The following is a 136059-nucleotide window of genomic DNA, read 5'->3' on the forward strand; positions in this document are numbered from 1 at the left end:
AGGCATGCAATTTTTTCCACTTCCAGCAGGGTGTGATTAGCGGGATTGCAAAAACATGTGCAAGCTTGAACTAAACTCCAGTGAAGATGTGACAGACTTTGTTCAATGTGAAAAACTTTTTTTTTCATGTGTTTAAAACTTATCAAAGTGTTGAAATGTTGCAGGGAGCATTGTTGGAACAAATCCTTCATATTTAACTGGGACATTTGGCAAATTAATTCCTTTGCGCCCTCAAGTGTGCAGCTGAGATCAAGAGTTCACATTAAGCAGTCTGCAGAACTGCATGCCATCACAGAAGCAACAGCCAACAAACGACGACAGAGCTATATGTTAAATGCTGCATTTGAACTCGTGCCTTGTATGTGTACCTGTGTACTGGTGCACAAAATGGACCAATCGCTGAGCTAACTTCCGTTTTGTCCAATCACTGGAGAGGATTTTAACATTTGGCAAAAATGTGAATAACTTGAAAAGTTTACATGTAAGAAAGACCAGAAGTCACATCACATATCTCCTGAATGAGCTGAACAGTTTGATATTTGAACGGTTGAAGTGAGGCAAAAGGTGTAGGAAAGACAATGGGGACTTGATGAACCAGACACTGCAAACTGGTGCAGAGCTCCGAAACCCATTTGAAGCAGTTTTCAGCTCATTATGCAAAAACTGACCAATCGCAGAGCTGAATTTTTGCAACGTCCAATGCACAGTGGGTTTGGAAGGACTTTCATCCAATCACAAGGCTGAATTAATTTTTTACAAAATGCTAAATATCTCAAAAACTACAAAGATTTGAAACAACAAAAGTCGTAACAAACATCTCCCGAAGAAGCTCCAGGGTTTGAGATGTGAATGATTGAAGTTACCTGAACGGCGCAGGAGGTGTAGCGCGGCAAAGTTTGGTGGAATAATAATAAAAATGGCCGAAAAGGATCTTCACATTCATAAGATATAAAGAACAGGAACTCAGTACAATTATTATTAATAATAATAATCTTCTAATTTACTTATATGAGCAGATAACTTCACTTCACTTCCTAAGACTGATAAAGTAATAATAATAATGTGAAATGAAATAATGTGTTTAACACAGCTACACATAACTGAGAAGTCCTATTGGTTTAAATACTTTACTTACAACCTGAGTACATCAACATAAAGTCTATGTACATTATATAAAATATGTTTAAGTATTTGTATAAGTCCATGAAAGTTTTGTGGGTTTTTTTGTTTTTGCTAGCTTGGCCGAATTTAACAATGCAGAGGTTTTTAAAAAGGATGTCAAGTTGTTCTATATTAGTTGGTTGTTATCTTTAAAAGAAACTATTTGTATTCACAACTGATGGCACAGTCTTGAGTTACTTCCTAACCACATGAGTAAGTACTGTCACTAGCTTACGAAAAAAGGAAGTATGCAAAGGGAGAAATGGTAATGTCAAAAATAAAATATTGGTTAAGAATGTGGTACATTCAACATTTGAAGCCGTGGTGGACCCAAATCAAGCAAAAAAGAAATCCAACTATTCTGGTTTTAGAATAATGGCATATCGATTTAATCTTTTAGTTTCATACATGTTGTGACTTCAACAGTTTTAATTCTGTTCAAAATGACTCAAAAATAGGTTGCATAAAAGTTGTACCTACAAGGAGCATGAGAAGCTGAACAGCCTGGCTCATAAGCTTTTGAAACACCATTTTCTCTGGAAAATCTATCTAGTTATCTCAGGAAAACGAATAAAACAGATTGTTTTCTTGAGATATGGGATTGTTTAAACGCAGGGTCGCAGGGGGATCTTAGCTGTTTCTAGTCCATCACAGAATCAACACAGTGAGAATTTAGAGATTGAAATCAAAAGGAAGCTGGGGGAGTAGCCAGAGTAAGAGAACATGCAAAGTCCACACAGGAAACCTACTTCTTGTTCATTTATATGACTTAAAATGGTAAAATGAAAAGAAAAAAATGTATCTGTACATAATTAATTAGTTATGGTAATGAATTGCAAATTGTAATAAGTGTGTCTGGTGCTGCCTTTCTTGTCTATCTGCAGCAGGAATCAAACACCTGCAATAGCTTCCGCATGCTTTGTGTGAAACAGTCTCACCAAGGCTGTCAGTCCAGGAGGAGTGTGGTGCAGCAGAGATAGGGACTGTCCCGGACACAGGCTGATAGTTAGATGGAGGAACCTCCATCCCTGATCAACAGTCTTGAGTAGTTAGGCGTTACTGAATTGTGACCATGAGCTGTGTGCTTCCTGTTTACAGGGCTGGTTACCACACAACTGCTTTCAGTTTTATACAGAATATTTGCTGGCAGTAATGGTACATTTTTGTCTTTGTTTGTATAATGCACATTTTCATGTGAAAATTAATGCATTTTTTTCTTGAAATCTTTAAACTATGTATGAAATTATATACAAATGGCAGTGCCAGATTATCTTTAAGTCATAATCAAAGTTTGAGATTTCTGTTTGCATGAACTGGTTTCCTACAATAACAGCAGTTCTTTTACTTTTTTTTCTGAAAGATGTAATGAATAGTGAATGCACACAAACTTCTGCACCAACACATAATAAATAAAAAAGCAAAAGCACTGCCAGATGGTCAGGGTAAACTTTATTGTCCCGAATGGCAACTTTTGCATACAAGCAGGATGTCACAATGGAAATTAATTAATTTAAAAATAGCCAACATTCTTAAATACAATTCAGTAAACAACACTTGTGTAAGTAGAACAATGAATTAGAAAATTACTTTAAAAAGCTGATGGGAATAAAGTAAATTGTAAAACTGTTTGTTCTGCATTTGTATCTACACCCAGATTATATGAAACATGTATTCTGTATGCAGGAGGGTGGGGTCAGACACAATGCCTTCTGCCTTCTGTCAGGCTCTGAGTCTTGCAGATAAAGTTTAGAAACAATAGTTAAGAGAGCTATTGAAAACTGATTCAATAAAAAGACAAGGAAAAATACTTGGGTTTTTAATGAAAATGCATGTGCTGGTGGACCTTTGTACACACAACATTGTCAATGAATGCAAGTTTATAGTCGGAAATTGTTCCAAGATATTTATAGTGATTGACCACTTAAGTTGCCTGGCCTTGGATCTGGCCTTGGGGAACAGGTGGGGGCTTTAGACGGAAGTCGAGACTTAAAACAATTGTATTTCTGAAAACATAAAAACATGTAGGCATGCAGGAAAGCCTCCTCTGTCTTTAAATGAAGTCAAGCCATCATGAACCTTGTAAACTTTTATTTTGTACAACATGTATTAATTTGGTGCAATAAGTACATCTTCTAGTAGTAAATGCATGAAACATGTTATCTTTTTTAAAATTTACTCCTGAATAAAGGTTAAATTTACCAGCTCTAACTTTGGTCACTGATTTAGACAGCTTAATTTTTCAATTAGTTGAGCTCAAACTAAGCTTATATTTATGGTATTTATTCATTTAAACTACTAATAAAATAGTTACTGTACAATACATTCATGTTGCAAGTAGGAAAGCTCAGAAGGGAAAACTCTCAGTCTCTGAGGGAAGACTGAGGAGCTGAGTAATCTGGCAGGCTCTGCGTGGAGGTCAGGTTCAGGTAGCCAAACAAGGCCCCAGATGTACAACTGGCAGAGGAAGCGGTGACATCTGTCTGCTTGGTGGGGCTACCTTGTGCACTCTCCAATAAACCCTGAATTCCAGTCAACCTCACTCTAGAGGCACAAAGTAATTTGATATTTGTTTTTATTTGATCAGGCATGCATTTTAATTGATTGCTGAACCTGGATCAGGCTTACCTTGAAGGGTGCACAGTAGGAGATGTTGAAATCTCTTGATGACTGGATTTATTCTGGAGTCCCTATCAAACAAAAGCAAAATATTACAGATTAAATATTTGTTTATTAACTATTTCAGGGGTGGGTAACTCTGGTCCTCAGTGTTAGGAGTTTCCTCGTTGCAACACACGACACCTATAACACTTAGTTAGCAGATATGTGGAGAGCCTGTTGTCAAACTTTGCACAAGTTTATTACCTATTGATTTCACTTAGGTGTGTTGCACTTTCTATATTTTGCCTAACCAGTGATTGAGGATCTTAGACTAAAGTGTTTCTGCCATCTTAAAGTTGGTTTGGGTTGTATTTAAGGCAATACATCTTCCTAAGTTCTAGCATGACAATATATTCTTGGTGTTGTGGTGAAACCTAAAAGATGACAGAAACGTCAAAAACAGAGGGGGTACATGCTCATCGCAGCATGCATCAGAAGAACAAGCAGATTTAAGCATGGGCAATACCTCAGGAAAGTGCCGTGACAAGTTCTGAAGGCTGCGTTCCAGGATGGTTATCTGATTGGACATGTGCAATAGCTTGTTTCCAAGTTTCCTGTTTTCCATTTCTAAAATATCCACCCTTGAGATAAAAATAGGAAAAATGAACATATATAAGTAGGTATAGCAGGTGTGCCAGAAACAAAACTGACTAAAAAGAGGTGGTGGAAATGCATTTTTAAGTAATTTAATCTTTGTCACCACGCATCTTGCTGTTGCTTTTCTGAAAAAATGGTGGTTATGGTCAAAGGTGGTCAAAGCTGAATGAATGAATGAATGGATGATAGGGGTGCCGATCCACTTTAAAATGATAAAGTCAGATTTTCACTTCACCAATTTCAACTGTCAATATGTAAAGTGGGCATAAAGCAGGCAGCTGTAGCTCAGGAGGAAGAGCAGTTGTCCTTCCTCAACTTACCAGTTATCCTTCAACTGGTAAGTTGGGGGATCAATTCCAGGCTTCCCCTGATTAAAATGCCAAAGTGTCCTAGGGCAAGACACTGTGTCTGTGTGTGAATGGGTGAGTGTGACAAGTAGTGTAAAGCACTTTGAATGGTCTAGAAAAGCACTATAGAAGTACAAGTCCATTTAACCTGCTTGATTGTTGAATGAACTACTTGCCACTTCCACCATGGCATGGACAAGATGTTTCATTAAACAGCATTAGATAATTCCATACCTGCATTTAGACAAAGAAGCTGTAAGATCACTATCAGTCTTGCAGTGCTCTTCTTCATTAAGCTGTTTTAACAGTTTCCTCTTCTCGGAGAGCAGTTTGTCATTTTCCACAGTTATGCAAACAACAATTTCCTTCTCCTGAAAATAATAAAAACAAAATTTGAATAAACATCTGAAGTTTCACATCTTCTCGCACATGGAACATATTATGTCTTTGTCAACTTTGTGAACTGTCTAAAAACCTCCTTTGTTGTATACTTCACATAAATTTGCAGTGCTTTCTGATGTACAATTGCTCATTGGTGACTGGTGAGCCAATCAGTGCTGTTGGGACATCTTCCAGTTGTTTTGTAGGTCCAGCTGTATCTATTAAGTCTACAATTAGTGAACCTTTAACTGGATCATTATTTATATGCACTCACTGGATACAACCATCCCACCCACAATTGATTTAGGATCATCAATAAACCTAACATTCATGTTTTGAACTGTGTCAGAAAATAAGGGTGCAGCTATGCCAACTTTCTTGCTATCAAGTGACAGTGCAAGGACAGTGCAAGGAATTTAGCTCATTTAGTCTGTACAGCTTTGTACTTTTTTTGTTTGTACTCCCACTGTATGGAAGTGATGTTTTCACATTTGAGTAGTCAGAAAAAGCGCAAAAGTTCTACAATCAGAAATTCAGTGAACGAAGGGGCATCACATGCTGCCCTGACTGCACATTATTCCCAGAGTTTATACTGACTTGACAAAGTAAGGATTTCTGGTGGACTTCCCTCGATCAACAGGTTTAAAATATGTCCACAAAAATCAATGTAGGTAATCTGAATCTTTAATTCTTAACATATACCAGAAACTTTTTTTTCCTTATTTTTATTTATTCCTATTTAATCCTGACTACTTAAATGTTTTATGCTTATTTGTTCCCTTTAATTGGTTGAAACAACTGTGCATTGTCAATAAACTGAACAGAAAAGAGTTGATTTCTAGGTTTAATTTTTCATCAGATAAGTTCTGCGAAACTCTGAAATAGTATTCAGCAGCAGCTTGTCTCAGTTAGGAGACAAGTGTCAGTGTTTTAGTTTTAGCATAGTTTGTACGTCGGTTTCACCACAGGCTTTTGACTGGGGACTCTTGAATTATTGTACTTATTTATTTATAAACAAGGCTTTTGTCACTGCAATAAACCCTACAATATCTGTGTTGTTGTCAATACTATAACTATTTTACTTTTTTCTAATTATAGACTCAAGAAAAGCTACCATGAGGTTTATTTGTTGTAATGTGAAGAGGCTACATGGGCGTGTAGAGAGAGCATCACATCACAAATACCAGACTACCAGAAAGCTAAAAAACTGATGTTTTGAGGCTATCTGTACTGTTTAATCGACCCAATGCTTGATCGCAACATTTCATGCTGTAAGACTTAAAATATTACTCAATGACTCCTAGTAGATGACTCCATGACCTTAGGACCCATCCCATTCTAATTTCTAGGTTGACCCTAGATCCAGTCTGGCCCAGATGGCTTCCTCATTGAGTTTTTCCATCCAGCTGTCTAAAATTCTACATGTTATATTAAAGCTGGGGTAGATAATGGTGGGGAACTAGCAAGATTTGAAAGTTTTTCTTTCTCTCTCTCTCTTTTTCTCTCTACAAGGTGTTTTCTGTTTTCTCTTCTTTTTTATTCTCTTTCTGTCCCTCTTCTGTCCTCTCCGGTCTGATCCAGCAGGACAAACTTGTAATACAAACAATTATGCAAAATAAATAGAAAAATAAAATTAAAATCCAGAATATCAAGGGGAGCATTATATCCCTAACCCTTTGCCCAGCAAAACACAGCATCCAGAAAATCCATTTTGCCTTCTTAAATGCTGGACAAGACAAAAAAAAAAAAGGGGGCAGCTTGTTTTGGCTCCTCCCCCTCTGGTTTTGCTCCTTTGGTGGAAAACCAGAGGGGGAGGAGTTACTTGTTCCATACACAAGTTTTAATGATGTTCTGCATGTCTTTCCTGCCAGACAACTAAATACCAGGAAGTGATGCAATATGTGGTGACACTCTGGAAGGAGTTGGAGTAAAATAGCACCACAGCCTCCTCATTAAATGGTTCTTTCTCAGCATCTAAGGAAGTGGAGTTACTGTTCAGCTTTTTTTTTTTTTTACAACTACAATCATGCTAGCAGACCAGGAGGCATGCTCGTATGTACTCATACACACTTGCCAAACACAGTCCCTGTTCATGTGAAGCAAGGCTGGTTCCCCACAATGTTTCATTTGGTTGGTGTTCTGCAGGCTGTTTGGTACACCATCCTGTCAGTTTTTCATGTCCTCCCTGTACACTGTTTTGCCACTTCAGTAACTTCAGTAAAACCTCATGCCATGAACTATTTTTGCTTGCTAGCAAGTGTTACTGGAATGTGTTTTTACCATAGACTGTATATAAAGAGATGGACGGAGTCTCCGTGACGTCACCCATAGGTTTCTGAAGAGCTGAATTGAAGCTCGGTGGGCGGTTCCTACCGTCGCCATGTTGGCAGCGTCATGCGTGTCGTCTCGCATGGAAATTACAAATATGGGCAAAGAGGTGGAGTTGAGAGGGCAGACGTGAGCGTCATGGCGAATGATTGACATCGAGCGAACGCCGAGCTTTCTGTAGCTTAAAGCTAACCGAGCTAACCCCAAGATAATGGGAGCTACCCAGCTAACGGAGGTAAGCGGGCCAAAGCTAAGTCATGTTGTTAACCGGTAAAAAACCGCGGTTGTTCTACGTTCTTCTTACTTGAAGCCAGAAATTGGTACCTGTCAATCAAAAGGACACGCCCCTAAATTTGCAGAACTTAAATTACTTTAAAACGGGCGAGTTACAAAAAAAATTCACTTCCCCCACAGTTGTCATGAAGGTAAACCTGACCTATAAACCGAAAATGGATTTTTGAACCAGGCTGTAAACATGTTTATTTCTGCCGTGAAGTTGGCCTTTTTAACATGGGGATTTGCTCTGTTTTGCAGCCAGCCCCTAGCGGATGAAAGGGGAAGTGCAGTTTTATGCGCTTCTGCATAGGCTTCACTTTTGACCACCGGAGGTTGCCGCTTGGTTTTAACTCATGTGTGCATTGTACTACCTTCCCAGGTGTTCCTTATTGTGCTGATGTGTGGCAGCCTCTTCCAGCCAATCAGGAGCTCAGGATCTGAGAATCTGGTCCTTTTAGCCACCTGCTGTGCACACGATGTCTGTGCTGTGTGCAAGCTTAGTTTCATTGTGTATTCTAGTGTTTGCTATGATCCTTATGGGGATCCAGCACGCTGGGGGCCCTGCCTGTTTGGTCTGGGGGCTGTTGTCATGATGACCGCTGCTGTTTGGGTGGCGCGGGGTCCAGCACTGCAGCTTCACGGCTGCGGGGTGGCCCCTTTGCTGCCTGGGAGTTGTGCGGTTGCTGTGGCAGCGGCCCCTATGAGCATGCGGGGGACTGGCTCCTGGTGTGGATGGATCCCGAGGTATTGTCTCCTCAAATCAGCACCAAGTCAGAATTTTTATCACTTACTTAATGTTTTGAGTTGTTTTATTAACCAGAATTCAGTTAAAGAGACAGTATTCAGGGAATTATGTTTTCAGGGAATGTGGGTGGGTTCTTTGCTCTATGTCCTTGTGTGTGTGTGTGTGAGTGTATGGAAAGAGCTTGTGTCTTTTATTTTTAAATGCCTTTTTATCCACTGTTTGTTTTAATCCTTATGACTTGATTTTATCCTGTAAAGCACTTTGTGTTGCCTGAGGCATGAAAAGTGCTCAAGAAATAAAGTTTGATTTGATTTGATTTGATTTGATCCTTAGTTTTTTTTTTTCCAGATTGGCCTTGTAGGGGAGAACATCCATTTTGTTTTGTCAAGTTTTTCTTCTGTTTATGTTACTGTAGGATAGGTTAGATGTAGGTTTATACTTTTGTGGTTTGGTAATAGTCCTTTTACTTTGTAGGTTGCGGTGTTTCGTCTTGGCCATCCCTCCTTGCTTTCTTCTGAGGTTGCATTCCTCACTTCTTTCGTCGTTACTCTTTCTTAGTGATAATTAAAAATTAATTATGTTACGTCCCTAAGAAGGAGTAACAACTTCTTTAGGCATTACCGCTTCTTAGGGACGTAACATAAATAATTATGAACAAACACCAGACAGTCATTTGCGTCAGGGTGAGCCAAGGCCAACATAACAAACGAAATGCCCCTTCCTACAAAGCTATTTGAGCTAAACATTTGGATATGGATTGTTTGAATAGCGTAGTAAATGTAGAAGCAGTTTGATGCCAAAAAATTTACAAAAAACTACAACAAAGAGTTACAGGACCACCATCAGCATTCCCACTATTACTGGAATCCAGTTGTCCCAGTGCAAGCACCCAACTAAATATTTTGTGTAAAGAACAAATGAGCAAATTTACCTTTGTTAATGAGTGGGCACACAAGGACAATTCTCTCTCCAGAGTTTTTATTCTTTCATCGCGCCATTTGGTTTCATCATTAACTTTTTGTTTTGCTCTAGACAACTTCTCTTTGTGTTTTTCCTTCATGTTGTGGCGTTTACTGTAAAGAGGTAGAAACATGTCCAGTTAATTTCTCACTGATATAATTCTCATACATGCTTATGAATGCTGCATGTCATACTACAGAAGAAATAAAATTGTTCTTATGATGAGCAAATTCAGAGAGCTCTGTCGGGATGAAGAAATATAAAACGTTTAATAGTTGTACATACAGAATAAATTGTGTAATATGATGAAAAAGTCCATTTAACCTTCGCTCTTTGTCAAGGTATGTAAGAGTATCGCAGATCTCCGCCTTCAGAGCTTCACATTCATCTTGGGTTGAGAGCAAAGTCTTCATCACTTGCTGACAGTAAGAACACCCCTACAGCCCAACATACAATTATCAGTAGGAAGAAAAATTGGTTCCATATTTGCCAGGTTTGTCTTATGTTAATTGTCTTTAGATTGAACACACTGATAACGTTTCCTAATCTTCAGAGCACTAGTTAAATGATGAAAAACTAACTATTGACATAAAGCTCCGGCAGCATGTAAGGAATTACCTTTGGGGGGATGTTTTCTTTGGAACATTGTGTCGGAGGTTCTTTGTTGTCAGTCATGAAGGAATTCTCCAATTGGGAGTGGGTGTTTCCACCACTCTGTGAGTCTGAGTTTTTTCCCTCTGTCGACCTTAGAAAACAGACATAGAGCCACATAATAACTTCTGCAAAATAAAAGGGTATATGTGCAAGTAACAGCCACAGATAAAACTACCTGTGGTCTATGAGGTTGTTTTCTTTGATGCAGATTTTAGTGATGACGTTATTCAAGTTGCTGTGGTAATTACTGACAAACTGAGGACAAAATATCTAAAAAAAAAAAAAAGAAACTGTTTTAACTTAGTCATATATTTAATCATTGGAACGTGCAGAAATTTTTATAAACATACCAGTTCACCTACCTCTGACTGCTTCTCCAAAACGCCACTTTTACTAGTACTGATCTTATTGTGCACATATCTGCAGGTCCGATTGTTATCCATCACCTCAGCTTCTCTGGACTGGAAATAGAAAGTTCAGACATGAACTAATCACAGTGACAACGCTCATGGCACAGCTAAACAAATATGAAGATTTTCTGAACAACAGCAACATTTAATTTCATATCAATCATTTAGGTTTAAAGATGTGCAAGTTTCTAAAATAATGTTAAGGGATTAGATTAAATGGACATACTTTAGTGTGAGTGACCTGAACCTGCACATTCCTAAATTGCTGCAGCGGCTGCTCCTGCAATGCCAACTCAAGCTGCTTCACTTCCTTCTGCAGAGATTCAATCTAGGCAAACATTACACAGGTCAATGTAGCTTTTACGTTTATGTCTTGGAAAACTCACAATACATTTTAGAAATTTGACTACAACATACTTTACTTGTGTTTGACACCAAGATTTACAGTAGATTGTTATTCTTCAGTTTCTCAAGATTTACTCAGGACAGAGACAAAAAAAAGTTCTCTAAATACCCTAAACATTATTAAACACATAAATTATTATGAATTATCCATTCATTCACTCATTATCCTAACCTTATATGTAAGTCGGTTTGGATAAAAGCGTCTGCTAAATGACTGTAGAATAGAATAACTGCTTAATCCATTGAAGGGCTGCAGGGAAGCTGGAACCTATACCAGCAGTCTTTTGGGTGAAAGGCAGGGTACACCCTGGACAGCTCGCCAGTCCATCACAGGGCCACACAGAGACAAACAACCACTCACACTTATGGGTAATTTAGAGTAACCAATTAACCTAACATGCATATCTTTGGACAGTGGGAGGAAGCCAGAGTACCCAGAGAAAACCCATGCATACACAGGGAGAACATGCAAACTCCACACAGAAAGGTCACTGTCTAAACTCCACCCCAGCCAAGGATCAAACCAGCAACCTTCTTGCTGTGAGGCCACAGTACGCACCACTATGCCACCGTGCAGCCACTCCACAAATCAATAAATACCAATTTCTCAGGATGTGATGTTTCGTGTTCTCTTTAGTTCTGGTTTCCTGTTTTAGTTTGTAGTTTTCCTTGTTTAGTCCCCTCTCATCTAGTTTCCTGTTCATTAGTTCTCGTTTTTGTTTGTGTATATATACAGTTTGGTTTCTGTTCCTAGTTGCTAGTTCATTGTTAACTCAGTTTAGCCTCCTGTGTCCTCTGCCTTTCAGTTCCTAGATTAAAACCTCCTAGTTCTGCATCTCTGGCTCCCACTACCACTTGTGACACAATTAATTATCTGCAGCTATAATATGCCAAATTTGGCATGAAACAAACAAAATCTAACTTCTTTTATTTGTTCAATTTATTTTATCAGGAGAGCAATGTAAGATGCACATTTTTCTATAACCAGCAAAAGTTTGCCTTTTGTTTCTTGATATCTCTACCTGCGTTTACTTACAATTTCTTCTTTTTCCATGAGAGAAAGTGTCTGGGCGGTTAATTTCTCTTGCAAATTTATGCAGAATTTGTTGCTCTGTGCCAGTTCTGCTGTTTTAGCCTTGAAGACAAAACAAAACACAACATTCCACATCACTGATGCCAAAGACATGCAGATATTCTGTAAAATGATAGCCCCGATGTGAATATGAGTTGTTAGGTGTATAAAACTACACAATGTAAAACGTTAGGTGATTTCATTATCAGATTTGAAGTGCAGAAATCTGCATGGTGTAAATACTTGGACAAATTTATCAGCTTGGTTAGCTTGAACTTCTGCAGAGATGAGTTTCTGGCTCTGCTCCTGCAGAGCTGACTCAAGTTGTTCTGCCTTCTTCTGCAGATAATCGACCAGTGAAAAATATAAACACATATTATTATTGCACCTGCGTCATTGACCAAGACACTTAATAAGTTGTACATTTTGAGTTTTTTTTTTTCTAATACACTCTTTCTCCTTATAGTCCACCAGATGTTCACTCAGTGTGTGTGCAGTCTTGCTGTACAAAAGGCAAAAAATATCTATCCATCCATTTTCTGTACCGCTCATTCCAAGTCAGGGTAACAGAGGACCTGGAGCCCATCCCAGCAGTTTCTATGTGAGAGTCAGGGCACACTTTGGACAGGTCACCAGTCTATCACAGGACTAACTGAGACAGATTAAAAGCCACTCAGAGTGACCAATTATCATCATTAATCTTTATTCCAGACACATTGGTCCATATCGGCAATTAAAAAACACACACACACATAAGTATGAGATGTCTGTAGAGACAGACATTCATTCCAGTGCTTCCAAAAACAGGAGAAATACCTTGTGTCACTTACTTGAGGCTCAGTCATAACCATTACAAAGACATTTTCTGAGTCCCTTGATCGACACATAAATTTATACATGAAATTCCTCAACGCAGCATTAAAAGTAGGAACGTTATTTGACACAAGCATGTGGCCTGCACTTGTCCGTCTTAGAAGTGACAACAATATTCTAAAATCCTCATGAAATGCTACCTGAAGCTTTTTCATCCTAACTTTACAAGTATTGCACCATAAATGAGCAGTACAAAAATGAGTACAATAAGCTCTAAAAATATTTTCACATCATCTGGGCACAGATTAAATTTACGAGCCAGAATATTTCCTTGTGCATCCAGTTTACAGCTCTGACAGTGGACATCCTCATCAACACATAAATCTTTTCTGATTATATGACCTAAATATTTTACTTTGTGTACCGCATTTAGCTCCTGATCTGCCAAATAAAATGAATGGGATTTTTGTTTATTTCTGATCCTCCTTGGTTCTAGCAATCATGACAACACTCTCAACAGGATTATATATGATGTCATACAATACACCATAATTTGCACAGACATGAGGCAACTGCTGTAAACCTGAACTGTAAGGAGACAGGATAACCAGTCATCTGTAAACATCAGATTATTAATAAGACAATTACATAATTTGCATTCTGTTTTACATTCATTCAACTTTCCTGAGAGATCATCCATGTATATGTTAAAAAGCACAGGTGACAATGGGTATGGTTACATGGTGTGTTTAATACGGAATTAATAATTCAGAATTAAATTATTAAGAATTAACTTATTCTCCTGCGAGTTTACATGAAGATAATAATTCCGAAAGAATGTTTACATGAAAGGCGTCCTCACTTCATTCCTCTTTAGAGCAGCGGGTTGGGAAGGGTTCAGAGGGTGAACGTGACGTATGACGTATACCGGAAATAAACAAAGTGGGCTCTTTGCTTCTCGTATTTTCAGTCATAACTTGTAAAAACTATAATAAGTACCAGTTTCGCCGCTATTTTTATTGTAATTTTGAAGTACCAGTTCAACACGAGCATACTACTTCAGTTTTTGCAGCAACTGAGAAGAAGAAGAAAAATGGACCACCGAACACGGGAGGAACAGGACAAGGTAACGAGCATGCACAGAACGGAATTAAGGTTTAATTCCTAAGTTTTTAATGCCTAAGTTTTTTTTTTTTTTTTAAACTTTCTTAAACCTGAAGTGTAGGAGCCATATTATAAGTCATGAATGTCTGCGAATATGCTAATGTGTGCAGGCTTGATTGGCACTTGGGTGGAGGGTGTGTCACTTTGGGTGTGAATGCACACATTACAAATAGTTGCACTCACCTGAGCGCATAGTTTGGCTGTAAGGATGCAAAGTGGGGTGAGCTCGGAAGTAAACTTTTTGTTGACCACAATTAGATGTTTTTGCTCTGCGTATTGTTTGTTCATTGTAATTTATTTAAAGTAACTATAAAAATAAACAAACGCAATAAGGAGAACATACATCTTAGTGCGCGTCATCAACATCTCCCGTGTTTAGCCTGCAGCGGCTGAAGTAGATAATGGCGTTGGACAGTTAGCCGCAACATGAAGTTTTTATCAAAAACCTGAAATTATCCACTGAAACCTTTTATTTATAAGCCTCTGAATACACTGGATATACTAAATAAAAACAACTTCACAGGTAAACTATCAATATACACTGCTCAAAAAAAATAAAGGGAACACCTAAACAGCATAATGTAACTCCAAGTCAACCACACTTCAGTGAAATCGAACTGTCCACTTGGGGAGCAACACTGATTGACAATCAATTTCACATGCTGGTGTGCAAATGGAACAGACAACAGATGGAAATTATAGGCAAAATGGCTCAGGTAGTGCAGCTCATACAGGATGGTACATCAATGCGAGCTGTGGCAAGAAGGTCTGCTGTGTCTGTCAGCATAGTGTCCAGAGCATGGAGGTGCTACCAGGAGACAGGCCAGTACATCAGGAGACGTGGAGGAGGAGGTGGGAGGGCAACAACCCAGCAGCAGGACCGCTATCTCCTTCTTTGTGCAAGGAGGAACAGGAGGAGCACTGCCAGAGCCCTGCAGAATGAGCTGCAGCAGGCCACGAATGTGTATGTGTCTGCTCAAACAGTCAGAAACAGACTCCATGAGGATGGTATGAGGACCTGACATCCACAGGTGGGGGTTGTGCTTCCAGCCCAACACTGGGCAAGATGTTTGGCATTTTCCAGAGAACACCAAGATTGGCAAATTCACCACTGGTGCCCTGTGCTCTTCCCAGATGAAAGCAGGTTCACACTGAGCACATGTGACAGACTAACAGAGTCTGGAGACGCTGTGGAGAACGTTCTGCTGCCTGCAACATCCTCCAGTATGACCGGTTTGGCAGTGGGTCAGTTAATGGTGTGAGGTGGAATTTCTTTGAAGGGCCCCACAGCCCTCCATGTGCTCACCAGAGGTAGCCTGACTGCCATTAGGGACAGAGATGAGATCCTCAGACCCATGTGGGACCATATGCTGGTGTGGTTGTTCTTGGGTTTCTCCTAATGCAAGACAATGCTAGACCTCATGTGGCTGGAGTGTGTCAGCAGTCCCTGCAACATGAAGGCATTGATGTCATGGACTGGCCCGCCCGTTCCCCAGACCTGAATCTAATGAGCACATCTGGGACATCATGTGTCGCTCCATCCACCAACGCCAAGTTGCATCACAGACTGTCCAGGAGTTGGCGGATGCTTTAGTCCAGGTCTGGGAGGAGATCCCTCAGGAGAACATCCGCCGCCTCATCAGGATGCCACACACACTACTGAGCCTCATTTTGACTTGTTTAAAGGAGATTAGATCAAAGTTGGATTAGCCTGTAGTGTGTTTTTCCACTTTTATTTTGAGGATAACTCCAAATCCAGACCTCCATGGGTTGATACATTTGATTTTCATTGATAATTTTTGTGTGATTTTATTGTCAGCACATTCAAGTATACAAAGAACAAAGAATTTAATGAAAATATTTCATTCATTCAGATCTATAATGTGTTACTTTAGTGTTCCTTTTTTCTTTGAGCAGTGTAAAACTAAATTTGCCCTCATCTTTCTCAATATGTTTTTGTTTTATTTTTTAAAAAAAATCATAAGGGAAAGTGTATCTTGAAAATGTTAGTAAATTACTGCATTCCTCTTGACTCGCTCCAGGGCTTAATCGGTTAAACAGAAACTTACTCTTTCTTTGGGTTGGTCCATGTCTACATGCAAGGTTGTGACCTGCTGCTCTGTCTGCAGGGCTGTCTCCATCCTCTCAACTTCCACCTGCAGAGACCCCACCTGGAATAAACACCATACAGCTGAGTATGTCTTCAGATTATTCTCAAAATTAACCAAAAATTAACCATAAAATAAATAGTCTCCAACAAGATATAAAGACAAAGCCTAAGTCAAATACCTTCCTGTTCATTCATGTTTAGTATAATTGGACCAGAACTTAAAGTGGAACTATTATGTGCATTTCAGGCTAATTTATTTTTATTTCTGAGACCAGAAGGGCTGGGATTGATTGAGTTATTGTCACAAAGGGCTTTATTTACTTCAAACCGACCCTCTCCGTAGGCTGTCAGATCAGCCTGTGGGCAAAACGAGTGGATTGAGACTCTTCCGCATTAAGCCCCGCCTCCCGCCACTGCACTACATCACTGCACTACAGGATGTCTCTCTTTGGTAAACTCACCAGCCATCGTTGGAAATAACTTTATCCGACGTTTTCCACCAGCCTGATGTATTTGTGCATGCCCTTGTTAACCAGTAGAAGGTAACCAATCACCGAACCTTATCCCCCGGGACGTCACAAGGATTTCCAAGTAGAAAAAACTCTCTAAAACGACGCGTTTTTCGTCGCCATGGAAACTCAAACTCAAACATGCGTTTGGGTGATAAAAAACGGTGCCGTTCACATGTCTGATGAGGATTCAACACTGTAACACTGTAGAAAGCTCAGAAAACTCCAAATACCATAATAGCACCCCTTTAAAGATATACAGGCTAATACCACAGAAATCTGTGCTTTTCAGATAATAAGGTGAGTTATGCATCTAGTAAGTACTGATGTTTATCTGTCTATTTCATCTTGTACATTCTGGCTGGTGGTTGGAAGTAATGCCTGTGTTATGGTTCAGTGCTACTTTGTTTGTTGAGATACTCTGGTTCCTCTCATAGGTTGGGTGTAGAGTTGCCTTTAATCCTACACAAAGTAAGGTTCACAACTGTTGTTGCCTTACCTGACTGTAAACAACAAACTCTGATTATATTTCCCAGTGTCCTCTTGAGCTACAGACAGTTCTTTCTACTTTCTATTTATTTGTGCTTCTGTTTCTACAAACTAGTCTTGATCAGTTTTGAATGATCTCTTTATTTCATTTAAAAAATTTACTTCCTGTCAGCAGCTATCTTACCGTCTGCTGCAAAGAGCCCTTCTCAGCATCCAGAGTGCGAACTCGGTTCCTCAAGGCTCTGATTTCGAAGTCCAGACGATCATTCAGGTCTTTGGCCTTCCGCAGTTCCACAATTTCTTTGAAAAACAAGTCAAATAATGAATTTATAATGTAAGAAATAATACATATTTAAAGATTTCCCATATTCTGCAAAACATTGATTGATTTGGAGTTGCTTAACTTGAGACTTTTCAAAGATGAGCTTCCACTGGAAATGGTGGGAGACTAAATAAATAGCTTTTGTTTTCTTTCAAACTGTAAAGCTCAATGAGTGAGCAAAATCATTCAAGTGAATATCAATCAACCTTTTTTTTATATTCAGCTTCTACTTTTAGTTTTGTTTGGTCAAATTTCACAGAACTTGTCCAAGGTAATTTTTGCCTTTTGCCCAGTAGGACATAATACACAAACATCTAGTCTTACAAACACAACTGAATTCAGTAGACTAATTAAAGCAGTTTTAGTCTCTCAAGTTTGTCCTTTCTTAATATTATAGTAATTTTTTACACATCCAGTGGCATGGGGCGCTTCTAAGAAACCATCCTACAGAACAAGAAGAAAAAAAAAAAAGGAAAAAAAAACTCACCATATTTCTTCAGTTTATCTACTTCCTGTCTGAGCTGCTCCACCTCCACCTGAGCAGACTGCAGCTCAGGCTCTACAAGACAAAGAGGCTTATAATGATCTCACTTCCCCCACGCTCTTCAATAAGTTACTCGCAAAGTCTGCTTTTTTCACAACAGCTTTGTAAATCTTTAGTAAGGCCAGCCTTCGGTGTAATGTAGTAATCATAGCATCAGCTGAAAGAATTGTGCTAATCTGTGGGTTTTGCTCTTTTAGCAGCTATAGTTGTTTATGGCTTATAGGAAAAACATTGTGAAAGCTTCACTGTCTGGGGGAAAAAAGGCTTATAGCAGAAATACTTTGTGTCCCCCAAAGTACAAATGAAGATTTTACGGTTCATTTAGACATTTAACCCTCTGATGCATAAAATGATAAAAAAAAAAAGACACATTTTTTTAATACCACTACATATATATATATATATATATATATATATATATATATATATATATATATATATATATATATATATATATATATATATATATATATATATATATATATATGTGTGTGTGTGTGTGTGTGTGTGTGTGTGTGTGTGTGTGTGTGTATATATGTATCTCTTTAACTTTATTTTTAAAGTTTGTTTGTAATGCTTCCTGCACTTTGAATTGTCTTGTACATGAAATGTGTTATACAAAAAACCTGTCTTGCCATACAAGTTTCCGCTGAACCTCAAACTGACTTTGATGTGTTCAATGATACATCCTGTGTGTGTGTGAGATAGAAAAAGATTATTTGCTTTATGTTCATCTATGATAAAATATATTTTCTACTTTTAAATTAAGGTAAAAAGACAGACATCAGTGGTAAAATACTTGTCTTTATAAGGTACCAAGAAGGATGTCCTGTTAAGGGTACCTCTCAATGATAAACCGTAAGTTCAGTTCAGTACTTTTTCTGAGAGTTTGGTTACTATTTTAAAATAATCATAAATGTCTTCAAGAATGATGATCTGAATATTATCTCACCATATGCTCTTCGAGTTAAATGGGCAGACTCTAGCTCATCGGTTAGGCGGCGGATCTCACTGTGAGCCATGGCCAGTCTGCGAGAACCTTCTTCTAGGTCTCGCTCCAGGCGGGAACACTCCTTCTCCAAACCGCCTGCCTGGCCAGCCAAAGGTCTGGCTTCTGTCTACAAAGAGAGGCATGCCACTGCTTACTAAGGGACCGATTCTAAGAGACTAAAATGTTGTGAAAGAAACAGAGAAGGTCTATGAGCAGCAATGTTTAGAAATATATGAAAGACCAAGCAGGACATACTGGAAAGAGTACCGGAACAAGATGCATCAGTGGCGTAGGAACATAAAATTCATTTGCCATGCAAAGGGCCCTACCTGGTGCTGGTAACTGTGATTAAAAACACTGAAACAAAAAACAAAAATAAAGGTTGCAGTTAATATGGATGCTGCAGAAGAGATGTGAACAGATAAGATGGAAAAGTTGTTAAGTTTACACATTTTACATAAACTAGTCAGCATCATGTCCAGCTGACCTGAGTGCAGTTTTATGGTTTTGTTAGTATTTGAGGGATGCACTACTATTATATACATACAGAGATAAAAATATTTTTGCTTTGTGATGTCTTGTGAAGTCCAAAAAGTCGTTTCCATGTGCTTTGCAAATGACGTGGCTCCCTCTTGTGGCTACACTGTGAAATTACATCAGATAGTTAGATCGTTTTACATGTTTACACAATAACAGAATCGTAAATATTCTGGTAAACGCATGTATGCAAGTATACATCAAACTGAATGTAACTCGTGCTCCAACTAATGGTTAGAAAGATTATTCAACTGTAATGGATCTGTCACAATTATTAAGCAAAGGAAAATAGAAAAGGATGCCTCTTAAGGTTTTTCCTCCTCTAACCTGGCATAAATTGGTGGTCATGGCTTGTGCTTCCATCTCCAAATGTCTTTCTGTGTTTCCATCACCCATCAGCTGGTCAGGATGTTCAGCAGTCTCAAGCAGGGAAGCCCTCTCCACCAGGAGGTACGCCACCTGCTCACTGGGGCTGCTGTGAATCAGCTCTGTTAGACCCTGCTGGTACAGCATTTTAGCCACCTCACTTATCTGGGCATCTACCAGAAAAATAGAAAAAGGGGAAAAAGAAGTTACCGCTACTGTTGGTGAGTTGAATGATGGTGTTTGAGGATCTTGTGCTAATGTAGGGAGTCGTTTTGGGTAGACTGTATTTTGATTCACACACCAAAGAGAGCTGATGAAAGGGACAGAGACGTTAAAATGATCTAGTAAAACTTGTTTGTGAGAAAGAAAATAGCACTCTTTTATTTTAGGAAAACTACATTGTTGTAAACATGTAATAAAACCTTGATTAGATATTTTGAACAAGTGAATCTTGGTTTTTAAAAAAACTGAATATTGGATATGAATGCTGGATTAAATTCAATATTTAACCTGTTAAAACTTTCCAACCTTGAAGAGACATAAGACGTCGTAGCTGCTCTCTGAGCTGATCATTCTCATCTTGTATCTCTTGAGCCAAAACGTCTTTGCGCTCTGTAAAGATTCGGATCTGCTCCAAAGACTTACGTACCTAGACAGAAAGATTGCAAACCGAAACAGAGCTTTTATGACGTAGTTCTTTTTAAAGCTACTAATATCTTTGATGATTAAGCAATGATGACCTCACCTCTTCCATTTCTGCTACGTGTTGTGAGCGGTGCATTTCTAGATCCTTTATCACACTGCTCAGACAGCTCCTCGTGTGCTGGAAGGCACGCCATAGCAAACACAGCTGAGCCTCCTTAGAGGAATCGGGAGAAAGTCCCTCTTCACTGAGCCATGTGGTAATCTCGTCCAGCTCCTGAAAGCAGCCATACATTGTAAAATGATGTGATATTAATAGATGATGCATTGCTTACTTCTTACTAAGAAAAAGACTTGCATTAGTGGAGGATAAATACAATTACAATACACAACACCCCTCTGCAATATTGCTTTATAACTTACAGTTATTGCAGTGCGAAGTTGAACAGCTGGATACTTACCCAAGCTAACAATTTTGATTCATTGCATTTAAAATTGAGGCACCAAAGAAAAAAACATTAATGCAATGAAAACAGTGCACTGATGACAACTTAATTTTTTTTTAAATAGTATTTATTATTTCCACCTTTGCTTTTGACCGAGTGAATCTGCATTTGCATTGTTTAAAGCAATATTATTTAAGTTTCTGACCTTAAAACTGAAGGTTTCTGACCGGTTTTGATGGATCATTGACATTCACATATTTCTAAAGATATCCCTGCTCTACAGCATCCAGGGACTGAGAAAAAACGCAACACAATTTTGAGTTCCCGCTGGTGGCATCAAGTAACAGTTGTGTTTTACTTTACAGCACCATGTCACAAGCCTGCAACTGGATATCAACACACAGGCTGATGAAGAGAGAACCAGCAGGATGCAAAGTAAATACTTAATTAGTTACTTTTAAGGAGTGTGAAATAATGCAAATGTGCAGAGTTACTTTAAAATTAGCTTTTTTGGAAAATCATTGTTTTTGTGTTGTTCAACTTACTATTTAAAATACACCAAATGTTTTTATGTTTGATTCAAATCAGCTGACACCATGAAGCCATAGATTTGACTTTTTCCTCTTTAGACTTGCTGCTTTTGTCAGTCAGCAGGACTTTCCAGGGGCTGCTAGAGCGAGCTGTTGCCACAAACTACCACAAAATGGCACAGCTTAAACTGTCAAAACCATTTACAGTGACACAAAATTGATGACTGCATGTATTTGGACAGTGTTGCCTCAGCTCTCCAGCCCCCTCGAGTGGACTGAGTGGAGGAAAGTGCCACATATAAAGAAACGTAAACATAAACACAACTTCCAACTGACATTTACAAGCAACTCACGTATATGTGTATTATTACAGAAAGAAACAGACTGCAGAGTTTGATTTGACAAATTAATGGTGTTGTCAATGTGTTTCACGTTGTGTCTTTAGTTCTAGTTTCCTGTTTTATTTTGTAGTTTTCCTTCTTTAGTTCCCTTGAGTTTTGTTTCCTGTTTTCCTTCCCATTCATTAGATTCACCTGAACTCATTTGTTAAGTCATTCCACCTGTGTCTTGTTCTGCTTGTGTGTATATATACTACTGTGTTTCTGTTCTTTGTTGCTGGTTCATTTTGTTAGTTCCATGCATTTGCGCTTGTGTTTGTTTGTCTCCGTGCCTGGGTTTGGCCGTCCAGTTTTTATGTTTCGTTTGTTATCTCTTGTTAGTGTTGCTGTATAAAAGTGAAGGTGGTGAAGCTGGTATTAAGATTAAATTAACAATACTTTAATTCTCCAATGTCTGCTAGTGTTTTAACAAATCACACAACCTTTAATTAGTCTTTAATGTTTTTTTTTTCTGTTTGCACCCCATCGTGAAAGCTGCGGACGTTTGAGCTACTCAAACAATTTTTGTAATTCTTATTCCCATATCCCATCAAAGCCTGACAACCAGTTGCCACAACTTCCCAGAAGTGTGGCTGCTGCCTGCCAGAGCACAATTAATACGATTTTGACAAGCACTAATCGTGTTTAACATGAATATCTTGCTCTGAGTGACCTCTGCCTTTGTTTACGGCTGCTGCCACAGATACTGTACCTACATGCTTGTGCAGGTACAGTTTAAATATTACATTGTTTTAGTGTGTTCAAAGTCTTTGTGATATTGTTTGTCCTGTGTGATTGTCATTGGCCAAGCTAGACTAACCAGTACTGAAATAAGTCACTATTTCAAGAATCAGAAACTGTTTTATTGCCATAAAGAAGACACTTAAGCCATTAATTCATTTTTTTGTTATAACACTTATGCTATATGCGCTAAAATGTTTGTTTTTTGTGTGTCATTGTAGGCATTGCTGTTTAAATATTTTATTGTGTCTGGCTGTTGCCATTTTATGGAAATTCTGGTCAAATAAAAGCGAAACAATATTTGGTCAAAGTGTTGTCTAATTATAATTTTATATAGAAGGAGGGCTGAGTCAGAGATCAATTTGGACTTGCCAGTTTTCCAGAAGCTGCTTTTTTATATTATCACTGAATCTTTGTCCTCTTGCAGGTAGTTTCCTGCATCCAGTCCACTGGAGAGTAGAAGAAAGCTGCACCAGAACTGTTGGTCCTATAAAGCCAAACGTATCATATTTGATACATAACGTTTCTGAGACATTTTGCATCGCTTTTTGTTGGAAACTTTGCTCAAAACCCTGTAGTACACAATCTGATACGTATACCCTGCCTCCTAATAGATACTAGGAATTGGAAGATTACGCTATAAAATTTTTGACCTATAACATGTTGATAAATGCAAAAAGATATACATAAAAAAAATTAAATTGTTTTTTTTATTAATTAAAGTGCCAATTAAAAACTTCAGATATAATATTGACATCTCTCCCTGGTTTTTCCTAAGTTGGGCTTTAAAAGGTGAAAGTACAGCAGTGTGCCTCATATCTATTGTTAGCATCATTTAGGCTGCGCCACCTCGTGGTAAGTCTGTGTAACTGCGTTCCCAGCATGTGGCAACCTCTGCATGTCGTGTGCCACGGCGTGTTGCCACTGCCATGATCTGAGCTCACTCTCTCTCTCTCATTTTGTTCATATTAAACCACATACTTTACATCCACTCTGTCATCCGTGTCTTTCACTGTCAAGGACTACAGTATCTCTGACTAAAGATGATCCCAAACATGCTGGATTCTGGTGAGACAGACACTCCTGGATTCTTCTCCATGTTGGATAAGTGGAGAGAGCCATATTAAACCAGTCAAAAAAGGCTAAGAGAACTGATAAATGTGATCCCACATTTTCCAGTTCCCTTAGCCTTTTTTGTCCATACAGAGCAATGACAGACATACAAACTTAGTTCATATAAAACAAAACAAAAAAAAAAGTTCACAACTCTCCCTGCAGTATTATTTACAGAACTGGGTTGATAGCATTTCTCTACTGTACTCAGTTTTGCATCAAGGATGGCAGGTTTTCTAACTTGCCCCTTTGCTTTTATTAAAAGGGTTTGAGCTGTAGTTTAAACTATTTGTTGAAGTTGTTTCTTTGCTGACATTTACTGATCTGCTGAAGCGGTTCTGTCTTGTTTATCGGCAGTGGATTCAAACTTTAAAAAGCTGAACGACAAAACCGAAAATCCTCCCATTGTGTTTTCCTACAGTGGAAAACGGGCCAAACCAAGCAGTTTTAAAGGACAGATTTCCGTAAAGAAACGTGTGTGTATACCGTAGGATTTATGTTACAATGTTTATCCACAACATCTTCATTTGAAAGCGCAATCAAGACGAAACAATCAACAAGAGGAGCTATAGGTTTATCTTAGGAAAATGTTGCACTCCATTGTTTTAGTCTCTCTTTCTCTCTATGTGTTTGTGTTATTGTTAGGTTTCTTGTTTTTTAGCTCGCGATTTGTTGAAATAAAATGTAAAATGCTCAGTACCTCTGGTTGGTCCATCTGTTCTGTGCTGAGATTGAGAAGCTACTTTCACGCTGACGTCTTCCTACATTTTACTAAAACATCCAACAGACTCCTGAAAATTACACTGACAGGCAGCAACAAAACATATAACCCCACTCTACAAAGGAAAAAACACAATAAGCACGATTTAGACCGTGGTATTCTCCCAGTTGCCCCCCCCCAAAAAAAAGAAAGGAAAAAGGGAGCATTCACTGCACTCCCGAGATTTAACAAATACACTAAAATATTTCATGTCAAACGCAGCTACGAAACTAAAATAAATGATCTGTGCTTATCATGAGGGGACATATAGCGGAGCTGTAAAACTGCTTGCTATGTTGTAGGTAGTCCGAGTTTGTTTCTTGATGTGAAATCTTTTGCGAACGATGATATTGGTTTGTCCGCTGGTTCATGAAGGCGTCTTACAGGACCGTTAACTGCATAACGAATTCAGTTTACTGTTAAATATAATGTTTATTAGTCTTTTATTTATTTATTTATTTCTATTGAAAATATAGACTCATTTTGAATTTGATGTCTGAAACACATACATAGGCTTACCGGTTTTTGAGCAATAGCTACTGCAATCGAGGCAACATCTTTTTCAGGAAAGTCTGCTTATTTCAGTAAGACAATGCCAAGTCGCGTTCTGCATGTGTAATAAATAGTACACTGGCCTGTCTGCAGTCCAGATCTGACTCCTTCTTTAATATGTGGTGCATTATGAAGCATAAAATACAACGGAGACCCTGGACTGTTGAGCAACTAAAGTTGTACATTTGCAAGAATGGGAAAGAATTCCACCTACAAATCTTCAACTATAAAGTGCCTTCAGCTCGCAAATGCTCATTTAGTGTTGTTAAAAGGAAAACATGATGTAACACAGCAGTAAACACATCCCAGTCCAAGCTTATATTAATATTAGTCTGAAACAAATAAGAACAAAAAAAGAAAAGATCAGTTTTAACATAAAATAGCACGTCTTTGTTTAGCATATTCAGTTGAAAACAGGTTACAGAATGATTTCTAAACAATTGTATTCTGTCTTTTATTTACATTTAAGGCAACAACCTCTGGAAGTGGGATTGCATAATGTGAAGCTGTATATGTATATGAACTAAAATGGTCCTAGAGATTGACTTCGGGATAAAACATCTAGCTGTGCCCCTGGTGGTCTGACGTTTGATATTTTCAGTCAAAAGCAAGCAGTTATCAGTACTTTCCTGCCTTACATCTGCCTCTTAACAGACTTGCTGTTGTAGTTTTCATGCACAGCTGGATAAACAGCATGAGAGCATGTGCAGCATTGGTGCAAAAATGTGACGTGAATCACACAGACTGCTATCACGACCAGCCCACTCATCCAACACACTTTCGACAAAAAATGTTACTTTTTTTGTTTCCAGCCTTTAACAAATCGGTCCATAAGCAGTGTTACCACAATGTTTCATTTAAAGCACACTGGATGTCTATAGTTTAGCATTAGAGAGTGAGTTCTGTGTGTGTGTTTACCCTTGTCCATAGGAATGTTGCGCCTGGCATAGATTTAGTACAAACCACAGTTTCCAGGGGGAGGGCAAGGAAAAGTTTGAGGAAATGGGTGTTAAGAGCTCCTCCTATATCTAACTTCACATTACCGCTCTGCAACCTTCTCTTCAAGTTTAAGAGCAGAAGTTTCTTTTAGGAAAAGCAAAAGAAGAGGAGAATAGCAAAGAAGGAAAAAATCAGAAGAAGGGTATAGACGCCAGGGCATCAAAAATAACAGGTAAAACTTTCCTCCACAACATCCTTTTTTATGATGAACTATGGAAGTGTTTGACTTCTGACACTTTAATGATGACTCTAATGGCTAAAAAGAGGCATGCAGAAAAACAGTCCTGAAATATGATCTATTTAAAAACAGATACGATTGTTTGACATATGTTTTTATATATTCTGTGATAATGCTGGATTTGTTTTAAAAGGTGTACGAGTAAGATGCTAAATGTGGAGGTTTCTCATCAGGTTTAGTCTTTAGCTTTAGGTCCAACTCTTCAAACCACATTCGCTGACTGTATTGTGTCTCTGGTAAACTGTGTCCATTTGTCCAGTTATATACTGCATTTTACCTAAAATTGCAGAATGAAAGTAGATTATTTAGATATTTAAGAGACACAACACACTGAATATAAAAGCATGGAACACATCCAGGGCTTCTGTATGAAAAGATGCATGATAATTCAATGCACCACTGCCAATATTTAAGTTTCAGGGTAGATCAAGAGAATAAAAGTAAGTTTTACATCTGTGATTTCAGTATTCCCACTGAATTCCTGAATTAACTGAATTGAACTCTTTTTTGCCACTGTGCCTCTGGACTTATGTTCAATAAGAAAACATGACAATGAGGACAATCATGCTCTTAAAAGAAATTCAGAACTGTGTGGTATTATGACATTTTCTTCTTTTTTGTCAAGATTGGGACATTTTGAGGAAGCGGAGGACTTGTAATTTTTCAATACCAAAGTGTGGAGTTTTACAACGATTATACAAAGAAGCAGCGATTAGCTCATTGAGTGTTTCTGGATAACGCTTATTGGGCAGGTTAGGTTGTGGGAATGTTGATGAAATAGAGCAAATTTTTGTATTTCAGCATCTTATGACAGGCTCAACAATGAGCCTGGAACATCAGTAATAAATAAAAAGTTAAGCTGTAGGAGATGATACACCCAACAATGATACAAATTCTTACGTGTGTAGCTGTTTTTGGTTCAACAACTAACTTTAAGCTCCCATTCATTCAAGTTTTATTTTAGATAGACTTACCTCTAAATGTCCTAGACGTCCCGTTGCTTTACAAATAACTGCATGTGATGCATGGCAAATGAATGTTAAGACCAAATTTCTATATATGCCACCGTTGTCTGTAAAACAAACTCCAAAGGGATGAGACTGATCCTCACAGTACAGTCGTGTTTATACATGCTTTTCCTGCAGTTCTGAGAATTTTGGACTCTGTGCATCTCTTTACCTTAAAGTTTATCATGATGCTTATGGTTGTTTGTGCATGGAAATGAACAACTGAATGAATGGTAGCACCATATTACTGATCAGAATAGCTTCATGTTGCTGCTGAGTGTCTCAATGAGGTTCAGCTGAACTTCGAAAAAACTTATTTTGATCATTTCATACATTTAGACACTTTGAATAAGTTTTTAAAATGTATATTGTATACTTTGACAAACTCTATTATTGTCTGTCTTTTTTTCCATGTTAAAAAACATATCACTTTTAGTGATAGTTTTTTTTTTTTTTTAAACTATCACTTTTAACTAGCTCAGAGTAAATGAGAAAGAGGCTTAACCCTTGTAAACTTTGATGCTGAAAAAATAGTTAAAATATACAAATGAATGTAGAACATAACAGTGATTAAAAATATGTGAAACCCCCAATCAGTCTTTCTTTGAAATGAACTTAAACAACACTCTTATAGCATTTGAAAAATGAAAAATGAATAAATAGATTTTTTTTTTTTTAAAAAAGGAGGGGGGGCACTTAGTCATTCTAATCTGTTTAGTGATCTGAAACTGGCAACTCTTGCTCAATATTATGACTTCCTCTGCCTGATAAAAAATAATAATAGTTTACCATCTGTGTTTATTTCCATATCCTTGGTAACTGGACTCGTTATTATTGGACTAGATATAGACTTGGTTTAAAATGACAGCAACTAAGAGTTTTTGTAATTTATTTTCACTCTTTTCACTAAGGAAATGGTGATGGGCTTAGAGGAAAACATAGTGATATGAGTATTAAAGTATGGTTTTTCAAACCTACATAGCCTTGTTTGCAACAGAAACCTTTGTATTTGAAAAAAAAAAGGTTGTACTCAAATTTTTAAAGTTGTTAGATCACTGCTTGCTGTTTATTTGAAGAGGCAACAGGCTGATGGTTTGATGTGCCCCTCAGAGACTGGGCAGAGGCTACAGTGACCCCCCCTCTTCTATGTGGCATGCTTGTGCTTTGGTTTGTGCAGAGATTGTCGGTGCAGATGCAGCCATACATGACATGCAGACAGAGTCTAGTGTTGCAGGCCACTGAAACCTGCTGGACATTTCAAAAGATGCAGAAAAAAAGGGATTAAAGTGCTATGACTTCATTTATAGCCCTGTTTAGTCTGTAATCTGACTCCTGAAATTATAAAACATTTTTCTGATTCTTTTTTGGTTTTATTGTTCTTAAAGGCAGGGTATGAGATGTTTTTCAGGACCACATTTTAGCATATTATCTAAAATTCCCATCACACGCCGCCTGCAGCAAATGAAACAAATATTCTAACACAAAAATAAAAATATTTAGTTACCTGTGGAGCAGACAAAACTGAAAAAACACCATCCATTCATTTTAACCGGCCCGTTCTAAACGATTGATGGTGATACGTCTGTCAAACTCAACTGCCTTTTGTCCTTCCCTCCTCAACCCCTCCAGAACAAGCATTGCATGTTTCTGTCCTTTGGAATATATATATATTTATATGTATATAAATTCACATCTGCTAAGCCCACGTTGTCCACACTTGAAAGAATGCAGACCCTGAATTGAGAAACATGTGTGTGAGCGTGCGAGCATGCAAGCCTGCAGCTGAAGAGAAAAAATGGAGCGGAGCCACTGAGCAGGTTGGTGGAGTGGCTGGCTGCTTAGTTTAGGAGCATCTATGTACAGTGACTGGTTTTTACGGAAGCGTAGAGCTTTTTCTCATTAAAAAAAAAAAAAAGGTTTGGGCCTTATTACGTTATAACGTGATGATTTATTGTAAAAACATGAAACATATCATGTTATAACGTAATAGGTGTTATTTTAAAAACGTAAAACCACTTGAAAGCTGGAGGTATTATATCTCTCGGTTGGCCTGGGAACACCTTGGGACCCCCCTGCAGAGTTGGCAAATGTGGCTGGGGAGAGGGAAGTCTGGGCTTCCTTGCTTAGACTGCTGCCCCTGCAACCCAACCTTGGATAAGTGGAAGAAGAGGGATGGATAGATGGATGGCACTTGAATGCAGCTAAGATGATGTAGTTTGTATTCATAGCGTTTCTTGTGCCGCTCAAGTTTCAATCAGAAATTGTGCCACGTCATGGGGATCGGACCCGGACTCATTCTTCCTTTTGTACAGACCCATGCCTTTTAAAACTGTCCTTAAAGTACGCATACGTAATACAATGTCATCCAAAGTGTTCCAAAGCACCAAAATTTCACAATGTCTCAACCCAAGTATGAAGAAAAACTCTATCAAGTCCTGTAAATGAGCCATTTGTGATCTCCTATCCACCCCGCACACAATTTCTTCATTGAAAGTCAAAAATGACCAAGTTCACGTTTTCAGATACGTGATATGTTTCACGTTTTTACAAAAAACATATCACTTTATAACGTGATAAGGCCCAAACCTTTTTTTTTTTTTATTAGGGTGACAGTTCTGCGCTTCCTAAGGTTTTGGCTACCAGGGCTAAACGCAAAACATCCGGGGCTAAAGCTCCAGAAAACCCGGCCGGCGACGCCACTGGACTTGATGCAGATTAGATAACACTGCAGTGTGCCACAAAACTGCTGCACAGCAGCATAGTTGTGGTTTTATGTCATGTCCCATTTTGATGAGCTGTCTGTGAAGCAATCAGTGATCACTCATTTGTCTCATTATTGTTTTTGTTTCTTTTCTTCCTTTCTTCTTGCAGTCCTGGTGGATATGGACAGATTCGGAAATCACCGACCTCTGGTACAACTGCTTCTACGATAATGCGACCAAAACCTGGTTGTTTGCTGCTACCACTGAAAGCGGTAAATTATCAAAGCATCATGTTTCTCTCTTCATACTGATCATTTATCTGATATTATGTAAATCAAGGAAGTTTTGAGTCATGCAGCGTTTCTTTTCCTCATAGACTGGCTCCAGTCAGTTCAGGCGCTAATGATCCTCTCCGTGGTCTTCTCCTCCATCTCTTTCCTGGTTTTTCTGGCTCAGCTCTTCACCTTGTCCAGCGGGAGCCTCTTCTACTTGACTGGGCTCTGCCAGGGCTTTGCTGGTTAGCTAAAGGTTTTTACATTTAAACACAGTGAAAAGCACAACATAACAAGATTTGATAGTTTTACTCTTGATTAAGTTTTATATTGCTTGGAAGAAAAATCTAAACTTAAACACTTTTTTGTATTTCCCTGTTGTTAAACTTATGCCACTGTTTTTTTTTTTTTTGGTCATCTGATATTTTTCTGATTATGACCAATACCTGGAGAAAATAACACTATCAACACTGAGTAGGCACAAAAATAAGCTTTTTCTCAGCATCTATTTGCGACAGAGCTATTTTGTTTAGCACATTCATGCGAGACTTCTTGGACATTTGCTTCGGACTACAGTAACCAGCCTTTTTTAAAACTATCCATTCTCATTAAAAACCACACTTGTTATTAATGAACCAAATATTGACAGAGTTACAGCTTGAAATATTGACTTACAGTGGAAATAATCATGGGGTTACATGTTTGTCCTTAAATGATTATGCTCTTTGACTCAAAAAGTAAAAAATGAACCTTTCTTTCGAGTAAAGTTGACGATGAAAGCCAGGTAAAGCATCACAAGGAAGGATGCTATTGAAGCAAGATGATTTTCAACATGTATAATTATCTTTAATTACCAGGCAGTCACGGTTGTTTTCTATAATATTCCCTTCATCTGGATGTAAACACTTAATAAAAAAATGAGATTCAGGGATTTATGTTCATGTCTACTGTATATCTGTAACATGAACATTGTTTTGATATTTCTAAAGTCTAAACTTTTTTATTTTCCTCTTGCAGGTTTCACAGACTTTGCTGCTTGTCTCATCTTTACCTTCCACAGAGAAGAAATCTTAAGCCCCAGAGAGCTGAGCAAAGTTCGGTTTGGCTTCTGTTTCATCCTGGCGTGGCTGTGTGTCCCACTCCTTCTTGTTAGCGGAGCGTTGTACGTCCACCTGCGCAAAAAGCAGTGAGAAGAAAAAAGAAGAGCACCAGCAGGAACACTTTGAAAACCTTCGGGACATTGGTCCTTAAGGACCTGATCTGGATCACTGCTAAAATCCAGTCACTTGTGCCTTATGAGATTTCTAGAAAATGTAATCAAAATCTGTCTTTTTTTTTCCTGCTGCAAGACAAAGATTAAAAATTATAATAATTAAAAAAAAAAAAAATACAAGTCATTTTCTCTTTTTTTTTTTTTTTTTTCCTTGGATCGGGCTTTAAAGATCAGTAACCAACAACTTGCTCCACGCAGAGGCACACAAATCAAATAAATTACGACTTACAGAATTTGAAGGTTTGATCAGGTGTAAAAAGACAAATTGAAAGAGGATATGCAAGGAAAGATGAACTGGGTTGCGTTTGGATGACCCGTTGATTAACTTTCATACGGATGCTGTATAAGTTATTTAAGTTTTACCCTATTTCCTTGAAGGGTTTCGCCCATTGCCGTGGCGTGCGTATGTGTGCAGAAGTAAGTAAGTAAGTAAGTAAAGTTTATTTATAAAGCGCTTTTCACAGATAAAAATCACAAAGTGCTGTACATAAAAATGGGTACAATAACACAATCAGCAACAATCAGCAAGAATTAAAATCATCCAAGAATCAACCAAAAGCTCTTCTAAACAGTAGAGTCTTTAGCTGCATTTTAAAAGAGTCCACAGAGTCAAGCACACGAAGGGACAGAGGCAGCTCATTCCAGAGTCTGGGAGCAACAGACTGGAAAGACAGGTCACCACGAGTTTTAAAACGAGTTTTTGGAAGCGTCAGCCAGAAGAATGGAGTGGAAATTTGGCTGTGACTGCACTTTTACGTTTAAGGGGACTAGACAGCACTTCCCAGGTGTGTTAATGTTTGTTCAAAGTTGTAATCTGATCAACAGTTTAGCCGAAAAAGTTGTTTTATTTGTTTCTTTTATTTAATCCACCTGACTTTGTGCGTAAAATCAAATCGCCTTTGATTTAATTGATTTTCCTCGTATTATACATCAAATTGAACATATGTCCATTTCCATTCTTGTTTTTTTCTTCTTATTCTTCTTCTTTGGAGGGTGCACATACACCAAGGTAGGTGTTTCAGCAGGGATAGGGGGAGCTTGCGCAGTATTTCTTAAAGTTCTACTAAAGAAAAACCAAGTTCTTTTTTCTCTTCTGGAATAAACGTAAAGGCGAAGGTGACTTAGTTGTTTTTATCTTGGTTAACTCTGCGAAGACACTCCCTATTTGACAAAGTGTTTTTTAAAACAAAGTGACCACAGCAATATGCATAACTTTTACGCAGTTAAATCTAAGAACAATTTGGATTATTTGACGAAACCTTAGAATAACAGGAACTCGTAAGTTATAATAGTTTTTATACATTTATATATTTCTGTTCCCGCGTGTCCGTGATGTGTTTTGCGAGATTCTTTTATTTATTTATCTATTTATTTATTAGTAAATAAGTTAATCTAATAGTAGATTATCTGTCAATATTGCCGTTGCTCGAAATATTTGTTCTGATTCACGCACCTCATTTGTTCATGATCTGGAGCTTAATGATCCAATTTTTTCCCTTTATATTTTAGAAAATATTTATTTTAACTTTCTCCAGTATAATTTAAAGACCCAACAATCATCACCGCAACGTTTGTATTCGAAACTTTACTCAGATTTTAGCATAAAAACTAACGAGAACCTGGATTTACAAAACAAGTGTCTTCTGTGTTGATTGCTTCAGGAATATTAGCTGTTTTCATTTTACTCCTTTACTTATTAGTTGTGAAATAACTGCATGAGGTATTTTAAAGTTGTGTGATTTGATGTAATCAAAGACCGCTTTAAAAAAAAAAACCAAAAAACATGTGCGCTTCTTATTCAACCTCCACACTATCTTGCAGTATGGCTATAATCTATCTATATCTTTGTGAGACCTCTTTTAGAGGTAAACTTTAACTGTAGGGTATCATGTTTTGACTTCCTGAACTTGTCTGTACCTGCCTATAATGTGAACTGCAAGCTCTCTTGAACTTGCAGGTTTTTTTTTGTTTTTTGGGTTTTTTTTTTTTGCAATGGCACACTCAGACTGATTACAAGGAAGTTTAAATGATCAGCATTCTTTGGGTTAAACCTTTTTGTTTGTTTTATATATATGTCGCTCGAACATTGACTCTGACTTACCTTGTGTAAACTTTTTTTTTATTGCTTCTTTTGATTTATTGGCTTTCATATCACAAGTAGATCTATACAAACTAGTCAAACTATACAGAACCTGATCATGCCTCACTGTCTCCATTGGTTTTTCTTCAGGTTTAATTTGAAATTATCTCCCTGTAACAGTTTTCAGTAATGGGTGTTATAACATCCACTCACACCAGCATCCCAGTGCATTTAGTGGTTGGTTTAAGCTTCTTTTTTGTAGTTGTTGTGCATTGATGAAAACCATTGTATGAAAATATTTCTTACATTCTATTTGAAATATTGATTTGACTTTTTAAATTTAAAATTGGTTCAAATCCACTTATTGCTTCTGAAGACAGTTTAATATATTGACTGTTTCTGTGTTCACAGTTGCCAGTTATCTAGTGAGGACTGGACTGCTCTGAATTGTGTCTCTTTACCCGTGCATTGTGCTCTACTGAAGTTGTTAATCATCGCACAGTTATGGGGTATCTCACTCACTCTGCCTTACCTCCACGCATATATAATATGTATATTATTTTGCTGTTGCTCAAAAATATTTGATTCTGCATTATGTTTCAAATGAAATCATGTCAATAATATTTCAAACTTACGATGTTTACTTTGTTCTTGCAGATACAATCAGAAGGCAAAGAATGCTCTGAAATGTTTGTTTATTTTTTCACTCATTCTCTGTGTCGTATGCCTAAAGGTTCAGTTTGTGCAGTAAGTATCAACACAAGTCAATTTTCTTACAGCGGCCCTGCAATTATACCTTGCTCAGTATTGAATAATACTCTATTAATCTCCAAAAGAAAATTATCATGGTTGGAGTTTACAGTATTATGTAGTATTGTGATTTTTAAAAAGGCGTTATCTTAGGTTCTCACAGTGGATTGAAATGACCTGCTGTGAGAACAAAAATAAAAATAGCACATCATCATCTCCATAATTCTCATTGACATGTTTTTGCTATCAGATTTTTTGTAGGTCTCATACCAATGGACAAGTGTTCCTTGGAAAGTGCAAGCATGTTAAACCTGGACAACAGTGCTGATGCTACACTTGATATTTGGTAAGAAAAAACCCAGCTTTTGTAATAGTGGCATTCTTTGCCCCCTTTCTCTTCTTTCTTTTTCTTCTTGAAGGCACCTGATGGTTTTGGATTTATTATTGTCCATCCTTCATGAAGCACTTGACTTGAGAATCAGCAAATGACATAGTTATGGGAACAAACCTGGTCCCTTTCATGCTTCCATGTTTACCTTGTTCAGTATAAATGCACTCTACAGTTTATTTAATGTTGGAAATAAAAAACTACAACAGTTGAATTTTACATATGTAAATGTTTTAAAAATAACTTGTTAAGTGACCCACACATTTGTTTATTTGAAAAAAGAGCAACTTTTCATATCTAGGATTAGCCCATTATAGCATTATATGTCTTCTTGGGCATTATAGCAGCAGAATGATGGTCTGGCTACTGTGTTGTTTTCTCCTAACTGAAATCAGGAACAATTACTAGCAAAAAAAAAAAGGTTTACAATTTTTTTTGTTTTGTTTTTAATCTACAAAAATCAGTAATATCAAAGAATTTTAAGAATTGCAATTTAAATCGAATCGGCACCCAAAAAATCTGAATCGAATCAAATCAGGAAAAAAGCATATTGTCACAGCCCTAATGTGCATGTATATGTGTATGTATGTATATATGAATGTATGCATATATACATATATATATATATATATATATATATATATATATATATATATATATATATATATATATATATATATATATGAATGTATGCATATATACATATACATATATATATATATATATATATATATATATATATACATATATATATATATATGAATGTATGCATATATACATATACATATATATATATATATATATATATATATATACATATATATATATACATATATATATATATATATATATATATATATATATATATATATATATACATATATATACGTATATGTGTATATGTATATAAATACAAATATGTATATGTATATATGTATGTGTATATGCATATGTATATATATTTGTATATGTATATGTATATGTATATATATATATATATATATATATATATATATATATATATATATATATATATATATATATATATATATAATAACCAAAACTGCATTGAAATACAGTTTCAATTCCCCACCCCTTCGCTCTTCTTCCTACACAGAGTGCTGCTGAGTGCAACAATAACTTTCTCAGAATTAGCGAGGATTGGAGAGGTCTTCACGTGGTCACAGCAAACATTGAGCTTGATGCACTGTTATATTTGTCAAAAACCATATTTAACCACTGATTTAGATGCCTCCTGCGGCATGACTCTTTAGAGGTCCTTTGTCTTTGCAGTTGCCCTTGGTAACGACCACCGATGTAGCTGTGGCTGGGATCAGTGGATCACACCAGACCACTATTTTTGTGACAACCCCTTCTGCATGTGCGAAACATGGTGCGGCGTCGCTTTTCAGCAGCACGGTTCAATCATTGCTGGGTGATCAGTCTGACACACAATGGAAATTTTTCAGTTCTGCAAACAGTAGAGATACACAGTTTAATGTGCATGTGAAGACCACAAAAACCTCCTTAAACATCTTAGAATTATAATACAGAAGTAGGAATGATGAGGTGATGATAGGGTCACATAAAGAGGGGGAGGACAGGTGCTGCAGGTCAGAGACAGATGTTACCCAATGTCATTTGGCACAGCTGGCAGGTTCTGTCCAGAGTGAGGAAATATGGAGCTGTTAGATATGTGTAGTACTGTCACTAGGTTTTGGGAAGTGATTAACATCTCCTTGCTGGTTTAAGTGTTTGTGGTGAAACGGAGGTTCTCAGCAAACGTAAAACGGTTTCCTGTTTCAGTCAAATGTGTATCTTAACATGGTTATAAAATAAGTAATGAAATAAGAAAATGTTACAATAAATAACTGCATATAACTGTCATTAAACTATTCAGTATGGGAACAAATCTATTTTAAGATCATTTTGGCTTTCATGTTGTCTCTTCAGATGTGTGAGAGATGTGTCTCTTATTTGCCCTGTGAGTTTGGCTTTTACACCTACTTCATGTCACAGCTCTTTTATAAAGACAGAATGAAATGAAAGCGTGGAAACTAAACTGTTTCCACTCCAGCTCTGAATGGAACTGCTTGTATTTGTCAGCCTGTTTAACGCTTGTTTTATCAGAATGACCCACAGAGGTTTTGTACAAAGGCCAAACATTCAGTCTAGCACTTTTGTAAAGTTGTCTTGATATTAAGGGAACATAGTTAAGATTAAGTCATGCTTCTAAGTGACACGCTTGCACATCTGTTGGGAGGTTTGCTGAGGGTTTTTTTTCCCCATTATGTAGGCCACAAAGAAGATAATAAGTTGGAAGCAGCTGCTTTTAGTTTATAAAATTAATGAGGGTATTTGAAAATAAGAAAATTGTAAGAAAACAGACATTGAATTGGACTGTTTTCCTGTTGCTTTTTATTATATGATAAGAATTTCTCAGATTTTCATAATTTAACAGTCACTTTTGAGACATGCACAAAAACAGCCATAAAAACAGCATGTCAGTGATCTTCTCTAAAACTTCTGATATGAGTCTTGCCATCAGTAACCCCCCACCCCCCAACCCCAATATAGCCATACGTGTTTTGCACTACTAGGACCTTTAGAACAAACTATATCTTTACATTGATTTCCAGAGATGGATAGTTATGCTGTTACTTTTCTCAGTAACTAATGCTGTAGCACTACTCTTCAAATAAAGTAAGTCAGTTGGTGTTACCCTAATGCTTTGTTTGTTCGTTACTAGCTCAATCAACGCAGCTTTGTAGCTTGTTTTTCTTGTTTATAGAGCTGGTGTCGCAAAATATGAGCAGCATTGCCAAGTCCACATGTTCGTGGCTTGTTTTTTATGAAGTTACCTGTAAACATTGTCAGTTGGAGACTTTGGAGCTTGTTTGTTACGTGTAGTTGCTTACTTGATGCCTCTTCTGCTCCCTTTGTGAAGCCATTATGATTCTTTCACATCTGTCCATTATAAGGAACTAGCCTAACCCCTTGATGGGGAAGGGAAATGTGAATGCAACATTCCCCTTTTTTTTCAGATTTTAATGCCTATATTCCTGTTTCCTTGGTAACTGTGGCTGTCTGACCTACTGCTGTAAATGTTGACTTTTGAGAAAACTTAAAAAGTTCAACAAAAGTTTCCGAGTAGAGGAGCACTTCCTGGAATTGGTTGACTGAAAAGGGGCCAGACACAAAGTGAAAAAGATGATGGCGTACTACTGTATATTTCACACATACCCACAGAGCATCCTATTTATTAAGGTAGAAAATTGTTGTCTATGTGTGTTCTTATGTTGATGCCACAGTTGTGTGTTATGTTCAATGGAGAGAAGTAGACAGTCATCTTTTGGTTATACATTACTAATGGAGCAGTGTGTGTCTTTTTCCTCCATAAATGATCCACTATTGTCTGGCTTGAAGAGCAAGCAATCCTATCCTGCCCTTCAAATGACAACACCTACGGTAACAAGTCATCTTACACATCTAGGCATGCTACCACAGGGAAGCAAAGGTTGACAGCTTAACCTGTGAATTCTGTCTGTGGTAGCACATTTCATAATCCTGATAGAACATGTCCCTGCTCACACACACGTACAACTTCACTTGTCAGAGAAAGAATGACAATGGCTGCAAATAACTAATGAAATATGTAAAAATATAGTAGAGTAGGAGAGTATTGGAAATTAAAGGTATTAACTGTAGAAATATGGAGCATAAGACCAGTCTTTATGCTGATGATATAACATATGTGAGGATATGTTTATCTGTAACATGCCATTTATTAGCACTGCTATCAAACACAAAAATGTTTTAAAAGAATCAACATCCGCTCCTTTCTGACAGCCTGGTGGGAATTTCTTAAACTTACCAAATCTATGCTTATTTCATCAAAGTTATAACGCCTATCTGGAACAACCCTGACTTCTTGCTGAGTAAAAAATAATAACTTTAAGTCAGTGGAATAATAAAAAGTGCAAAGAATTTAGATCACATATTGAAAAAAAAAGAAAAAAAAAAACTTCATATCATTTCAGACACATCACAATATGGAATTAGTAGCACAAAATTCCTGAATATCAGCAAATTAAATCCATAAAAACTAAAAAATAAAACTTCAGCCAAATAGATTTACAGCTTCCTATGTGGGTGGCAAATTTAATAAATGTCAATGCCCCAAAACTATTATCAAAAATATACAGATTACTGGTCAAAACGAAGGATTCCATATCACTCCCATCCTTAACGTGGTAAACAGACTTATCCAGTAGCTTTAGTGAAAAATTCTGGTCACAAATATGTTTAAATACATTTTTAAATGACTAAAAATTTAAACTTACAGCTTGTTCAGCATTAAGTTCACCACAGAACCCACTACACAGGACAGAATGTTCAAGATGGGTCTAGCAGACTCGAACACCGGCTTACATTGCACTGATAATGCACCTGATGACTATTTGCACATTCTGTGGTCCTGTACACCTGTTCAGAGGTTTTGGCTTTAGGTATGTGAGGACCTCTCAACGTGGTTTAAATTACTGAGATGACCCCAACCTAAAAATATCTTTTCTTAGCTCATCTTTTCATAGCTTGGCTCAAAACAGTTTTTTTATAAATTGAACATTGCCCACATATTTAATTTTTTTCAAGAATATTCTTTAAAAAAAAAAAAGGTAAATAAGAAGTTACTTTTAACAGTGACACAGTACTCTTTGGCGTAAGAATTCAACAAAATAATTAAGTTACTTTTTAGTTACTAATAATTATCTAATTACTTTTTTTTTTTTTAGTAACTAGCATCATAACGATTTCCCTTTTTTAAAAAAACAGGAAAAGCACTCTGTTTTAACAAGTATTACTCATAAGTTTTTTGTCCCTTTCCACCAGGGTTCCGGGTATGTGTGCTAAATAAACATTAACAGGAAATGAATCATCAGGGTATAAGTTCTGCCCACGTTCACACTGGAAATAATTTTCTGTTTCAGGTCCAGACATGATGTGCAAACTTGCACACATTGGAAAGCTCCTATAATCTGGGAGGGAATGTTTGAACCTGAGCAATTTGACCAAGCGCACAAAAAAGAAGGCTCCTCTGTCACTCTGACTGTGTTTGCAGTTGGCAGGTTTGTTTGTAGTCTTACATTTGGGATGTCTATCACTGGAAGTCCACAAACAAAGCATTATGGATTTAAATATTTAGAACCGATTTTGACCCTGTTCTGACAAGAGAAACTTATTTTTGGCATGTGGGTGCTTTGGCACAACTGTTCAACATTATCCACCAATGTCACCCTTATTTATTACTATTCTGACCATTCTTAAGCCTTATATTCAGATGATAACGGCAGGGTGACCCATTTGAGTCCTGTCATCTTCAGAAATAATCTGATGACTCTGCAGTTGTGGGGTGTATCAGTGATGGACGAGAAGCAGAGTACAGAGAACTGGTCAGTCAGTTTGTTAAACGGTGCAATGATAACAATCATCTAATATTAAATACCAGCAAAACAAAAGAGATGATTGTTGACTTCAGGAGGGACAAGAATAAACAAAGCACTGTTTCCATGGGAGAGGAGGTGGTGGAGGAATACAAATACCTTGAAGTTCAGCTGGACAACAAACTGGACTGGAAATGCAACATTGAATACATCTAAGAAAGGTCAGAGCAGACTGTACTTCTTAAGGAAGCGGAGATCTTTTAATATCTGCACCAAGATGTTGCATATCTTCTATAAGTGTTGTGGAGAGTGCAGTCAGCTTTGCAGCCATCTTCTGGGGTAGTAGCATCAGAACCAGAGACTTGAAGAGAATCAACAAACTGATCAAGAAAGCTGCTTCTGTGCTTGGAGTAACTCTGGAGGTGTTGGAGCTGATTGTCCAAAGAAGAATGCTGCACAAGCTGATGAAGATGATGGAGGATTCTTCATATCCTCTCCACAATACAGTGAAGAAATAACAAAGTGTGTTCAGTGAGAGGCTTCTTCAAGTCCAATGTAAAACTGAAAGATACAGACATAATTCCTGCCAGCAGCCATCAGCCTCCAGAACAAGACCTCCTCAAGTTAATCATATACTACAATACTGAATTTCCCTTTGAGGATTTATAAAGTATTTTATAATTTCATTTCATTTCATTTTATATATGACACAATTAACCACTTTTAATAATTGCTCTTGTCTCCATTATCACCTTAGATATTTGGATGCATACCTGGACACCTTCCTGAACTCAGCAGAGCGTCACTTCATGTTGGGTTTGCCTGTGTCATATTACGTGTTTACGGACACACCTGAGAAAGTGCAAAACATCAAGCTCGGCCCTCAACGAAGCCTGAAAGTAATCAAAGTGAAAAAGTACAACAGGTGGCAGGACATCTCGATGATGCGGATGCAGTCTATATTAGATGTCATAGAGTCGGATATTCGCCACCACTCCACGCATGTCTTCTGTTTTGATGTTGATCAGGAATTTACAGGGAGGTTTGGCTCTGAGGCTCTGGGAGAGTCTGTTGCTCTGCTTCATGCCTACTTCTACCACATTCCAAAAAATTTGTATAACTACGATCGCAACCCAAAATCCAAGGCATATATGGAATCTGGGGACTTTTACTACCATGCTGCCATCTTTGGAGGTACATGGAAAAGTGTAAGGGCCTTGACTGAGTTTTGCTACAAAAGCATCATGGAAGATAAACAAAATAATGTGGAGGCTGTGTGGCACGATGAGAGCCATCTCAACAAATATCTGTGGCTTCACAAACCAACCAGGATTCTGTCTCCTGAATACTGCTGGGACACAAACATTGGGTACAGAAAGGAGATTCGTGTCCACAGATTACTGTGGGCACCCAAACACTATGATACACTACGGAAAGCATAGTGTGTTTTGGAGTAATGTGGAAAAATATCTCCCTTTGCCTGTGATCAATGATATGTGACACCAGATCATCCCAGTAACTGACTTTTTTTTTTTCCCTCTCAGAATTAATGTGCAGCAAATAATACTAACTAGAAAATGCTCTTCTTGAAGAAGAGCAAATGTGAATGCCCTTCTATGCTGAATGATTAAGATGCAATTGCATAACCATTTGATGAAGCAGCACAACTATGCAACTTAATTTATCACAGTAATGCATCAGGATTCAAATCCACAAATATCTGAACAAGAGCCCATTTCTTTAACCACTCATTATCATTGGAATGGGAATGTTTTGTTTTTGTTTGTTTTTTTTTTTTTAACAATTCCTGCAACGTGTAATCTGCAAAAGAGCTTAAGATTTTAACGTGTTAAGTAGCACACAAGATCTATTAGACATAGATCAGCAGAAGGACAACCATCTGATATGATTTATGAAAATCCAGCGCCTGGATTTGAACTCACAATCTTCTCAATAAGAGGCAATTCATTTTACCACTATGGCACTACAGTTGTTCTTCGCCACCTGGCAGGAGCACTAATATTTTTTGCCATTGGTATGGGATTGCCTTTGCCACCAATGTGTAATCAGCAGAATTACGAAAAGATGTAAAAGGTTGAACTGCTGTCAAGAGGCCAAAGATTATTTTAAATAATTTCTAACTAAAATTCTAAAGTCAGTCGTTAAACTACATAAATCATTGCAGAAAATCATTGCAGAAAATCATTTAGAACTGCTTGTGTAATCAGTTAAAGACTTTATTGTTCAACGTAAGCAATGCTGTTTTATTTGAAGCACTTCAACAACAAAACTGTAATATTTAACTGTCATTTCTGTCATTTATTTATTTTTTATCTTGAACTAATCCTTCATATTAATTGCACAACTTTTGAGGACAGACATTGGACAGGATATATCTTATTCGTGCAGACAGCCCACACTTTAACTGAACAGTTTTCAGCCAAAAACAAAGCCAAAGTCAAAGCTCTTTGATAAGATCAGTCCACAGTACTCTGTGTGCAAAACTGACATACCATTACAGCGTACAATGTCACTTGGAAAAGGTCAAATGTTACAAAGACCAAAAGTCATAGCAGAAATCTCCTGAATGGGCTGAAGAGTTTGATGCTTGAATGCTTAAAGTGAAACTAAAGGCAAACATTTTGCAGGAAAAACAACTTTGTTCCTTTTGAAGCATTTTAAAAATACAAATTTTATATGTAACTCTAATTGCCCAAAGTTTTTTTTTTGTTGTTTTTTTTTACTTGAATTGATGCATTGTTTTAGTTGTACAACTCTTCAAAACAGGCCTTGCGCATTGTTATGTGTGCAGATAATCTACTTTTCAACTGCAAAGCTTGCAGTGAAATCTAAGCACTTTGATGAAACAGTATATATACCAGCTGGCATATCCCCATCCCTTGTACACCAATGCATTCTTGGGTACCGGTGCTCAAAATGGACCAATCACTGAGCTGCATTTTCTGATTTGTCCAATCATAGGAAATGATTTGCAAATTTGACAAAAACTTGACCCGACAACTTGAAAATTTTTACATGTTTCAAAGACCAAAAGTCATAGCACATATCTCCTGAATGAGCTGAAGAGTTTGACATTTGAATGATGTGAGGCAAAAGGTGTGGGAGGAGTAGAGTTTCAAACATTTTACAGGAAAGATAAATGTTTTCTTTGAAGCATTTGGGAACTTCTTAATCAGTGTGAATGCAATTCATCGCGTTTGTGCCACTTCAGCCTATCAAATATTATACCCTTCGGTACATTCATGAGAATGAAGCTATGACTTTTGTCATAGCAAACTTTAGCAGATTTTGAGAAATTGAGCATTTTGTAAAAATAAATTCATGCAATGGATAGGCATGCAATTTTTTCCACTTCCAGCAGGGTGTGATTAGCGGGATTGCAAAAACATGTGCAAGCTTGAACTAAACTCCAGTGAAGATGTGACAGACTTTGTTCAATGTGAAAAACTTTTTTTTTCATGTGTTTAAAACTTATCAAAGTGTTGAAATGTTGCAGGGAGCATTGTTGGAACAAATCCTTCATATTTAACTGGGACATTTGGCAAATTAATTCCTTTGCGCCCTCAAGTGTGCAGCTGAGATCAAGAGTTCACATTAAGCAGTCTGCAGAACTGCATGCCATCACAGAAGCAACAGCCAACAAACGACGACAGAGCTATATGTTAAATGCTGCATTTGAACTCGTGCCTTGTATGTGTACCTGTGTACTGGTGCACAAAATGGACCAATCGCTGAGCTAACTTCCGTTTTGTCCAATCACTGGAGAGGATTTTAACATTTGGCAAAAATGTGAATAACTTGAAAAGTTTACATGTAAGAAAGACCAGAAGTCACATCACATATCTCCTGAATGAGCTGAACAGTTTGATATTTGAACGGTTGAAGTGAGGCAAAAGGTGTAGGAAAGACAATGGGGACTTGATGAACCAGACACTGCAAACTGGTGCAGAGCTCCGAAACCCATTTGAAGCAGTTTTCAGCTCATTATGCAAAAACTGACCAATCGCAGAGCTGAATTTTTGCAACGTCCAATGCACAGTGGGTTTGGAAGGACTTTCATCCAATCACAAGGCTGAATTAATTTTTTACAAAATGCTAAATATCTCAAAAACTACAAAGATTTGAAACAACAAAAGTCGTAACAAACATCTCCCGAAGAAGCTCCAGGGTTTGAGATGTGAATGATTGAAGTTACCTGAACGGCGCAGGAGGTGTAGCGCGGCAAAGTTTGGTGGAATAATAATAAAAATGGCCGAAAAGGATCTTCACATTCATAAGATATAAAGAACAGGAACTCAGTACAATTATTATTAATAATAATAATCTTCTAATTTACTTATATGAGCAGATAACTTCACTTCACTTCCTAAGACTGATAAAGTAATAATAATAATGTGAAATGAAATAATGTGTTTAACACAGCTACACATAACTGAGAAGTCCTATTGGTTTAAATACTTTACTTACAACCTGAGTACATCAACATAAAGTCTATGTACATTATATAAAATATGTTTAAGTATTTGTATAAGTCCATGAAAGTTTTGTGGGTTTTTTTGTTTTTGCTAGCTTGGCCGAATTTAACAATGCAGAGGTTTTTAAAAAGGATGTCAAGTTGTTCTATATTAGTTGGTTGTTATCTTTAAAAGAAACTATTTGTATTCACAACTGATGGCACAGTCTTGAGTTACTTCCTAACCACATGAGTAAGTACTGTCACTAGCTTACGAAAAAAGGAAGTATGCAAAGGGAGAAATGGTAATGTCAAAAATAAAATATTGGTTAAGAATGTGGTACATTCAACATTTGAAGCCGTGGTGGACCCAAATCAAGCAAAAAAGAAATCCAACTATTCTGGTTTTAGAATAATGGCATATCGATTTAATCTTTTAGTTTCATACATGTTGTGACTTCAACAGTTTTAATTCTGTTCAAAATGACTCAAAAATAGGTTGCATAAAAGTTGTACCTACAAGGAGCATGAGAAGCTGAACAGCCTGGCTCATAAGCTTTTGAAACACCATTTTCTCTGGAAAATCTATCTAGTTATCTCAGGAAAACGAATAAAACAGATTGTTTTCTTGAGATATGGGATTGTTTAAACGCAGGGTCGCAGGGGGATCTTAGCTGTTTCTAGTCCATCACAGAATCAACACAGTGAGAATTTAGAGATTGAAATCAAAAGGAAGCTGGGGGAGTAGCCAGAGTAAGAGAACATGCAAAGTCCACACAGGAAACCTACTTCTTGTTCATTTATATGACTTAAAATGGTAAAATGAAAAGAAAAAAATGTATCTGTACATAATTAATTAGTTATGGTAATGAATTGCAAATTGTAATAAGTGTGTCTGGTGCTGCCTTTCTTGTCTATCTGCAGCAGGAATCAAACACCTGCAATAGCTTCCGCATGCTTTGTGTGAAACAGTCTCACCAAGGCTGTCAGTCCAGGAGGAGTGTGGTGCAGCAGAGATAGGGACTGTCCCGGACACAGGCTGATAGTTAGATGGAGGAACCTCCATCCCTGATCAACAGTCTTGAGTAGTTAGGCGTTACTGAATTGTGACCATGAGCTGTGTGCTTCCTGTTTACAGGGCTGGTTACCACACAACTGCTTTCAGTTTTATACAGAATATTTGCTGGCAGTAATGGTACATTTTTGTCTTTGTTTGTATAATGCACATTTTCATGTGAAAATTAATGCATTTTTTTCTTGAAATCTTTAAACTATGTATGAAATTATATACAAATGGCAGTGCCAGATTATCTTTAAGTCATAATCAAAGTTTGAGATTTCTGTTTGCATGAACTGGTTTCCTACAATAACAGCAGTTCTTTTACTTTTTTTTCTGAAAGATGTAATGAATAGTGAATGCACACAAACTTCTGCACCAACACATAATAAATAAAAAAGCAAAAGCACTGCCAGATGGTCAGGGTAAACTTTATTGTCCCGAATGGCAACTTTTGCATACAAGCAGGATGTCACAATGGAAATTAATTAATTTAAAAATAGCCAACATTCTTAAATACAATTCAGTAAACAACACTTGTGTAAGTAGAACAATGAATTAGAAAATTACTTTAAAAAGCTGATGGGAATAAAGTAAATTGTAAAACTGTTTGTTCTGCATTTGTATCTACACCCAGATTATATGAAACATGTATTCTGTATGCAGGAGGGTGGGGTCAGACACAATGCCTTCTGCCTTCTGTCAGGCTCTGAGTCTTGCAGATAAAGTTTAGAAACAATAGTTAAGAGAGCTATTGAAAACTGATTCAATAAAAAGACAAGGAAAAATACTTGGGTTTTTAATGAAAATGCATGTGCTGGTGGACCTTTGTACACACAACATTGTCAATGAATGCAAGTTTATAGTCGGAAATTGTTCCAAGATATTTATAGTGATTGACCACTTAAGTTGCCTGGCCTTGGATCTGGCCTTGGGGAACAGGTGGGGGCTTTAGACGGAAGTCGAGACTTAAAACAATTGTATTTCTGAAAACATAAAAACATGTAGGCATGCAGGAAAGCCTCCTCTGTCTTTAAATGAAGTCAAGCCATCATGAACCTTGTAAACTTTTATTTTGTACAACATGTATTAATTTGGTGCAATAAGTACATCTTCTAGTAGTAAATGCATGAAACATGTTATCTTTTTTAAAATTTACTCCTGAATAAAGGTTAAATTTACCAGCTCTAACTTTGGTCACTGATTTAGACAGCTTAATTTTTCAATTAGTTGAGCTCAAACTAAGCTTATATTTATGGTATTTATTCATTTAAACTACTAATAAAATAGTTACTGTACAATACATTCATGTTGCAAGTAGGAAAGCTCAGAAGGGAAAACTCTCAGTCTCTGAGGGAAGACTGAGGAGCTGAGTAATCTGGCAGGCTCTGCGTGGAGGTCAGGTTCAGGTAGCCAAACAAGGCCCCAGATGTACAACTGGCAGAGGAAGCGGTGACATCTGTCTGCTTGGTGGGGCTACCTTGTGCACTCTCCAATAAACCCTGAATTCCAGTCAACCTCACTCTAGAGGCACAAAGTAATTTGATATTTGTTTTTATTTGATCAGGCATGCATTTTAATTGATTGCTGAACCTGGATCAGGCTTACCTTGAAGGGTGCACAGTAGGAGATGTTGAAATCTCTTGATGACTGGATTTATTCTGGAGTCCCTATCAAACAAAAGCAAAATATTACAGATTAAATATTTGTTTATTAACTATTTCAGGGGTGGGTAACTCTGGTCCTCAGTGTTAGGAGTTTCCTCGTTGCAACACACGACACCTATAACACTTAGTTAGCAGATATGTGGAGAGCCTGTTGTCAAACTTTGCACAAGTTTATTACCTATTGATTTCACTTAGGTGTGTTGCACTTTCTATATTTTGCCTAACCAGTGATTGAGGATCTTAGACTAAAGTGTTTCTGCCATCTTAAAGTTGGTTTGGGTTGTATTTAAGGCAATACATCTTCCTAAGTTCTAGCATGACAATATATTCTTGGTGTTGTGGTGAAACCTAAAAGATGACAGAAACGTCAAAAACAGAGGGGGTACATGCTCATCGCAGCATGCATCAGAAGAACAAGCAGATTTAAGCATGGGCAATACCTCAGGAAAGTGCCGTGACAAGTTCTGAAGGCTGCGTTCCAGGATGGTTATCTGATTGGACATGTGCAATAGCTTGTTTCCAAGTTTCCTGTTTTCCATTTCTAAAATATCCACCCTTGAGATAAAAATAGGAAAAATGAACATATATAAGTAGGTATAGCAGGTGTGCCAGAAACAAAACTGACTAAAAAGAGGTGGTGGAAATGCATTTTTAAGTAATTTAATCTTTGTCACCACGCATCTTGCTGTTGCTTTTCTGAAAAAATGGTGGTTATGGTCAAAGGTGGTCAAAGCTGAATGAATGAATGAATGGATGATAGGGGTGCCGATCCACTTTAAAATGATAAAGTCAGATTTTCACTTCACCAATTTCAACTGTCAATATGTAAAGTGGGCATAAAGCAGGCAGCTGTAGCTCAGGAGGAAGAGCAGTTGTCCTTCCTCAACTTACCAGTTATCCTTCAACTGGTAAGTTGGGGGATCAATTCCAGGCTTCCCCTGATTAAAATGCCAAAGTGTCCTAGGGCAAGACACTGTGTCTGTGTGTGAATGGGTGAGTGTGACAAGTAGTGTAAAGCACTTTGAATGGTCTAGAAAAGCACTATAGAAGTACAAGTCCATTTAACCTGCTTGATTGTTGAATGAACTACTTGCCACTTCCACCATGGCATGGACAAGATGTTTCATTAAACAGCATTAGATAATTCCATACCTGCATTTAGACAAAGAAGCTGTAAGATCACTATCAGTCTTGCAGTGCTCTTCTTCATTAAGCTGTTTTAACAGTTTCCTCTTCTCGGAGAGCAGTTTGTCATTTTCCACAGTTATGCAAACAACAATTTCCTTCTCCTGAAAATAATAAAAACAAAATTTGAATAAACATCTGAAGTTTCACATCTTCTCGCACATGGAACATATTATGTCTTTGTCAACTTTGTGAACTGTCTAAAAACCTCCTTTGTTGTATACTTCACATAAATTTGCAGTGCTTTCTGATGTACAATTGCTCATTGGTGACTGGTGAGCCAATCAGTGCTGTTGGGACATCTTCCAGTTGTTTTGTAGGTCCAGCTGTATCTATTAAGTCTACAATTAGTGAACCTTTAACTGGATCATTATTTATATGCACTCACTGGATACAACCATCCCACCCACAATTGATTTAGGATCATCAATAAACCTAACATTCATGTTTTGAACTGTGTCAGAAAATAAGGGTGCAGCTATGCCAACTTTCTTGCTATCAAGTGACAGTGCAAGGACAGTGCAAGGAATTTAGCTCATTTAGTCTGTACAGCTTTGTACTTTTTTTGTTTGTACTCCCACTGTATGGAAGTGATGTTTTCACATTTGAGTAGTCAGAAAAAGCGCAAAAGTTCTACAATCAGAAATTCAGTGAACGAAGGGGCATCACATGCTGCCCTGACTGCACATTATTCCCAGAGTTTATACTGACTTGACAAAGTAAGGATTTCTGGTGGACTTCCCTCGATCAACAGGTTTAAAATATGTCCACAAAAATCAATGTAGGTAATCTGAATCTTTAATTCTTAACATATACCAGAAACTTTTTTTTCCTTATTTTTATTTATTCCTATTTAATCCTGACTACTTAAATGTTTTATGCTTATTTGTTCCCTTTAATTGGTTGAAACAACTGTGCATTGTCAATAAACTGAACAGAAAAGAGTTGATTTCTAGGTTTAATTTTTCATCAGATAAGTTCTGCGAAACTCTGAAATAGTATTCAGCAGCAGCTTGTCTCAGTTAGGAGACAAGTGTCAGTGTTTTAGTTTTAGCATAGTTTGTACGTCGGTTTCACCACAGGCTTTTGACTGGGGACTCTTGAATTATTGTACTTATTTATTTATAAACAAGGCTTTTGTCACTGCAATAAACCCTACAATATCTGTGTTGTTGTCAATACTATAACTATTTTACTTTTTTCTAATTATAGACTCAAGAAAAGCTACCATGAGGTTTATTTGTTGTAATGTGAAGAGGCTACATGGGCGTGTAGAGAGAGCATCACATCACAAATACCAGACTACCAGAAAGCTAAAAAACTGATGTTTTGAGGCTATCTGTACTGTTTAATCGACCCAATGCTTGATCGCAACATTTCATGCTGTAAGACTTAAAATATTACTCAATGACTCCTAGTAGATGACTCCATGACCTTAGGACCCATCCCATTCTAATTTCTAGGTTGACCCTAGATCCAGTCTGGCCCAGATGGCTTCCTCATTGAGTTTTTCCATCCAGCTGTCTAAAATTCTACATGTTATATTAAAGCTGGGGTAGATAATGGTGGGGAACTAGCAAGATTTGAAAGTTTTTCTTTCTCTCTCTCTCTTTTTCTCTCTACAAGGTGTTTTCTGTTTTCTCTTCTTTTTTATTCTCTTTCTGTCCCTCTTCTGTCCTCTCCGGTCTGATCCAGCAGGACAAACTTGTAATACAAACAATTATGCAAAATAAATAGAAAAATAAAATTAAAATCCAGAATATCAAGGGGAGCATTATATCCCTAACCCTTTGCCCAGCAAAACACAGCATCCAGAAAATCCATTTTGCCTTCTTAAATGCTGGACAAGACAAAAAAAAAAAAGGGGGCAGCTTGTTTTGGCTCCTCCCCCTCTGGTTTTGCTCCTTTGGTGGAAAACCAGAGGGGGAGGAGTTACTTGTTCCATACACAAGTTTTAATGATGTTCTGCATGTCTTTCCTGCCAGACAACTAAATACCAGGAAGTGATGCAATATGTGGTGACACTCTGGAAGGAGTTGGAGTAAAATAGCACCACAGCCTCCTCATTAAATGGTTCTTTCTCAGCATCTAAGGAAGTGGAGTTACTGTTCAGCTTTTTTTTTTTTTTACAACTACAATCATGCTAGCAGACCAGGAGGCATGCTCGTATGTACTCATACACACTTGCCAAACACAGTCCCTGTTCATGTGAAGCAAGGCTGGTTCCCCACAATGTTTCATTTGGTTGGTGTTCTGCAGGCTGTTTGGTACACCATCCTGTCAGTTTTTCATGTCCTCCCTGTACACTGTTTTGCCACTTCAGTAACTTCAGTAAAACCTCATGCCATGAACTATTTTTGCTTGCTAGCAAGTGTTACTGGAATGTGTTTTTACCATAGACTGTATATAAAGAGATGGACGGAGTCTCCGTGACGTCACCCATAGGTTTCTGAAGAGCTGAATTGAAGCTCGGTGGGCGGTTCCTACCGTCGCCATGTTGGCAGCGTCATGCGTGTCGTCTCGCATGGAAATTACAAATATGGGCAAAGAGGTGGAGTTGAGAGGGCAGACGTGAGCGTCATGGCGAATGATTGACATCGAGCGAACGCCGAGCTTTCTGTAGCTTAAAGCTAACCGAGCTAACCCCAAGATAATGGGAGCTACCCAGCTAACGGAGGTAAGCGGGCCAAAGCTAAGTCATGTTGTTAACCGGTAAAAAACCGCGGTTGTTCTACGTTCTTCTTACTTGAAGCCAGAAATTGGTACCTGTCAATCAAAAGGACACGCCCCTAAATTTGCAGAACTTAAATTACTTTAAAACGGGCGAGTTACAAAAAAAATTCACTTCCCCCACAGTTGTCATGAAGGTAAACCTGACCTATAAACCGAAAATGGATTTTTGAACCAGGCTGTAAACATGTTTATTTCTGCCGTGAAGTTGGCCTTTTTAACATGGGGATTTGCTCTGTTTTGCAGCCAGCCCCTAGCGGATGAAAGGGGAAGTGCAGTTTTATGCGCTTCTGCATAGGCTTCACTTTTGACCACCGGAGGTTGCCGCTTGGTTTTAACTCATGTGTGCATTGTACTACCTTCCCAGGTGTTCCTTATTGTGCTGATGTGTGGCAGCCTCTTCCAGCCAATCAGGAGCTCAGGATCTGAGAATCTGGTCCTTTTAGCCACCTGCTGTGCACACGATGTCTGTGCTGTGTGCAAGCTTAGTTTCATTGTGTATTCTAGTGTTTGCTATGATCCTTATGGGGATCCAGCACGCTGGGGGCCCTGCCTGTTTGGTCTGGGGGCTGTTGTCATGATGACCGCTGCTGTTTGGGTGGCGCGGGGTCCAGCACTGCAGCTTCACGGCTGCGGGGTGGCCCCTTTGCTGCCTGGGAGTTGTGCGGTTGCTGTGGCAGCGGCCCCTATGAGCATGCGGGGGACTGGCTCCTGGTGTGGATGGATCCCGAGGTATTGTCTCCTCAAATCAGCACCAAGTCAGAATTTTTATCACTTACTTAATGTTTTGAGTTGTTTTATTAACCAGAATTCAGTTAAAGAGACAGTATTCAGGGAATTATGTTTTCAGGGAATGTGGGTGGGTTCTTTGCTCTATGTCCTTGTGTGTGTGTGTGTGAGTGTATGGAAAGAGCTTGTGTCTTTTATTTTTAAATGCCTTTTTATCCACTGTTTGTTTTAATCCTTATGACTTGATTTTATCCTGTAAAGCACTTTGTGTTGCCTGAGGCATGAAAAGTGCTCAAGAAATAAAGTTTGATTTGATTTGATTTGATTTGATCCTTAGTTTTTTTTTTTCCAGATTGGCCTTGTAGGGGAGAACATCCATTTTGTTTTGTCAAGTTTTTCTTCTGTTTATGTTACTGTAGGATAGGTTAGATGTAGGTTTATACTTTTGTGGTTTGGTAATAGTCCTTTTACTTTGTAGGTTGCGGTGTTTCGTCTTGGCCATCCCTCCTTGCTTTCTTCTGAGGTTGCATTCCTCACTTCTTTCGTCGTTACTCTTTCTTAGTGATAATTAAAAATTAATTATGTTACGTCCCTAAGAAGGAGTAACAACTTCTTTAGGCATTACCGCTTCTTAGGGACGTAACATAAATAATTATGAACAAACACCAGACAGTCATTTGCGTCAGGGTGAGCCAAGGCCAACATAACAAACGAAATGCCCCTTCCTACAAAGCTATTTGAGCTAAACATTTGGATATGGATTGTTTGAATAGCGTAGTAAATGTAGAAGCAGTTTGATGCCAAAAAATTTACAAAAAACTACAACAAAGAGTTACAGGACCACCATCAGCATTCCCACTATTACTGGAATCCAGTTGTCCCAGTGCAAGCACCCAACTAAATATTTTGTGTAAAGAACAAATGAGCAAATTTACCTTTGTTAATGAGTGGGCACACAAGGACAATTCTCTCTCCAGAGTTTTTATTCTTTCATCGCGCCATTTGGTTTCATCATTAACTTTTTGTTTTGCTCTAGACAACTTCTCTTTGTGTTTTTCCTTCATGTTGTGGCGTTTACTGTAAAGAGGTAGAAACATGTCCAGTTAATTTCTCACTGATATAATTCTCATACATGCTTATGAATGCTGCATGTCATACTACAGAAGAAATAAAATTGTTCTTATGATGAGCAAATTCAGAGAGCTCTGTCGGGATGAAGAAATATAAAACGTTTAATAGTTGTACATACAGAATAAATTGTGTAATATGATGAAAAAGTCCATTTAACCTTCGCTCTTTGTCAAGGTATGTAAGAGTATCGCAGATCTCCGCCTTCAGAGCTTCACATTCATCTTGGGTTGAGAGCAAAGTCTTCATCACTTGCTGACAGTAAGAACACCCCTACAGCCCAACATACAATTATCAGTAGGAAGAAAAATTGGTTCCATATTTGCCAGGTTTGTCTTATGTTAATTGTCTTTAGATTGAACACACTGATAACGTTTCCTAATCTTCAGAGCACTAGTTAAATGATGAAAAACTAACTATTGACATAAAGCTCCGGCAGCATGTAAGGAATTACCTTTGGGGGGATGTTTTCTTTGGAACATTGTGTCGGAGGTTCTTTGTTGTCAGTCATGAAGGAATTCTCCAATTGGGAGTGGGTGTTTCCACCACTCTGTGAGTCTGAGTTTTTTCCCTCTGTCGACCTTAGAAAACAGACATAGAGCCACATAATAACTTCTGCAAAATAAAAGGGTATATGTGCAAGTAACAGCCACAGATAAAACTACCTGTGGTCTATGAGGTTGTTTTCTTTGATGCAGATTTTAGTGATGACGTTATTCAAGTTGCTGTGGTAATTACTGACAAACTGAGGACAAAATATCTAAAAAAAAAAAAAAGAAACTGTTTTAACTTAGTCATATATTTAATCATTGGAACGTGCAGAAATTTTTATAAACATACCAGTTCACCTACCTCTGACTGCTTCTCCAAAACGCCACTTTTACTAGTACTGATCTTATTGTGCACATATCTGCAGGTCCGATTGTTATCCATCACCTCAGCTTCTCTGGACTGGAAATAGAAAGTTCAGACATGAACTAATCACAGTGACAACGCTCATGGCACAGCTAAACAAATATGAAGATTTTCTGAACAACAGCAACATTTAATTTCATATCAATCATTTAGGTTTAAAGATGTGCAAGTTTCTAAAATAATGTTAAGGGATTAGATTAAATGGACATACTTTAGTGTGAGTGACCTGAACCTGCACATTCCTAAATTGCTGCAGCGGCTGCTCCTGCAATGCCAACTCAAGCTGCTTCACTTCCTTCTGCAGAGATTCAATCTAGGCAAACATTACACAGGTCAATGTAGCTTTTACGTTTATGTCTTGGAAAACTCACAATACATTTTAGAAATTTGACTACAACATACTTTACTTGTGTTTGACACCAAGATTTACAGTAGATTGTTATTCTTCAGTTTCTCAAGATTTACTCAGGACAGAGACAAAAAAAAGTTCTCTAAATACCCTAAACATTATTAAACACATAAATTATTATGAATTATCCATTCATTCACTCATTATCCTAACCTTATATGTAAGTCGGTTTGGATAAAAGCGTCTGCTAAATGACTGTAGAATAGAATAACTGCTTAATCCATTGAAGGGCTGCAGGGAAGCTGGAACCTATACCAGCAGTCTTTTGGGTGAAAGGCAGGGTACACCCTGGACAGCTCGCCAGTCCATCACAGGGCCACACAGAGACAAACAACCACTCACACTTATGGGTAATTTAGAGTAACCAATTAACCTAACATGCATATCTTTGGACAGTGGGAGGAAGCCAGAGTACCCAGAGAAAACCCATGCATACACAGGGAGAACATGCAAACTCCACACAGAAAGGTCACTGTCTAAACTCCACCCCAGCCAAGGATCAAACCAGCAACCTTCTTGCTGTGAGGCCACAGTACGCACCACTATGCCACCGTGCAGCCACTCCACAAATCAATAAATACCAATTTCTCAGGATGTGATGTTTCGTGTTCTCTTTAGTTCTGGTTTCCTGTTTTAGTTTGTAGTTTTCCTTGTTTAGTCCCCTCTCATCTAGTTTCCTGTTCATTAGTTCTCGTTTTTGTTTGTGTATATATACAGTTTGGTTTCTGTTCCTAGTTGCTAGTTCATTGTTAACTCAGTTTAGCCTCCTGTGTCCTCTGCCTTTCAGTTCCTAGATTAAAACCTCCTAGTTCTGCATCTCTGGCTCCCACTACCACTTGTGACACAATTAATTATCTGCAGCTATAATATGCCAAATTTGGCATGAAACAAACAAAATCTAACTTCTTTTATTTGTTCAATTTATTTTATCAGGAGAGCAATGTAAGATGCACATTTTTCTATAACCAGCAAAAGTTTGCCTTTTGTTTCTTGATATCTCTACCTGCGTTTACTTACAATTTCTTCTTTTTCCATGAGAGAAAGTGTCTGGGCGGTTAATTTCTCTTGCAAATTTATGCAGAATTTGTTGCTCTGTGCCAGTTCTGCTGTTTTAGCCTTGAAGACAAAACAAAACACAACATTCCACATCACTGATGCCAAAGACATGCAGATATTCTGTAAAATGATAGCCCCGATGTGAATATGAGTTGTTAGGTGTATAAAACTACACAATGTAAAACGTTAGGTGATTTCATTATCAGATTTGAAGTGCAGAAATCTGCATGGTGTAAATACTTGGACAAATTTATCAGCTTGGTTAGCTTGAACTTCTGCAGAGATGAGTTTCTGGCTCTGCTCCTGCAGAGCTGACTCAAGTTGTTCTGCCTTCTTCTGCAGATAATCGACCAGTGAAAAATATAAACACATATTATTATTGCACCTGCGTCATTGACCAAGACACTTAATAAGTTGTACATTTTGAGTTTTTTTTTTTCTAATACACTCTTTCTCCTTATAGTCCACCAGATGTTCACTCAGTGTGTGTGCAGTCTTGCTGTACAAAAGGCAAAAAATATCTATCCATCCATTTTCTGTACCGCTCATTCCAAGTCAGGGTAACAGAGGACCTGGAGCCCATCCCAGCAGTTTCTATGTGAGAGTCAGGGCACACTTTGGACAGGTCACCAGTCTATCACAGGACTAACTGAGACAGATTAAAAGCCACTCAGAGTGACCAATTATCATCATTAATCTTTATTCCAGACACATTGGTCCATATCGGCAATTAAAAAACACACACACACATAAGTATGAGATGTCTGTAGAGACAGACATTCATTCCAGTGCTTCCAAAAACAGGAGAAATACCTTGTGTCACTTACTTGAGGCTCAGTCATAACCATTACAAAGACATTTTCTGAGTCCCTTGATCGACACATAAATTTATACATGAAATTCCTCAACGCAGCATTAAAAGTAGGAACGTTATTTGACACAAGCATGTGGCCTGCACTTGTCCGTCTTAGAAGTGACAACAATATTCTAAAATCCTCATGAAATGCTACCTGAAGCTTTTTCATCCTAACTTTACAAGTATTGCACCATAAATGAGCAGTACAAAAATGAGTACAATAAGCTCTAAAAATATTTTCACATCATCTGGGCACAGATTAAATTTACGAGCCAGAATATTTCCTTGTGCATCCAGTTTACAGCTCTGACAGTGGACATCCTCATCAACACATAAATCTTTTCTGATTATATGACCTAAATATTTTACTTTGTGTACCGCATTTAGCTCCTGATCTGCCAAATAAAATGAATGGGATTTTTGTTTATTTCTGATCCTCCTTGGTTCTAGCAATCATGACAACACTCTCAACAGGATTATATATGATGTCATACAATACACCATAATTTGCACAGACATGAGGCAACTGCTGTAAACCTGAACTGTAAGGAGACAGGATAACCAGTCATCTGTAAACATCAGATTATTAATAAGACAATTACATAATTTGCATTCTGTTTTACATTCATTCAACTTTCCTGAGAGATCATCCATGTATATGTTAAAAAGCACAGGTGACAATGGGTATGGTTACATGGTGTGTTTAATACGGAATTAATAATTCAGAATTAAATTATTAAGAATTAACTTATTCTCCTGCGAGTTTACATGAAGATAATAATTCCGAAAGAATGTTTACATGAAAGGCGTCCTCACTTCATTCCTCTTTAGAGCAGCGGGTTGGGAAGGGTTCAGAGGGTGAACGTGACGTATGACGTATACCGGAAATAAACAAAGTGGGCTCTTTGCTTCTCGTATTTTCAGTCATAACTTGTAAAAACTATAATAAGTACCAGTTTCGCCGCTATTTTTATTGTAATTTTGAAGTACCAGTTCAACACGAGCATACTACTTCAGTTTTTGCAGCAACTGAGAAGAAGAAGAAAAATGGACCACCGAACACGGGAGGAACAGGACAAGGTAACGAGCATGCACAGAACGGAATTAAGGTTTAATTCCTAAGTTTTTAATGCCTAAGTTTTTTTTTTTTTTTTAAACTTTCTTAAACCTGAAGTGTAGGAGCCATATTATAAGTCATGAATGTCTGCGAATATGCTAATGTGTGCAGGCTTGATTGGCACTTGGGTGGAGGGTGTGTCACTTTGGGTGTGAATGCACACATTACAAATAGTTGCACTCACCTGAGCGCATAGTTTGGCTGTAAGGATGCAAAGTGGGGTGAGCTCGGAAGTAAACTTTTTGTTGACCACAATTAGATGTTTTTGCTCTGCGTATTGTTTGTTCATTGTAATTTATTTAAAGTAACTATAAAAATAAACAAACGCAATAAGGAGAACATACATCTTAGTGCGCGTCATCAACATCTCCCGTGTTTAGCCTGCAGCGGCTGAAGTAGATAATGGCGTTGGACAGTTAGCCGCAACATGAAGTTTTTATCAAAAACCTGAAATTATCCACTGAAACCTTTTATTTATAAGCCTCTGAATACACTGGATATACTAAATAAAAACAACTTCACAGGTAAACTATCAATATACACTGCTCAAAAAAAATAAAGGGAACACCTAAACAGCATAATGTAACTCCAAGTCAACCACACTTCAGTGAAATCGAACTGTCCACTTGGGGAGCAACACTGATTGACAATCAATTTCACATGCTGGTGTGCAAATGGAACAGACAACAGATGGAAATTATAGGCAAAATGGCTCAGGTAGTGCAGCTCATACAGGATGGTACATCAATGCGAGCTGTGGCAAGAAGGTCTGCTGTGTCTGTCAGCATAGTGTCCAGAGCATGGAGGTGCTACCAGGAGACAGGCCAGTACATCAGGAGACGTGGAGGAGGAGGTGGGAGGGCAACAACCCAGCAGCAGGACCGCTATCTCCTTCTTTGTGCAAGGAGGAACAGGAGGAGCACTGCCAGAGCCCTGCAGAATGAGCTGCAGCAGGCCACGAATGTGTATGTGTCTGCTCAAACAGTCAGAAACAGACTCCATGAGGATGGTATGAGGACCTGACATCCACAGGTGGGGGTTGTGCTTCCAGCCCAACACTGGGCAAGATGTTTGGCATTTTCCAGAGAACACCAAGATTGGCAAATTCACCACTGGTGCCCTGTGCTCTTCCCAGATGAAAGCAGGTTCACACTGAGCACATGTGACAGACTAACAGAGTCTGGAGACGCTGTGGAGAACGTTCTGCTGCCTGCAACATCCTCCAGTATGACCGGTTTGGCAGTGGGTCAGTTAATGGTGTGAGGTGGAATTTCTTTGAAGGGCCCCACAGCCCTCCATGTGCTCACCAGAGGTAGCCTGACTGCCATTAGGGACAGAGATGAGATCCTCAGACCCATGTGGGACCATATGCTGGTGTGGTTGTTCTTGGGTTTCTCCTAATGCAAGACAATGCTAGACCTCATGTGGCTGGAGTGTGTCAGCAGTCCCTGCAACATGAAGGCATTGATGTCATGGACTGGCCCGCCCGTTCCCCAGACCTGAATCTAATGAGCACATCTGGGACATCATGTGTCGCTCCATCCACCAACGCCAAGTTGCATCACAGACTGTCCAGGAGTTGGCGGATGCTTTAGTCCAGGTCTGGGAGGAGATCCCTCAGGAGAACATCCGCCGCCTCATCAGGATGCCACACACACTACTGAGCCTCATTTTGACTTGTTTAAAGGAGATTAGATCAAAGTTGGATTAGCCTGTAGTGTGTTTTTCCACTTTTATTTTGAGGATAACTCCAAATCCAGACCTCCATGGGTTGATACATTTGATTTTCATTGATAATTTTTGTGTGATTTTATTGTCAGCACATTCAAGTATACAAAGAACAAAGAATTTAATGAAAATATTTCATTCATTCAGATCTATAATGTGTTACTTTAGTGTTCCTTTTTTCTTTGAGCAGTGTAAAACTAAATTTGCCCTCATCTTTCTCAATATGTTTTTGTTTTATTTTTTAAAAAAAATCATAAGGGAAAGTGTATCTTGAAAATGTTAGTAAATTACTGCATTCCTCTTGACTCGCTCCAGGGCTTAATCGGTTAAACAGAAACTTACTCTTTCTTTGGGTTGGTCCATGTCTACATGCAAGGTTGTGACCTGCTGCTCTGTCTGCAGGGCTGTCTCCATCCTCTCAACTTCCACCTGCAGAGACCCCACCTGGAATAAACACCATACAGCTGAGTATGTCTTCAGATTATTCTCAAAATTAACCAAAAATTAACCATAAAATAAATAGTCTCCAACAAGATATAAAGACAAAGCCTAAGTCAAATACCTTCCTGTTCATTCATGTTTAGTATAATTGGACCAGAACTTAAAGTGGAACTATTATGTGCATTTCAGGCTAATTTATTTTTATTTCTGAGACCAGAAGGGCTGGGATTGATTGAGTTATTGTCACAAAGGGCTTTATTTACTTCAAACCGACCCTCTCCGTAGGCTGTCAGATCAGCCTGTGGGCAAAACGAGTGGATTGAGACTCTTCCGCATTAAGCCCCGCCTCCCGCCACTGCACTACATCACTGCACTACAGGATGTCTCTCTTTGGTAAACTCACCAGCCATCGTTGGAAATAACTTTATCCGACGTTTTCCACCAGCCTGATGTATTTGTGCATGCCCTTGTTAACCAGTAGAAGGTAACCAATCACCGAACCTTATCCCCCGGGACGTCACAAGGATTTCCAAGTAGAAAAAACTCTCTAAAACGACGCGTTTTTCGTCGCCATGGAAACTCAAACTCAAACATGCGTTTGGGTGATAAAAAACGGTGCCGTTCACATGTCTGATGAGGATTCAACACTGTAACACTGTAGAAAGCTCAGAAAACTCCAAATACCATAATAGCACCCCTTTAAAGATATACAGGCTAATACCACAGAAATCTGTGCTTTTCAGATAATAAGGTGAGTTATGCATCTAGTAAGTACTGATGTTTATCTGTCTATTTCATCTTGTACATTCTGGCTGGTGGTTGGAAGTAATGCCTGTGTTATGGTTCAGTGCTACTTTGTTTGTTGAGATACTCTGGTTCCTCTCATAGGTTGGGTGTAGAGTTGCCTTTAATCCTACACAAAGTAAGGTTCACAACTGTTGTTGCCTTACCTGACTGTAAACAACAAACTCTGATTATATTTCCCAGTGTCCTCTTGAGCTACAGACAGTTCTTTCTACTTTCTATTTATTTGTGCTTCTGTTTCTACAAACTAGTCTTGATCAGTTTTGAATGATCTCTTTATTTCATTTAAAAAATTTACTTCCTGTCAGCAGCTATCTTACCGTCTGCTGCAAAGAGCCCTTCTCAGCATCCAGAGTGCGAACTCGGTTCCTCAAGGCTCTGATTTCGAAGTCCAGACGATCATTCAGGTCTTTGGCCTTCCGCAGTTCCACAATTTCTTTGAAAAACAAGTCAAATAATGAATTTATAATGTAAGAAATAATACATATTTAAAGATTTCCCATATTCTGCAAAACATTGATTGATTTGGAGTTGCTTAACTTGAGACTTTTCAAAGATGAGCTTCCACTGGAAATGGTGGGAGACTAAATAAATAGCTTTTGTTTTCTTTCAAACTGTAAAGCTCAATGAGTGAGCAAAATCATTCAAGTGAATATCAATCAACCTTTTTTTTATATTCAGCTTCTACTTTTAGTTTTGTTTGGTCAAATTTCACAGAACTTGTCCAAGGTAATTTTTGCCTTTTGCCCAGTAGGACATAATACACAAACATCTAGTCTTACAAACACAACTGAATTCAGTAGACTAATTAAAGCAGTTTTAGTCTCTCAAGTTTGTCCTTTCTTAATATTATAGTAATTTTTTACACATCCAGTGGCATGGGGCGCTTCTAAGAAACCATCCTACAGAACAAGAAGAAAAAAAAAAAAGGAAAAAAAAACTCACCATATTTCTTCAGTTTATCTACTTCCTGTCTGAGCTGCTCCACCTCCACCTGAGCAGACTGCAGCTCAGGCTCTACAAGACAAAGAGGCTTATAATGATCTCACTTCCCCCACGCTCTTCAATAAGTTACTCGCAAAGTCTGCTTTTTTCACAACAGCTTTGTAAATCTTTAGTAAGGCCAGCCTTCGGTGTAATGTAGTAATCATAGCATCAGCTGAAAGAATTGTGCTAATCTGTGGGTTTTGCTCTTTTAGCAGCTATAGTTGTTTATGGCTTATAGGAAAAACATTGTGAAAGCTTCACTGTCTGGGGGAAAAAAGGCTTATAGCAGAAATACTTTGTGTCCCCCAAAGTACAAATGAAGATTTTACGGTTCATTTAGACATTTAACCCTCTGATGCATAAAATGATAAAAAAAAAAAGACACATTTTTTTAATACCACTACATATATATATATATATATATATATATATATATATATATATATATATATATATATATATATATATATATATATATATATATATATATATATATATATATGTGTGTGTGTGTGTGTGTGTGTGTGTGTGTGTGTGTGTGTGTGTATATATGTATCTCTTTAACTTTATTTTTAAAGTTTGTTTGTAATGCTTCCTGCACTTTGAATTGTCTTGTACATGAAATGTGTTATACAAAAAACCTGTCTTGCCATACAAGTTTCCGCTGAACCTCAAACTGACTTTGATGTGTTCAATGATACATCCTGTGTGTGTGTGAGATAGAAAAAGATTATTTGCTTTATGTTCATCTATGATAAAATATATTTTCTACTTTTAAATTAAGGTAAAAAGACAGACATCAGTGGTAAAATACTTGTCTTTATAAGGTACCAAGAAGGATGTCCTGTTAAGGGTACCTCTCAATGATAAACCGTAAGTTCAGTTCAGTACTTTTTCTGAGAGTTTGGTTACTATTTTAAAATAATCATAAATGTCTTCAAGAATGATGATCTGAATATTATCTCACCATATGCTCTTCGAGTTAAATGGGCAGACTCTAGCTCATCGGTTAGGCGGCGGATCTCACTGTGAGCCATGGCCAGTCTGCGAGAACCTTCTTCTAGGTCTCGCTCCAGGCGGGAACACTCCTTCTCCAAACCGCCTGCCTGGCCAGCCAAAGGTCTGGCTTCTGTCTACAAAGAGAGGCATGCCACTGCTTACTAAGGGACCGATTCTAAGAGACTAAAATGTTGTGAAAGAAACAGAGAAGGTCTATGAGCAGCAATGTTTAGAAATATATGAAAGACCAAGCAGGACATACTGGAAAGAGTACCGGAACAAGATGCATCAGTGGCGTAGGAACATAAAATTCATTTGCCATGCAAAGGGCCCTACCTGGTGCTGGTAACTGTGATTAAAAACACTGAAACAAAAAACAAAAATAAAGGTTGCAGTTAATATGGATGCTGCAGAAGAGATGTGAACAGATAAGATGGAAAAGTTGTTAAGTTTACACATTTTACATAAACTAGTCAGCATCATGTCCAGCTGACCTGAGTGCAGTTTTATGGTTTTGTTAGTATTTGAGGGATGCACTACTATTATATACATACAGAGATAAAAATATTTTTGCTTTGTGATGTCTTGTGAAGTCCAAAAAGTCGTTTCCATGTGCTTTGCAAATGACGTGGCTCCCTCTTGTGGCTACACTGTGAAATTACATCAGATAGTTAGATCGTTTTACATGTTTACACAATAACAGAATCGTAAATATTCTGGTAAACGCATGTATGCAAGTATACATCAAACTGAATGTAACTCGTGCTCCAACTAATGGTTAGAAAGATTATTCAACTGTAATGGATCTGTCACAATTATTAAGCAAAGGAAAATAGAAAAGGATGCCTCTTAAGGTTTTTCCTCCTCTAACCTGGCATAAATTGGTGGTCATGGCTTGTGCTTCCATCTCCAAATGTCTTTCTGTGTTTCCATCACCCATCAGCTGGTCAGGATGTTCAGCAGTCTCAAGCAGGGAAGCCCTCTCCACCAGGAGGTACGCCACCTGCTCACTGGGGCTGCTGTGAATCAGCTCTGTTAGACCCTGCTGGTACAGCATTTTAGCCACCTCACTTATCTGGGCATCTACCAGAAAAATAGAAAAAGGGGAAAAAGAAGTTACCGCTACTGTTGGTGAGTTGAATGATGGTGTTTGAGGATCTTGTGCTAATGTAGGGAGTCGTTTTGGGTAGACTGTATTTTGATTCACACACCAAAGAGAGCTGATGAAAGGGACAGAGACGTTAAAATGATCTAGTAAAACTTGTTTGTGAGAAAGAAAATAGCACTCTTTTATTTTAGGAAAACTACATTGTTGTAAACATGTAATAAAACCTTGATTAGATATTTTGAACAAGTGAATCTTGGTTTTTAAAAAAACTGAATATTGGATATGAATGCTGGATTAAATTCAATATTTAACCTGTTAAAACTTTCCAACCTTGAAGAGACATAAGACGTCGTAGCTGCTCTCTGAGCTGATCATTCTCATCTTGTATCTCTTGAGCCAAAACGTCTTTGCGCTCTGTAAAGATTCGGATCTGCTCCAAAGACTTACGTACCTAGACAGAAAGATTGCAAACCGAAACAGAGCTTTTATGACGTAGTTCTTTTTAAAGCTACTAATATCTTTGATGATTAAGCAATGATGACCTCACCTCTTCCATTTCTGCTACGTGTTGTGAGCGGTGCATTTCTAGATCCTTTATCACACTGCTCAGACAGCTCCTCGTGTGCTGGAAGGCACGCCATAGCAAACACAGCTGAGCCTCCTTAGAGGAATCGGGAGAAAGTCCCTCTTCACTGAGCCATGTGGTAATCTCGTCCAGCTCCTGAAAGCAGCCATACATTGTAAAATGATGTGATATTAATAGATGATGCATTGCTTACTTCTTACTAAGAAAAAGACTTGCATTAGTGGAGGATAAATACAATTACAATACACAACACCCCTCTGCAATATTGCTTTATAACTTACAGTTATTGCAGTGCGAAGTTGAACAGCTGGATACTTACCCAAGCTAACAATTTTGATTCATTGCATTTAAAATTGAGGCACCAAAGAAAAAAACATTAATGCAATGAAAACAGTGCACTGATGACAACTTAATTTTTTTTTAAATAGTATTTATTATTTCCACCTTTGCTTTTGACCGAGTGAATCTGCATTTGCATTGTTTAAAGCAATATTATTTAAGTTTCTGACCTTAAAACTGAAGGTTTCTGACCGGTTTTGATGGATCATTGACATTCACATATTTCTAAAGATATCCCTGCTCTACAGCATCCAGGGACTGAGAAAAAACGCAACACAATTTTGAGTTCCCGCTGGTGGCATCAAGTAACAGTTGTGTTTTACTTTACAGCACCATGTCACAAGCCTGCAACTGGATATCAACACACAGGCTGATGAAGAGAGAACCAGCAGGATGCAAAGTAAATACTTAATTAGTTACTTTTAAGGAGTGTGAAATAATGCAAATGTGCAGAGTTACTTTAAAATTAGCTTTTTTGGAAAATCATTGTTTTTGTGTTGTTCAACTTACTATTTAAAATACACCAAATGTTTTTATGTTTGATTCAAATCAGCTGACACCATGAAGCCATAGATTTGACTTTTTCCTCTTTAGACTTGCTGCTTTTGTCAGTCAGCAGGACTTTCCAGGGGCTGCTAGAGCGAGCTGTTGCCACAAACTACCACAAAATGGCACAGCTTAAACTGTCAAAACCATTTACAGTGACACAAAATTGATGACTGCATGTATTTGGACAGTGTTGCCTCAGCTCTCCAGCCCCCTCGAGTGGACTGAGTGGAGGAAAGTGCCACATATAAAGAAACGTAAACATAAACACAACTTCCAACTGACATTTACAAGCAACTCACGTATATGTGTATTATTACAGAAAGAAACAGACTGCAGAGTTTGATTTGACAAATTAATGGTGTTGTCAATGTGTTTCACGTTGTGTCTTTAGTTCTAGTTTCCTGTTTTATTTTGTAGTTTTCCTTCTTTAGTTCCCTTGAGTTTTGTTTCCTGTTTTCCTTCCCATTCATTAGATTCACCTGAACTCATTTGTTAAGTCATTCCACCTGTGTCTTGTTCTGCTTGTGTGTATATATACTACTGTGTTTCTGTTCTTTGTTGCTGGTTCATTTTGTTAGTTCCATGCATTTGCGCTTGTGTTTGTTTGTCTCCGTGCCTGGGTTTGGCCGTCCAGTTTTTATGTTTCGTTTGTTATCTCTTGTTAGTGTTGCTGTATAAAAGTGAAGGTGGTGAAGCTGGTATTAAGATTAAATTAACAATACTTTAATTCTCCAATGTCTGCTAGTGTTTTAACAAATCACACAACCTTTAATTAGTCTTTAATGTTTTTTTTTTCTGTTTGCACCCCATCGTGAAAGCTGCGGACGTTTGAGCTACTCAAACAATTTTTGTAATTCTTATTCCCATATCCCATCAAAGCCTGACAACCAGTTGCCACAACTTCCCAGAAGTGTGGCTGCTGCCTGCCAGAGCACAATTAATACGATTTTGACAAGCACTAATCGTGTTTAACATGAATATCTTGCTCTGAGTGACCTCTGCCTTTGTTTACGGCTGCTGCCACAGATACTGTACCTACATGCTTGTGCAGGTACAGTTTAAATATTACATTGTTTTAGTGTGTTCAAAGTCTTTGTGATATTGTTTGTCCTGTGTGATTGTCATTGGCCAAGCTAGACTAACCAGTACTGAAATAAGTCACTATTTCAAGAATCAGAAACTGTTTTATTGCCATAAAGAAGACACTTAAGCCATTAATTCATTTTTTTGTTATAACACTTATGCTATATGCGCTAAAATGTTTGTTTTTTGTGTGTCATTGTAGGCATTGCTGTTTAAATATTTTATTGTGTCTGGCTGTTGCCATTTTATGGAAATTCTGGTCAAATAAAAGCGAAACAATATTTGGTCAAAGTGTTGTCTAATTATAATTTTATATAGAAGGAGGGCTGAGTCAGAGATCAATTTGGACTTGCCAGTTTTCCAGAAGCTGCTTTTTTATATTATCACTGAATCTTTGTCCTCTTGCAGGTAGTTTCCTGCATCCAGTCCACTGGAGAGTAGAAGAAAGCTGCACCAGAACTGTTGGTCCTATAAAGCCAAACGTATCATATTTGATACATAACGTTTCTGAGACATTTTGCATCGCTTTTTGTTGGAAACTTTGCTCAAAACCCTGTAGTACACAATCTGATACGTATACCCTGCCTCCTAATAGATACTAGGAATTGGAAGATTACGCTATAAAATTTTTGACCTATAACATGTTGATAAATGCAAAAAGATATACATAAAAAAAATTAAATTGTTTTTTTTATTAATTAAAGTGCCAATTAAAAACTTCAGATATAATATTGACATCTCTCCCTGGTTTTTCCTAAGTTGGGCTTTAAAAGGTGAAAGTACAGCAGTGTGCCTCATATCTATTGTTAGCATCATTTAGGCTGCGCCACCTCGTGGTAAGTCTGTGTAACTGCGTTCCCAGCATGTGGCAACCTCTGCATGTCGTGTGCCACGGCGTGTTGCCACTGCCATGATCTGAGCTCACTCTCTCTCTCTCATTTTGTTCATATTAAACCACATACTTTACATCCACTCTGTCATCCGTGTCTTTCACTGTCAAGGACTACAGTATCTCTGACTAAAGATGATCCCAAACATGCTGGATTCTGGTGAGACAGACACTCCTGGATTCTTCTCCATGTTGGATAAGTGGAGAGAGCCATATTAAACCAGTCAAAAAAGGCTAAGAGAACTGATAAATGTGATCCCACATTTTCCAGTTCCCTTAGCCTTTTTTGTCCATACAGAGCAATGACAGACATACAAACTTAGTTCATATAAAACAAAACAAAAAAAAAAGTTCACAACTCTCCCTGCAGTATTATTTACAGAACTGGGTTGATAGCATTTCTCTACTGTACTCAGTTTTGCATCAAGGATGGCAGGTTTTCTAACTTGCCCCTTTGCTTTTATTAAAAGGGTTTGAGCTGTAGTTTAAACTATTTGTTGAAGTTGTTTCTTTGCTGACATTTACTGATCTGCTGAAGCGGTTCTGTCTTGTTTATCGGCAGTGGATTCAAACTTTAAAAAGCTGAACGACAAAACCGAAAATCCTCCCATTGTGTTTTCCTACAGTGGAAAACGGGCCAAACCAAGCAGTTTTAAAGGACAGATTTCCGTAAAGAAACGTGTGTGTATACCGTAGGATTTATGTTACAATGTTTATCCACAACATCTTCATTTGAAAGCGCAATCAAGACGAAACAATCAACAAGAGGAGCTATAGGTTTATCTTAGGAAAATGTTGCACTCCATTGTTTTAGTCTCTCTTTCTCTCTATGTGTTTGTGTTATTGTTAGGTTTCTTGTTTTTTAGCTCGCGATTTGTTGAAATAAAATGTAAAATGCTCAGTACCTCTGGTTGGTCCATCTGTTCTGTGCTGAGATTGAGAAGCTACTTTCACGCTGACGTCTTCCTACATTTTACTAAAACATCCAACAGACTCCTGAAAATTACACTGACAGGCAGCAACAAAACATATAACCCCACTCTACAAAGGAAAAAACACAATAAGCACGATTTAGACCGTGGTATTCTCCCAGTTGCCCCCCCCCAAAAAAAAGAAAGGAAAAAGGGAGCATTCACTGCACTCCCGAGATTTAACAAATACACTAAAATATTTCATGTCAAACGCAGCTACGAAACTAAAATAAATGATCTGTGCTTATCATGAGGGGACATATAGCGGAGCTGTAAAACTGCTTGCTATGTTGTAGGTAGTCCGAGTTTGTTTCTTGATGTGAAATCTTTTGCGAACGATGATATTGGTTTGTCCGCTGGTTCATGAAGGCGTCTTACAGGACCGTTAACTGCATAACGAATTCAGTTTACTGTTAAATATAATGTTTATTAGTCTTTTATTTATTTATTTATTTCTATTGAAAATATAGACTCATTTTGAATTTGATGTCTGAAACACATACATAGGCTTACCGGTTTTTGAGCAATAGCTACTGCAATCGAGGCAACATCTTTTTCAGGAAAGTCTGCTTATTTCAGTAAGACAATGCCAAGTCGCGTTCTGCATGTGTAATAAATAGTACACTGGCCTGTCTGCAGTCCAGATCTGACTCCTTCTTTAATATGTGGTGCATTATGAAGCATAAAATACAACGGAGACCCTGGACTGTTGAGCAACTAAAGTTGTACATTTGCAAGAATGGGAAAGAATTCCACCTACAAATCTTCAACTATAAAGTGCCTTCAGCTCGCAAATGCTCATTTAGTGTTGTTAAAAGGAAAACATGATGTAACACAGCAGTAAACACATCCCAGTCCAAGCTTATATTAATATTAGTCTGAAACAAATAAGAACAAAAAAAGAAAAGATCAGTTTTAACATAAAATAGCACGTCTTTGTTTAGCATATTCAGTTGAAAACAGGTTACAGAATGATTTCTAAACAATTGTATTCTGTCTTTTATTTACATTTAAGGCAACAACCTCTGGAAGTGGGATTGCATAATGTGAAGCTGTATATGTATATGAACTAAAATGGTCCTAGAGATTGACTTCGGGATAAAACATCTAGCTGTGCCCCTGGTGGTCTGACGTTTGATATTTTCAGTCAAAAGCAAGCAGTTATCAGTACTTTCCTGCCTTACATCTGCCTCTTAACAGACTTGCTGTTGTAGTTTTCATGCACAGCTGGATAAACAGCATGAGAGCATGTGCAGCATTGGTGCAAAAATGTGACGTGAATCACACAGACTGCTATCACGACCAGCCCACTCATCCAACACACTTTCGACAAAAAATGTTACTTTTTTTGTTTCCAGCCTTTAACAAATCGGTCCATAAGCAGTGTTACCACAATGTTTCATTTAAAGCACACTGGATGTCTATAGTTTAGCATTAGAGAGTGAGTTCTGTGTGTGTGTTTACCCTTGTCCATAGGAATGTTGCGCCTGGCATAGATTTAGTACAAACCACAGTTTCCAGGGGGAGGGCAAGGAAAAGTTTGAGGAAATGGGTGTTAAGAGCTCCTCCTATATCTAACTTCACATTACCGCTCTGCAACCTTCTCTTCAAGTTTAAGAGCAGAAGTTTCTTTTAGGAAAAGCAAAAGAAGAGGAGAATAGCAAAGAAGGAAAAAATCAGAAGAAGGGTATAGACGCCAGGGCATCAAAAATAACAGGTAAAACTTTCCTCCACAACATCCTTTTTTATGATGAACTATGGAAGTGTTTGACTTCTGACACTTTAATGATGACTCTAATGGCTAAAAAGAGGCATGCAGAAAAACAGTCCTGAAATATGATCTATTTAAAAACAGATACGATTGTTTGACATATGTTTTTATATATTCTGTGATAATGCTGGATTTGTTTTAAAAGGTGTACGAGTAAGATGCTAAATGTGGAGGTTTCTCATCAGGTTTAGTCTTTAGCTTTAGGTCCAACTCTTCAAACCACATTCGCTGACTGTATTGTGTCTCTGGTAAACTGTGTCCATTTGTCCAGTTATATACTGCATTTTACCTAAAATTGCAGAATGAAAGTAGATTATTTAGATATTTAAGAGACACAACACACTGAATATAAAAGCATGGAACACATCCAGGGCTTCTGTATGAAAAGATGCATGATAATTCAATGCACCACTGCCAATATTTAAGTTTCAGGGTAGATCAAGAGAATAAAAGTAAGTTTTACATCTGTGATTTCAGTATTCCCACTGAATTCCTGAATTAACTGAATTGAACTCTTTTTTGCCACTGTGCCTCTGGACTTATGTTCAATAAGAAAACATGACAATGAGGACAATCATGCTCTTAAAAGAAATTCAGAACTGTGTGGTATTATGACATTTTCTTCTTTTTTGTCAAGATTGGGACATTTTGAGGAAGCGGAGGACTTGTAATTTTTCAATACCAAAGTGTGGAGTTTTACAACGATTATACAAAGAAGCAGCGATTAGCTCATTGAGTGTTTCTGGATAACGCTTATTGGGCAGGTTAGGTTGTGGGAATGTTGATGAAATAGAGCAAATTTTTGTATTTCAGCATCTTATGACAGGCTCAACAATGAGCCTGGAACATCAGTAATAAATAAAAAGTTAAGCTGTAGGAGATGATACACCCAACAATGATACAAATTCTTACGTGTGTAGCTGTTTTTGGTTCAACAACTAACTTTAAGCTCCCATTCATTCAAGTTTTATTTTAGATAGACTTACCTCTAAATGTCCTAGACGTCCCGTTGCTTTACAAATAACTGCATGTGATGCATGGCAAATGAATGTTAAGACCAAATTTCTATATATGCCACCGTTGTCTGTAAAACAAACTCCAAAGGGATGAGACTGATCCTCACAGTACAGTCGTGTTTATACATGCTTTTCCTGCAGTTCTGAGAATTTTGGACTCTGTGCATCTCTTTACCTTAAAGTTTATCATGATGCTTATGGTTGTTTGTGCATGGAAATGAACAACTGAATGAATGGTAGCACCATATTACTGATCAGAATAGCTTCATGTTGCTGCTGAGTGTCTCAATGAGGTTCAGCTGAACTTCGAAAAAACTTATTTTGATCATTTCATACATTTAGACACTTTGAATAAGTTTTTAAAATGTATATTGTATACTTTGACAAACTCTATTATTGTCTGTCTTTTTTTCCATGTTAAAAAACATATCACTTTTAGTGATAGTTTTTTTTTTTTTTTAAACTATCACTTTTAACTAGCTCAGAGTAAATGAGAAAGAGGCTTAACCCTTGTAAACTTTGATGCTGAAAAAATAGTTAAAATATACAAATGAATGTAGAACATAACAGTGATTAAAAATATGTGAAACCCCCAATCAGTCTTTCTTTGAAATGAACTTAAACAACACTCTTATAGCATTTGAAAAATGAAAAATGAATAAATAGATTTTTTTTTTTTTAAAAAAGGAGGGGGGGCACTTAGTCATTCTAATCTGTTTAGTGATCTGAAACTGGCAACTCTTGCTCAATATTATGACTTCCTCTGCCTGATAAAAAATAATAATAGTTTACCATCTGTGTTTATTTCCATATCCTTGGTAACTGGACTCGTTATTATTGGACTAGATATAGACTTGGTTTAAAATGACAGCAACTAAGAGTTTTTGTAATTTATTTTCACTCTTTTCACTAAGGAAATGGTGATGGGCTTAGAGGAAAACATAGTGATATGAGTATTAAAGTATGGTTTTTCAAACCTACATAGCCTTGTTTGCAACAGAAACCTTTGTATTTGAAAAAAAAAAGGTTGTACTCAAATTTTTAAAGTTGTTAGATCACTGCTTGCTGTTTATTTGAAGAGGCAACAGGCTGATGGTTTGATGTGCCCCTCAGAGACTGGGCAGAGGCTACAGTGACCCCCCCTCTTCTATGTGGCATGCTTGTGCTTTGGTTTGTGCAGAGATTGTCGGTGCAGATGCAGCCATACATGACATGCAGACAGAGTCTAGTGTTGCAGGCCACTGAAACCTGCTGGACATTTCAAAAGATGCAGAAAAAAAGGGATTAAAGTGCTATGACTTCATTTATAGCCCTGTTTAGTCTGTAATCTGACTCCTGAAATTATAAAACATTTTTCTGATTCTTTTTTGGTTTTATTGTTCTTAAAGGCAGGGTATGAGATGTTTTTCAGGACCACATTTTAGCATATTATCTAAAATTCCCATCACACGCCGCCTGCAGCAAATGAAACAAATATTCTAACACAAAAATAAAAATATTTAGTTACCTGTGGAGCAGACAAAACTGAAAAAACACCATCCATTCATTTTAACCGGCCCGTTCTAAACGATTGATGGTGATACGTCTGTCAAACTCAACTGCCTTTTGTCCTTCCCTCCTCAACCCCTCCAGAACAAGCATTGCATGTTTCTGTCCTTTGGAATATATATATATTTATATGTATATAAATTCACATCTGCTAAGCCCACGTTGTCCACACTTGAAAGAATGCAGACCCTGAATTGAGAAACATGTGTGTGAGCGTGCGAGCATGCAAGCCTGCAGCTGAAGAGAAAAAATGGAGCGGAGCCACTGAGCAGGTTGGTGGAGTGGCTGGCTGCTTAGTTTAGGAGCATCTATGTACAGTGACTGGTTTTTACGGAAGCGTAGAGCTTTTTCTCATTAAAAAAAAAAAAAAGGTTTGGGCCTTATTACGTTATAACGTGATGATTTATTGTAAAAACATGAAACATATCATGTTATAACGTAATAGGTGTTATTTTAAAAACGTAAAACCACTTGAAAGCTGGAGGTATTATATCTCTCGGTTGGCCTGGGAACACCTTGGGACCCCCCTGCAGAGTTGGCAAATGTGGCTGGGGAGAGGGAAGTCTGGGCTTCCTTGCTTAGACTGCTGCCCCTGCAACCCAACCTTGGATAAGTGGAAGAAGAGGGATGGATAGATGGATGGCACTTGAATGCAGCTAAGATGATGTAGTTTGTATTCATAGCGTTTCTTGTGCCGCTCAAGTTTCAATCAGAAATTGTGCCACGTCATGGGGATCGGACCCGGACTCATTCTTCCTTTTGTACAGACCCATGCCTTTTAAAACTGTCCTTAAAGTACGCATACGTAATACAATGTCATCCAAAGTGTTCCAAAGCACCAAAATTTCACAATGTCTCAACCCAAGTATGAAGAAAAACTCTATCAAGTCCTGTAAATGAGCCATTTGTGATCTCCTATCCACCCCGCACACAATTTCTTCATTGAAAGTCAAAAATGACCAAGTTCACGTTTTCAGATACGTGATATGTTTCACGTTTTTACAAAAAACATATCACTTTATAACGTGATAAGGCCCAAACCTTTTTTTTTTTTTATTAGGGTGACAGTTCTGCGCTTCCTAAGGTTTTGGCTACCAGGGCTAAACGCAAAACATCCGGGGCTAAAGCTCCAGAAAACCCGGCCGGCGACGCCACTGGACTTGATGCAGATTAGATAACACTGCAGTGTGCCACAAAACTGCTGCACAGCAGCATAGTTGTGGTTTTATGTCATGTCCCATTTTGATGAGCTGTCTGTGAAGCAATCAGTGATCACTCATTTGTCTCATTATTGTTTTTGTTTCTTTTCTTCCTTTCTTCTTGCAGTCCTGGTGGATATGGACAGATTCGGAAATCACCGACCTCTGGTACAACTGCTTCTACGATAATGCGACCAAAACCTGGTTGTTTGCTGCTACCACTGAAAGCGGTAAATTATCAAAGCATCATGTTTCTCTCTTCATACTGATCATTTATCTGATATTATGTAAATCAAGGAAGTTTTGAGTCATGCAGCGTTTCTTTTCCTCATAGACTGGCTCCAGTCAGTTCAGGCGCTAATGATCCTCTCCGTGGTCTTCTCCTCCATCTCTTTCCTGGTTTTTCTGGCTCAGCTCTTCACCTTGTCCAGCGGGAGCCTCTTCTACTTGACTGGGCTCTGCCAGGGCTTTGCTGGTTAGCTAAAGGTTTTTACATTTAAACACAGTGAAAAGCACAACATAACAAGATTTGATAGTTTTACTCTTGATTAAGTTTTTTATTGCTTGGAAGAAAAATCTAAACTTAAACACTTTTTTGTATTTCCCTGTTGTTAAACTTATGCCACTGTTTTTTTTTTTGGTCATCTGATATTTTTCTGATTATGACCAATACCTGGAGAAAATAACACTATCAACACTGAGTAGGCACAAAAATAAGCTTTTTCTCAGCATCTATTTGCGACAGAGCTATTTTGTTTAGCACATTCATGCGAGACTTCTTGGACATTTGCTTCGGACTACAGTAACCAGCCTTTTTTTAAACTATCCATTCTCATTAAAAACCACATACTTGTTATTAATGAACCAAATATTGACAGAGTTACAGCTTGAAATATTGACTTACAGTGGAAATAATCATGGGGTTACATGTTTGTCCTTAAATGATTATGCTCTTTGACTCAAAAAAGTAAAAAATGAACCTTTCTTTCGAGTAAAGTTGACGATGAAAGCCAGGTAAAGCATCACAAGGAAGGATGCTATTGAAGCAAGATGATTTTCAACATGTATAATTATCTTTAATTACCAGGCAGTCACGGTTGTTTTCTATAATATTCCCTTCATCTGGATGTAAACACTTAATAAAAAAATGAGATTCAGGGATTTATGTTCATGTCTACTGTATATCTGTAACATGAACATTGTTTTGATATTTCTAAAGTCTAAACTTTTTTATTTTCCTCTTGCAGGTTTCACAGACTTTGCTGCTTGTCTCATCTTTACCTTCCACAGAGAAGAAATCTTAAGCCCCAGAGAGCTGAGCAAAGGGCGGTTTGGCTTCTGTTTCATCCTGGCGTGGCTGTGTGTCCCACTCCTTCTTGTTAGCGGAGCGTTGTACGTCCACCTGCGCAAAAAGCAGTGAGAAGAAAAAAGAAGAGCAAGATGGAAACCTGGTGTCTATAGTCTCACAGTTACATGAGGAAATGAGGTCACTGAGAAAGAAAAACGTGAGAAAAAACTAATTCTGGCGTGTGAGAAATTCAGTCAGTTTTTATGACATTTCACTTTGACAGGATCTGTCACATATGACAATTAAAATTTCTAAGCATTAACGCAGTGAGATCCACCTGCAGGATTCTGACAGTGAAGCATTTGCTAATAAATACACAACCTGTGCTTAACTGCCTTTGTGAACATTTTGTTAAGTTCAGACAGCTTGAACAAATGCATTTATTGTTGTCACACGTCAGCATTACTGAGGAGCATTCCGCTTTTGTGAAGTGTCACATCTGTGTAAACTCTGTCTGGTTTTACATTCAGCTCTTCACGTGTAACACAGAGCAGATGTGATCCCCTGACACAACACTGAGGTTCCAAGATGTGCCTTTTCTTTGTCATTTAATCTCCTAATAATTTCTGGCATTAGCTGTTTAGCTTGTTCATGCAACCTCACGCTTTCGTCTGCAGAATGAACCCTTTAGTAATCATAGTGGACTCCTATTTAACAGCTATTTTAGTTTATACAAGGCTGATGATGGTATGCTTATACAATTAGCCATTTCAGTAGACATTATTAAGCAATCACGTACTCTTCTACAGACCAATAAAAAATAATGATTCATTTTTTAAAAAGGAGGGGGCAGGGTTAAACAGGAAAACACTGAAAATAACAGATGGCAATCTGCCAGTTCAGTAACATTTGTGAGGGCACAATAATTTCCTACAAGGACTTCCAAAGAAATAAAAAAGAAACCTGAACTGATAAGCATCAGAATAGTATTTCACGTCACTCTTAAACCTACCTGTCAGGCTGGACCAGTCCAAAAGCTGTGAGGCAAATGTGAGCTTGTAATATAGTTTCACCTGTAGGGGTGTAGGGACTGCAACTTTAGCAAACGAGCCTGAGCTTTACTCTAAACACTGCTGTGAACAGGAGAGCAGATGGATTGCGGCGATGACAGAGTACATGCATAGTGCCGTGATCTTTCAGCTGTGCTGAATATCTGGAATCTCAGAACAATGACAGTAACAAGGAGTGGAAGAGTCACTGGAGTGTGGTGACTCTCATACAAGGGGAGGAGACAGATGACGAACCACAGCTCCTGAAAACTCATGAGCAGCACTTGAAGCTGAAAGACAAACACTGCACAGTAAGTGAGTATCACTGCCATTTGGAAGAGTTTCTTATAAGCTGCAAAACTGATCACTTGGACTTCTTGGAGCTTTTCATTATCATTATTAATGTGATATCTGTGGGGAAAAATGCTGGAGACAATAAAATGAAGTCAAGCTTTTATCAGTAAGGACCGACGAGACACTATCAAGACTTTCAGCAACGGCAAGATATCTGATGTACTTTGGACAGCTCTTTACAGTATGGAAATAGCCTGATTTGTTGCCAGTGGGATGAGCCGAAGTGTGACAATAATCTGCTAGAGATGGCCTCGATGTGGCACAACTGCTGTTAACTGTGGGAAGTCTGAGAATCGGTGTTAGAATCAGACACATACAAGACTGTCATCATGTCAAATTCCCAAAGACAAAGTCTGGATGAGAATGTTGTTTTCTTCCCGGTGGATGTGTCCTCACCTGAGTTCCTCTACTGTGAGAAGGAGCGTGAAGCAGTGGAGAGACTCCTGAGTGCGGGACCCGAGGCTTTCTATAGCTGCATCGGCCCAGAACACTCTGGCTGCTTCTTAGCTCCTGAGGAGGTCAGTCAGATCTCCAGCTGGACTCAGCAATATCATTTTAACCCACTGCCAGTAGAAGAGAATAATGGTGTGGAAAACAGCTCAGAGAAGGAGGATTTCTGTTCTACTTACTTCCCTCACCACTCAGACGTACCAGCCCCGGATCTGGATCTGGGCTGGCCTGAGAAACCCCTCAGGCTGCTGCAGGCAAGCGTTTCGGTCCATGCCAATCCTCCAAATGAGGGAGAGCCGCATATCAGAGAGGTCATACGACGACACTTGCAAGAGGCCAGACAAGTATGCATATATGAAACTGATTATATTTTCATGCATAACCTGAAAAGTACATATATTACTGTGACACCATGATGTCTCAGAGGGAAATCTACTTATACAGGCACATCACAGGTGAACTGGAACCAGTATTATGATAACTTAAATAGACAAACAGTAAGAAATTTTAATTTGAATGTGTTTGGAAAGTAATCTCAGGTTTTGAACTGTTTGATATGGTAAATCTCTGTGTTAAAATCTTCAGAAAGATGTGTAAAATGAAATTATAAGTGTTTTCCAAAGTGACACTATCTTTTTATAAATGCATATATTCACATAATTCCAATATAGGTAGTCAAGTATGAACATTTTGAGCATTGTTTTTATGGTAAGTTATGAAAAAAAAGTCCCCTAATTTTACAAGAACTGAAAAATACCCCATAAAATGCAACCTGCATTATTTCAAATCAGTACATTTTAACCTCAAAAAGACCAATATGATTATGATCATTTTAAAATAGATAGCTTCTCCTTTGTAGTTTTAAATATCAAGCATCAGAATAGGTTATTGGTTTCTTCCAGAACTAATATTTAAGAAATCTAAAGAGAGATGAAAGGTTTTGTTTTCTAACACTGTTTGTTGTGCAGGTAATTGCCATCGCGACAGACAGGCTGACAGACAATGCAATCATTGGTGATTTACATAATGCTGCCTCCCGTAATGTTCCAGTCTACATCATCCTGAACCAAAGGTCCGTTCAGGAGAATTTCACCCTCAACAGGCTGAGGCATCCGGTGAGTTAACATGTACTGTAAGCAACATGTAAACATGGATATGACAGATTCAATAAGAGAAAAAAGATTCAGATTAATTAAAAGCTCCATACATGGCTTTTAGTAACACATGCCATAAACTGCAAGAGTATCTCTCTCCTTTGCCGTACTCATGCTTGGAATGTGAAATGTGGATTTGACTAAACGCTGATAAACCGGATGAACAGCATTCTCCATTATCTGCGTTTCCTTTGGAATGATGAAAATACTGTCTGAAGTTGACAATAAAACAATTTTTTGAAAAAGAAAATTGACATTTTAAATCTTAAGAGTTCAGAGACGTCACGGGATATACACAGGTATTTTCTTGGTAATTATTGGTTGCCATGGCTACAATGACACACATGTTGGGAATGTGTCTAAATTAAACATGCTATTTGGATATATTTTCATACACGCAGTTATGGCTCTTATGATGTTTCCACAAAATGAAATTAATGCTGAATTTTTCAACTAATCACAGTACATTGCTGGTGCCGAAACTTACAGTCTCATACATATTTCTATTCTATTCTAGTCTATTCTTCTTTCTTTTGACTTGTCTCGCTTTAATCATTTTCATTTATGATTTTATTGTGATTTTTGCTATTTGTTGCTGTCTCTCATGCTTTCTTTACACCATCTGTGATGCTTTTAATGTTTTATGTAAAGCACATTGAAGTGTACATGAAATGTGCCATATATATAAACCCGCTTTGCCTGTAATCAGACTTTTTCCTTGCATTGCCCATATGTCTAAGAAACTCACTTTTTTGTAACATATACTGCACCCTCTGATCCCTGCTGTAGCAGTAATTCAGCTCTTAAGCGGCGATGCAGACATGCAGGCCAAGTCATGACTCAGAATCAGTCATTTTCATGCCGAACATCTATAAACATTCACTTTTGTTTTTGTCATCATAGTTTTTCTTTCTGTAGTTTCAAGGATCACAAAAGCATTCGTATTTGTTGCATCAAGTTTCTTCCTTGAGGTTCAATGTAGTTTTCCAGAATGCTTCTTGTAGTTCATGGGAGGAAACTACTAAGAGGTGATAAAAACGAAATGAAATTATATTTAATAATTATTTCACAGATGTGGATCAATTGTATTTTATGTTGTCATTTGATCTATGATTAAGAACGTGCAAACTAAGAACATCCATTAATACTACGGTTAGTGTCTAATTAGGAAGATGGAAAATGTAAGACCATGAAGACCACTAAGACTATGACTTGTTCATCTTTAAAATTTCAGCAGTCCGTGGGTTTTTTTTCTATTACTTTACATCTCATAAACCTTCTATTAAACTTTCACATAAAGCCTCAGGTAAATAGCCCACTTGATGTGACTCTACCTTGTTTTTCCTGACAGAATATGAGAGTTCGAATTCTCGGAGGGAAAATATTTTGCTCAAGAAGTGGAAAAATGATGGTTGGGGAGATGAAAGACAATTTCATCCTGGTGGATTTAGAAACAGTGATCCACGGAAACTACAGGTAAACAGGCATCCCCCTTCAGCTTGTCTCACACACCTGAGAGTGAACTAACAAGCCACTGTTGTGTTTTACAGCCTCACATGGACAGACGCCCACCTGCACCGGCAGCTGATCACTGTTCTGAGAGGATCAGCTGTTAAAATGTTTGACAGGGAGTTCAGGATCCTTTTTGCTTCTTCGGTCCCAGCCTCTGACACACGGAGAGTCAAAGTCCCTACTCCTGCTAGCGTACCCTATCAGCTTAAAGACTTTTCATATCTCAGGCTTCAAAAGCAGTCCTTTGTTGATCCTCAGATCACCAGCCCTCCATCACCACCTACGGATATCCTCCTGGACTGGGAATCAATGGGTGTTTTTCAGAGAGACTCCCACCTCCCCGGCAGTCCTCTGGATCAACATAAGGAAACTTCAGCTGAGGAAGAGCTTCAGCAAAATAACAATACAGAGAGAGCTATTATGGACAGATTAACGTACAAGAGTCACCATTTTGGCGACAAAAGAAGGTAGTGTACATTGATCATTTTAATGTGATCATTTTCTAAATCTTACTGCGTCCTTGAAGAGGCAGAAAAACATAAATTCCATTCACCAAAAATATAACCAGTTGATATTTAATTTAATTTAATTTAATTTAATTTAATTTAATTTAATTTAATTTAATTTAATTTAATTTAATTTAATTTAATTTAATTTAATTATTTATTTTGCATAAACATGTTAAAAAAAATTTGTATTAGTTATTGTAATGTGGTCTTTTTAAAACTGATAGGAAATGGGAAAATGCATCTCCAGTGACAGCCACAGTGGGAGACAAATCACTGACTTACCAGTAGGTCATCACACTGACTAGTTAAGAGCACTGGCACTTTTCCAGTTTATGTTTTCTGGAAAAAAATTTTTTATTGTAACTTTGTGTATTTCCATAGCACAGAGCTGTTCACTGAAAACCAAGAGAGAAAGAAAAGGTAAAAGCAAAACAACAAAAACACATTTTTTTAATTGTTGCGTGGATAATTAAAACATTTTTGTCTTGCAGGCTGGAATGCACAATTAATAAAGACATTCACAGGCAGCTGTCTTTAGACAAAGGTACTAATATGCATGAAAAAACTACAACAAGACTCAGACAGCAAACACCAGAACCAACACACACAACTCTGCACTCAAGGAGGGAGCCAGTTTGGGAATATAGAGCAAAAGTGGAAAAAAACTTCAATGTGGACATCTCGCCATCTTCTAGAGTAAGTAACTGATGTTTGATGTCAAAGCACTGCAGGCTGCAGAAGTGTCTGAGATGTATTTCTCCTTTCCCCAGAAGCCTGTAATCTTAAGAGTACAAAATGAGAGCTTCAGCTCTCTGAGTGACATCATGAAGAGGATTCGTAAAGGGACGCCGAGCCTTATCAGGCCAGAACCCAGGTATACAATGTCAGACCGAACCCAGTCCATGATGGACCTGAGTGGATGTAACATGGACATGAATCACAATGAGAGAGGAGTCCCAGTGCCAAGGTTCCAAGCAAATGTAAGTGCTTATGAGGAAGAATTTACCTTTCACACTTGTTCTTTAGATTACAAGTATTGGGGTTTAAGTTGAATATATTGAACTATGAAGATCATTATGCTTATGACATCTTAAACTTGTACATCATCTATTTTTGTTGTAAAATTATGTTGCTCATGTTTGTCATTTACAACTTTACCATAAAAAATACACATGGTGCAAAAAAGCAAAGAGAGATGACAGTTTCCCTCTTTTGCCTTCCTCAAATCACTCATTGAATGAACCAATAGATTTATATCTCATGCAGGGATCTCAGGGATCTCAAAATTAGAGAAGTAAAGTTGAAATTATCTGCATCATATGAGTAGAAAATGAGAAAAATAAGTAAAAATCTTTATTCAAAATTATACAAAGAGAAGAAAAAGTGTTCATTGGATAGTAGTACAATCATTTCCTTTCAATCACTCCGTTTGACTTGGTTATCTTAGAAAATGAAGCTGAATCTTCGTGTGACTCTATGTTTTATGTCCCCGCTCAATAAGTCAGAAGTTAAACCAAATATTCCTCTTCTGTCAAACTGTTTCAAATGAAGAAACTTTAGTAACTTGAATTAGTCCAAGAAGATTCCAATAATAAATAATAAACAATAACATTTTGAAATAGACAATTCATCTATGTGATGACTTTGTGAACCTGACAACCTTACTTATCATTTTTCAGTTAAGTTTGACTAACAAGTCAAGGTTGTAACAATAAATGTCATTACTTCAAAACATTCATGCAATTACCATTCTGTTGTGTCTGCAGCTTGAGTCGGAACATCTGACACCAACTTTATCCCTCCTGAAGAAGAGGAATGACGACATAAAATCTTCATTGTACAGAACTCCAACATCGTTTATGCCCAGAGAAAGACCTCGCAGCTCCAGCTATGCTTTTATAGACTTTGGCAGGTCACCAGCGAAGAGGGAAGGAAAGCTGGAATAAACATGTCGATGAGGAAGGACTGTCGTAGATATCAGCAGTTTCAAAATATAACTCATAGACGTGTAGACACTAAAACCATGCAGAATGTGACAAAATTATTCATGGAAAATGTTGAAATATGATTTTAAAATATGAATATTAATGCTGCTCAGTATAAATAATGTGGGTGTGATGTTAATATCTCTGATGTATGTTGCAAAAAGGAAATAATATATAAATAAAACCTTTGCTCGAGGTATAAGTCAGTCAATATCACTATGGAGGAAGACAGCACGGTTGCAGCAAATGAGGAAAAATATCCTCAGGATTTTCTTAAAATTGTGTCTGAAATGTTAAAAACCAAAAATCCTTGGGACGGGGGCTTTAAAAGGCATGCTTTGTAGAAGCAGACAAACAAGAAACAAAAGAGAAACAAAAAGAGAATTGCCATGAATCAAAAGTGGCAAAAGCTCCTCATTGTATCACTGTGACACAAAATTATCTTTTTTTTGTGTGTGTGTGTGTGTGTGTGTGTGTGTGTGTGTGTGTGTTTTCTATTTCATGGAAGTGATAAACTAAAGGCCAGAGCGGTACTTTTTGAAGAGCATGGGGCTAAATGGTTGGTAAACAGTGAAAAGTATGAGAAGCAATATTGTGTAGTCATATTTATGCAAAAGAATTCATGCTAACAAGAAAGTAGGCAATTCTCAAATAACTAGTAGTTGTCAAACCCTAATGCAGCATTTTCACAATTTTCTAAGACTGGGAATATCAATTTTACAGAATCTTAAACAAATTATTTCTGCTTATTTGCTTGTTTACCAAATTGTTTTTATGTGTAAACATACGTTTGCTGTTAAATAAATTATACGACTGAAAAAACAGTCATTGCTGTCATTTTCTTTATCATGTACATTAAACCCATTCAATAACTGAAGAATCACGAAAGACATTTCAACCGAAGTATAGAGAATGAATAATGTACTAGAGTCTGTCCTCCATGCCATAATATTTTTTTCATTCTTATTTATTTTTGCAAACATTGGGGGTATTCTTTTGTTTAGGTTTTTTTTTTAGATGCTCTAATGGCAAAATTATCCCTCCCAAAGTAACTTAAAAAAAAAAAAAAAAGGATCTATTTGCTAATTCGGATAACACTCAAAATCTAACCACTCATTTCGTACTGCATATCTGAGATTTCCTGAAAAGTCTATTAAATTCGTCCTTAGCTTTAGTAGTTATGTTGCAGACAGACAGACAAACCAACACTGCAAAAATATTAGTGGGAAGACAATAGGGCACAATAATTAATTCTCCCATCCTGCAGGTGGCGGTATGCGCTTTTACTTTCCCTACTGGACTGCCTTGACATCAACGAAGAAAAAATCACGGACGCACATGTCGGCCAGTGTTGGATTCGTGTCCATCACTAGATCTTAATCTAACATTTGCTACATCTAATAACTCAAAGCTTTTTGTTGGTGAAGTTTCTCCTTCTCTGCTTTACTAAGCTGCCTTACTGCCATCATGGTCCGAGCAAAACGGTGAGTTTCGCCGCAGTATCTGTTAATTTTGTATTAACTTTCGCTCAGCTACATTTATATTGACACAGGGATCATCAACACTCAGCTGATTAAATGTTTACGAAGTACAAATTAAGTTAGAGAAATAAGAGTTCACTTATATAAAGCCCATGAATGCAATAGAGTTGTGGAACAAACGTGTGTTTTGGTGTGCAGGGCTAAGAAAATCCGGATACCAAGAAAAAAAGAGCAATATCATGAAGATGACCCTATGGCATACCAGGACATGCCGGTCCCTGATAAGGTAACAAACATTGTTTTGTGTGTGATCACGTTTGTTTTGGACAGTTTTTGTCCACATTGGTTTATGGACAGTATGAGGCTTAGCACAGCAGGATAATCCATAATGTCTAAAGAAGGTTAAAAAAAAAAAAACACTGCACAAAAAAAAGAAAAAGAAAAAAAACCCACCTAAAACTAAAGAAGGTTGATCAAAGTCAATCTATAGTGAGGATAAACGTAGTTTTTCCCCCTGTCAAGTGCATCATATTCCACAGCTGTATGAGAACTAAGCCTTATCAACTACTAGGCTGTTTTCTTCTTTTCCTCTGGAAGACGCTTCAAACCAGATCACGTGACTGCACATGATCTAATTCAAGGAAAAGAAAAAATACGTGGTGCTCTTTAAGATGATTTAAGATTCCAGGACTTATCAAGCCTAAATTGTGAAAAAGGGGTGCATGAGATATCATTTTCACAGAGTCCAGACTGACAGTCTTTGGGATGTGCTGGAGGAAGCTTTTCACAGTGCACTGACTCACAAAGAAATCCAATATAACAATAACCATTAGAGAAATGAATGTATTACTGAATGGAAATAAATATTATGACACAGAAACTTATTGAAACCATGCCAAAACAAATGCATACCTTAGTCAAAGCTAGAGGTGGCCCAACACAATATTTGTGTGTGTGAGACCTAATTTTTGGTGGACGCAATTTTTTGGCCGAGCTGTGTATCACATCTTACAGACCAAAGGATTGGATATTTGATTACCTCTCACTGTTGAATTGAACATTGAGGAAGACCAGTTTGTTCTAACATCTCACCTTGATGTTACGCTGATGTATGTCATGTTATGATTTACAACATTGCCTTTTCATGTTCTTTTACAGAAGTCATCTGAGTACACAAAAGACAAAATCGATGCATTTCATGATGAGAAAATTGCTGTAAGTTCACGTCATTACAGCCTGTGTGGTTAATAAGTGCCTGTTGCTGTTATGTTCTGTAACATTTTCTTCTGGGGTTCTTCAGAAACTTCTCGCCCGTGGAGTTCAGATGGAGAGTGATGAGGAGGAACTGGATGATGAGGTGTCCGCTTATGTGCTTGTTTGGATTTTACTTATGGTTTTTTACTTATGGCTTGATGTTTCATCAAACTCAAACTCCCCTGAATTTTTGCAGGAGGAAGTTATGGCCCTTGATGATTCAGAGTCAGAAGAGGAGGAAGGAGGAGAGAATGAGGAAGAGGGGACAGATATGGAGAGTGATCTAGAAGAAAAAAAGGATGAAGGTTAAAAAAAAAAAAAAAAAAAAAATCTTTTTAAGCATATAACACTGTTGAGCTCACCTGTATACCTGTAACCCTGTTTCTGTCCTCAGATCTTCCTAATGAAATGGCATGGGGCATCAAGAGGAAGATGTACTACGACTCGGATTATGCGGCCACTAGTAAGCATATTTGACTTCCTGCTGTATGAATGAGGCAGTTTGTGATAATCTATTTCCTGTTTGCTACAACACTTAAACATTTTGGATGATAACAGAAGGGAAATCTCAAGAAGAGATGGAAGCTGAGGAGAAAGAGGAAGAAGAGGAGGCCAAAACCATCCAAAAACGTTTAGCTGCAAACCTAAGCGAAGAGGACTATGATTTAATCCTTTTTCAGGTATTTATCAACAGTGCCTAAACGTTTTATTCTGTCATGTTTTACTTTTTAATGACTTTTATCTTGTGTGGCTCCCTGAATGAAGGAATTTGCTGTGGAGGAAAAGGATGAAATCAAAACTGCCGACAAGCAGGAGAAGATTGTGAAAGACCTGGATCAAATGTCCCAGAAGGAAAAAATTAAGCTTTTAAAAAAGGAATCACCTGAGCTGCTTGAACTTATTCAGGATTTCAAGGCAAAAGTAAGACAAACATCCTAAACAAGCTTTATAGTTGTGTTGTTTTTGGATAATGGCAGCATGGCTTTAACTGTATGTCAATCATCTGTTTCTGCGTGACATGCAGCTCGCTGAACTGAAAGATGAGCTGCAGCCACTTATACAAATGATCCAAGATGGAAAAATCCCTGCAGGAAAGGTTTGTACACACAGCTACACTACCAGTCAAAAGTTTGGATACACTTTCCAACTAAATCCAGAGGGAAAGTGTGGCCAAACTTTCGTACACCCTCAGAAAATGGCGTGACCACTATAAAGGACATCATGTTGGGAATAGTATTGACATTGGACACTGCCAAGGTGTGTTTTGCTGTGTTGTAAGTTGAATATGCACAAACTTCAACTGTTTTTATCTTGTTTTTTAAAGGGTGCTGACTATATCAAGACGAAACAGCAACTTTACCTAAAGTAAGTTGAGATGAATTTGTGACCACAAAAGACAAAGTAATGGCTTTGTTTGTTCAATGACTAACAGTTTTCTTCTGCTGTAGTTACTGCACAAATATCAGCTTCTACTTGGTGCTGAAAGCAAAACGAATTCCTGCTCACAACCACCCTGTGATTGAACGACTGCTCACATACAGAAATGTAAGTCCACACACTTTTGCAAACGTTTAGAGCTTAAGACTTAAAACCTGTGAGATGACTGGACCGTAGATTGTCAGCTGAGGTGGGGAAAAAAGCCATTAATGCAGGAGAATCATTGCATGATTCACATGTGCAAAAGATGATAAACGGTGAATAAATGCAATTTTGATCGTCTGGAAAGAGAAATGTGTAACAGTTGGAGCTATACATGTTGTAACATCATGATACAAGCATCACGGGATACATGGGAATATCTCCTGACAGATTAGTCGCTAAACAATCCTCTCTCACTCACTGAAGCTCATCAATGAACTTGCCGCAGTAGATGCTCGACTTGCGCCACAGTTTCGCTTACTACTAGCTGGTGATGAGAAGGATCAAACCAGCAGCAGGCCAGCAGAGCGCAAGACCAAAACATCCAGTAAAAAGGAAAAGGTGGGTTTTTGTTGTTTTACATGAAGACACACACACAAAGCTGTTGCTGAAGTTTCAACTAAATCTGAATCTAACAAGTGCACATTGGGACGCAGGTTCCTGGAGAAAATCCACCTGAGGCTGAGGAGGACTCTGAGTCGGACATGGATGAGGAAGCAGCTTTACATTTCTACAGAGAAATGGAGGAACGGCTGAAATCAAAGAGAAAGAGCAACAACCCAGAAGAGTAAGCACGATTTCAATCTTCTTTTTGTGGCTCTGATTAAAACAAAATGAGCATCTAATTAATTTTATATTGAATGTAGGCTGCAGGAGAACAGTGATGGTGAGGAAGAGGAGGAGGATCCAGATGCTAAGAGAGGAATAACTTACCAGGTACAGTCGCAACAAGTCTCACAAAACAGTCTGGCAATCAAAAATGTGTTTGGTGTTAATGATCAGCTTACCTGGAGATGAAGCTTTACATGAAATGTGATTGTTGCTCTTAGTGTAACTTAAAGCGCAGACAGCTGTAAACTTTCCTTGTTGGGCTGCATGGATAGTTTCACACAAGCTTACATTTTACAAACAGGATTAAATGAAACATTCCCACAACAGAAGGGTTCGAATTTTACATTTTTACACTCCGATTTGAAGAGTTTTTATTTTAAATAAGGTTGTCAGAATCACATTTATACAATACAGATTTAGTTGTTGTATTGTTAGTGTGATGTCACATCACTGCTGCATGAAACTACCTACTTACGCCAAGCAGTTTATTTATTTTAATTATTTAAAAATAAGATTTTCTTTCAGCAATACTTCTCACCTCACACATTATTAAACCTTTGGAGAAAAAGCAACCAGTCATATTGGGAGAAAGTTGTGCCCAAAAAACTAAAAAAAAAAAACAGCAAATATTGTATTTTTTTAGCATCTAAGAAGAAAAATCTCATTAAAATGAATTATACAGTACACTTCAGGTGAAAAAAAAAAATCATGTGGGCTCTTTTGTCAATTTTTCTCATTTTTTAAAAAAAGGTATTAACATCAGGTATTTCAATTAAATGTGATTTTGTCTATTAAAAGTGTAACGTAAAATAATCTTAAAAAACAAACAAACTTGTAAACAGATAACTGTAGCAATGATTTGATTGACCTTCAGATTAAAGATGAACCACATAAAAATAAATATAGTTTTCATTTGATAATATAAAGATATTTATCTTGCGCTCAGCTTAATCTGTAAATTGATTGATATGGGAAAACTTCACCTTGTACCACTAGAGGGAGCATAAACACCACGAGTAGCACTAAAAGCTTAAGTTTCATTTATGCAATTTTTTTTTACGTGTTATTTATTTGTATTTTTTTGTATTTAAAGGTGGAATATGTAAGATTTTCAATATTTTCTAAATAAATTAACTAATAAAATAACTACAATCATAATTAGAAAGTTTTTTGAACATGTAGGTTCCAGTCTGTTCATATGTCATGCGTTATTAAATTACAAGTTTTATGACAAATGACAAAGTACTTTTTTTTTTTTTTGGTACTGGTAGGCAAACATTTAAGAAGGGTCTTTGTCATTAATTAAACTTGTAATTTAATAACACATCAAATATGGACAGACTGGAACCTACATGTTTAAAAAAAACATGTTTTTTTAGTTAATTTTTTTAAAAAATATTGAAAATCTTACATTCTCCACCTTTAAACAAAAGTTGTCATATGTTGAACTATGTGATTTTAATTCTGTGTCTGAAAACTTCACAGATGTCGAAGAACAAGGGGCTGACGCCAAAGAGGAAGAAAATTGACCGTAATCCCAGAGTCAAGCACAGAGAGAAGTTCAGACGGGCTAAAATCCGCAGAAAGGGCCAGGTCTGTTTTCCACATTCTGATAAAACCAGGTTTAGTATGTTGTTGAAGTGCATCCTGAAGCCTATGATGAGTCTTTGTAAGCTTATTAGTTTGAAGCAACCACGTGCGCTGGTCTGTCGCACATTCCTCTGATGAGTACTGAAACTGTTGTTCGTATCAACCAGGTCCGAGAAGTTCGTCGAGAAGAGACAAGATACAGCGGAGAGGCATCTGGTATCCGATCTGGTGTCAAGAAGAGCACCAAACTTAAGTAACCAGCGGCTGGTCCACCATATGCTGCTTCATGTAGCAGTGGGACTGGAAGAAAAAAAAAACGAAAAAACGCTTCTTACATATTCTTACATGTTTATTTTTGGTGATAGTTGCAGTAAAGCAGTAGTACAGCAGCAGTTTTATGAAAATGTAAATAAACATTTTAAATTGTGCCAACTTGTATCTCATTGTTAGGAGACATTTGTTTACAGTTGTTAAACAGCATATGCAATCATACAAGCCAACTGAAGATACAGAAATATTTCAGCAAAACTGACAAGTCTGAAATTAAGCATTTAAGCACAGGATCATGTAAGAGCGCTGACACGACGACTTCTAGCATCTTGTGTCTGTCAACCTACTTGTTGAGTTATGAACGTGCTATGTGCTGATGTCAGGTTGCTCACGATCCTCTCCTCAATCTCCACATCATTCTTTACATCCTCCTCAGTGAGTATCAGCTCAGCCTGAGTTTTAGGGGTCACCACCACCACATAACCGCGTCTAGAGTCCAGTACGTTGGCCACGACTGCTTGATGTCTGTAAGTGTCCAGAGCCCGTCGAGCCTTGTCAAGCAAGATGGCTGCATCTGTCTCTAGTTTGAAGGATATGACAAATGCTTGGGGTGCCCACTCTTTCACAAGTGGGGAGAGTATTTTGGGGACCATCTTCATGCTAAGCTGAAGAGGAGAAAAAGAATGATTAAAGTTCATTTGTGGTGTATAAAATGTCACAACTATAGGTATACACAGGCTCTGTTTTAACAATTACACACTTAAATGATGTAAATATGCTGAATGTAAACTACAATTACTGCACTAAGTTCTGTAATCCATGACTGCATCCACGCAAGACCTTTTACATCTTAGAGGGTAGAAAGTAGCCTAATGTCCTTCTAGTGTTCACACTGTAACTCTGTGGCATGCGTCCCACAAGAAGATTGACTCAGTTGCTCAGGAAATAGTTGAACTTTCTGTAGATGTGCATCAATAGGCTTTTTTCTTAGCTGCAAATATCTGAAATGTTGACTCATCTGCTTTACTAAATAAGAAAAAGGAAGCTTTACTGTCCAGCCCACATTTGTATCTGGACTATAAACCTGCTCTAAAATAAGCTGTTATTTCAACAAGCTTCAGATTTGTCCAGAAACTGCCCATGTGGTTTGGATTCAAGCTGTGCAACATTTGCAGTCTACAAGTCCTAGCGTGTTGCTACCACTTGGGGGCAGAATGAGAAACGTGGAACAATCTGAGGTGTTGGTCTCTGCTCCGCTGCACAAAAGACTGAAGTCAAAGTGGACAAAGATCTGCTTTTTGTTGGAGTGAGATCACTTCTAGACCTGCTTTCTGTGTTTTCCACCCATGATTCTTTCTTTACTGTTCTTGACATTTATTCCTCTTTGTGATTAATTTGATGTTTAAGATGCCTATTTTTGTGTCATGTCCACATGTTAGCCATGTACACAAATAGAACCATAATGAGAAATTATAGGTTTTTAGCCTGTGTACAACCCACACAGGCTTTCCATTTACATGCCTGCTAGCTTGGTAGCCACAGTCATACTCGAGTTAAAGCATCTTCTCATGCTTGTAAAAGAGAAGGGGGTTGTGGAGGTTAATGATTGTGAGGAAGACATGACTATTGACAAAATGACATAGCATTTCACTCAGCAGCTGTTACTAACATTAGGATATAACTATATAAGAATGATATTATCCCAAAAGGGCCTGACATATTGCACAAAAATTGTTCTTAAACTACTTAAGCTTGAATGAAAATTTTAGACTTAACAGTGTTTTACTATCCCATCACCATGGCTGAAAACAATACTGTAAGAGCAACCATTTTTTTACTCACTTGGAGAGGTCCGTCAGAGGACTGGATTTTGTGTTCAGGCATCTCTGACGCCGGTATGTAGAAATCAGACACTGCTGCAGCCAAGTAAAACATGGCCTTTGAGCCTAAGTGGAGTATAGACATTTAAAATCTGGTGTTGAACATGCTAAATGAAAGGATTTTTTTTCTCTGTTAGTGATAACATATAATATGTAAAATAATAATACAAGAGATCATTGATATGTACCTATGGTGTTCAGTGCCTGTGCTGCCGCTTTGAGTAAATGCAGATACTCTGACAGAGTGTTAAATTCGATGGGAAGAAGAAAATTTCCATCTTTCACTTCGTGATATCGCTTCAGCACTTTGGCAATGTTGGGAAGCATCTGCTGGTCGACCACCACTTCACCAATGTTATCAGAGGCTCCTTCTCCACCCCTAAACTGCAGGGCGTCTAGCATGTTCACAGTTAAAAACATCCGTGTGTAGGGGTACAGAGATCGATGCCTGTGCAGGAAAATCACAGCGTAGCCGGAGTCTATGAAGTATTCTGCAGAGGAAGCTCCTCGTCTGCCACTGCTGAAGTTGTCGAGAAAGCGAACGGTACGGGACTCCAGGGGAACTTTGGTGCCTCCTGATGTGATGAGAACCACCTTGCGACCGGCTTCTGCGTGACATTTAGCAAAAGCAGCCATCTTCTCTTTAACTTCCTCAACATGGGAGGGAACAGCAAATTCTTGAGCCAACTTCCCATCAATTGAGGATATTCTGGGTTCAGTCATCATCTAATGAAAGACAAAAAAAAAGTATGTTACGAGAGTTGCATATGTTTTAAAATGAACACTTCATAAATTCTTTTATAAAGAGCAGACTAAAATGTCAAAGTAGTTGTACGGTGTGGCTCTGATTGGAACTTTCTGAAATATACAGCAGAAATATTACACAGCTGCAGCTATATAAAAGAAAAAAACCCAGTTTTTTTTCCATTGAAAATGAAAAAAGAAAAAGGCTTCGTGAGCACCATACTGTAAGTTGTTGAATTGTAAGTCACATTGAGTAGGGAGTTTCTCACATTCAGAAGTACAAAAAATCTGTTCTGCTGCAAGAATTTTCTGTATTTTATGTGCGTTTGCTGTCTTTAAGGAGATGTGGTACTAAACTACAATAGTGCCATTTTATAAATTGCTTATAGAAGTGTGCTAAACTCAATTTGTTTGATTAATTATTCATTTTAATAAAAGCCAACTGGTGCATTATATTATCAATGGAAATCCTTATTAGTAACCTTACAGCACCTTGACACTGCTTTGAAATAAGCAGTTGGCTAAATGGACTATTACTTTATTGCACCTCTTCCTGCTTTTGACTGCTTAGATTCTTTGAGGCAAAAAAAATCACCCATGAAAATTTTTTTTAAGTTGCAGGAATAGCAAGCAACACATCCGGGTTGCAGGATTGAGCCTTTTTGTAGATCTTTTTGTTTGTTTTCTCCATTAAAAAAAAAAAAAAAAGAAAAAAGATTTTAGATGTAGTTGACTACTGTTTCTTCCATTTTTTTCTGTCCATATATAGATAGATAGATAATTGCTGGGTGTAAGGAATGCTTATAAAAATTTGTGTTTTAGGTTTGTTTAAATTAAACAGTATTATATATAATCTAACTATGGACCACTAATGGGGAAAGACATGTTTGCAGCAACCCTACAAAACATTCAGATATAAAACCTGATTTGCCAGTTTCCCTAGCAAAGATTATTGTGACAAAAAAAAAAAAAAAGTCAGACTTTATGAGGTTTAACAAGGTTTAGTTTTATGAAGCTGTTTTAATGAGATGTTTACCACATCATCACAATTTCAGGGACCAGTAAAAACATCCCTCTACTACACAACACAGATAAACACAATCAATACCAAAAGTGTAAGTTTAGAGGCTGAACAAAAACAGTCTTATAGTTAGATTAATATCTGCAAGCTGTGCTTTATGCAGAGAAGAGATTAAATCTTGTCCTTAATTTTGTGGATTAAAAAGCTTAAAGTTGACTCCATTTAGCTGCAAATGTTCATTAATAAGACAGTTCAGCAGCAAAGCAAAGGCGACTTGTCAGACTCTTCAAGACAGAAAGCAATAAACTAACGTTGCCCGTTTTCTATCAGCCAATGATAAAAATGACAAAAAGCTGAACATGATGAAAACTAGCGCTGTGATACTTACAAATTTGATAAATGTCCTTGTCTTTCTCCTTTTCTTTCTTCAACCTCAACTTCTACACTTCCTGAAAGCGCTGAACCGCTTGACTCTTTGGTTTCCACAAATAGAAAAGAAAGCCTTCAGCGCCCCCAGTGGCCGTAAGCGGTATTACCAATGGTATAACACTAGATTTTCAAATGTGAGTCTAATTTTCTGTCGTAACTCGTAAGACATAAATGTTCAGGTAAAAACAAAAACACATTATTTGATTAAATGAATCATTTGTTAGAAGAGAATTTCCTATAAAGTGATTCTATTGCCAACCACACCACTGACTCAGCAAATGTTTTAAATAACTGAGAAAGTATGCTGAAATCATACAAAGAAAAATGTTACAATGAAATGTCTTCACTTTGTTTCTTGTGGTATTATATGATGTTTGAACTGTTGTAACTCTTCAAAATATTAAAAGAAAATATTAATAAATGTAACACAGTAGGTAAAATAAAAAGATTGTTTACTGGAACTGAAGCTCATAATATTTGTCAGTTGAATAGGCTACTTGCACAGCTTTTGCACAGGATTACATTGATCAAAGCAGTGGTTTACCTACATTAAATGTTAATTTGCTGTTAGGCATTAATGATCAGCAGCTATCTGAAGTAAAGACGGAATAGAATGCAGAGAGATGTTTTATTTTTGGCCTTGAAGCTTTTTGTAAAATTTAAATTATATCTGGAAGACCCCAGAAGCCCAGAAAAATTACAACTAGGACATAAAGCAAAATACATTATCGCTCTATCACAACACCTGAAAGTGACCATGGAGGAAAAAAAAAATGTTGAAGCTGAGGTATTAAATAAGGCCTTCACTGCAATTCACAGTTTAAACCATTCCTGTTCAAAAGGTGCTACCAGTCTTTAAAGGTTGAGAGCATGAGATATGATTTATTTTCCACATTCATTCCTTTTGACACAGTGAACAAACATAATCTAAGTGGTCAGCAGTCTATAAAACCAAGAAAATGTGGTATCTTCTTTAAGCCGAAAACATTGTAAAAACAGCTAAAACTAATTGAAAAATGTCATTAACATCTTAAAAACAACTAAACATTTTATTAATTAGATCTGATACTTTTCTCTGTCACCGGTTCCAATATAATACTTTCTGAGCACATGCTGATCAGGAAGGCTTTGGTGAGTTTGAATGTTGTGTTTGCAAACTGCAAATGTGTGGTGTATCTTTAAAACTTTCGAGTGAAATTTTAAAAAAGTCCAAAAGACTTTCATCTTGTCTGCTGTGTTTTATACTATGGCTTTTAAACTATAATAGTGAACAGCCACTTGTTATGTGAAGATACAGTGCTTTAATGGAGTTCTTCGTAATGTAAAAAGCCTTCTACCTGTCTTGTATTTCCTCCTCATAAGCGCTTTGTTTTACAGTGCAGAGATGGCTTTGCATTTTCTTGTGCATATTTATAAATCCTGAAGCAATTTCTAAATTAGTAACAACACATTGTTTTAGTTCAATAAAATGGGGCATAAAGATTGTCTGAAATTTGTTCAGCTTTGGTTAGGTTTTACTTTTGGTTTAAGCTCCATTTGTTTTGGGGTGCATTCTGCTGCTGAGCTTTGACCCCCAGCGGCAACTCCAAAATTACACAGTATACTTTTAAATCTGTCAAGAATATGTGCAAAGTTTATGATCCTGAATGCTGCACAGATCATACTGTTAAATCCAATTCAGCATGCAAACAGGCACAGTGATGGTTGTCAGGTAGCAGACCAGGATATAATTGTGAAGGATAACATCAGACAATAAAGGCAGATCATATATAAAGGAAGTAAAAACTGACTTTCTGATATGTGGGAGATGTTAGCAAAGAAAAGCATCTAATGTAAAGAATCATTTTGGCTTTGAGTAGAGAGCTTAACCAGCAGGAGAGTTTATCTTACAGCTTGGAAGCAAAGTGATTATTAAATTTTGATTCATTTGACTGTTGCCTTTTATTCTTAGTTTAAAAATGTAAGAGAGCGACATTCATTAAAATATTGATCATTGGCACATCATTTGCTAAGGAGCTTTAACATAAATCTAACTTAAAGCTTAACTTTTAGATGAAAATAATGAAATTTTCATGTATTGATCTCTACATTTAAATCAAGATATAAAAGGAAATGTTGATCCAGGGCAAAATTGAACACTCAACAATATGTGCTACTGCTATAAACATCATTGTTTACAACATCATAAGGGTGCTGGTCTTTGTTTGTTGTCATATTTTTCACATGTTGACTAAGACTGATCTGGCCATTCTAATTAATGGAAAAGTGATTTGTACAGAGATGTGCTATGTTTTTTTTATTTTCCCATGAAGCACAACATGCGAAAGTGCCTTTAAAATGAAGTTACAATGACTGATTTAATAGATTCTCATTGCTGTTGTCTCTTTTGTGAAACAGCGTGTTTTACATTGTAATTTAAAATTGACTTATGGTTCTGGCTACAGTTAAGGGTTATAAATATCTTTATTACATATTTACAGGGTTTATTGGCATGCTGTTGTCATGCTCCACCCACAAGAGGCACTGTTGAGCTGCTTCATGGACAAAGGCAAAGCATCATTCATTTGTTCTTTCATTCATTCATTTTCTATACCACTTATTCCAGTTCAGTGGCAGGGAAGCTGGAGTCTATCCCAGCAATTAGCAGGCACGAAGCAAGGTACACCTGTACAGGTTGTCACTCTATCGTAGTAGGACAATGCTGCCATTATCTTTTTATACAAGAGTGGTGGCTATTAGTAGCCTGATTGCCCCCCTGTCCCCCCATACACCTTCCCCACCATTTTTTTTTCTTTTTGCCATCTTTTCCTTTTTTTAAAAAAAAAAAAAAAAATCTCTTCATGATCTCTTTTCATTAAGACTTAGTTTTTCTTTGTCTATTTGAATATGTGTTATCATATATGTACCTCAAGAGTGATGGCAATCATGATGGTGTTGATGTTGACAATTATGGTGATGATGATAATGATAAAAGTGATGATGTATTTATGTGGTCAACTTGTTGGTGCCCACCAAAGTAAATAAAAATACCCTCACCAAATTTAGATCTAACTCAGGAACTGAAGGAAGAACAATGTATGATGATGAGATAACAAAAAGCCAAAACAAAACATGACAATAGGTGTTTGGTCTATTTATATGTTTTTTTTTTTTTTTTTTTTTTGTTTTTTTTTTTATTATCCCTAATTCTATCTTTCACATTATTACTAATCTATTTATAATCTATTTGTATTTTTTGTTTTCTCTCTTTATTATTATTATTATTATTATTTCAGGATTACTTTTATTCAATAAATAAATAAATGAATAAAATAGATATTTCTTCTCTTAAAAATGTCACATATTAAGTTTTGGGTGTTTTTGGAGCAATCAAATGACCTGCTGTGATTTTTTAAAATATACTTAAAATATACTCATATACTTATAAAGCCTCAACAATAATGAACAACTTTGGCAGGTTACTTCTAAACCACATGATTTCATTTCCAAACAACAATATGTACCTTAAAAAATCACAACGTTTTGAACTACAACTGCTGATAGTTTAGCAAGAATGGTGAATGAAATATTTATTAGAATGATGCCAAAAATGATTCGATATACATGATTAGGAACATTAAGACAATGCATGCTTTTTTTTGTCTTTGTATGTGTGTGTGTGTGTGTGTGTGTGTGTGTGTGTGTGTGTGTGTGTGTGTGTGTGTGTGTGTGTTGTACTTTCCCCCAAAGCTTATGTTGTACAGAGCACAGCTAGACTGGGTGCAACTTTACGAGGAAAAACAAAGTTAGAAGTTAGAATGAAAATTTTCTATGTTTTTAAAACAGCATTTAAACCTTTTTGTCTGCATGCACTTTTTTCTTTTAGCCTAGTTCATATAATATGTAGTGAATTACCCTTTATAATGTTTGAAAGGTTAGTATAAATTATTTATTATTGTCGAATTAACGATTGTGTAATGATCTCCCTTTTTTTTAAAGAAGAAAAAAAATTGAGGCGTTTTTAGATTTGTTAACATTTACTTGCTGAATGCCTCTCCCACAAGCTGACAGTGTCTATGTACCAACATGAAGGTTTGCAACGGATATAATGCTTCATTAGAAAAAATGAACTTAGCAAATATCATGGACTGCCAGTAAACATACACGAAAAAAGATATCCAAGGCCATGGATTTTGCACATCCTGGCAACCTGATTTTTAATGGCTTGTAAATGATGTGTACAAAATCAGTAAATGATTTATCACCCCTTGGATAAAGATTAATAAAGCCATGAGTCATAACTTCTAAACCTTTTACACAAGGCACTTTCTCAGACTGTCGCTCTATTAGCAATAACTGAATAAATGAAAATAAGTCTTTTATACAGACCTGTTTCATTGGGGCCTTTCAAATTTTTCTGTATTCGGCTATGACTTACCCCAGAATTCACTTTGAGAAACACAATAATTTCTAAATAAAGAACTTTTATCGATCAGTTTATCGACTGAGGTGCAATTAAATATGTGGGCTGTCATTGCGGGCATGAGCGTCTAAAACCGCGCGCTAGTTTCTGTGGCGGCAGGCGTGGTGAGAGAAAGATAGGGGGTGGGACCTTCATGTGCGTCCTCACATTTGAAAGTAGTTCCGGGCACTTAACCTAAACGGGGGAGAGTCCCGGATGTTGGTTCGGTCGCCGAGAGAAGGCGAGCAGGAGAAGGCGGAGAGGAGCTGAAGAGGGACGCCACGGCACCGGAGGCGCACCGGCGAAGCTCTTTGCTCAGGACAACAACGTCAAAAGCACAGGACACTCCTGGAGGAGGGATACGGTATCCAAAGAAAAGAGGGTGGAAGGAACGGGAGACACTTAACTGTAAAACTACCGTGAGGATTACAGAGAGGCACCGTCACAGCAGCTTTCATCCAGAGTAAGTGAGCTACACGGGCATGGAAGTTAAACTAAGGCCCACGAAATGGACGACTTTAACGGGGAAGTGAGCTGCACTGAAGTTCTGGGGCTTGAGCCCGGAGAGCAGGCCCTCACACACAGCTTTCCGCTCGTTGTTGCAGGGCATGCGGGGACATTTTCTTCCCTGAAACAGCCAGCAGGCAGTGTTTCCCAGTGGTCGGTGTTTGTACACTCCGGTCTGTAACTCTCCAAGTTGACAGCTCCGGTGTTAGCCTGCTAGCACCGCCGTGCAACCGGTGACAACTGACAGGGCAACTTTGACAGCTAGCTAGCCAGCCTTGGTAGCCGTCTAACTTGCGCTGAGCGTTGTCGGCGCTTGTTTCAAGCCGTAGGTGTGCTTGTATTTTTCTCGCTTAAGAAATATTTAACGACCTATCCCAAACCTCCAACAGCTATCATTAGCTATCTGTTAGCTAGACGCTGTGTGTCCAACGTGAAGTGGGTGCGTGCATGTGTTAGCCTAGTGTCATTTGGCTTTCCTGTGTTTCTCTGATGGTATCTGAATCACAGCTGTTGCAGTGCGTTTTCTCGTCTGTCAATCGTGCTGTTTTCCCCCTCCCAGCGGCTAATAGATTATTCCCGAAAATGATAATCTTCTTCTGTAAAACTGGTCGAGTTTCATGATGAGGATTGTCATGTGGCTGGACGATCAACAAGTGCAAAACATGTTTCAGATTAATTTCATGCAACAGAGCTGCAGTCTGGGTCTCTGTCGTATAAAGCACATACTGTGCTGCAGTCATATGTTGGGTCTGGACGGATTTTTTGGAGTAGCTTTCTTTCCCCCCCCCTTTCTTTTTTTAAAATGGATTTTTCATTAGTTGGTTTGTGATCACATAGAGCAGACTATGATTTGTTCGTGTTGCCTTTAAAACTGAACAGCTGTGGTAGTTTCGTGTGACTACACAAAACATTGTCCTTGCTTTATCCTGACTGTGTTTATTAGAAGATGGATGACTGCATTTAATTTGCCCGCTGTCACCTTGTGGAGGGTTTTGTTTTTTTTTTATCAATGATTTTGCAGTCTTATTTTAATCATCTGTTGTCACTGAGGTGCAGATTATTAGCTGATAACATTCTCTTTTGCACGATTTAGGCTGGCATAAAGGGAGCATAAAGAGACTGTATTTGTGACTAAAATCAAATATTACCCCCTCAACATTCTAGCCCTACTAGACTTTATGCTTCAACTAACAAAATGCCCATAGCCTTAGTCAGCACCCACAATCAAAGGTCAGACCTGGTTTGCTTCTTAATCACCCATCCTTTAAATAGCAGGCCTGCAGAGCTGTCTGGATTGAGGCTATTTGTGCATGCAGCTGTAGAAGACACATGGTGAGTTGAGTTATGAAGTTCCTCCATCCAGGTAACTGCAGCCAAACTAGCTTCATTCAACGTGCCTTCTGAAAACTAGTTTGAGCATTTGTTACCAAAGCTTTATGAACCTCAGTATTGCAGTTTCTGTTAAGTTTCAAGTAATAATACTCAAGGGTACCATGCTAATGGACTATTTGTTGCCATGCACTTGCTTGTGAAATGCTGAAAGAGATCTAAATCTGCATACGACCAGTCATGAGCTCATTGAGGCTTTTCTTGAAATTAATTAATTCATGAACGGTGTTGTAATGACAGTTGTCTTGTGATCTGACAGGCTGCGGTTCGTGTCCTGCTCCCCACGCTGTTGCAGCGCCAATGGGGACATGATTGTCCTCTGAGGGCCGGTCCCAAGCCCGGATAAATGCACAGGGTTACGTCAGGAAGGGCATCCATCATAAAACATATGTCAATTCACCTGTGCGATGATTCATAGTATCAACCTCTTTAGAGGGACAAACCGTAATGAGCACAACAACGTTGTATGGACAGTAATTTGTCTGTTCAAACTTGAAAAATACAAAAATACATACACAGTGGAATATAATAATACAGTGGAAGTGACATTCTGCTGCTCTTTGCAGGCTCAGGGAACAGACTCAAACTGCAGCTAATACTTTTTGCACATTACTAGAAAAACTATGAAGCAGCGCAATAATAATTGCATGTGGCATGATAGTTACGGCAGAAGGTGTCACAGCTGAAGGTGTAATGCTGACTGAAATCTGAAAGCGTCTTCAAAGCAGTCTGTTTGGTTATAGATAATCATTTGCTGTTTCACATAACATGAAGCTGACGTGAGTTTTATTTAGCTTTTTTTTAATTAATAAAAAAAAAAAAAATCGAAACGAACCAGATATGTAAGCTTGAATCAAATGAGAATAATAACTGTGATTGTGTTGAATATAACAATTTAAAGCTTCATTAAAAAGGAATGGCCTGCTAAGACCTAATACGTTTTATGAAAGACTTAAAACTGTCCTCTAAAACATTTTTTCTTTGTATTTCTCATGCCCCAATTAAACTTTAAACATGTAATAAAAACCATCTGAAATGTTTTAAGATTATGCTTTCATTTTTAAACTATTGCTTTTCATGGTTTTTTAAATAATTTATAAGTTTTACAGTGGTGGTGTTTATTAAATGTTGGCATGATGTGTGTCGTTTCAGGCTTGAAATGTAAGCGTAGTGTTTGTGTCATAATGGGTTAAATTGTGGTTTTAGCCTACAGTGCTCTTTGAAAAATCTGCAACACAGTGGTTTAAAACCATGGCACCTATCTTTCCAAGGTCGTCTTGTTCTTTCTTTATGCGTGTAAGCTTTAAATAGCACATTCATTCATCATTTTGTTGGAAAAATGACTTATTTGTTATCTTTAAAAGAAGAGGACTATAGAAATAATATGAAAAAAAAAATATTGACATGTCATCAGTGTGTTATAAATATTATTCAGCTTAGAGGTTGTGGTGCATAATAGAATAGTGACTATAATGTATGTCAAGGGTCAGAATTGTAGCCTAGTAGAATGAATTTAGAACAGGTTAAACTACTGGAATACAGACCCCTCATTTGGAATTCAGTTTGTGGCCCTGTGCCCAGCCAGGCTCACTGAGAGGGTTTTTAATTTCTCCCCTTGTTGAAGTGATTATTCAAATGACTATCCGTGAGGTATAGTTATCAGACTCCTGGTGGTGCTTCAGCTTGTGGCAACAAGAATGCCCATCAAAGCCTCCCCACCAACTCCACCCAGTGTAGTTGGATGGAACCCAACAGGTAACCCCTGTTGCAACCTCTATTAGACAGTCACAAGCCTTAGGCTGAAGACATTGTGTAATCCTATTGGCATATGACAGGTTATTCATAAGGACTTGATGCTTATGTTGCTCATTTATCTTTTAGAGGGAAACTAAAGTTTTAGTCTTTTGCTGTTGCATAATTTAAAGTTCATCAATCACTTTCCCTCTCTTTTTATGAGCGTAATAACAGGATACTGCTTAGCAGTTTAACGTAGTTACTTCGTTTGGAGCCTCGGCTGTCACAATTTGGTTCTGGCCAAATAACCAGACAGCTTTGTTTGAGCTTTCTTTTGCACTCTGCTTATAACTAGTAGGAACTTTTACTCTCATGGAAGCTGTGTTGGTGAAAAAGCACTTGCTCAGTCTTCATTAGTGATGCTGTGCATCACTAGAATGCAGATGAGCTATGAAGGCAATTCATCTGCTGGAAATGCCTCCCTGATTCCAATTTGAATCTTGTTTGCAGTCACATTGTGTGGGCCCACTTCTCCATGTTAAAGAAGTCTCTTTATGTGAGAGATCAGAGGGGGATAATTGCACTTAAGTGAACCTCATTTAGTGCCGGCCAGAGCAATTACTGTAACTGCAGCTCTAGGCTTTTTTTTTTTTTTTTTTTTTTTTTTTTGGGGTGGTGGTGGTGGTGGTGTGGGGGTTCTGGAGCAGCTGTCATAGAGGCTCTGTAGCTGAGATATCAAATAGTGAATAGAATGGCATTGGCATGGCATCACGGGAATGGTATATCCTTGGATGGATTTTAATTAGTTTTTGGAGTTTTTTTTTTTTTTTTTTCCTGAGTTATTTTTTCCTCCTCTGAAGAAAAACATAATTAAAAATGACTTTTAGAAATGCATTATTTTAGTAATTATTGAAAATAAATTGCTCTCAAGGTGCTGTAAGGTGGAAAAAGCCAGAAATGTTTCTTCAGGCAAAAGCCCCTGGGCTTCAAGGAGATGTTTTATCATTAATGTTATTCAGGAGCCAAATTTTGAGTTTTGCTCAGCTGGGTGCTTTAATCTATTTTTGCTGTAAATTAATGAATTTTTAAAGAGCCTCTCGCTAGCTATGGATGGATGTGGGAATGAAGTACTGGTTTAGTTTTCAAACGAGCCTCTACTACAACGTTACCTCCCCTCAACCCCCAACCTCCTCACGGGATGCAGAGAGCGAATTTACTGAACCGCTACACTTTCATTTCTTATTCAGCCAGCAACACACTGTCTGCTTCTCCTTATCTGACCTTCTACCAATTTATTGAGCTGAATTTGTCAGTGAACTCCTCCTATGTACTCCAATGCATGTCGTAGCTTGGAGTTGAATATAGACATGAATTGTGATGTGTAATTCAGCTGTGTATTTACCTGACATTTTTGCAACATTTGTTCAGATAAGTTTCTTATCTGCAAGTTTCCATCTGTTTCGTTCCCTGGTCTGACTAATCGGGGACCATCTTCTCTCTGCAGGGGAACTACTGTAACTACCCACATCAATACTTGCTGGGTAAGTTTAGTAAATGTAGAAGAAGAGGGTGGAAGGTGGATGACAGCTCCTGAACTGCGATGCATGCTGGTGTGTATGACTCTTGCAAGCTAAGTGTTGGCAAAAACAAAACTGCATTTTGTCAGTGTACATCTACCGCAAAATTTTGGTGCAAGACATGTAGTTCAAGGTTTGGAATTAGTGGAAGGACCTGTAAAAGATTTTTTATGAGAATTGAGGTGGTTGACTTGAAAACAAAGATCTGTGACTGATGACTGTAGATAAGTTTCATTACAAAGCAGTTGATTTGGTGCATAATTTTAATGACATTTATGAATGAATTCAGTTTCTGCTGTCACTTTCTTATATCTTTCTGTTTTGGGTGGTAATTAATAGCCAAATGCTAAAGTGATACAGAAGGCTTTAATTTTAAATGCCTTCATGTTTTTTCTTTTTAAAATCAGTTACTTAGTTTGCCCTTGAGTTTTAATAGACCCTCTGTATCAGCGTGTGTTTTAACTGTTAATAGAGAGTATTCACATTGGTAAAAGTTCAGTCCTGAATACTGAAAGGAGAACTTGCTAAGTTAACACGGAATGAGTAATTAGTGCGTGGCTTTCATTGAAGTATTTTTTTTTTAGTTACTTTAGTGGCAGGTGTAAGTGGCATATCTTGGCAGCTGCAATATAGATGTAATTTGTATAAGGTGGGACCATGTGTCAATTTTGAATAGATTGGACCAGCAGTGCATTGGTAACAGTGCATCTTGTGAAAGGTGAGACCTAGATTCTGAAATATCTTAGGGTCTTTAATGCTCAGTTCTAATTTATTGCTGACATATGTTGTTTTGGCGTGGTTGTTAACATTGTAATTTAAATGTGATTGTCATCAGACTCAGGTTAGAATAGATAACAACCACGAAGGGACCCACATGTGGAAAAAGAAGACATGAAATCAAAAGCACTATGTTGTGTTTGTGTGTCCCGCCTCCTCTGGCACAAGTTGTGAGGTTGGTCTGACTTCAGTGACATAAAAGCCAGATGAAATGAGACATGACCTTTCAAACTAAGGTTGCCTTGGAAAAAAAAAATGTATGTATCCTATTAAATTGTTTGCTGATGTACTCATCAGCTGTACTGCTCTGCATCACTCCTGCAGTATCTGGTGGTACTGAACCATTTCCTGTGTTGGGGTATGCATCCGCCAGAGACCAAATTACATGCATAAAGGACCAGCAGACTAATCAAAGTCTCTGTATCTGTCTTTAGTGTAGAAAATAGATGAGCTTTGAGACCATTGGTTCCCAAACTTTTTCTGCAGGGCTCTCTTTTCATACACAAGAATAATGTCAATGCCCCTCCCCCAGTCCCACTACTACATGCACCTCAACACTTACAAAGAAATGAAGAATGTGCGTGCTGTGAAATAGTATTGTTTGGCCGAGAAATAGTCCTTAATTGGCTGCTACTTGATTTATTTTAGTTAAAAACATATCAGTGGTGAAGGGGTGATATCAGTCTGCAACTTTATACATGTACTCACACTAGTACTAATTATTACTCATGCCAGTTTAAAAATCCAGCAAGGTGCAGAGTTTAAGTTCAGCACTAATATGTTAAAATATGACAGCACAAGGTCCTCACCCAGCATCTGTATGTGATGAAAGTGTGAATAAAAGCTCTGTCACCCCCCACCTCTTTAATTCATCATTGATAATATACGTTTCATTTCAGGAAAAATGTTTTAGAAACTATAAAAGTAGAATGTTCCAGGTAATAGGAAAAGTTTAAAAAAAAAAACAAACAAAAAAAAAAAACATCTGGAAAGGCATTACAGATGATACATCTCACAAAATGTAGTCCCCCCCCCCCCCCCTTTTTTTTTTTGTCCTCGAACAATTCAGAAAATGTGGCCCAAATATAAAAAAAACAGCAGTTTTTTCCCTAATAAATATATATAAATAAGGTATTTATATACCCTCAGCAGTTTTATTTATTGCAGATCATATCGTTGCAACTTTCTACAGTGTTGTTTCATATTGCCTTGTTTTCCTGAAATTGTGCAGCCCTATATCTAATTACAACAATGTCAAAAGATTTGAAGGAAAACCATTTTAAAGCAAGAATGTGAAGGAAAAGAAAAGGTGCTGTATTGTATTAAATAATTCAATTTGTCATGTAAATACAAAGCTTTATACCAGAGATTTTGAAGCACAGATTTATTTTATAATGCTACTATTACATGATATAAACTATTTTACTCTGGATAATATATGGATGATCTTTAACTTTTTTTTCAAGAAAATCTTTGTGAAATTGAATTTAGATTTCCTAACTTGCTAATAACATTAATGTGAAAATTTAGTTCTGCTGTACCATTTGCTTCAAGTTGCTGTCCGAAATCTTCTTGAGCTGGAGGAACATGCACATTGTTCTAACTTGCAAAAAACAATGGTGACATTTCGCTTCTTGACCTTCAGACCATCAGAAAATATTTTTTATAAATCAGAAACCATCTTACATATAGGGAGCAATCCCACCAGTCACAATTTCCAAAACCAAAATTAAAAAGCCCCATACATGCAACTCATAGAGCAGGAGTCTCACACCTGAATCAAATTATTATGGATCTAACAGCCTATCAGGTTCTGCAGTGATTAACTAATTTGAGTCAGCTGTGTTGGAGCAGGGATACATGGAAAACCTGATGGATTGCGACCCTTGTAGGACCAAATTGAGTAGCCCTTTTTTAAAATTATAATTGGAAAAACAAAAAAAGCACATAACAAACACAAACAATCTAAATAGCGTTAGAAAATAAATAAATCATCATAATAAATGTTATTTGTAACACACTTTATATTAAAGGCTAAATTTACAATGATATGCCAAAGGCAATGAACTGAAAAAGGGTTTCCGGGAGATGAGTGGTCATCATGGTACAAACTGACCGCCCCACCGCCACTTTGCTTTTTATTGTGTTGCACATGCTGTCTCATGGTTAGTGGCACGAGCCATACCTGGGCCTGATGAGTTCTGCCTCTTATTTAACGCTTCACCAGCCCAAACTAAAGCTTTTTGTATATTCCACAAGAAGCAGGAACTTTGTTCTTGTTTTTGAGGTCGCAAGAACAAGGGAAACACTTCTTTTTGGTCGGGTCAATTCATACGCCACGAGAAGCTTCTGCAATGAAGCGGGGAATTACTATAACGGGGGGATGACCATGCTGTTGTGTGCAATGAACAATTTCCCCTGTTACTTCATATATTTATATATTATTTCAAGAAATGTTGTCTGGTAGGGCGGTTGTGCATGCAAAGGTGTCTTTTAAATGCCCAGTGTTGTACACATTTTTGTACTTTTTGTACAGTCTTCATCCGCTGTTGATTAAAACTGTTTAACTTCAACTTTAAGCGACAACTTTCAGCCTCATGCTTTTCCGTGTTAACCACGCCCACCCAAATGTGAGACCAATTGCACAGGACTTATCGGAGCCCCACAAGAAGAAACTACTGCTTTGCTGATGTGTCAAGAACAAGCTGCAAGCTGTTCTCAATCATGTCTGCGAGAACAAATCTTGTGGTCTCAGGAACAGAAAAAAAGTTCTCGCTTCTCGTGGAGCATGTAACAGGCTTCAGCGTGTCTCCCAGGCTTTAACTGGAAGGTTCACCTAGTCTTTTTGCAGGAATGCCATTTTGTCTTCTGGTCTGGGCATTGGTTCAAATACATTTCCATACACCTAAGCACCACATACATTACTGATATTGACCGTCGCATGTTTTATTTAATGAATTATATTTTTCTAAGGAACCACCTTGTGCCTGCCTCCCTAACAATATGGGAAAGTGCAACTTCAGACCATTTTTAATTGTTAATTATTATTATTAATAATCAAGTGGGGACCTGGTGCTGTCTCATTTGCTACAGCAACATTTTCTGGAAAGAAAATTACATTTATATTTTCAGTCATAAGTTGACTGGCTCATTACGTTGTTCTTTGTTATGATGCTGTAGCAGTTCACAAATGGTGACCAATTTCACGTTTAAAAGTCGTTTTTCTGAAGAAAGCTACAGAAGGTCAGATTTAATGAGGTCCACTGACCAAAGTCTACTTTGTAAGGCTGAAAGTGTAGTTTATTGCCACATTACTCAAGTTCATACTCTTACAGGAAACTGGTGGGAGGTGGACAATTTATCATGAAATCACAAGATAGGATGCAGTTCAGCAGTCTTGCAAGATCAGTCTTCATAGTTTAAAACTTCATTGGTAAAAAAAATTACTTTATTTGTGTTGTGATTTCAGACTATAATAATGTGGACTGGTCCTGAAATAGCTTCATGTAGAAGTTGGAGACTGTGTGTGATGTGGTGTGTGAGGCTCATGGTCTGTAGTGGTGAGTGCCAAGTTTTGCAGATGTGGTGCTATTTGGAAGGAGCTGTGGTGGATCTTTCAGATCCAATGATTTAACACTTTCTTTCTCTCTACCTTCTGGCTGCACCTCATTATCCTTTGCATGCTCAGCAGAAGCTCACATCTCAACCTCCCTCTGTTGTCGCTTTTATTTTCTTTAAATTTTTTTGTGAAACCTGATGGATTGGTTTTAGATCTAGTACTTGGAATCCTCATCTGTGATTCAGAAAACCCCCCAACAGAAGCCAAGGATTCTCTCTGTGGAGTAGAAGGATATGTTGATCTATGTGGACCAGGAAGCCCACACGAGATGACTTGCTCTTGCCCCATCATTCCTACCCCATCCATCTTTTCTGCTCTCACACAGTCTGTGTTTTGATATATTGTTCATTTTGTTTCTTTCTTCCTTTTTTCTTTCTCTCTGCACCATACTCTCCTGTGCTCTTCACTTTGCAAACAACATGTCTGTAGAGAATTCTGAAGAATGCATCTTGTTACTCAGATGAGTCATACTTCCTCTGGCCTGTGTGCCTCTCCCTCGGGGTGGATGAATGAGAGGGCGGAGAGGTTAGCTGGAGGAGGGGCTCATTGGCTGAAGAGACTTGGTCTGTCTATGCCACTTGCTCAATGTAATTAAGAAAGTATCAGCGTGTTAGTCATGCGGCCCAAGACATTTGTATCGGTGTTTCCTCAAAAATGTGCTCATTCCAAGGTGAATGTCTGACGGATGGGTTTGACCAGGCTGAGTCACTGCCTTCACAAAGTAACTGTTTGGAAATCTGAGTCCCAGCTTTGACCCCACAAGTCAGCCACACTGCCAAGGTGCAGCGGCCCTGGGAGGAAAGCCTGGGGCCTCGGCTCTGGAGAGAAACAAGGCTGCACCTGGAATCTGAGAGATGACTCTGCTTACTGAAGGAAATTTATATGATAGAATATAAAGTAGCATTTTTTAATGCAGTTGCTAGGCTTAAATAATCTTCAGAATATTATGTCAGTGTATTTTCCTCTCTGTGTGTAACCTGTGGATACAGTTACATGTGGAACACTCAAGTTTTCTTGCTTTAATTCCCTAAACACATGTACTCATTTTGTTTTCGCACTGCATACAACCACAGTGTATGCACTGTTTGATTGTCTAAAATTTATGAAATGGTATTGACATACCATTAGGCCTTTCTCAGCTCCAGTTCTGTCTCTCTCATACCTGCTCACCTTGGTCTCCTGCCAAAACTTATGACTCAGGAGACTAAGTGACCTACTTTTTTTTTTTTTTTTTTTTTTGTCTTCTAGGAGTGCCAGAAAATCTTTTTTTATTTGCAAGACGCTGCGCTGGGTAAATATAAGTCAATTAAAATCCACTTAATGCACCCAGTTTTGGATTCAACCACCTAAAGGCTGTGTCAGCATGGCAACCACCTCATAGGATTCCCTTTATTATCACAAGCAAAGAGACGTAGTAAACACTTTAACTTTAATACTTCAATAGATGCAAACTGAGTTAAAGCCACAGTGGTTTTCGTCAAGCCAATTAATACATAACTCATAACTACTTCTGCAATCCGGTTATATTTGCCTTACTTTATATTTGCTCATTCCTGGTTTATCCAGGTTTTCAGAGATTATGGTTTCTAAATATAGACAGAGCATTTACCTTGGTGAAAGTTGCCTGAAGGCCTTGTGAGTTTATTTTAGTAATGATAGTTTTGGCTGTACTTTTGGAGTACTTTGAACCGTTGCTTTTATATATTAGGTGGATTAGGATGGATGTTTAAGTTGGGACAAAAAAAAAAAGCAGTCTCACAAATGGCTGGTTTACAGTTGTCTACCTCTGAAAAGAAAACAAGGATTGATCAAAGACTATAAGATCACTGAGATGTTTTGAGCTGGGTTTTGATTGGGAAGCAATGCAGCTTTGCAGCAGATGGAATTTCTGTTGCACTTTAATCGCTAATTGCCGTTTTTTCGTCGTGTTGTTTCTCATTGATGCAGAAACAAGCTGTGCAGTTGAATGTGTTGTCTTGGCTGCTCTTTTCCCTTCTACAAGGCTTGACTTCTTTGATATGTCAGTTTTGTTTTAGTCTGCCGCCTTCTTCTTGACACGATTGGCCCCGCTCGCGCCGACCTCCTGGAAACCCCCCGGCATGCCCGCCCCAGGGTGTGTGTTCACTCATTTATTCAGCTTCCTTTAAAAGGCTGCCATGCCTTGACTTCCCTTCTAGTTTCCTCCTCTTATTAAGATGCAGGAGGCAGAGCAGGCGTTTGGTCTGAAAGGCTTAGTGCTGGGGAGTTATTGGTGTGTACAGTGGGGGGTTAGGAAGGGACTGGCAGCATGGGGACTTTAATGACTTAATGTGCACTGTACAGCCCCGCCACACTCCAGCTAAGTTCTGCTGGCAGCTCCCAGTACTCTGATTTCTGCCTTTTTGTGTGAGTCTACTCATACAGTCAAAATGATTCTCTGACAAAAGTGAGAATAATTGGAAAGGAATAAATTATAAATTCTTTGGTTAATGCTGATTGCTGCTTGGGTTTATGCCTGATAATCCCCATTAAGTCATCCAAAATGACTGCCTTTTAACTTCTTTTTAATCTTGTCAATAATTTTTAATATTTTTCATTCAATTTATTTAGTGTAAGAGGGTCCCAATGGTGAACCTCTTTGACAAGTGTGTGTACAGTAATATTCTGGTTTTATTAAACATTTTAGCTTCAGCAAAATTCTTCTGGTCATCTTTTAAAGCTGGGAATTTCTCAGTCTAATGGTACATCACCAATTAAACCAATTTCTATAATTTATCTGCCGTAACGCATGGCTTTGTGTTGTTATGGTGGTGTGGTTTGGTCAAATTATTTTACTTAACCAAGAAGAAATGCTGAAGATCAGAGCTCTTGTTACTGATGTCTTGACCTTTTCTATTATTGTTGTTTGGAGAAATTTTTTTTTTTACAGCTAAAATCCAAATGACTGTACACATAATTCGCCATGAAACTGCCCATGTCCTTTTTAATCATGAAAAGCATATTATTGTTCAGTGATACATACTTTCAGGCTTCCAATTCATAATTAAAGTTACCATTAGCTTTTACAATGAATTTTAATTAAGATGATTGCATTTTAATCAGAAGTCTTAGAGGTCACCCAGTATTACAAAATGAACATGAAGTTATATTAAGTACTCCATTGTATGTCAGCAATAAAGCCGATCTTGCTAAAATGAGTAGGTTGTAATTGCATTTATCATATTTGTGACTGTGGTTTTTTTTTTTAAGCTGTTGAATGGAGTAGGGCTGCAACTAATTATAACTTTAATTGTGATTTAGTTATTTTGAAGCTTTTTCTCAAGTTTATTTTGGATGAGTTGTTTTCCACAGACTTCCTCTGACTGTGGGTGGTGGTCAAAAATCTCCAGTGCCTGGTGGACATGACAAAGGGCAAACAATTGTGCAGTCAGTAACTGTGCTGCAGCTGAATGGTTGGCAGTGTGAATACACTTGCACCCAGAATAGAGAAGTTCAACAATGCTCAAGCAACACATACGCCATGCAGCTGGTTTGGGGCCAGTGTTTTGCAAATAAAAGATGCACATTTCATGTAAAATACTACTTGAAATAGTTTGGGATTATTTGGGTAGTTATGCAGTTAAAAGTTCTAATGTTTTGAATGAATGAATGAATGAATGAATGAATGAATGAATTTATTTCGAGACAGATAAGAAAGCGTAAACATACACATATCCATATACATACACATACAGACATATATACTCCCATACATATACATACATACACACACATATATACATATACATATACATACATACATACATATACACACACCTGCATATATATATACATACATACATACACCCACGCACATGTACATATACATACATAAACATATACCCATATATAAATACACACATATGTAGATACAATAAGAATAATATATGTATCTGTGTATGCATTTCATACAGTATACCCATTTTGGGCAACAAAATAAATAAAAACTGTACCTCGAAAAGGAGTGGGAAGAAGAAAACTTATTAATTCCCACCCCTCGTCATCATATGCATATTTAGGTTGCAATAATTAAGTTTTTTAGTTGAAGTAAGTGCATAAAATATGTATATTCACATGCTATGATATCAGTTAGTCTTGAATTACATATACAATATTAGACAATATGCATACATAAGATATAATTTAATACATTTAGTTGTATTATCAGAATTACTGCCATTACCATATCACCGCCATATATCAACACAATTAGTATTTACTCTATCAACAGTATTAATACTGAATGGTACTGATGGCTAATCTTTGAATTGAATACCCTTTTTTTAATTATTATTTATTTATTTATTAATTTTTAAAAGTATAATAATACTTGTACGTTAATTAATTGAAGGTATTGTATATGTTGATGATATAGCAAAAAAATTATAACAGCAATAATAATACATGTATACAATTATATCACTGAGTTATCATTGATCAATATTCTAGTAATAAAGATATAATACATTATTATGATACAGTAAAACACCTGACTACTTGCAATATAGGTTATGACACTTTTGAAATAACTATACATACTTCACAGTATTTTCTACTACTAACCATTCAATAGACAAGAACACCATTTAATGAGTAAACATACAAACTCAGTTCTCATTCATGTACCGTGACAATATCATGTTTTTGAATTTTGATTTGAACAGATGAATATTTGGGCATTGCTTGAGTTCTGATCCCAGTTGGTTCCAAAGCTTAACCCCACATATAGACACACACAAGCTTTTTCTAGTGGTTCTTACTGCTTTAACTTTGAAATTACCACAACCCCTCAGATTATACTCCCCTTCCCTCTGCCTAAAAAGTTTTTGAAGATTCACCGGAAGAACATTTTTATTAGCTTTAAATAGAAGCTGGGCTGTATAATAGTCAACTAAATAATTTTTTTTTAACAATTTCGATTGAAAAAATAAAGTATTAGTGTGGTCATAATATCCCACCTTGTGTACAACTCGTACAGCACGTTTCTGGAGTATTATGAGGGGATTCAGTGAACTTCTATAGTTGTTTCCCCACACTTCTACACAATAAGTTAAATACGGCAAGACCAATGAACAATATAACAACAGTAAGGCATTATAATCTACATAGTATTTGGCTTTGTTAATGATTGAAATACTTTTAGAAAGTTTACCTTGTATGTGCCTTATGTGCGATTTCCAATTTAATGTGCTGTCAATAGTTAAGCCCAAGAATTTAATTTCCGACACAGCATCTAAATCAACACCATCAATCTTTATCACTGAATCTACATTTACATTGTGGCTTCCGAAGAACATTGCTTTAGTTTTATTTAAGTTTAAAGATAATTTGTTCAAATCCATCCATGTTTTCACTTTCTTTAATTCACAATTAATGATATGAATCAAATCATTGTAATTGTCATTAGAATAGAATATGTTCGTATCATCTGCAAATAAGATTAATTTTAGTAATTTAGACACCTGAAATATATCATTAATATATAAATTAAACAGCCTTGGGCCCAAAACAGATCCTTGTGGGACCCCACACCCAATGCCCAAATACCCTGATGAAAATTCTCCCATTTTCACATACTGATGTCTTTCAGTTAAATAGCTTTTGATCCAGCTTAGAGCTACTCCCCTAATGCCATATTTTTCCAATTTTTGTAGTAAAATGCTATGATTTAAAGTATCAAAAGCTTTTTTCAAATCAATGAATATACCAACTGCATATTTCTTCTTATCCAAGCAATTTGTTATCTCTTCCACTGCATCAATAATGGCCATTGATGTTGACCTCGCTGTTCTAAAACCATACTGACTTTCATGAATTAAATTGTGTTTATTTATAAAATTCTCTAATCTACTGTTAAACAGTTTCTCTAATATTTTAGAAAATTGCGGGAGCAGGGAGACAGGTCTATAATTAGTGAAAATGTGTTTATTTCCATTTTTATATAGTGGCAATACTTTTGCAATTTTCATTTTGATGGGAAATGTTCCAGTTTGAAAAGATAGATTACAAATGTACGTTAAGGGTTTAACAATACTATTTATAATTCGTTTAATCAATGACATATCAATGTCAAAACAATCAGTAGAAAATTTATTTTTGCATTTGTTCACCATGTCTATAATTTCTTCATCTGTTACTCCCAAAAGAAACATTGTCTTTGGGTTTATTTCTATTAAGGAACCTGTTTTGTTGCTACTACAATGAGGAATTTTTGCTGAACATTTTAATAATGTTCCTTAGATCAAGACCATAATTAATATAGTTCACAAATGTTTATGTGATTGACAAAATGTAAACATACACAAATGAAAAATGCGTGCCGAATACTTTGCTTTTGAATGACACCACATTCATTGTTGACTCAGTTTGCTGGCTTTGCACAATATGCACTGGACTTGGTATTGTACACAAACCTATTTTCTTCCTCCAAAGTTTATTTCTCCTGTTTAAGACTGCAATGCTCAAAACAGACTGTATCATCATCTGCTGATGAGACTTTTTTAAAAAACCGTGTTTGTTGTTGTTATTTATTAACATTTGTGGGAAGTACAGATTTACTGTTGATTAATTTACCTAAATTGTGCCTTATTACTTTGGCTGGACAATACGTTCATAGACTTCAAACATATCCATTTTTTTCTTTAACTACAATACATGTAGTTTAATAAATTCTGTGGGTACAAGAAAAATAAATTTGCCTTAGATTGAAATTTTGGTTGTGAGAAAATAATGCAAGTAATGATGTGTTTCATAATGAGTTAATACCAAAATTATTTGCTGCATATCAGAAAGGACAAAAAGTGTTCATCGAGCATAGTTTTGCTCATGTTGGAGGATGTTGCATGTTTAGTTTTGTTGTTGTGGTGACTATAAGGTTTTTTTATGACGTCAGTGTCACCACTGTTGCCACCTTTGTGCTGTTATAATGCAAACTCTGCAACAGTTGCAGTTTCACAATTACCCTACTGTTAAAAAGTGTTGGGATTGATCATTGTTTCTGCTTTTACAATGCATGTATAATGAATTGTGTTTTCTTTGGGTATACCCTGTTATTATTCTTTTTTATTATTGTCTCAGTTTTCGAACCCTAAACACCGTAAATAGTTTGTTTAATTTCATGCATGTTTGGGGTGAGGCTGTAAATCAGTGCTATTTAAACTTGTTTTGCACCAGTCTCATGTTTATTTGAGACTAATAGTTCATATAAGTTTAAAAGTTAGATATAATAAACTATTAAGGTGGGTCGATTCACTATTTGATCGTAATTCATCCATGCGTTGTGATGCAATCACATGCTGATTAAGTTATGATTCATAAATCATAGACAGAAATGCAGCTGTAAAGTGTGGCAGTAAGCTGGGACACTATAGAGAGACGGACCAATGTTTGGTTTGAAATCATTGGTTACTTGAATTAATGGATACTGAATGGTGTAAGTTGTATAAAGATGGTCTTTTAATGAGGAAAAAACACTCAATGGAGAAAAAAGAACTGAAAATCATGATAAACGTTTATTTGCTGCACCCCGAATTTTAATGAAATTGTGAGGGAGCTAAGATGGCACACCCCTAGTAACCTAGCAGCTAATTTGTTATGTACATGTGTCAGATTTTCTCTGATCACGAAAGTGGAACTGAAAGTCTTTTAAAATGAAGAAATAATTTATATGTTTCCATATTTACTTTTTCCTATATATCTGTTAGTCATGAGTCAGAGCCTGTTCTGCCTCATAAGTATATTTAGGTTTGGGCTTTCCTTGTGATGCAATGAAATGTTACAAAATTATTTATAAATGCATGATTAAAGTTCGTTTAAAAAAGAAAAAGAAAGACAAAAAAAAGCTTTGTCTCACAAAGCAATTCAGACAACTTCATTTCCACTGAGACTGTTAAGTTAGTTAATGCGATTGATCAGCAGGAAACGGTCCTGGTCAGATCAGGAGCTTGCTTGAAAAGGACTCTCTGCCCTTCTTTCACAATGACTCATGTTGGATGGCACAGTGGCATGCAAATGATGCACTACTTTCACCAAGTGAATCATATTTATTTTTTTTTAACAAAAAAAAAAATCCTGATCTTTAGAGTGTACAAAGGAAACTCATTAGCCATCAGTTTTGATTGATTGTCTAAAGGAGAGGACAAATGTGCTGAAAAGAAGATGCTTCTCAGTTTATTGCTTGCAACTGAATATTGTGCACTGATTTCTTCTCAGAGCATTTCCATTCGTTTATGTATATATGCGTCTATAGCCCCTTTAAGAAGTCTGCATTTGTTTGCTGGCTCTGTCTGGGGCCCAAAGTGGAGCTCTTTTCTGTCAGATGAGTGAAGCTTTGCAGAGGCTGCCACTGGGAGTTGTGTTTCATCTCCTCGCATACTGCACCGAAGCAGACATGCAAATCTGCTGTAATGAGTGCAGTCTGTGTGGTGGTGATGGTTGTAGGGGGAGTGGGAGGAAAGGCGATGAACTTACAAATTTGATCCAGAAAAAGGGATGGTAGATTTTTACAAAAGGTGCAAGGCAGACATAAAGAAAAGCTGAACATTTTTTTAAAAGTTTGATAGAGGGTTATGTCATGAGCATTGGAAGTGACGAAATCAAACACTCATTAACTCGCTGTGGTGGCTCTCTATCCCTTGCTGTTAAAATAAAAAGATAAATGTTGCCATGTTAATTGGTCTCATCTTTTACACATCCAAGATGTTTGTAGCAGGAAACACTACTCCAACTGAATCATCATTGCTGTTAGAAAAGGTGATCAGACTTTTGTGTGGATTCCTCTGGAAGTTGTTTTTGATTTAGGTATGTAGGTGGAGCATCCCATTTGACTACAAAAAGGATTACGTGTTAAATTCTCTGGACACAAATATTTTAATATTTTCATATTTTATAGTTTTTATTATAACAGCCACATACAATTCTAAGTGTCCACAAACTTCATACTAAAGTGTTTGTTTTTTTTGGTGGTTGGTTGATTTAGGATGTTCAATTAAGGATATTTCACCTGTCATGCTTGTAGTGATCTGTGAAGTGTATCATGAACCTGATTACTCTGTGCTGGGGTATCCAGTACCTGAGAGAATGTAATTTTATTCACTTTCAATCAAAATCAATGTTGGGATGCTTTGGCATGTCTCCATCCAACAATGCGAAGCACTCAAGACTTTTGATGAGCTCTGCAGATCAATCAGAGGTTAACCACTCTTCATATAAGCTGAGACCAAATATACGTTCTGGATGTTTTACCTCTGTTTATACAACATTATCATGACCAGATTCAGACAGATCTACAGTCTGCTACCCTGCCACCATATTGAAAACTTTTCTTTTATGTTGCCTTATAACGTATTGCTCTGTGACTTGTGTTGGGACTGGGCGATATGACCATAATCTCATCACGATATTGCTCATTTTATATCCCCATATTGATATACATAACTATATAAAATTGTTCGTGTAATTTTGTGTCAGTCATCAGTTATTTGTCAGATGTGCGTGGCAACGGCAGCAGTGATCTCCTTCCATCTGGAGGAACTATGGCCGTACGACGTTTCATGGGGAAAAGCCTATTGCAGAGTTTGTGTCTGGAGTTTATAATGATCGCTTTCGCCTCTACTTGACTCTACTTTTGCGGCTTTTGCTCGTTGACTCTTCTTTTTATTCTGTACTCTTTATCCTGATTCTTGTGCTAAAATGAGTCACCGGTTGTATCGGAGTCTCTTGTCGGGACTGTGAGCTCGTCTGTTGTCGGTTCCACGTTGGTCTTTTCATATCCAAACCACATCCATGCGACAGAAATCTCCCCTCTTTTATGAACAAGCTCATCAGCTTTTGTTGACTGGTCATCTTTTAGTAAATTATCCTGCTTTGAAATCCGTCTGCTACCATCTCTCTCCATGTTTGTTTTTATATTGCAGCGTACATGCCATAAAGCACATCTTCACGTAGAATACAGCAGTAAAATGCCTTATCATGGCATAAACAATAGAGCCTCATATGAAACGTTAAGACATTTTCTATTGTCCAAACGATATATATCATCAAATCCCCCAGCCCTAATTTTAAGTTTTTACTGATCAATTTGAACTGAAGTAACCTGATCTATTAGTAGTATTGATGCAACAGCTTTTCTAGTTGTAATGACTGCTTTATGTGATGTTTGTTGAGGTTAGGCTTTTTGTTTGAGTGGTGGGCAATTACTGGTTTAGTGATGCTTAGATGAACTAGAAGTGTTTAGTAATTGGCCTCTGGAAACCAATGACAGAAAAAAGTTAGCTACCCACACAACTCTTTCATGTTCCTCCTGTAAAATGGGAGTTCCCTATTGGAAATACCACAGTCAATTTCACAATAGTAGAACAGTATCTCCTTCTGCTCTCCTGCTCCTGCCTCTTGTCTGGCAACACGCTCAGATTGCTGCCTGACTGCCTCTTCATGTAGAAGGGAGTTCCTGTGTTTCCAGTGAGTTTAAGCTGTCAGAGGGAGTACTGGGTGGGGATGTCATTGGAGTTCCTCATGGCTTCTAAGGCAGCTTTGGCCTTTGTTTGTAACTGTTTGACTGACACAAGGACTATTTTAATAGTGAATTATTTACATGTTATGAATGAATTATTATACCAATATAAGCTAATTCACCAATGCAGAAATATGAAGTTTTAGGTTTACTTTTGCTATGACAAAGGCCTCCACTGTGTTTATGTGAATTGTAAGCAGTATTTATGAATGGAAAACTCTAATGGTGTTTCAGACAACACTTTTTGATAATCTTGACTTCCTGTTCTGAGGCAATTTCATATTTTTCACTAGACTGCTTTGTTAGCAAACAGAGTGGGACTGACAGTAAGGTCCTTCAGATACAGTATTCTATGTAATACTTAATGTAATAGAACTCTGTAAAAACCTTTTAGACTGAGACTTTAAATAAAATCTGTGTGCCTTGGTGCTGTATAGAAAACCAGATAGAAATAAAAGAACTTGACCACGTAGCCAGGGCAGTGGGTCTCGTAAGGAGGGCAGGGCGCCCCTCCTATATAAAAGGGAGGAGAAACCCTGAACATCACGTGGAAGGAGTCTCCTGTCTGTTGTCTGCACCCTTTACAGGTGTATTTTGTTTTATTGTCAGAGGGCATGTGGATGCATAGTCAGGTGTAGTAAAGCAGTACCCCTTGAAACTATGTGGCCAGTGTTATGCAGTAAAGCTCATATGTGACCAATAAAAGGTACAAAGAAGAAAGCACAATGTATTCAATGGCTGCTAAGAAGATCATTGTTTGCTGTGCTTCGTCTTTTTGTCTGTTTGATCTCCTTCATTGTCGCTACGTTTGCTGTTGTATGTTACTATTAAAACTGTCGCACTCAGTACTCAGTAAGTAAACTCTGAACTCTGCACTGTTTCTTGTGATTATAATGCTTAAAAAACGTTAACACTTAAAGCAGATATGGAGTATGTAGGCAGTGACGATTGATAATGTTTGAAAGAGACATTTATGTGTGTAAATTGAGCATCAGAGAGGCTTACAAAGGTCTTAGGATTCCTTTGTGTGTTGTCAGTAATATGTACACTGCACTTGTTTGATTTTAGAAATCTGAGTTCTTAAAGTGATTGTGTAGCTCAAGATTAGATTATATGGTTTTTGTTTTTATTAAGGCAGTTTTCGCTCCTTTTGCAAACACCCTACTGTTGATACTGTGATCAAGTTTAAAAGTATTTTGAATTTCATCAGATTTAAATAATGTGATACCATTTATTAATTTTGCACATATTTTGCTGCTGACTTCATCAATAATGTGCTGTTCGAGGCTAAAAATAGTTCTTGTTGATAGAGCAACCTTAGACAAGTCATGTTTTTGTTTTATGGTTTCTTAGTATCAGATTACCAAGATGTCTCTGTATCTTACTTTGCACAGTAGGATTTCCTTTTATTTGCCAATTTTTTTTTTTTATTTTTTTTTTTTTTTTATATGGAGACACAAGAGGCAGAGTGCCAATATATTGGAGTCACTAGCAGATCTGGTCTTAGGTAATGGCAGCCAAAAAGTTTTTTAATTTAAGCCTTACTCACGTGTTTGCTGTGTAACAAGGTAAATCCTCTGGTTTCAGGATGACCTATTGCTACTTGTGTACAGAAGGAAGCTTAACAGTGATGAATTCATTTCTTTGCCAGCAGGTATTTTGACTGCATAGCTTAAACCAACAATGATTACTTCTACCTTTCCCCAGTAATCCACACCCAAATAAATACCAACATTGTCTCTAGGGAACCAAAATAATTTAAATTATCTGGAACGGAGCACGGAAAAGAGAACAGGTATAGACACCAGTAGTTTTTTGTTTGTTTGTTTGTTTTTTTTAAAAACTACATGAAACATGTGGTCAGTTTTTTTTTTTTTTTCTAGTCGTGGTGTAGGTGCAGGATTTTACTGTTCTGTATCCTGTAATCAAGAGCAGATAAAAACCAAACTGGTCTCACATTACTATGAGAATCATCTGGAGAATGTCCAAGGAGTTTATTAGGCTGTCGAAACAGAGAATTCTTAATGACGCAAGACGGCTTTGGTTAAATTCAACAACTAAAACGAAGGTTATTATGCTGTATTCTGTAGTGATTCCTAATCTATTTCTGCTGTGAATATTATTGTATCTGGTATAGGATGTTTTTGATCATTTGGACTCAACTTAACTTGGTTTACACACAGTACAAACTAGTTGTTTACGGGTTTGTGACATATATTTTGCATTGGTGTAAATGTTTGTGTAAAAGAGGTATTTCATAACTACCAAACTCAAAACTTCCTTTCTGTTTCTGAATAAATTGTCCTTGAGTTGTTGATGACAGACTGACAAAAAGTGTGAAGCCATTCAACTGTGACTTCTAAGCCTGCTAATATGTTGCGCTGTTGTGCAATTTCTAAAGCAGTTTGCATTATCGCTCAGGGCGAAAGAGCACAGATTTACTGCAGCCTCTCAGCCAAAATTGTCAATGGTTTGCAATTATGTAATGCATCTTAATTGTGGCTAGATTCTACAAAAGATTGTTTTGTTTTGTCCTCATTCATTTGCTCATATACAAAGATTCACACACTAGTGTCAGTAGAGCATAATGCACCGGCCTGCCATTAGGGGTTCATTGGCCTAATTCCCGTCTCCCCCTCATAGACTTTAAAGTGTGTTCCTGCTAAATTCACATGGACGAACAACTCTTTCACTGTCAAGTATACAAAATCTTTTCAAAGCAATGCCTCCTTTATTCAAGCCTTTTTATTTGCACACTTAACTGTAGAACATATGCATATTTCATAGGTGAATTGGTGACTCCTAAATATGGCTGACTTCTTCCTATGAAAATGAATACAATCTATTTCATGAATAGAACAAAGCTGTTGGTGCGCTCATTTTTAATTGACAGGGTCTTGTTAGTCTTTGTTGTTGTTATTTATTGCATGTTTTTAGGGCTCAATACCGCCATTATCTTGTGGCATTTTGCAACCAGTTTTTGGGACAATGGGACTTTGTTCAAACTCTTGTTACGAGTTTTACAATTGGGCGCAGCCTAATATGCATTTATTGTAATCTTCCACATTATGAAACACTAGGCTGGACTATCTGTTTGTGTGTGCTCTTGCAGAATGTGAGAGAATAGATACTAATAGATAATTACTGATGGCTCACATAAATGAACAGTGCCGTGGGGTGACCAGGTTGTGTGGGCTAGTCCAGAAACAGCTTAAACTGTCCCTTCATTTTTCAAAACACATCATTTAGTGTTTTCCTTAGAGATCAGTCTTACCTTAGAGATCAGTCTGATCATGTATTGTTTCCTAAAACACCTGCTTTCATGATTGCATGCACTGCTTCTGCTTCTTACAGCTTTTTCTTTGAGCCCTTTTGAGTTTAACACTCAAAACACTAAAGCTAAAATATCATTTAAGTCCGTGAGGGTTTAGTAATTGATCCTTAGGGTGGAGTTGGGATTGGGCCAACATCTTGCCCAAGGACACTTTAGCATGTGGAGGGATTTGGGATCAAGCTGCAGGTGGTGACCAGCTTTACTCTTGAAGCCATTGTTGCCCAAATATGCCCAGCAAACCTCAGACACAATTTACTTAATATTTCTTGGTTTGCAGTCTTGTCGACTTCAGTAAACCTTACACTTGTCACATTTCTGTTTGTCTGTTTATGTGTAAACTGCAAAAAAACCACGTTTCAGGGAGAGTGAGGGAGTATGCCGTTCATGCTGCATGTATCAGTGAGCTGTGTTATTATCTGCAGGTACAGTGTGACACCAGGAGCATTTTAAAGAGCTTGTGTGAAGGTGCAGTAAACCAGTGAAATGGGGCATCAGGAGTCAAAGAGCAGCGCTTCAACAGCTTAATGATGTAGAGCCTTCCAGCTCTGTCAGGCAGTAAACTCTTTAATATGCTGTTAATTATTTCTGAGAGATTGAATATTGATTAAAAAGCAAAATGGTTTTAATTATAACTCCAGCTCCAGTGACATCCTAAATAAGGACAATTTTAGGCTTTCTGAGAGAGGAGCATCGAACAGAACTGTAAGCTATTCGAAGTAGTTTTTCTTTTTCTCTTTTTTTTTTCTAGACTTTATGCTTGTTAAGTATGAAAGAGTCTGCTTAGTCTTAGACAGCCATGGTTGCAATTTCTTCTTTATTCCAGCTTTAAAACTGCCAGCGCTGATCCACTGTCTTTGGATTTGATATTCATGACCTGATTCCTGTTTTGTGTTACATTCTCAAAACATGCATTGTCCACTCAGGTAATTCCTATAACTTACGCTTGGGTAATTTTTGCATGGTTTTCTTCCTTTAACACATTTTTGTTGCACATAAAAATGTGTTGATTCACTTTTTCCAGGATGGGAATGATGTGTATATATTGAACAATCCTATGTTATGTTTGAATTCAGTTGGGGGACAAAAAAAATCTCCCTCATGCATCACAGTATGTTTGATAGATCCTTACATATGTGCCATTGTTTTCCCAACCATTGTATTCCCCTACCTCCATCGAGAGCTCCCTTAAAAGTTGACGTTAATTATTATTGAATTTTTTTACAGCAAATTACAACAGAAGTAATTTCAGGTTTCCTTTCCTCTAGAACAGGTACACACTGTTAAAAAGTACATCTGCTATTTTTTCAATTTACATGATGGTATTTTATAGCCATTGTCTTTGTCACTGTGCAAGTTTTGTCCTTATGCCGGATGTGTAGACACCTTTGTGCACTCTTCTATTAGTGAACAGAAAGCGAGTGCATCAGAAAATGTGCTGAGCAGCAGAAAATAAGAAAAGAATGAGTTTTTTTATTTTTTTATGTACACATAATTACCAGGGAGGTGATGAAAGAAACATTCATGGTACGAGGTATTTCACCTATGCCAATGTGATGCCGAGAACTTGATGCAACTGGAATCTGTCATCATCGTTGTAATTATGAATTGCATTGGGACTTAAAGTGGATCCATTAAATTTTTAGTAGGTTTTATTAACATCAACATGTTAAATGTGCTCTGAATATTTAACAATATTTAGAACAACTCAATTATTCAAATGTCCTTCATGAGGACTTTTAAAAACTGTTTAAAAACTTTTTTTTTTTAATCACTGCATTTAGCTCAAGGATGTCCAAATCTTTTTCTTGATCTACTATCCTGCTACTATCCTCCTCATGTATAAGTTCCCTGATCCACATCTTATTCAGGTCAGCAGTGGTCTAGTAATTAGCCATGATTTGATCCAGGTCTGTTGGAGAAGGAATACAGCTAAAAACTGCATGATAGTCGATCTTTAGGACATCACAGCTGAATCTAGCTGTCACATGATGTATAAATAAAGCTATTTTTTTTTTAGTCTTCATTGCTTTGCATATTCCCACTCTAAAGCTATTATGGATAGATTACCTTTAAAAGCTACAGAGAAGATGAATACAAGAAAAATGTATTCATTCATTTTCTTAACCACACAGTCCAATTTTAGGTGGGGAAGCTAGGAGCCCATCCCAGCAACTAATGGGCGAGAGACAGTATACATCCTAGACAGTTGGCAGGGTCGGCACAGAGAGCTACACAACCATTCACGCTCATACTCACTCAGAGGGAGAATTTAGAGTGACAATTTAAGCTTACATGTATGTCTCTGGACTGTGGGAACAAGCCAAAGTACTTGTAGAGATCCCATGTATGCATGGAGAGAACACTGACAGTGTTGACCATTACATCTCTGGAAAACCCAGAAATAGGGTAGGAACTCAAAAATGTTATGTTAAATTGGTAGCGTTTCCAAACTAGTTGATACTGATGTATTTATAAGTTCCAGGACAACAGGTTCTGCTTCGTGTTTGTTCATCTCGATTCCTTCTATATATTTAGTTGTAAAGACTTAGTTGTTGGGTCAGACAATCAAGTCAAGGTCAGACTGAAAGATGTGGGTGTTAGCCCACTTTGAACAACGTGTGGTAGCTGTCTTCCCAGCCACTTTGATCCATCAATTTTCGTCTGCTTATCCCAGATTGAGTTACAGAGACAAAGCATCTCTCTCCTCAGTGACACTCTCTAGGTCCTCCAGGGGGATTCTTGGCTGTTTTTGGCTAGAAGGGATAAATGATCCCCTCCAGCATCTTGTGGGTCTGCTGAGGAGTTTTCTCCCATTAGAAATTGTCTGATGAACCTCCAGGTGACCAGAAGGTATCCTAGTAAAATGCCTGAACCACCTCAGCTGATTTCTTTTTTTGTAACCTAACCCTAAACCCCCCCCCCCAAGGTAAACTAATTTCAGCCACCTATTTCCATGCTCTTCTTTCGGTCACTAACCAAATCTCAGGACCACATAGTAAAAAGATTGATCAGTAAAAAGAAAGATTCACCTAGAGCTTGACATCAAACTCTGTGTAAGTCTGCAAATTAACCATTGATTTGGGTCAGGTGTGTTGCAGCAGAGAAACTCCAAACACTTGCAGGATTGCATTTCTTAATTTTAAATGATTATTAATTAATAATAATTATTATTTGTTAGATTTTATTGCAAGTTTTCTTGGTTGTTTTAATTGCTTGTTTCATCGAATCTCTCAAAAATACCTGTAATAAAGAACAGAAGCTTGATTTTTAGAAACAAGAGCTTCATATCCCCACAGCTAATTAAAAAAAAGAGGAAACTTTTAGCATTTAATTGTATTTGTAATTTTAAAAAAAGGACCTGTTCACATGACCATTCAAACTTGATATCTGAAGTAATCAGATAATTGTAATAATCTGATCTACCACATGTATGTGCACTTTTTTTAAAAAAAAAATTAAAGCTACTTTCTAAAAACCCTGGTCTACTTTTTTTAAGTCAATTATCAGATTTCTGTCAGAGTATGGATGTATCTACTTTGGCGATACTTTAACTTTCTGTAAACCGGAAAACAACCAGATTTTTGGTGTACATGGAAACAGGCTGAAAGACCTAATAAGCTTATATCAGCATTTGGTGCTTTTTACTTTTCCTGAATTCTGCTGAAAAACATGATTACTGACATTGATTTCATGAAAGTGGGAAGGAAGTTGGTTCATGGGCAAAGGAAATCCCTTTAATCTGTGTTATAGATAGATTTCTTACTGCAGTTGGATATTTATCTCAGGCGAATTTTGCCCCACTGCTTAGCTCATAGTGGTGGAAAAAACGAGGGACCCTGGCCAATGCAGATTGGTCTAGGCCTTCTCCGCCAAATACTGGGCCTGCCAGTATCTTAAGTGGTCTACTTGTGATTCAGCAGGATCTTGCTGGCTGCCAGGCTGGCATGGAGTCAAAGTCCCAGGGGGACTCTGTTAATGCTGGCCCCCAGGCTGTGGGACTGGGGTAATTGGGTTTGCATGGCTGGTGTCAGGACATCCCTGCCACCTTGAAAACAAAGGCCACCTCCCAGGCAAGCTGTTAGAGACTCAAAGACATCCCTCACAATTACTGCTCTGAATCACTGGAAAGGTTTTTTTTTTTTTTTATATTACCACATTTTCCTCCATTTCATTGACCTTACAGATCACACAATGCGCTGGGTGCTTTGGTTCTTTCGCTATATCTATATCAAAACCATGTTAATATGGAATGCGGTTGACAGCTGAGACCATCTCTGATATCTACTGGCGTTGCATCTTTTCACATTAAACTCTTAGTGTGGCTGTGTTTGGATTCAGGGGTTACAACAGCTTTTGCTTTCCTTGTGGCCTCTCCAGACAGCCTGAAAGCACCATTGTTGATCCCCAGACGCTTCCCATGTCTTTGATCCTCTGTGCCTTTACCTAGCCTGCTTTTGTCTGCAGAAGGCCAGTCAAAAAGCAGCAGAGCAGTTTTTGACTTTACAACATATTTAGGAGACTTCCTCTTGTTTCGCATTGAATAATAAAACAAAAATGTCATGCTTTTTGGGAAGGAGGGGGGGGGGGGCTTGAAGCATCTTAGGATTTAGCATTGGTTTGTTGACTGCTCTCTCCTCAGTACTAAACTGCCCCACAGCCACTGTTGCTCTCAAGATTGATTGGCAGAATAATTATGGAGTTGATTTGCTCAACCACAGGGCAAGTGGAATTGAGGGAGCAGGGGAGTCAAAAGAGCATGCATACATTTTTCTTTTTTTTTTTTTTTTTTCTTCGGAGAACAGAGACGTCTGCCTATCTGAATCATAAAACCAAATATAAGATAATGTAAGCAAGTAATAGTATTTACACATGGATTACTCTGTAAAACATAGACACTCTTGCACAGTCAGTTAGCAGTGAAAGACCTCAGTTTGCAGCCAGGTCTCCGCTATAGAGCAGTAAGATGAACAATGTGCTCAGACGCATGAGTAGTGAAGTGATAATTGACACATCCTAAAAATGCAAGTAAGGACTGGGTTATTAATGCTTTCTTCCTGGGGGTGGTTTCAGTGGAGCCATTAAGCCTTTAATTGAGAAGGAAGACTGACATTAAAAGCTGTTGCCTTGGCACTGCCGTTACCTACTTTTTGTTTTTTAACTAAGACAAGGCTTAGGGTCGTTCTCTGCATGATTACAGAGCTCACGTGCAAACACAATACTAAAACACACTGCTATTTTAGTTTGAGAGTTTTCAAAAATAACTAAGTCCTTTGCCTGCAGGGGTGGAAAAAGTGAGGAGTTTCTCTTTTGACTGAAGGGCAGGTGAGCAGAGTTCCCACCCCTCCTTGTTTATAACATTTTAAATCGCTAGGAAAACAAGGGCTTCTCCCACGCTTGATATAAAGCCGTTGATATGGAAGGTATGACCCAGGTTTCGGTCGAGGTACAGATACCAAAGGCTTGTTACCAGGTTACATCACTGTTATTGTTGTGAGTGCATGTGCCAAATCTTCAGGCATAACAGAGGGAGCATGCTTAGCAATTCCCCTCCCTTTTGCCAAGTAACAATCACACTACAGGAAGATTCTTGTAATAATGAGCTTGCTCTTGCTCACTCTCTCCCTTTCTTTGCTGTATCTCTCCACACGCGCTAAAGTATCGGAAACATTCAATAATCACTGGTGTAAATATTTATTGTAGTCTGTTTGAATCCTAGTGACTTTGCTTTGAATGTAGAATTAATCATGTTTGCTGTTTCAAAGGACAAAACAGCAGCACAGTCATCACAGGTCTTAATGGTTGTGTGTCTCGAGCTGTGCAGATGCATGCTTTTAGTGTTACCTATGACTGATGCATAGCTGCAGTAAAAGGGTATAAATCACAGAAATTGTAGATAAGTTCTGGAGAGCACCTCTTGGGTACCTAGCAGAGATATTTACAAGTACTTTTTTTGCAAGTACAAGTCAAGTTTTATGGCTCAAGTCCTAGTCACAAGTCACTTTTGAAATGCTTAATCTGCTATGCAACGCTTGAAGTGAAGTCTGCTTTGAAGACTGCATTATATTATTGAAGGAATTTAAAATTTGTACTTATTATCTATTAGCATTTAGTAACAGTTCTGATATTTTTCTGAATACATTCAGTTGGGGCCAATCAGATGGAGTTAACATTATTTTAGTACAAAGGTAGTAAGAAGCTAACACTTATGCTGCTGGAGCTGTAAGTTTGTTGCTAATATAGATGCTAACTTGAAGCTTCCATCTTACCGTGACTAACTTCTCCAGGTGTTATAAGGTGGATGCAGTTGATCCGGTGTGCTGGAATTTTATATCACAGACATTGCAGTTTGTTGCTCTAATATTAGTCCCTTTTATGAAGTTTTTAAACTCAAAAGGTACAACAAAACGTGTGTTCATCAGCGATGCCAACACTTTGTTTGTGTGGTAGCATCTGTTTTTGTGTGATGTGACGTGTTAAGTCTTGGGACACGACCACACACAACTATACAGCAAACAGGAAATCAGACAGAGAGAGAAAAGACAAAGATTATTAACCAGTCTCAAATCACGAGTCCAATTTGTGTCTTAAGTCACTGGAAATGCAACTTGAGTCTGAGTCAGATTCGAGTCCACATTTCTGGTACTTCTCAACAGTCTTCTGTCTGCAAGTGGGAGTGAGAAATAAGCTGGATGACTTTTGTTCTCAGAGAGGAAATGACAGTAATACACAGGTATTTGAAAGGAAACTCTTCTAAGTAGGCAGTTAGATTTTCTTAGTAGAGAATAAAATGGGCCAACTGTGGTAGTTTTGGTAGCGATATTGTAATGATATATGTTTCCAAATAGTCACGACTAGTTATCAGCTGAGATCAATAGGAAAATTTAACATTTCAAAATGGCAAGGGCAATTTAATTTGTAAAGTGGAAACATTTCTATATTTATATTTGTCATTATTTAAAAAAAAAAAAAAAAAAAAAATTCAGATAAATAAAAACTCCATACAGTAGCCCTTTGTATGACTTAATCGATTTTTTCCAAGTTGAATCAGTCACTCATAATTATGGCAGTTATCACAAGATAAGTTTTAAAATTAGGACTCAACAGTGTATCTTTGTCATTGAAATTTGAAATTTTACTACTGAATTCAGAAATCTAATAAGGACATTTTTTTTTTTTTTAAGAAACAAATGTACTGCTTGGGAATATAACTTTGGACTATGTTTATGTGCTCTTTGTTATTGCTGCAGAACCTTGAACTTGTTACAAATGCAAGGAAAGGATTGAAACATTGAGCAGTTTTCTCATCAGCATATTTTACCACAGTGAGTTGTAAATGCGGTAATGCCCTTTTAACAGTTAAACAGGGCAGGAAAAAAGATTACTTTTACATTATTTGTTTGGCACTTTATTATGAAACATGAGCTACAAAATATGATCCTTTTTAAAAAAAAAAATTTTATGAGAAAAGATATTTATGCTCTGTATGATTTAAAAAAACAAACAAAAAAAAAACACAAAAAAACCCCTCCCCTTTTTAAAACGACTTAAACAAAAAAGGGGAGTTAAAAGTGCTCAAATCCTTTTCACCAGTGGTGCTACTGGGTGAAATCAGCACAAGAGAATCTCAAACCAACAAGAAACATGACACAAGAAATGAAGATTTAAGCGAGTGATGGTGCACTTTAAGAGATACTAACAATGAAGACTCTATATTTATTTAAATAATTTTAATGTTGAGAAGGAAATATTGTCGACTTTTTTTTTCCGGCGATCATGTTGCATGAAGTTTACAAAGACCATTTTCAACATGTCTGTACATGTAGTACACACTAATCCTCCATTCTGTCTGAATAAGAACTAGCATTAAATTGGGTCTTACTGTCATTACATAAAATGTTGCAGACATTTAAGTGCTATTCAATGTAGCAATACCACAGCTGAAATATTTATTTCACCCTGGGCTATGCATTGTTAGGGGTACTAAAATTTTAAGTGCTTGCTAAGTACAGACATCAATTTTGCAATACTAGAGGGGGAACTGCTCTGATTTTATGACGCAGTTGCTGACTTGCGTCTCTACATACTTGCTTAACATGATGAAGTTGACGTAATCTTCTATGTTGTATTGAGTAATCCCATCTTGTTGTCTCATTGGGGATTCTTGAATAAAAGAGTGTCTGGCACATGTATAATAACCATGCTGTCAGTTTGACTGAACCACTTCAGAGCTGGTAGCCGAGACACAAAGCACAGTCACTGATTTGCTGTCAGAGCTCTGTTGGCAGCAGTACTCTTCCAAAGCCTTGTCAAGAACTCGGGAAATTAAGATGTTTCAAAAATTCTTTCAACTATTCTTTGAGAGTTAAATCTGCCATTAGTCCCCAGAGGATAAAGAAAGTTTAGGTGCTGAATCGAGAGTAAATTTGACCATCCATTAGCACTCTTTGGTCTTTAAAATACTCTTGGTGCTTTAAAAATAATTTTTAAAAAAACAAAACAAATTGAAATCAAAAAAGAAAAATAAGTTTTCTGTTATTGACTACGACAGTGATGGGACCAGTTTTCCGGGAGCCTCATCAAAGCGCCTCACTGTGTGGGATCAGTCTTTTACTTTTGGCTCATGGTCTGAAAACTTGAACCTTCATACTCCCTTTGGATACAACTCTTACCACAGGGTGCAGACCATTTCATTTCCCAGCCAGACCTGATGGTAGGTAAACTGTCTTTGACAACCACCTGAATTCTTTTATCTCCATCTTTTATGTGTATCTAACCTGCTTCCTGAGAACTCCTTTATCCATCCCCAAAGCCCCTGATGAACATACTAGGACAGTCGTTTCTGATGCAACAGCAGGTTGAGGTTAGTCCTGCTTCATTTGGTCCAACAGTCTGAGTAATTAAGGCAGTAGGAGACATGTCTTACTCCCTCCTAATATGTGCCACATCCTTCTTGCTGCTGCTCAAAGTTTTGTAATTAAAACATCGTCTTAGCCCTGCAGATTTTGTAGTGGTTGGATCATTAGCATGCAAGGTCAAATGGCATGTGTCTTTGTGTTTCAGGCCCAGAGCTTTTTTTTAATAAACAAGAGATATTTACTTTTTCAAAAGTGTGCTGTCTGTACAAGTTTTTGAGTCACCTCATGTGTCAGTTACAGGGTGGGGTTAACTTTGCAGGATTTTTTTAATGATGAATCGTTCTTCACCATTCATCTGACTCACCTGTCAATACAGCCAGTCAACAAGTCGGCTTATTTATCATTTTACTCATGACTGCAGAAGCTGGAAAAGTTACTTTTGATCTGTTTGTGTTTTTATGAAAGTGTTCAACCTTTGAGTAACCATGGTGCAAATGGTAATGTTGCAGGAGTACTCATGCACTGTTTAAAATGACCAACTCTTCTGGTTTCAAAGTGGCAATATAACATCTTAACTTCTCAGATCATTTCCTCTATATAAGCTTTATTTATTGAAAATTTTGTCAGCATGTTCCAAATATTTACAGATTGTTTCAATATGGGTAAGCAAGCTGTTTTTAGATTTTGCCAGCTTTCTATGTAAAGCTTCAATGAGCAGCCAAAGGAAGCGTCTTTGATTAGTTTTTGGAAAATATTAAATATTTTAAACAACAACCAACGGAAACATGCAGATCATTCAGATGGACAGATGGACCTCCCCTTGAGATGGTGACCGCTGTTCTCCATGACATCCACCTTTAAAGCATCTGAGAGATAAACTTTTCATACTCTGTGATTTTTGTGATTTCTTTCTCTCATATGCGCTCGCTCTCTTTCTCTTTCTCTCTCCCTGGGAGTTTTACTTAAAAAAATAGGCTGTAGATGAAATGAAATTCAGCCCTGATTACATGGGAAGATTTAAGACCAGTGCTCTGCACCATTAATGATATTCTGGCAACAGATTTTTGTTATTATTTATTTCTTTTTCTTCTCTCTGAATTTTGTCTGTGGCGTAAAAATGCCTTCATTATCATCTCTACTCGTCTGCAGTGATAGCAGATATTGAACTGGCTGCTGGGCTCTTGCTACCCCCTGATGTGAGAGATCAACTGAAAGGGACTACCATGAAACATTTCAGCCTGATTGATGCCAATGGAGTTAGCCCAATTTGCGAATTTTGTACAGTTCCTGTTAAATTTCATGTTTATCAAAGGCCCATAGGCTCAAGTTCTGTCTTTCTGTTGGTTGGTCGGTCAGTCAGTTGTATTTGACCTGTTAAGTGCTGATAGGACTGTTTTATTTTCCCCCAGCCATATCCTGCATACTCAAGCTCACACATGCTCACATAGACAGACACTCGAAAGCACACACTCATGTGATTGTGCTCTGTCAAGAGAAAAATCCCACAACTTGGTGAGGATTCCTCATTCTCTCAACTGTTCTCCCTCCTCTAACCTCACGCATTGCAATATCATCCTGCACAGCCCTCCCTCCTCCCCCACTATATTCTCATGTTCACCTATGTTTGCAACTTTTGCCCTTTCTACTCTTCTCATCTATTTTAAGACAGATGGCTGTGTGCCGAGAGGGACAGTGAGACAGGCTGTTGGCTGACTCCTCTCAGCACAACATGGCTAACACACGTATCGCAGAGGACAGTTTGCAAGATGACGCTAGTTGGCTTGTTTACGGCAGAGGCACCATTTGAGGGAAGCGGGCTAGCAGCGGGGAAGAAAGTAGAGGGGGTTTACTACCCTCAAGAGAGTTGGAATTCCTCCTGGGCCATTCCCCCATTTGGCTGGCAGTTGTGAAAACAATTGCCTGGCATTTACTCTCTCGGTGCAGATGGAGTCCCAGCTTATGAGTCAGCTTTGAGAGCAGCAAGTAGTGGAGAAAGTACTGGGCTTAAGATCTTCAGAACCGAGAACAGAAGAGTGCTTTAAAAAGGCAATTTGTTCATTTTGTGCAAAGTCTACAGAGCTGATTTCTCACTTTTGATTTTCATTCTCTGCATTATAGTAGATATACATACAATTTTCCAAATGTAAAGTTGTTACATGAAACAGTAACTAGTTGACTAATGAAAGCATGTCTCTTTCCTTTTTCTCTAGAGTTGACCTACAGAAGATGCTGTGCTAATGTCGTGAGCTGAGGAGTCCTCTATTCATCCCCACTCAACTTTGTCCTGTCTCACACCTGAGGCGCTTTTGATCAGGCACCAACAGCAATCACCACCTCCACCTTTTCCCCATTCCCCCTTTCCCAGTCTGCCGTCACAATGACGTCGGAGCTGGAGAGCAGCCTGACCTCCATGGATTGGCTTCCTCAGCTGACCATGCAGGCAGCCATCCGCAAGGCTGATGCCCAGAATGCCCACGGGCCAGGCATGGGCAAGAAGAGCACCCTACTGGATCATAACACCACGTTGGATCAGGAGGAGGTGCAGCAGCACAAAGATGGCAAGCCTCCCTACAGCTATGCCAGCCTTATCACATTTGCTATCAACAGCTCGCCAAAGAAGAAGATGACCCTGAGTGAGATCTATCAGTGGATCTGTGATAACTTTCCTTACTACAGGGAGGCGGGCAGTGGCTGGAAGGTAAGGAAAGTGATGTCATAGTTCATGTCCACTTGTTGTTTAGCAACAGTAAAGGGCTCAGGTGAATGAAAGTAGTATATGTAGGGATAAATCCATTGTTATTCTTGTTGACAATAAGTTATGTTTAGATTTTCTTATTGCTTTAAGTTTAATTGATTGATCCCACAATTTTGTGTCAATTTCTTTGCGTTTGTGTTGTTCGGTTGTGGAATATCCTTTTGGCTGTATAATTTGTGGAAAGCTGTTAATAGCACTTGTATGAGATGAAACTGATACTCCCTGGCTTAAATGATTGTTTTGTAGGTTCTGAGCATCTTAAACAACATGCAGTGCCACTGGTAATCACCATTGTCACATCGTACAAAGCTGAAAAAAAACTATGAGTATGGCAAATCACACTAAGTGCCTTACTCCCCTGAATGAAAAATGGTGCAACTCTGAGAGAACCATATGAAGTGTAAAACTCTGGATTAATATTCAGAGAAGTGGTCCCTATCTGTGCGAACACAGACTAAATAGCCCATTCATGGGTGGTATTATTCATTGCAGATGCCTTGATAGGAGAAGGCTATTATGCAGAAGAAGAAAGCCAGTGCTGTGTCATCATCTCAAGGAGCCTATGATATACTGAGATGAAGCTATGCTGATTGCCTTTTAAAGAGCCCAGATGGAAATTGATATTAGAATGAGTTTTCCAATCAGTCGACGTTTATTGGAAATAGAATCTTAGGCACTCCTTTATTGCAGTCAGACAAGATGTATGAAGTCCATTTCCTGGGGCGACAAGATCTGGCATGTGTACAGGCTGCATGGAGATGTGTGTGTGTGTGTGTGTGCGTGCACATGGAGGTGAGGGGGAGATGAAAAAGCATGTGATATCATAAATGGATTGATTTTAGCTGTAGTGGAAACACATTTTATATAGAAAATTAATTGTTTCATTTTGCAACCTTTGTTTCCTCTTTTACCTCCATAATCTCTTATTTAGTTGTCAGTAGCGCAGCAGCATGTGCTTTTTGGTTTGACTTGCATATATTTTCAGTAAATACTGATGTCACCTGTGTGTTTTGTGTTCAGCCTACCTTTGTTTCATGTGAATAGTTCAAATCCGTGTCAAACAATTCTTTCTAGGTCCTGATACAAGGGCAGCATATCGTGAGTTGAACATTTGCACATTGTGCACATGGCAAACTCAAAAAACATTTACAGTGTATTACTCAGGTAACTGAGTAATGCCTCTGAAGAGAAGGTAGCATTTTGTTGACACTTTTTTAAAACACATTAGAGTGGCTAGTATCAGTAGAAATCCAACTGATGCTTCTGGCTTTCCTAATGCTTTGCTCCATTACGGTAATAATGTATCAAAGGTGTGAATCAAAATGCAACATTTTAGATTGCATTTGCACTAACTTTGATGACTGTGCACTTGGAAAGTAACTCTGAGATGTAAGCATAGACTGGGGATTGAGAATGTGCCCCTATATCACCATGCTCACAACCGTTGGATCGATCTGCTGTTTTGGGGAACCAGAGTTTTCTTTGCAACAGTTCAGTGGCCATCATCATCTTCATCTTTGTTTCATTCAGAATTTATTCAAATATTTTATGTTTTCACTGAGTTTTGAACTCGGCTACAGCAACAATTTTCATGATTAGCAGGTTAACAAAAATGAACCAACAGGTCTTTGTTGTGTTTCCTAGCTTGGAGGCAGTGCAGTGGTAAATGCAGCACAGTGAACTTCTGTAGGAACTTTTTCCAGATTATGCGGTTTTGGCTGACCATGGTTTTGATACACTGCCTGGCCTAAAATGTTATCATCACATACTCCAATATTTAGTTGCACATTTATCATTGTGTCACTGACACAATGACTTTGATTAAATTCATTGTGTCGGTGAGCTTCTACAGTGTCACAAAGTTTATTTCCATTCAGTGTGTCATTCATTTTTTACCAAGATCATAAATTGATGATGGGATAGTCCATCCTCCCATCCTTCTCCAGTACATCCCAAAGACTTTCACTGGGGTTCAGGTCTGGATCTGTTGTGAACGCTTCATGTGTGAAAATGATTTCTTATGCTCCCTGAACTATTCTTGGGGAAAAGAAAATCCCAATAAGTCCTTGGATTGACATCTTCGAATGTGCCTTGAGCATCAGGAAAGAACAATTGCACTGCTGGAATGTGACCTGGTCATTCAGTATATTCAGGTAGTCAGCTGACCTCATTCTTTGCTGCATTGTTGGTTGTTTTGCAAGTTCCACTCTGGAGCAGGGTAAATCTGGACTCATCAGGGCACATGAACTTCTTCAATTGCTCCAGATTTCAATTTTTATGTTCCCAAACAAACTGAAGCCCTCTATTCCAGTTAGCCTCCCTGATATGTGGTTTTATTAAGGCTACACAGTCGTGAAGTCCCAATCCATTGAGGGTTTTTTTTTGTTTTTTTGTTTTTTTTTAAATAAGGTTTTGAGTTTTATCTTATTTATTCTTTTAATCACATATCCTGCTGGAACACTGTGGTTACCCACTATCATTATTGTTTCAATATTACTTTTTGAAGTTTGTAACCCTATTGTGGTACTTCCTGCAATCTCCCTATATGTTTTATATACTTGATGCATGTCAATGATTTGACCCCTCTTGAACAGACTAGCATCTTATCCACAACCACGAGATGTGGCATTCGGCATGGTAGTTTAAGAAATAAGAAGCTAGTTATTGCATCAGTTAGAATTAACTCATTGGCTGCCAGTCATTGTTTTAGCAGAGAGCCCCATACTGCCAGCGTCAGAATATTAAGTTCTGGGACTACAGATACGGAAGGCCAATGGCCGGGTGCATGCGTTGGGGTGTCTTTGGGTGTGCACTTGAAGCGTGTTCACAATGCATTGGGTGTGCACTCGGAGCATGCATTTTAAAAATGTTCCGACACATGTTCCTGGCCATATTGGCTTTCTACATTTGCAGAAACCACAGAAGACGATTTTTTCCCGTCTTGTGTTTAGATTCGAAAAAGACTTTAAAAGACATCTTTGGCAGCCAATGAGTTAAATAACCTGTTACCAGCTAAAATATAATCACCAAAACAGTAATTAATTATCCAGCAGGAGGTTTTTAACCACTTTAGTTAAATCTAAATGGGGATTTATTTTGGCCAGACATTGTATAAAGGACAGTTTGAGGTTTTTTGAGCAGAACTGCAAAGTGTCTGCTAGATTAACTGAATTGTAAGCGACCAAGTATGTGTGTTCAACTAAATATTTACTGGATGTCTATGTAACCAACAGAATTTTAAGCGAAACTATCAATATGGCACTTCCATGTGCTGAGGAGAACATAAGGATCTTTCACTCGAGTGTTTGTAACGTATTTTCCAAGTGAGAAAGTTAAAGGTGTAGATGTTAACTGTAACCCAGTTCAACCAAAAATGGCATCCAAAATCTTAGTAACGTCTCACAATCTGCTTGTTATAATCTATTGGAAGTGGATCTCACAAACTTCTGTGATGCTAACATTATAATCCAATTATTTAAAATTGTGGGTTTTTCCTTTACATTTTAACCTACAGAGATGGGTAATGTAAAGGAGTGGGTTTCTTTTATGTCAGACTTTATATAGAATTGACGTAACTGGAATGATGCCTTGACTAAAAGTGCAAGGTATAGAATTACTCACAGTTGGTGGTGATTAACGCTCTTCAGGTACTTTCTAGTTTAGTAAGAAAAGCACTTTTCAACAGATTCTGGCCTACATGTGGGTTGTAAATGTCGAAATACCGGCGCATTAAAAGTGTGAAAAACCACATCAGTCTAACCAGGATGCTGTACTGCACTGGAAAAAGAAAAAACAGTCTAGAGATGTGCTCATAGCCAGTTGCCTGCGTCAA

The 136059-nt window shown here is 37.7% G+C and overlaps 9 protein-coding genes across 13 annotated transcripts in view; 6 read left to right on the top strand and 3 right to left on the bottom strand.

Annotated features, from left to right (window-relative positions):
- Positions 1–2601: 2601 nt before the first annotated feature.
- On the bottom strand, positions 2602–25957 carry LOC306757565 (coiled-coil domain-containing protein 30-like). Of its 3 annotated transcripts, none has more exons than XM_079242655.1 (20): positions 25919–25957; positions 20585–20758; positions 20368–20488; positions 19801–20012; positions 19484–19579; positions 18898–19063; positions 17889–17960; positions 17264–17379; positions 16041–16127; positions 11959–12057; positions 10744–10845; positions 10470–10568; positions 10283–10377; positions 10072–10198; positions 9778–9890; positions 9425–9566; positions 4998–5134; positions 4286–4400; positions 3787–3848; positions 2602–3702 (listed from the first exon to the last, which is right to left on the bottom strand). In XM_079242655.1, exons 1-20 carry the CDS (start codon positions 25946–25948, stop codon positions 3522–3524), a joined length of 2346 nt encoding a protein of 781 aa, XP_079098781.1. In that variant the 5' UTR covers positions 25949–25957; the 3' UTR covers positions 2602–3521. The 3 variants fall into 3 exon arrangements, with proteins under 3 accessions (XP_079098781.1, XP_079098779.1, XP_079098780.1); XM_079242653.1 differs by having other exon boundaries at positions 16041–16142; XM_079242654.1 differs by lacking the exon at positions 25919–25957 and adding an exon at positions 24389–24521 and having other exon boundaries at positions 16041–16142.
- A 3035-nt stretch (positions 25958–28992) lies between these two features.
- Positions 28993–31431, top strand: LOC306757101 (epithelial membrane protein 3-like; the record flags this gene model as incomplete). Its single annotated transcript, XM_079242066.1, has 4 exons — positions 28993–29061; positions 30116–30218; positions 30323–30463; positions 31236–31431. 4 exons carry the CDS (start codon positions 28993–28995, stop codon positions 31406–31408), a joined length of 486 nt encoding a protein of 161 aa, XP_079098192.1. The 3' UTR covers positions 31409–31431.
- Positions 31432–34416: 2985 nt separating this feature from the next.
- On the top strand, positions 34417–41592 carry LOC306757102 (alpha-1,3-galactosyltransferase 2-like; the record flags this gene model as incomplete). The annotated part of the gene is made up of 4 exons (XM_079242067.1): positions 34417–34439; positions 34572–34667; positions 39698–39835; positions 40908–41592. The coding sequence occupies 4 exons, from the start codon at positions 34417–34419 to the stop codon at positions 41590–41592; spliced, it is 942 nt and encodes a 313-aa protein (XP_079098193.1).
- Positions 41593–46104: 4512 nt separating this feature from the next.
- LOC306757533 (coiled-coil domain-containing protein 30-like) lies at positions 46105–69460 on the bottom strand. 3 transcript variants are annotated; one of them, XM_079242615.1, is made up of 20 exons: positions 69422–69460; positions 64088–64261; positions 63871–63991; positions 63304–63515; positions 62987–63082; positions 62401–62566; positions 61392–61463; positions 60767–60882; positions 59544–59630; positions 55462–55560; positions 54247–54348; positions 53973–54071; positions 53786–53880; positions 53575–53701; positions 53281–53393; positions 52928–53069; positions 48501–48637; positions 47789–47903; positions 47290–47351; positions 46105–47205 (listed from the first exon to the last, which is right to left on the bottom strand). In XM_079242615.1, exons 1-20 carry the CDS (start codon positions 69449–69451, stop codon positions 47025–47027), a joined length of 2346 nt encoding a protein of 781 aa, XP_079098741.1. In that variant the 5' UTR covers positions 69452–69460; the 3' UTR covers positions 46105–47024. The 3 variants fall into 3 exon arrangements, with proteins under 3 accessions (XP_079098741.1, XP_079098739.1, XP_079098740.1); XM_079242613.1 differs by having other exon boundaries at positions 59544–59645; XM_079242614.1 differs by lacking the exon at positions 69422–69460 and adding an exon at positions 67892–68024 and having other exon boundaries at positions 59544–59645.
- A 3035-nt stretch (positions 69461–72495) lies between these two features.
- On the top strand, positions 72496–74911 carry LOC306757103 (epithelial membrane protein 3-like; the record flags this gene model as incomplete). Its single annotated transcript, XM_079242068.1, has 4 exons — positions 72496–72564; positions 73619–73721; positions 73826–73966; positions 74739–74911. The coding sequence occupies 4 exons, from the start codon at positions 72496–72498 to the stop codon at positions 74909–74911; spliced, it is 486 nt and encodes a 161-aa protein (XP_079098194.1).
- A 1600-nt stretch (positions 74912–76511) lies between these two features.
- Positions 76512–81753, top strand: fam83e (family with sequence similarity 83 member E; the record flags this gene model as incomplete). The annotated part of the gene is made up of 7 exons (XM_079242069.1): positions 76512–76976; positions 77601–77747; positions 79138–79262; positions 79337–79765; positions 80299–80351; positions 80531–80787; positions 81574–81753. The coding sequence occupies 7 exons, from the start codon at positions 76512–76514 to the stop codon at positions 81751–81753; spliced, it is 1656 nt and encodes a 551-aa protein (XP_079098195.1).
- A 1373-nt stretch (positions 81754–83126) lies between these two features.
- utp3 (UTP3 small subunit processome component) lies at positions 83127–88859 on the top strand. The gene is made up of 16 exons (XM_079242318.1): positions 83127–83276; positions 83472–83559; positions 84432–84488; positions 84574–84630; positions 84724–84832; positions 84922–84990; positions 85086–85207; positions 85293–85448; positions 85552–85623; positions 85852–85892; positions 85976–86072; positions 86373–86507; positions 86603–86733; positions 86813–86882; positions 88263–88370; positions 88535–88859. Exons 1-16 carry the CDS (start codon positions 83260–83262, stop codon positions 88622–88624), a joined length of 1419 nt encoding a protein of 472 aa, XP_079098444.1. The 5' UTR covers positions 83127–83259; the 3' UTR covers positions 88625–88859.
- On the bottom strand, positions 88593–92737 carry ppcs (phosphopantothenoylcysteine synthetase). The gene is made up of 5 exons (XM_079242319.1): positions 92671–92737; positions 90706–91243; positions 90480–90583; positions 88985–89302; positions 88593–88667 (listed from the first exon to the last, which is right to left on the bottom strand). The coding sequence occupies exons 2-5, from the start codon at positions 91241–91243 to the stop codon at positions 88617–88619; spliced, it is 1011 nt and encodes a 336-aa protein (XP_079098445.1). The 5' UTR covers positions 92671–92737; the 3' UTR covers positions 88593–88616.
- A 39112-nt stretch (positions 92738–131849) lies between these two features.
- The window catches only part of foxj3 (forkhead box J3), a gene marked incomplete at both ends in the record, with an annotated part of 41530 nt that continues 37320 nt past the window's right edge, over positions 131850–136059 (top strand). Inside the window, one exon of the mRNA XM_079243020.1 lies at positions 131850–132170. Coding sequence (XP_079099146.1) covers positions 131850–132170 — 321 coding nt within the window. The remainder of the gene's footprint in view (positions 132171–136059) is intronic.

Source organism: Telmatherina bonti, assembly GCF_933228915.1.
Source record: "Telmatherina bonti genome assembly, chromosome: 6".
NCBI lineage: Eukaryota > Metazoa > Chordata > Actinopteri > Atheriniformes > Telmatherinidae > Telmatherina > Telmatherina bonti.

Bases quoted from the DNA above. Each gene is read 5' to 3' on its own strand.
- LOC306757565 (XM_079242653.1), bottom strand. From the start codon at position 25,948: ATGCCAGGCGCAACATTCCTATGGACAAGG. The intron at 10,378-10,469 runs GTAGGTGAACTG...TTTTTTTTTTAG, and splicing joins TTTTGGAGAAGCAGTCAGAG to ATATTTTGTCCTCAGTTTGT. The intron at 4,401-4,997 runs GTATGGAATTAT...TTTTATCTCAAG, and splicing joins GCTTCTTTGTCTAAATGCAG to GGTGGATATTTTAGAAATGG.
- utp3 (XM_079242318.1), top strand. The intron at 84,833-84,921 runs GTTAAAAAAAAA...TTCTGTCCTCAG, and splicing joins AGAAGAAAAAAAGGATGAAG to ATCTTCCTAATGAAATGGCA. The intron at 85,624-85,851 runs GTTTGTACACAC...TGTTTTTTAAAG, and splicing joins GAAAAATCCCTGCAGGAAAG to GGTGCTGACTATATCAAGAC.
- LOC306757533 (XM_079242613.1), bottom strand. From the start codon at position 69,451: ATGCCAGGCGCAACATTCCTATGGACAAGG. The intron at 54,349-55,461 runs GTAAGTAAACGC...ATGTTTGCCTAG, and splicing joins TCATGGAAAAAGAAGAAATT to ATTGAATCTCTGCAGAAGGA. The intron at 47,206-47,289 runs GTAAGCCTGATC...TTGTGCCTCTAG, and splicing joins CCTACTGTGCACCCTTCAAG to AGTGAGGTTGACTGGAATTC.
- ppcs (XM_079242319.1), bottom strand. From the start codon at position 91,243: ATGATGACTGAACCCAGAATATCCTCAATTGATGGGAAGTTGGCTCAA. The intron at 90,584-90,705 runs GTACATATCAAT...TACTCCACTTAG, and splicing joins ACAGGCACTGAACACCATAG to GCTCAAAGGCCATGTTTTAC. The intron at 88,668-88,984 runs GTAGGTTGACAG...TTTTTCTTCCAG, and splicing joins GCACGTTCATAACTCAACAA to TCCCACTGCTACATGAAGCA.